The sequence below is a fragment of the Symphalangus syndactylus genome, chromosome 3 (genome assembly GCF_028878055.3).
Source record: "Symphalangus syndactylus isolate Jambi chromosome 3, NHGRI_mSymSyn1-v2.1_pri, whole genome shotgun sequence".
NCBI lineage: Eukaryota > Metazoa > Chordata > Mammalia > Primates > Hylobatidae > Symphalangus > Symphalangus syndactylus.
This window is the reverse complement of record NC_072425.2, coordinates 142,462,698-142,606,876: the sequence shown is the minus strand read 5'-3', so window position 1 is coordinate 142,606,876 and position 144,179 is coordinate 142,462,698. Positions and strand designations below refer to the sequence as shown.

General features: G+C 40.7%; 4 protein-coding genes, 1 long non-coding RNA gene and 2 pseudogenes across 22 annotated transcripts; 2 read left to right on the top strand and 5 right to left on the bottom strand.

Annotated features, from left to right (window-relative positions):
- The first annotated feature begins 8,155 nt into the window (after positions 1-8,155).
- ACRV1 (acrosomal vesicle protein 1) lies at positions 8,156-17,163 on the top strand. Of its 6 annotated transcripts, none has more exons than XM_055273650.2 (5): positions 8,156-8,302; positions 10,780-10,848; positions 11,059-11,292; positions 12,667-12,786; positions 16,779-17,163. In XM_055273650.2, the coding sequence occupies exons 1-5, from the start codon at positions 8,251-8,253 to the stop codon at positions 16,901-16,903; spliced, it is 600 nt and encodes a 199-aa protein (XP_055129625.1). In that variant the 5' UTR covers positions 8,156-8,250; the 3' UTR covers positions 16,904-17,163. The 6 variants fall into 6 exon arrangements, with proteins under 6 accessions (XP_055129625.1, XP_055129623.1, XP_055129624.1 ...); XM_055273649.2 differs by having other exon boundaries at positions 8,157-8,302; positions 11,014-11,292; XM_055273646.2 differs by having other exon boundaries at positions 8,164-8,302; positions 10,780-11,013; positions 11,104-11,292.
- An 18,941-nt stretch (positions 17,164-36,104) lies between these two features.
- On the bottom strand, positions 36,105-68,321 carry CHEK1 (checkpoint kinase 1). Of its 5 annotated transcripts, none has more exons than XM_055273643.2 (13): positions 67,165-67,236; positions 66,335-66,419; positions 65,338-65,561; positions 63,887-63,951; positions 63,723-63,792; positions 59,860-60,048; positions 57,644-57,748; positions 55,611-55,706; positions 49,302-49,410; positions 48,934-49,111; positions 48,559-48,690; positions 39,397-39,498; positions 36,105-38,024 (listed from the first exon to the last, which is right to left on the bottom strand). In XM_055273643.2, the coding sequence occupies exons 2-13, from the start codon at positions 66,397-66,399 to the stop codon at positions 37,929-37,931; spliced, it is 1,431 nt and encodes a 476-aa protein (XP_055129618.1). In that variant the 5' UTR covers positions 66,400-66,419; positions 67,165-67,236; the 3' UTR covers positions 36,105-37,928. The 5 variants fall into 5 exon arrangements, with proteins under 5 accessions (XP_055129618.1, XP_055129617.1, XP_055129615.1 ...); XM_055273642.2 differs by lacking the exon at positions 67,165-67,236 and adding an exon at positions 66,530-66,877; XM_055273640.2 differs by lacking the exon at positions 65,338-65,561 and having other exon boundaries at positions 67,165-68,321.
- Positions 43,413-43,538, bottom strand: LOC129480018 (uncharacterized; annotated as a pseudogene).
- Positions 68,322-74,191: 5,870 nt separating the features above from the next.
- On the bottom strand, positions 74,192-103,473 carry STT3A (STT3 oligosaccharyltransferase complex catalytic subunit A). 6 transcript variants are annotated; one of them, XM_063635605.1, is made up of 19 exons: positions 103,064-103,161; positions 101,581-101,934; positions 99,704-99,826; positions 98,583-98,643; positions 93,621-93,742; positions 93,077-93,222; positions 91,784-91,874; positions 90,311-90,417; positions 89,580-89,744; positions 87,761-87,941; positions 86,492-86,647; positions 84,268-84,359; positions 83,047-83,202; positions 82,619-82,807; positions 81,598-81,714; positions 81,377-81,479; positions 76,958-77,146; positions 75,393-75,508; positions 74,192-74,744 (listed from the first exon to the last, which is right to left on the bottom strand). In XM_063635605.1, the coding sequence occupies exons 3-19, from the start codon at positions 99,789-99,791 to the stop codon at positions 74,706-74,708; spliced, it is 2,118 nt and encodes a 705-aa protein (XP_063491675.1). In that variant the 5' UTR covers positions 99,792-99,826; positions 101,581-101,934; positions 103,064-103,161; the 3' UTR covers positions 74,192-74,705. The 6 variants fall into 6 exon arrangements, with proteins under 6 accessions (XP_063491675.1, XP_063491674.1, XP_063491677.1 ...); XM_063635604.1 differs by having other exon boundaries at positions 103,024-103,148; XM_063635607.1 differs by lacking the exon at positions 103,064-103,161 and adding an exon at positions 102,550-102,920.
- On the top strand, positions 103,414-127,092 carry LOC134736134 (uncharacterized). The gene is made up of 3 exons (XR_010119886.1): positions 103,414-103,563; positions 123,342-123,462; positions 126,910-127,092. It is a non-coding gene; the product is annotated as an uncharacterized lncRNA (long non-coding RNA).
- EI24 (EI24 autophagy associated transmembrane protein) lies at positions 112,230-127,770 on the bottom strand. 4 transcript variants are annotated; one of them, XM_055273633.2, is made up of 11 exons: positions 127,616-127,770; positions 124,642-124,753; positions 121,507-121,652; positions 120,569-120,629; positions 119,316-119,382; positions 118,595-118,719; positions 117,810-117,929; positions 116,675-116,786; positions 115,562-115,673; positions 114,477-114,551; positions 112,230-113,377 (listed from the first exon to the last, which is right to left on the bottom strand). In XM_055273633.2, exons 2-11 carry the CDS (start codon positions 124,681-124,683, stop codon positions 113,215-113,217), a joined length of 1,023 nt encoding a protein of 340 aa, XP_055129608.1. In that variant the 5' UTR covers positions 124,684-124,753; positions 127,616-127,770; the 3' UTR covers positions 112,230-113,214. The 4 variants fall into 4 exon arrangements, with proteins under 4 accessions (XP_055129608.1, XP_055129609.1, XP_063491692.1 ...); XM_055273634.2 differs by having other exon boundaries at positions 121,507-121,610; XM_063635622.1 differs by lacking the exon at positions 114,477-114,551.
- LOC129479933 (uncharacterized) lies at positions 122,113-122,210 on the bottom strand (annotated as a pseudogene).
- Positions 127,771-144,179: the final 16,409 nt, after the last annotated feature.

Sequence of the window (144,179 nt, the reverse complement as noted above, 5' to 3'; positions counted from 1 at the left end):
TTTTATCTACTTTTGGTCTTTGATGATGGTGATGTGCAGATGGGTTTTTGGTGTGGATGTCCTTTCTCTTTGTTAGTTTTCGTTCTGCCACAGGACCCTCAGCTGCAGGTCTGTTGGAGTTTGCTAGAGGTCCACTCCAGACCCTGTTTTGTTGGGTGTCAGCAGTGGTGGCTGCAGAATAGCGGATTTTCGTGAGACCACAAATTCAGCTGTCTGATAGTTCCTCTGGAAGTTTTGTCTCAGAGGAGTACCTGGCCGAGTGAGGTGTCAGTCTGTCCCTACTTGGGGGTGCCTCCCAGTTAGGCTGCTCGGGGGTCAGGGACCCACTTTAGGAGGCAGTCTGTCCGTTCTCAGGTCTCCAGCTGCATGCTGGGAGAACCACTACTCTCTTCAAAGCTGTCAGTCAGACAGGGACATTTAAGTCTGCAGAGGTTCCTGCTGAATTTTTGTCTGTGCCCTGCCCCCAGATGTGGAGCCTACAGAGGCAGGCAGGCCTCCTTAAGCTGTGGTGGGCTCCATCCAGTTCGAGCTTCCTGGCTGCTTTGTTTACCTAAGCAAGCCTGGGCAATGGCGGATGCCCCTCCCCCAGCCTCGCTGCCACCTTGCAGTTTGATCTCAGACTGCTGTGCTAGCAATCAGTGAGACTCCATGGGCATAGGACCCTCTGAGCCAGGTGTGGGACACAATCTCCTGGTGTGCCGTTTTCCAAGCCTGTTGGAAAAGCACAGTATTAGGGTGGGACTGATCCGATTTTCCACGTGCCATCTGTTACCCCTTTCTTTGACTAGGAAAGGGAACTCCCTGACCCCTTGCACTTCCTGAGTGAGGCAATGCCTCGCCCTGCTTCGGCTCGCGCACGGTGCACTGCACCGACTGTCCTGAACCCACTGTTTGGCACTCCCTAGTGAGATGAACCCGGTACCTCAAACAGAAATGCAGAAATCACCCGTCTTCTGTGTCGCTCAGGCTGGGAGCTGTAGACCGGAGCTGTTCCTATTCGGCCATCTTGGCTCCACCAGCAATTCATTTTAAACACACTTACCAGATATCTGTTAGATCTGAGTTCCTACGCTGAAGAGGTTTGACAGGTTTCAGTGTCCTGAAGACAAGTTGGTCATCCACTTATTCCAGGTTACAAGTGCATGGGTTTAGCCCAGTTGTGCACTGGTAAATGTTCAGCAGCTGGCTTCTGGGGAGCAGGGGGATGGGGAGAGTCCTAGTTTATAGCATTTGCAGACTCTTGAGGTCTAAATGGCAGCTTCAAGCTGCCACGCTGACATCACTGATGGGATCACCATGCAGGAGCACAGCATTCTCTAGTATTTAGAGCATATTTAGTATTTAGAGCACATGGTTACACTAGCACTAAATAGCCCTCAGAGCAAGACAATAGTAAAATGCCGCAAAATTATGAAGAACTGATGAGGATTTAGGGATTATCTTTGTTTCTAATACAATTTATTTGTTAGTTTCTGTAATTTAACTTTTAATAATTGCTATGCTCAGTCACCAGCTCATCAGATTCCTGAAACTGTCACAGGTGGCTCTCACAAGCTGGCACAGGCCAGGTCCACACACCACTGGTAGAGTCACAATTATGTGAATCTGGGCAAGGAAAAGTAGAAGCTGCTTTACCCCTTTATTCACACAATTCCTAGAGATATTACTCGTCCTATCCCTGACTTAATTTATCACAGAGAAACAAACCTATACAGACAGCCAAACAAGAAATTTCCCCACCTTTGAAAAGGCTGTTTGTTCCCTTTCTGGGTTCATGAACCATGACAGTGGAGAATGCATTGTCTCAAAAGCGCCGTGCAGGAGTGTCTCACCGGCTGTGTGCTTGCTGTGCAATTGGCAGGGATGGAAGGCAGTGAGAGCTTAGCTGGAGAAGCCCCGATCTTGGAGATCTGTATTTGGAGTTTCTGCAAAAGACTGAGAACTTTACTGCTCAGGATCCTTATGTAGACTCACTGACTGTGAACAGTTAGATGTGACTCACAACCTCTCTGAATCTTCCCGCAGAGTAAGCTGAAGTGAATATGTCAGAATGGCTAGAGGGAATTTTATCCTGAGACCCACAGAAGCAACAGTGCAAAAGTATCCCTGTCCTCTACTCTGTGAAACATTGTTTCTAAACCCTCTGGTCCCACCTCTCTTGTGTTTATGTGATAGACTATCATTAAGATAAAGTTGTGGGAAATAAAAGTGTGGAGCAAGGTTCCTGATGCTTTCAGCTGAAAAAAAAATGGTTATTAAAAATCCGCTAGGCAAATGTGCTTCAAAATAACCTAAGGGGGAGTTTGCAGCAGTGAGAGGGGAAAGGAGATAAAATAAGATTGGTCACGTCTGCATGACTGTTGAAGACAATCACGTAGTTGAAGCAGAGTTGTTGAAGCTGTGTGATGGGTACATGGGGGTACTCTGTACTTTTGTATGTTTGAAACTTCTGATATTGAAAAATTTGAGGGTGGAGGGCAGAAAAAATTCCCTATTTAACAGCCTAGATGATCAATGCCTTATTTAAAATGGCTTCGGGGAGGTGAAGTCTTCTCTTTAATATGTGTGCACATTAGAGCCTAGATAGTAGCTTAACTGCTCCCTATTATACAGGTCTCCTAGACCCAGGGCTGGCTTCCTGAGCAGGCAACCCTAGTTTCATGCTCTGCTATCAACCACTGGAAATTCTTCATCGCTTTCCAACAAAGGCACCTCGTTTTTGCTTTGCACTGGGTCCCACAAGTACTGTCTCCAGTCCTGCCTAGACCTCATTTTCCAGTCTCCTTAGGAGCACCACCACCTGGTGTTGGAAAACTTTGGCCTCTGAAACCAAGTTGAGGAAGTTTCCTTTTAGGAAGAGCTAGGGCACCCCTAAGTCCAGGCTGCTGGCTCCAAGCAGACAGTTCTTCCTCTTCTTGCATTCTTCCCTACTTGACGAATATGTTCCTCGATAAGTTTTTCCTAGTTAAGTTTCTTTGTGCTCGGATTTTTAGTAGATATAAGGATCAGAGTGAAGAACTGCAACCTGTGGCTGCAGCACAGGCAGCCTCTGCATCTGCCTCTGGCTGAATCAGGACACTGGTAGCTGACAGTGACTCCCTGAGGTGCACTCGCAAGCATGCCACTTCGGCACAGCTAGTGCACAGACCTGGCCACTGGCAGGACCCTTATCATGGTGTCCCTGACTGGGTTTCCATGGGAGGAATCAGAATTTATTTGATCACACATTGAATCCACAATGACTTGGTGAAGCTGCTGTCTTGGAAAGCATTGAGGAGCAAGCAAAAACCCCCACTACATTTTTCCCTAGCAATGTTTGTCTCCACATATTTGCCAGATGCGGAGGGTGGGGTGGGTGGCAGTGCAGCTTCCACATATGCAGAGAGCTGAACTTGGTGGTGTGCAGCCTCCTGATGTGTCCCTTCTGCCTCTGCATGCTTCTGTCTCTCAGGGCAATCCTGTGGCACAGGCACTGGCAGTGAAACCTTTCAGGATGTCACCTCTGGCTCCTCCTGATGTCTCTGCAGCTTCTTCCATGGAATTCGGCCTTGTCCATTTTTTGGCCTTCGTGTTCTTGGATGTAGTCACCACTTCTTCACTCTCTCAGCTGCAATGCAGAGCTCGTGCTTGCCTGGGTATGGCCTCCTAGAGTACAGTTACAATCATTTTACTCTCCTGCTCAAAATGCTTTCCTGGTCCACCTGATGAAACAGCAACTCCTCGGTGTGGCATTCAAGAGTCTCCCCAAATGAGCCTCACCTCATACCCAGTCCTCCAGGATTGCACTCCAACGGCAGCTCATCCCCAACTTGTGCAACTGATGATCTCTCCAGACATTGCCAAATGTGCCCTGGAGGGGAATTCACTCCCAGAGGAGAGCCACTACTGTAGTCCCACCCCCATGACAATTTTACACAAAATATTTGATACTCTTTTCTCCTACCTTTGCCTCCAATATTTCCTGTTTCTATTTTAACCTCCCTTATAATGCTGAATCCTATTCTGCCTTACTATGAACATTATCTGTAAATAGGTATTCCCTTTTCTTCCTTTTACAATGTTCTTCTGTCCCTAGGAGACCACAAGGCATAATTGAAAAAGAAATCTAAACAAGAATATCCCTTAGGCTCTGAAGTCAGCTGTCTGTGTATTTGAATCTCAGATCTACCACTTATTCACTGTATGGTCCTGGAGAGGATATTGAATCTCTCTAATCCTTTCTTTGCTTGTTAAAAGGGGATAAAATGTTAAGCTGAAGTGAAGAAATTAAGTTATCTCTTTTTGCACAGCACTGTCTCTGGCAGAAGTTGCTGCTGCAACAGGGTTTTAGCAGTGGAGGCCTCCGCATGCTCTGGGAAGACGGCCCTTGCTCCTGTGCCCTGAGCTCTGAGGTTGTGAGGGCCAGGTGTGTGCTCAGGTTAGGGTGGGGAGCGGTGGGAAGAGGCTCACAGTGAGGAGCTGGCCTCAGTCCTGTGAAGAGAGGTTCTCAGAGTTCATAGACTCCTCCTCCCTCCCAGCCACAGCTCTGGTCATTCTCCCTGGAGCTGTGGCCCTGGAATGTGTTCAACACACATTATTACCAGTCATGGAGAATCATGCACTCCTGAGCACGATGGGATGTCCAGATAAATGGATCACATCCTATGTAGTTTCTCAGAATCTCCTCTATAAAATAGAGATAATATATGCTTGGCAGTATCACTGATATACAGGGTAAACTCTAAAGTGCCATGTGAAAAAGGAGTAAATTAAACAGTTATTATAATATCAGCAAAACGGAAACCCTCAAGGGAAGGAAAATCATACTCAGTGGCTACTCTGTGAATGCCTGCCTCGTGCCAGGCACTGTGCTGAGTATGTTCACCTACATGGTCTCATTTCATCCTCAGAAGTCTGAAACATGGAAATGGTATTATCTCAATTGTACAAATGAGGCCACGGAGGCTTAGAGAGGGTGATTCTCTTTCCAAGGTCACATAGCCAGAAACATTCAGAGCAGGTTCCAATTCAAGTCTGCGTGGTGGCCCTTCCTTGGTGGCACCGTGCCAGTGCAGCCACATCAGTGGGGGCAGCACTGAAACACATGGAGGGATGCACATGAGACACAACTGTTGCTCTTTCTGTTCTCTTCCTCCCTCTCTGGTTGCTCTGGCTCCAAGTCAGCACAAACTTGAGAGGCCTCCTGGTGCCCATGTGGGCTTCACCAACCTCCAGGAAGGGATATTTCATGCAGAATGGACCAGTGGTCTGGGCCTGCGGAGGTCAGGAAGGGATTTCTGCGAGAGGCTAATGGAATGGGAGCTCCTCTCTGAAGCTTGTCCAGATTTCTCCGAGTTTCAGGTGGTTAAGTAACAGCACACATGCATGGACTGCTGCTTATTGAGAAGCTCAGCCATCCTCCCCCAATCTCCCATCCACTCCACCCAATACCCACACCCCCCCTCCCCAACCACAATCAGCCCTGGGTGTAGGGCACTTGTATAATAGGGAGCAATTAAGCTCCCATCTAGGTCTTAATGCACACACACATTAAAAAGACTTCTCCATCACCCCCTGAAGCTATTTTAAATATGGCATTGATTATCTAGGCTTTCCAAATAGGTATTTCTGCCCTCCACCCTGAAGAGTTTCAGTATAGAAAGTTTCAAACATATACAAAAGTAGAGAGTACCCCCATGTACCCATCACACAGCTTCAACAATCATGCACACAGGACCAATCTTATTTTATCTTCTTTTTTTTTTTTTTTTGAGACAGAGTTTCTTTCTTGTTGCCCAGGCTGGAATGCAATGGCACAGTCTGAGGTCACTGAAACCTCCACCTCTCAGGTTCAAGCGATTCTCCTGCCTTCACCTCCCAAGTAGCTGGAATTACAGGTGCCCGCCACCATGCCCGACTAATTTTTTTTGTATTTTTAGTAGAGATGGGGTTTCACCATGTTAGCCAGGCTGGTCTTGAACTCCTGACCTCAGGTGATCCGCCCGCTTCAGCCTCCCAAAGTGCTAGGATTATAGGCACGAGCCACTGCGTCCAGTCTTATTTTATCTTCTTTCCCCGTTCATTGCTACAACCCCTCACTTAGGTTATTTTGAAGCAAATTTACATAGGGAATTTTAAAAAACAATTGTTTTCAGCTGAAAGCATCAGCGCTCCAGAGCCCACTGTCTGTCTGTCTATGTTCTAAGTTAGGGTGGAATAGATAGCACCTCTTCCCTTCTACTAATTTCCACTGCTTCTGTCAACAAAAGTCAGACCCAAGGCTCATAGCTGTTCTTCCAAACTCATCCTGGAGGAAAAGAATTATTGATAGCATGCCCTTTCATACCTTTCTCTAAAGGAACCTGCCTGAGGGTCAGAAATCCTAGTTTTATCCTCTAACTCAAGTCAAGTAACTTGATCCCTGGTGATCTTGCTATCTTCAACTGACCCAGAACCTTAATCCAGATTCTCTTCTATAGATTCTCTTACATGATTCTCTATAAATTCTCCTCTATGAGGCAGAGAGAGGCCCCAAAAGGTAATTCATTCATTCCTCCCTTCAGGAAAAGCTTAGCAGGCATGCTGCTAGGTACTAGGACTACAACAGTAATCAAGACAGGGTCTCTGCGTTCAAGCTTGGAGTCCAACGGGGAGTACAAACATGAAACAAATAATTATAACAGTGATAAAGTGTTAGTCCAAACTGCACGATTTTGTAACCCCCCCCCGGCCCCCCCGCCATTTTGCAGACCTTGGCTAAAGTGAAGCATTCCACAGGGGTTTGGGCCCTTAGAAACAGCCTGTCCAACTGCCTGCCTGACTTTATCACTTTCTGCTGGGAAAAAGTCCAAGGAACATCAGCATCACATTCTGCGGGAACAAGGCCCAAAATGCCTCATTATGGGAACATCTTCCCAGGCAGCAAGCCATACTGCCCAGACCCGTCCTGCTCATACCTACAAGTACCCCAGCCTGTAAGAAGCAGTGGGCACTGGCATTAAGCTAGTTCCCCTCCTCTGTAGGTCTTATGCTAGACAGAAAGCCTGAATTTGATGTAGAGCCGCCACTCTCTATTTAACCCTCACCTTCCTTTCAAAATGTAACAATAAGTACATCTATTCTAGATTTAGCATTCAGTGGTATATAAAACAACGTTGTTCAAGAGAGCTGAGCAGACAAGCAGCGAGAAATGGAAGCTACCAGATCTTTGCCACTCAATCCCCCATAATTTCTAGCTTTGTATCAGGTGGATGCCTCACTGCAACCATCTTCTCAGCTTGGCCACCCCCTTGGTAGAAGTTGCAGCTCAAAACGCAGCTTTCTACTGTCTCTTGATCTCTTTACTCTGTTCATATCTGTGTAAACTCTCCTCAGTTACGCATTTGAGTTTGCCACCTGTTTCCTGCTAAAACCATGGTTGATAAAGGTCTGTATGAAAAGACTGTTTATAGAAGTGGGCAAGGTTAAGGAAAAAAAAAAAAAAAAAGGAAGGTTTGGGCATCCAGATTTTAGTAACAGCAGGAAACCATTATCGTCCCTAGGCCTAAGAGGGCAGGGGGAGAGAAACATATTACCATAGCATGGATGAGAGCTGGAGCCATGGAAGAGAGGACACCCAACAGGAGCTCTGTCATGTAGACTCAGCCAGTGTCAACTGTGGCAGGAAGGGAATAGGAAGAACAAATATTCCAGTCTCTCTTTCTCCGCATTCCTTCCTTCCCTCTTCCTCTCTCTCTCTCTTCTCCCCTCCAATCCTGTATAAACCCAATCTGAAGCCAAATCCAGCTAGCATTCAGGTGATAAAGTCAATAGAGGTCAGCCTTCCAGGGTACAGATCAGAGCCAAGAAAGGCTGATTTAGAAAGCCAAACAGAAAATAATCAACAATCACACATCATTGTCAAAAACACTTTTAAAAGAGAGTAGGTATCTTTTAAACTGTATTACAAAAAATATGTGCTTTTTGGTAATGCTTTTTTCTTTTTTTTTAAAGTTAGGGCAGATAGCCCCAACACACCACCCTGCACACAGAAAATACTCATTGGTCTTCGGTAGTGAAATAAGCAATGGGTTGCTAAGGGCCAACTTGCCTGAACAGGCTACACAAGAACCTCAGAGCCCAACCCATTGTGAAGAAACATGGGTTACTTCTGAGGTTCTAGAATTCCCAGAAGCTCTGCTTCAGCACTGGGAGCTTTTGCTCGCAGTTTGCTTCATAGCTCTGTGAAGAAGCTGTGGCCCACACTGGGGTCCCCTCTTTTCCTAAATCCAGATGAACATGTTTCTCTTACTAATGAGTCTTTATCTGCTTGGATCTGCCAGAGGTGAGTGTTTGATCTAGGCTTCAGGTAAATACAAAAGGGGTCTCCCTTAAGACATTTCAGGCCTTGAAGAAGGAAGACCAGTCTCTCAGCCACCCAAACCAATCTGAGTCAGAATCAAGAGCAGCTGAACAAGTCCAACTCGGAGAGCTCCTGAACCAGTTGATTTCTCTAGTCACAGCTTTACAGTCAGAGGGTCCCACTGGCTTGGCACAGTCTTGTTTCTACTTATTTTAGCCACTCAACATGAGCGGCTGATGCTGCATGAGATGAAAAAGTAGGCGTAGAGGTTTTGTAGAAGCCCAATGAAGCTTTGTCCCACCAATTACATGCGAGGGATCCTTGTGTGGTTAATGTGCCAAGGAAAGACGGGAGATGGGAAGATGTGATGTGTTCAGAAAACAATCTCAGAACAAGACAGAGCTATAGGCCAGAGACTTCATAAGCCTCTTCTTCATGGCTGTGTTATATCAAATCAGGTTTTCTGTATCATCTCTTCTTTCGGGATCCCCCATTCATGGTGTGTTGTGTTCCCTCCTGCCTCCTACAGCAGAAAGAGGCCATGAGCTCTGAGCTTTTAGTGAAATAACAATGTATTTTCTATAATGTTGACTGTCAGAGGTTTTGCTTTTTGCTTTGTTAGACCTTCAAAAGTTGACTCAAAAACGTACATACACAGCCACCAGGTGATAGTATGTGCCAGTCACATGGTGACACGAGTCATAAACTATGAGATCAAGAAATTAGCATGCTTTTTCATGCCTCCTTTCTATATCAGAAACATCTCTTTATCAAAACTTGTGTTAATTATTGAAAAACCAGTCAAGTAGATAGTATTTATGTAATAAGTTTAAAAAATAAAAACCTCCTAAAAGCTTTACTAAATCTTACCTTTCCTTTATCAACATATTCTCACCCTAGTCATTTAGAAAGTCATTGATTATAAGTACTGCACTGTGCCAAGAAAATATATCTATCGCAAGATTCTTTGAGTTCAACTCTGGGGTTTGAGTACTCTGGGGTTTTAGACAACCTCAGCCTCAAAGATCCAATAATTCCTCTCAGCTTTTGGCTAGAATTAAATAACTTGGTTGTTGTAGTCTTCTTCTCCTCCTCTAGGTGGCTCAGTTTAATCAAAGAGTAATAATCAAATTATCTGTTTTGTGCTTCTGTTCACTTAAAATATACTTAAGGAATATTTGGCTGACAGTCGATGAGATGGATTGGCCAGACACAGTGGCTCATGCCTGTAATCCCAGCATTTTGGGAGGCTGAGGCGGGCGGATCACTTGAGGTCAGGAGTTCGAGACCAGCCTGGCCAACATGGCAAGACCCCATCTCTACTAAAAATACAAAAATTAGCCGGGTATGGTGGCACGCACCTGTAATCCCAGCTACTCAGGAGGCTGAGGCAGGAGAATCACTTGAACCCAGGAGGCGGAGGTTGCAGTGAGCCAAGATTGTGCCACTGTACTCCAGCCTGGGCAACAGAGTGAGACTCTATCTTTGAAACAAACAAACAAAAAAAGAGATGGATTAAAGGTAGAAGAGACTTGCCAGAAAAAAAAAACCATGTAAGAGTTTTGTAATTCCCAGTGTAAGGTGGGAAGAAAAGAAAAATAAAATTGAGTACTAGGCAACGGTGCACTTCACAATTTATCTTATTAAGTACTCAGGACAACTCCATGAAGTGAATGTAAATGTTATGTCACAATAATACAATTCATATATGTGTATCTATCTATCTATCTATCTATATATATATATATATATATGAAATATGCCTAGACTTTTTTTTTTTATCTTAATAGCTTGTAGCAACTTTGCTCTCTGAATCCCCAACTCACATGGATTGGGGATTGACTGTGAGAAAATACTTGACATTACCAAATACAGGTGGCTTAATCCCTTCTGATAACTTGACATTACCAAATACAGGTGGCTCATACTTGTCATCCTTGTCCAAAGGTTAACTCTTCCACCCTTAATTTAGATTACAAATACTCAGGTATTGAAAACTACTTGCTTTCTCTCTCCCTCTTCTATCTCTACTCTTCTTGTCTTTCACCCATAGAGGAATGGGAGGGAGGGTTGGTGGTGAACTTCTGATTCTATCAGTGATGGTACATTGACTTCCTGATGCTGACTTTGTCAGGGAGGCACATTCATTTTCCTTCAGGTGCTTTTTGTACATGGATGAGTGGATTCTCCTACGTAGTTCTTAATATTGGGGAACTTAGGATTCTTCCCTTCAATCCCAGAGGTGGCCTCTGTTTGTTTCACTAAACACTTCTGTCCTCCATGGCCTTTTGGGATACTTAGTTGATTTTTCCCAACATCTGCAGTCTTCAGGTGCCCGATCTAGGCCCACAGGAAACCTAGGAGTCTCATAACATTAGCCTAACTCCACAGGAAGATAGTCTTTATCCCATTCTCTCTCTCAGCTTCACCATCTCTCTTCTGTTCCTTCTCCATCCCAGGAACATCAAGTCTGCCTGATGAGCCTTCTGGCTCCATAGATCATCAAATTTCAGTTCAGCAACTTCCAGGTGAGTTCTTTTCACTTGAAAACCCTTCTGATGCTGAGGCTTTATATGAGACTTCTTCAGGCCTGAACACTTTAAGTCAGCATGGTTCCAGTGAGCATGGTTCAAGGGAGCACACTGTGGCCGAGCACACTTCTGGAGAACATGCTGAGAGTGAGCATGCTTCAGGTGAGCCCGCTGTGACTGAACATGCTGAAGGTGAGCATACTGTAGGTGAGCAGCCTTCAGAACAGCCTTCAGGTGAGCACCTCTCCAGAGAACAGCCTTTGAGTGAGCATGAGTCAGGTGAACAGCCTTCAGATGAACAGCCTCCAGGTGAACATGCCTCCGGTGAACAGCCTTCAGGTGAGCACGCTTCAGGTGAACAGTCTTTGGGTGAGCGTGCTTTGAGTGAAGAGCCTTCAGGGGAACAGGCTTCAGGTGCACCAATTTCAAGCACATCTACAGGTGAGCCATGTTTGGATGGGTGCCAGTCATTGACTTCAGGTGGGAAATGGGGAACACATCAAGAAAACCAATTTTAGGGAAGGAGTGCAGAAGAAAGAATTGTTAACACTTCACAAACAGCTCTCTCAAAGACTCTCTAGTTCTCTTCACAATCATACCAAGAGGCATGTGGGAGCCTGAAAGCTAAACAATATGGAGGGCCCTCTATAAGAAAAATAAAACAAATACAAAATGCCAGTACCCTTCCAACTTCACTCTCCATAAGAAATTATGAATACACAGCCCTTCCGACTTCCCTAGAAGGGGGTCATGAAAGTGCAGAGTTCTGAAGACTAACCTTCATTAGCTTTATGCTAACCCTGCCTCTTAAACCATGTTAGAATGCTATAACCTTACGAATTCTGTAAAGAGATGTGTACAGCTGGTGGTTCCTTTTGTTTGAACATGGAATGTAAAGCTATTTTCTTTTAGATCCAGAAATGAGTTCCTAGGACAACTGCTAGTCTATGGTTCTTAATTAAAAGGGTTTGTTCTGGGAAAGAAAACAAGACCCAAAGTTTGATGCCTCAAGTTATTACCAGACATAGTTCACATTTCACTCTATTGTATAAATATCATTATTCTAAATTTTCAGATGAAAGAAGTGAGACGAATGTAATATGTCCAATGTCACATGGCTAGAAAGTGGCAAACTTTGGATTCAAACTTAGGACTGTGCAAAGCCCATAATCTTTCCACTTCTTTAGGCTTCCCAAACTGGGGGATTAGCAGTAGAGATAGTAAAAGAGGCAACATGGAAGTATTTCAAAGATAGTGCCGTTAGTGACCTTCAATAAGGTAAATTTGAAAATGGAGAAGGACACAGACTCTTCACAGGGTTTGCAATGTTAGAGCATTCTAGCACAGCTTATTAATCGGTCAAATATGACTCCAAGTGTTTGTGCCTTGTGGGTGAGAGCATGATGGGGAGTAGAAAAAGGAGATGAAAATCACACATACATTTTGCTCCTATGGTGTCACATGACAGAAGGGTATCTAATGATAAATGCCCAGGAAGTCAATGCGGATATGGACTGGAGTAAAAATATTAGAGAGAGAAATTTGGGATTCATCATCAATGAAGGTCAGAGATGAAGAAGAATGAAGAATTTCCTCTGGCACAGGTCTATCAGACACAGGGCCCTCAGATCCCCAAAAAGAACTAAGAAATAAATGTGTAGTATCCATGCTACCTATTGCTCATTACCCCTCCCAGATGTGAATCAAGGCTACACATCTGGTCCACAAGGAAATGTCACATTGCAAACCCTGTGAAGTCTGTGTTCTTCTCCATTTTCAAATTTACCTTATTGAAGGCTTATCTTAAATTTTCAGGCACAATATTAAATTGTTACACATGTGCTTATATGAATGATCAAGGAAAATGTCTTCGTGGAGAGGGAACCTGCATCACTCAGAATTCCCAGCAGTGCATGTTAAAGAAGATCTTTGAAGGTATATGGGGACTTCATGAGGCAATTTCTGCCTGAGAACACATCAACTTACTTCTGGTAGGGGGAAGTTGGAGTGAGAGGGGCCCAAGAAAGAATCAAGGAACTTGAAGATTCAGAACTTTATTTTTTCAAGGACTAAGAACAGAATCCCTTGCCGGGCGAGGTGGCTCACACCTGTAATCCCAGCACTTTGGGAGGCCAAGGCAGGTGGATCACTTGAGGTCAGGAGTTCCAAATCAGCCTGGCCAACATGGTAAAACCCCATCTCTACTAAAAATACAAAAACTAGCCAGGTGTGGTGGTGGGCACCTGTAATCCCAGCTACTTGGGAGGCTGAGGCAGGAGAATCACTTGAACCCAGGAGGCGGAGGTTGCAGTGAGCTGAGATCGTGCCATTGTACTCCAGCCTGGGAGACAAGAGTGAAACTCCATCTAAAAAAAGATAAAAAAAAGAAATAAAATAAAGAATAGAATTCTTTATTCTATCACCAGGTACCGATGAAGAGATACATGCCCTTCCCATTAGGCCTAAGAGAAGGCAGGGAGACTAGCTGTGTCTTCCTATTAAAGCAATGTGTCGATTGTCCCATGAGAAATTGAGACATTGACTGTAAGCTATAGCTATATATTCCTGGGACCTAGCACAATGTCAAGCATATGGTAGGCATTTAGTAAATATTGAATGGATAAACTAGTAACTGTCTACAAGTCTGTGTTCACAGGTTACCAGACCTGTCTGAGTATATCCCCATACCTCTTTACCCTTACTCTCAGTTCCTCATCCCTAAAATAAGGGATACTGGTTATTTCCATCCCAGGAACCACACTGCCTGACTCTTCTTGTAGTTTTTCTTCTTCCTCACTAGAAATGTCATTTTCCTATTTCTACATGCAGGCATTCATCCACCACCACTCGGAAAACATTAATGACACATACCATGAACCCCTACAGAAAGATGACTCAAATATAAACTGTACAAAGAGATTATTATGTTCTAATGTAAGAAATAAGAAACAATATCACAAGGGAGAAAATTGTGTCTTAAGAAAGGTACATATGAAGTGCAGAGAGTTCAGGGAAAGGAAAGATTAGAGGTGCGTATGGGGAGAAGGTGGTATTCAGAAAAGGCTTTCAGGGAACAATTATGATTTGGGCCAGTAGTTCTCAATTTTGTTTGCACATTACAATTACCTGAGCAGCTTTAAAAAATCCTAATATTCAGGCTGCACCAAAGCAATTAAACCAGAATCTTTGGGGATAGAATCCAGGCATCAGTATTTTTTTTTTTTTTTGAGACGGAATCTTGCTCAGTTGCCCAGGCTGGAGTGCAGTGGCGCGATCTCGGCTCACTGCAAGTTCCACCTCCCGGGTTCACGCCATTCTCCGGCCTCAGCCCCTCCGAGTAGCTGGGACTACAGGTGCCCGCCACCACGCCCGGCTGATTTTTTTGTATTTTTAGTAGAGACGGGGTTTCACCGTGGTCTCGATCTCCTGACCTCGTGATCCACCCGCCTCGGCCTCCCAAAGGGCTGGGATTACAAGCGTGAACCACCGCGCCTGGCAGGCATCAGTATTTTTTTAAAGGCTCCTAGACAATTCCGATGTGCGGTCAAGATTAAAGAGATACTGATTTAGTCATACAGCAATGGTTGATGGGTATTCCAGAGACAGGGAATGAAAGCAAAAGTCAGAAAAGTGCAGGATGTAAATAGGAAAAAGAGCAAAGAATTTTTTGAGGATGGTGAACAGAGACATAGAAGATAAACTTGGAAAGGTTGACTGGAGCCAGCTGATACAAGAGCTTCAGTGTCAGTTAAAAAGAGTTTGAATTTAATAGTTCTCCTTTATTTATTGCTCCAGACAGTATGATATACATTTTAAAATACCCTTTATCATTTAATCCTCACAGAGTAGGAATTTTTTCTGTTAACAGAAAGGGAACAAATTTAGAAAAGAGAAATAGCTTGCCTAAAGACCTGTTACTAGGAAAAGGCAGAGCCAGTAGCCCATCCAGGTTGGTCAAAGCGCTTCTTCAGGAAGATTACCTTAGAAGCAAGTTACAGTGGACACAAGAGAACCTGTTAAAGGGCTATTGTAATATTTCAGTAAAAGGTAATAGGAGTGACTGATGGAAAGACTTATTAACATCTCTCCCATGTCTTTTCACTCATTCTGCATCCGTTTACACTCTACACTTACTCCAGCTACGCAAGTCACCATTTCCTGAACAGTTTCATGTTTTCATGTTTTTTTCTCCAGTTATGCTTCAGCCTGAAATTATCCTCTTTCCTTTCTAATCAAAATGCTACCAATTCTTCATAGCTTAGTTCAATCTCACTTCCTTCCTAAGAATTTCCTTGATACTATGCCCCCCTTAATCAAAATACCAAAATTAATCATTTATTTGCCAGCATAGCATATAACATGGTTTTTCCATTTCATGTAATAATTGGCTATTTTTGTTTATCTCTCTAGCTCTTGACATCAAATGATGTTATTAATCTTTGCATTCTCCAGAGTCTAGCATAGTTCCTTACTAGGTCAGTTAATTTTCTCTTTTGAGATGGAGTCTTGCTGTCACCCAGGCTGGAGTGCAGTGGCGCGATCTCGGCTCACTGCAACCTCTGCTCCCCAGGCTCAAGCAATTCTCCTGCCTCATCCTCCTGAGTAGCTGGGATCACAAGCGCCTGCCACCATGCCTGGCTAATTTCTGTATTTTTAGCAGAGATGGTGTTTCACCATTTTGGCCAGGCTGGTCTTGAACTCCTGGCCTCAAGTGATCCACCCGCCTCGGCCTCCCAAAGTGCTAAGATTACAGGCGTGAGCCACTGTGCGCAGCCAAATATTTGATAAATGGAAACTGAGCGACAGAAACAACCTAGATTACAAGTAGAACTGACAGACCTTCACACAAATTGGATGGAAAAAGCAAAGGGAAGAATCAGAGATGACAGAGGTTTTGAAAGAGCGGTACAGGAAGTATATAAAGGAAACTCACAAAAACAAGCAGGTTTGGGGAGGAAGGTAATGAGTTTCATTTTGGGCATAGTAAGTTTTAGATGCCCTTAGCATATTGGCATGGAGGTGATCATCAGTTAGTTGGTAATGTGACAGTTCAACTTGGGAGAGCAGAAATAATTGGATCCAGAGGAGTAGATGAGCAGTGGGGAAGACCTTGTCAGAAGCAGAGTATCAAGAAAGGGTGTAGTTTCAGGCCAGGTGCAGTGGCTCATGCCTGTAATCCCCAGCGCTTTGGGAGGCGGAGGCGGGCAGATCACAAGGTCAAGAGATCGAGACCAGCCTGACCAACATGGTGAAACCCCGTCTCTAATAAAATTACAAAAATTAGCTGGGTGTGGTGGTGCGCCTGTAATCTCAGCTACTCAAGAGGCTGAGGGAGGACAATCGCTTGAACCCGGGAGGTGGAGGCTGCAGTGAGCTGAGGTTGCACCACTGCACTCCAGCCTAGGTGACACAGCGAGACTGTCTCAAAAAAAAAAAAAAAAAAAAAAAGAGGGTGTAGTCCACAGTATGATGTGCAAGCAAAGAGGTTAAAAAAGTCCTGAGAAAAGGATGCAGAATTTGATGAGTAGATCTCTATGACCTTTGAGAGAGGTTTCAGCATAGTAGGGTCATGACTGACTGTGAGGGGCCAAGGTGAGGAGGCTAGGCAGACTCTGGGAAGGCTGTAAGGAAAGGAAGGATAGTGCTAGGGGAGTAGCACAATTAAGAGAAAGTATTTTAAATTTGGGGTAACCTGAGCATCCTTGTAAACCAAAAAAGGAGTCCATAGAAACAGGCTGACAATATAAGAAAGGAGTGGGCAACTGATGGGGGGCAAGGTCCCAGAGGAAGCAAACAGAAGAGAGAGAAGGGATAATGTACAAGTGGAGGTCTTGACCATCCTGCATGGAGACACTGAGCATTACAGGTAAAGGCTAAGGTTGGAGGACGAAGCTTTCTGCTCACCAGTCTGTCTCTGCTCCTTCCAGGTGGAAAACTCCAATTCATGGTTCAAGGGTGTGAGAACATGTGCCCATCTATGAACCTCTTCTCCCATGGAACCAGGATGCAAATTATATGCTGTCGAAATCAATCTTTCTGCAATAAGATCTAGAAGCCTGGGCCCTTGCTTGTTTTGACTCAGGCAGTAAAAAGCCTCCGTCACTCTATTTGGCTCATTTTATATTTAGTTCCTTCCCCAGTCAAGAACTGACCACATCTCCCTCTGCCTGAGCATTAGGATGCTCAAACATCCTATCTTTCTTCTTCTATTCATGCTTTTGTCCATTCTTCTCTGTCCTGTCTTCCCTGCTCCAACTCTATCTCTCAATATTCCTGATTTTTTTTTCCAATAAATTTCACACGGTTAAAGCACACGGCTCAAGACAGACTTTTTTTTCCCCATTAATCTAGTTGCAGGGTCAACATGAGCTTCCTTCCATGCTGACACTAAAGTGGGTGCATTTTGTAAGCATTCTATATTTATGAAAGTAAACGAGTCTCCAAGGGCAGAGACAACAAAGAGGAATGCAAAGTAGGTATTAATCTTTTACAGGGTGTAAACGTTGCAGGTACTTCTGACACCCCCACTTTTCCATCCCTACATACTCTTCCATTTATTATGGCATACAAAAACTCAACTCTTTGGCTCTTGAGAGTTTCCAGTCTTCAGTAGTCCACTACTAACATAATGATAATAGTATAATGATTCCTTATTTGCTATATATTGCAGCAGTTCATAATGCTTAAATCATTTTTTTTTCACACACAATGTTACTGAATCATCTATTCAGGATAGGAGGGCAAATGGAAATACTAAAAAGGCTCTCATATAAGTGTTACATTCTTCAAGGTGTTTTCACATACATGGTCTCATCTGATCCTCAGGAAAGAGCCCAGAGGGGTAGACAGAAAAGAAGGCATCATATTTTTTTGCAAATAAGGAAATGTGACACAGAGATGTTTTCTTGATTCATACTCCATGTTTTTCCAAATTTACCAAGGCTACAGAGCTAGAGGGAGCTATAGGCAGATTCCACAACCAAATCTGCAAGATCTAAATCTGAGCTGTTTCCACCACAATGAAAGTAGCCAGAATGGTTCTAAGAACTCTTAGAACAGTAAAACAAGAAGTAAAGTCAATTTTACCGTATATAAAATTTAAAATTTCAACATACATACACATCATGACCCCTTCCCCAAAATATATTGTCAACAAGCTCTTCACTGGCAATAATGGTAAGCTGGAAGAAAATGGAACACCTTCAAACTTCTGAATGAAAATTATTTTGAACTTATACTCATATCCCTAGATAAAATAGTACAGAAAAATAAAATCCCCAAACCAGGAACTAAAATCCTAAATGAATTTTCAGCTTGGCCAGAAGGGAAATGAAAGCCTGCCAACATTGTCAACACTAATTACTTTTTTTTTTGAAGGGAGAAGATAAATAATAGTCTATTAGGTATATGTGTTGACGGAAAAATGTAAGTTCAAATAAATATGTCGTTAAAATTTAAGGAGCCAGCATCGCCAAGTCAGTCCTAAGCCAAAAGAACAAAGCTGGAGGCATCATGCTACCTGACTTCAAACTATACTACAAGGCTACACTATAACCAAAACAGCATGGTACTGGTACCAAAACAGATATATAGACCAATGGAACAGAACACGGCCCTCAGAAATAATGCTGCATATCTACAACTATCTGATCTTTGACAAACCTGACAAAAACCAGCAATGGGGAAAGGATTCTCTATTTAATAAATGGTGCTGGGAAAACTGGCTAGCCATATGTAGAAAGCTGAAACTGGATCCCTTCCTTACACTTTATGCAAAAATTAATTCAAGATGGATTAAAGACTTACATGTTAGACCTAAAACCATAAAAACCCTAGAAGAAAACCTAGGCAATACCATTCAGGACATAGGCATGGGCAAGCACTTCATGTCTAAAACACCAAAAGCAATGGCAACAAAAGCCAAAATTGATAAAAGGCATCTGATTAAACTAAAGAGCTTCTACACAGCCAAAGAAACTACCATCAGAGTGAACAGGCAACCTACAGAATGGGAGAAAATTTTTGCAACCTACTCATCTGACAAAGGGCTAATATCCAGAATCTACAATGAACTCAAATTTATAAGAAAAAACCCCATCAAAAAGTGGGTGAAGGATTATGAACAGACACTTCTCAAAAGAAGACATTTATGCAGCCAAAAAACATGAAAAAATGCTCATCATCACTGGCCATCAGAGAAATGCAAATCAAAACCACAATGAGATACCATCTCACACCAGTTAGAATGGCTATCATTAAAAAGTCAGGAAACAACAGGTGCTAGAAAGGATGTGGAGAAATAGGAACACTTTTGCACTGTTGGTGGGACTGTAAACTAGTTCAACCATTGTGGAAGTCAGTGTGGCGATTCCTCAGGGATCTAGAACTAGAAATACCATTTGACCCAGCCATCCCATTACTGGGTATATACCAAAGGACTATAAATCATGCTGCTATAAAGACACGTGCACACGTATGTTTATTGCGGCACTATTCACGATAGCAAAGACTTGGAACCAACCCAAATGTCCAACAAGGATAGACTGGATTAAGAAAATGTGGCACATATACACCATGGAATACTATGCAGCCATAAAAAATGATGAGTTCATGTCCTTTGTAGGGACATGGATGAAACTGGAAATCATCATTCTCAGCAAACTCACAAGGACAAAAAACCAAACACTGCATGTTCTCACTCATAGGTGGGAATTGAACAATGAGAACACATGGACACAGGAAGGGAAACATCACACTCCGGGGACTGTTGTGGGGTGGGGGGAGAGGGGAGGGACAGCATTAGGAGATATACCTAATGCTAAATGACGAGTTAATGGGTGCAGTACACCAACATGCACATGTATACATATGTAACAAACCTGCACATTGTGCACATGTATCCTAAAACTTGAAGTATTAAAAAAAAAAATTTAAGGAGCCAGGCATGATGGCTCACACCTGTAATCCCAGTGCTTTGGGAGGCTGAGGCAGGAAAATCATTTGAGACCAGCTTGGGCAAACAGCAAGACCCCATCTCTACAAAAAGTTAAAAAATTAGCTGGGTATAATGGCTCATGTCTATAGGCCTACCTACTTGGGAGGCTGAGGTGGGATAATCACTTGAGCCCAGGAGTTCAAAGACAGCCTGGGCAACACAGTGAGACTCATCTTAAAAAAAAAATTTAAGGGTAGGAAAATTCTGGCTTCCAATTATAGTGGAATAATTTGAAGTAACACTCTCACAGATAACAATTATATGTTCTGGACGAAACATAAAAAAAAGATTTGAAAGCTCCTCCAAAGGAACTGAAGAGAAGTTACCACTAAAAAGAGAGATTTGTGAGCTTATGCTTGAGGGTACTTCTCAATCCATGCATCACAGGCTGGCAAAAAGCCACAGGCTCATTGGTTTGAGGTTTCAGAGAACATAGGTTGGGACTAGCAGAGCAGCTGCAAAATTAGGGGGTACTCCTGAAAAGAAGACAGCCACAGAGAAGCCCCTAAATTTGAGGATAACCTCTGACCAAATTCTTGTCTGGTCACTGACTCCAGGAGGCTCAAAAACAACATCTGAAAGCTGAAAAAACAGGGCAGAGATTTTAGCTTCTGTCCACTTTGAAGGAGACAGACCTAATAGAACAAAAGTCAATACTCTTCAGAGGAACAGAGAGTCCAGAATCTCTACAATTCCTCATTTACTATGTCTACTATGTAATAAAAAATTATTACACATAGAAAAAGCAGGGAATTGTGACCCATAGCCAAGAAAAAAAAGCAGTCTATAGACCTTGACCCCCAAATAATCAGATATTGGAATAAAGTGAACAAAGGCAATAAACAGCTATTACAGATATATTTAAGAATGTAAAGGAAAATAGTGCCATATGAATAAACAGACAACGAATCTTACACAGATACTGAAACTATAAAAATGAACCAATGGAAATTATTGTATTTATTGTACTAAGAAGTGCAGTAATTGAGAAAAATCCCTACATGGTTTAATAGCATATTGGAGACCATGTTTAGTCACCAAATCTGAAGACAGATCAATAGTAATTATCAAATTGGAAGAACACAGGAAAAGAATTAAAATAAAGCTTCAATGAACTGTGGAACATAACAAATAATATGTAAGATATTGCAGTTGAGAATAGGAAAGAGATGAGACAGAAAAAGGCATTTAAACAAATAACTAAATTTTGCCAAATTGGGTGAAAAACATAAACTTATAAATCTAGGAAGCTCAATAAACCCAAGGCAGGATAAATACAAAGAAATATGCCTAGGCATGGCCAGGCACAGTGGCTCATGCCTGTAATCCCAGCACTTTGGGAGGCCGAGGCAGGTGGATCACGAGGTCAGCAGTTCAAGACTAGCGTGGCCAACATGGTGAAATCCCGTCTCTACTAAAAAAAATACAAAATTAGCCAAGTGTGGTGGTGGGCGCCTGTAATCCCAGCTACTTGGGAGGCTGAGGCAGGAGAATTGCTTAAACCCGGGAGGTGGAGGTTGCAGTGAGCCGAGATCACACCACTGCACTCCAGCCTGGGTGACAGAGCAAGACTTCATCTCAAAAAAAAAAAAAAAAAAAAGGAAAAAAGAAAAAAAAAGAAAAGAAAGAAATATACCTAGGCACATAATAAGCAAATTACTGAAATTCAAAGACAAAGAGAAAAATTCAAAACTGGTCTAAAGAAAAGATACATTACATATAGTGGAACACTGATACAAATGTTGACTGATTTCTCATCAGAAACAATGGAAAGCAGAAAACAAGAGGAGATACTTCAAAGTAATGAAGGGAAAATACTGTCAGCAGAATGTTATCTCCAAGATAATAACCCTTGGAAAGTGACAGTAACACATTTTCATATAAACCAAAGCTAAGAGAATTCACAACCAGCAGATGTACACAAGCTAAAAGAACTTCAGGCTAAAGAGAAACAATACCACGTGGAAACCGTGACCTACAGGGAGAAATGAACAGTCCCAGATATAGTAAAGATGTGGGCAAATTTAAGACATACATACTATTTTTCTGAATTTTAAAAGCCATGCCTGCTTAAAGCAGACTTTTTTTTTAATGTAAGTAGATATATGTGACAATAATAGCACAAAGGATGAGGAGATAAGTGGACCTATACTTCTGAAAGGTTCTTATTTTTAAGTGAAGTAGTACAATATTAACTTTAAACTGTGATAAGATATGATAATCCTTGGAAAAAAGAATTTAAAAAAATACAGAAAGGTACAGTTAAAAAGCTAATAAATAAAATGAAGGATGGGGACGGTGGCTTATACCTGTAATCTCAGAACTTTGGGAGGCTGACATGGGAGGATTGCTTAAGCCCTGAAGTTCAAGACCAGCCTGGGCAACATAGCAAGACCCCCCTCTAAAAACTATTTTTTAAAAAATTATCCGGGCATGGTGACGTGCGCCTATAGTCCCAGCTACCCAGAGACTAAGGCAGGAGAATTCCTTGAGCCCAGGGATTTGAGGCTGCAGTGAGCTATGATTGTGCTACTGCACTATACCCTGGACAACAGACAAGGTCTGTTTTTGAGACAACAGACCTTGTCTCAAAAATAAATAAATAATTAATTAAAAAAGAGAAATTAAAATGAAATTTAAAAAACCCAACAATTAGCTGGGTCAAAGAAAAATGTTAAACAACAACAAAAAAAAATGGCAAAAATCCCAACATAAATAATTGAGTATACATCATCACTACAGTGGTCTTGTGAAAATGCATAATTTGAACCCAATAATGTGAGAACATGAGATAAAACAAAATTTAGGGAAATTATACAAAATAGCTGGTTTGTATTTTCCTAAAGTATCAAGGTCAAGAAATATAAACATCAAGGAACTATTCCAAATGAAAGGAGACTAAGGGGACATGAAAACCATGCATGATCTCGGTCTGAACACAGGCAAGGGGAAAAACATTTTTTTATAAAAGACATTATTAGAACTGATAAAATTTGAATGCGGACCTTGAACTAGACAATAGTGTTATATCAATGTTAAATACCCTCATTTCTGTTAACAAAACCAGGTTGTCTGTGAGAAGGCTTTTATTCTAAGGAAATACATAATCAATTAGAGGAAAAATACTAGCAACTGAGACTTAATGATGGGATACATTATTTGGACTAATCCTTACAATGAAGATAGTAACTAAAACTTACTGGAAACTCTTTTAAAAATCAGCCGGGTGTGGTGGCTCATGCCTGTAATCCCAGCACTTTTTGGGAGACTGATGTGGGTGGATCACTTGAGGTCAGGAGATCGAGACCAGCTTGGCCAACATGGTGAAACCCCGTCTCTACCAAAAATACAAAAATCAGCCAGGCGTGGTGGCACGCATCTGTAATTCCAGCTACTTGGGAGGCTGAGACACAAGAATTTCTTAAACCCAGGAGGCAGAGGTTGCAGTGAACTGAGATCGTGCCACTGCCCTCCAGCCTGGGTGACAGAGCAAGACTTTGTCTCAGAAACAAAAAACTTAGTACTGGAAGTCCTAGCCAGAGCAATGAGGCAAGAAAAAGAAATGAAAGAAATTCAAATAGGAAAAGAAGTCAAACTATCTCTCTTTACTGACGATATGAGTCCATACATAAAAAACCCTAAAGAATCTGACACAAGGCTCCTGGAATTGACAAAATCAATGTACAATGATCACTAGCATTTTTATAAACCAACAGTGTTCCAGCTGAGAACCAATTCAAGAGCACAAGTTCATTTACAATGGAGAGGAATCATTTACAAGGAATAATATTTAGCCATGAAAAAGAATGAAATAATGACCTTTGCAGCAACATGGATGGAGCAGGAGGCCTTTATCCTAAGTGACCTAATGCAAGAAGAGAAAACCAAATACAACATGTTCTCATTTATAAGTGGAAGCTAAATATGGAGTACACGTGAATGTAAAGATGAGAACAATAGTGGGGATCAATAGCAGGGAGAGAGAGCGGGGGAAATGGACTGAAGAACCATCTGTTGGGTACTATGCTTACTGCCTTGGTGACAGAATCACTGGGACCCCAAGCCTCAGCATCATGAAATTATCCCATGTAATAAACCAGCATGTGTACCCTTTAATCTATAACAAAGGTAAATTTTTCTTAAAAAAAAACAAAAACAAAACAACAACAACAACAAAAGTTGGCTGAATGGATTGAAAAAAGAAATCAAGATTCAACTATATCCTGCCCACAAGAAACTCACTTTATGAAGATACATATAAACTGAAAGTGAAGGGTTGGAAAAATATATTCCAAGTAAACAGAAAGCAAAAAAGACCAGGAGTACCTATATTTATATCAAATAGACTTTAAACCAAAACTGTAAAAGGAAATAACATCCTTATAGATTGTTAAAGAGGTCAATGTAGCGAGAGAAATAAAAATAGTAAATACACATGTACCCAGCACCATAGCACCTAAATAAATAAAGCAAATATTACTAGATCTCAAGGAAGAGACCGACTGCAATACAGTAACATTAGGGGTCTTCAACAACCCTCTTTGGCAGTGAACAGATCATCCAGATCATCAAAGAAACATCAGAGGTAAACTACACTTTAGACCAAACAGATGTAACAGAAATTTATAGAACATTTCATCCAACTACTGCAGAATACATGTTCTTGTCATCACACATGGAACACTTTTCAAGTCAGACCATATGAGAGGCCACAAAACAAGTCTCAACAAATTCAAAAAGGTCAAAATCATATCAAGTATATTGCCCAACCACACTGGAATAAAACTAGAAATCAATAATAAGAGGAACTTTGGAAGTTGTACAAATACATGAAAATTAAACAATGTGCTTCTGAAAGACCAATAAGTAAAAAGAAAAAAAAATTAGAAGTAAAATTAAAAATTTCTTAAATGAAAATGGAAACACAATATACATCAAAATCTATGGGATCCAGCAAAAGTAGTGCTAAAAAGGAAATTTGTAGCAATAAATGCTTACATAAAAAAATAGAAAAAAAATAAACAACCTAAAAATGCACCTCAATGAACTAAAACAAAGAACTAAATTTTTTTTAAAAAATCAAATCCAAAGTTAAGCAAAGAAATAAAGATCAATGTAGAAATAAATAAATTTAGACAAAAGTGCAATAAGATAAATGAAACAAAAAGTTGTTTTTTGGAAAAGATCAACAAGATTCAAGAAATCTTTACCTAGACTACAAAAAAAAAAAGGGGGGGGGGTGGGAGTGAAGACCCAAATAAATAAAATCAGAGATGAAAAAGGAAAAATGACAACTGGTACCACAGAAACACAAAAGATCATTAGAGACTATCATGAACAACTATATGCCAAAAAATTGGAAAAGCTAGAAGACATGGATAAATTCCTGGATACAAACAACCTATCAAGATTGAACCACGAAGAAATAGAAAACCTGAACATATCAATAATGAGTAGCAAGATCAAAGCAGTAATAAAAAGTCTTCCATCAAAGAAAATCTCAGGACCTAATGGATTCACTGCTGAAGTCTATCAAACATTTAAAGAACAACTAATATCAATTCTACTCAAACTACTCAAAAAAGTGAAGAGGAAGGAATACTATCAAACTGATTTTAGCAGGCCAGCATTACCATAATATCAAAATCAGGCAAAGATGTAACATAAAAAGAAAATTACAGACCAATATCCCTGATAAATATAGATGCAAAAATCGTCAACAAAATACTATAAAACAGAATCCAAAAAACACATTAAAAAGATCTTTCCCATGATCAGGTAGAATTCATCCCAGGGGTGTAAAGATAGTTCAACATATGCAAATCAATAAACATGACATATCAACATCAATAGAATCAAGGACAGAAACCAAAAAAAAAAAAAAAAAAAAAAAACAAAGCTGGAGACATCGTACCACCTGACTTCAAATTATACTACAAAGCTATAGTAACCAAAACAGACCAATAGTAAAATACAGATACACATGTAGACCAATGAAACAGAATAGAGAACCCAGAGATAAATCCACATTTTTATAGCCAACTCATTTTCAACAAAGATGCCAAGAACCTACACTGGGGACAGTCTCTTCAATAAATGATTCTAGAAAAACTGGATATCCATAAGCAAAAGAATGAAACTAGATCTGTATTTTTCACCATATACACACAAAAAAATCAACTGAAAGTGGATTAAAAGATCTAAATGTGGGCCGGGTGTGGTGGCTCATGCCTGTAATCCCAGCACTTTGGGAGGCCGAGGCAGGTGGATCATGAGGTCAGGAGATCAAGACCATCCTGGCTAACATGGTGAAACCCCGTCTCTACCAAAAATACAAAAAATTAGCCAGGCATGGTGGCGGGCGCCTGTAGTCCCAGCTACTCAGGAGGTGGAGCTTGCAGTGAGCCGAGATCGCACCACTGCACTCCTCCAGCCTGGGCAACAGAGCAAGACTCTGTCTCAATAAGAAAAAAAAAAAAAAAAAAAAAAGATCTAAATGTAGGACCTGCAACTATAAAACTACTAGAAGAAAACATCTGGAAAACACTAAGAGGACACAGGTCTGGGCAAAGGTTTTTCTGTGGAAGACATCACAAGTACAGGAAACAAAAGCAAAAACAGACATAGTATTACATCAAGCTAAAACATTTCTGCACAGCAAAAAAAAAAAAAAAAATCGGAATGAAGAGACAACCTACAGAATGGGAGAAAATATTTGCAAAGTATCCATCTGACAATGGATTAATAACCAGAATTCATATGAAACTCAGCTCAATAGCAAATAAAACAAAACAAATCTGATTTTAAAATGGGCAAAAGAACTGAACAGACATTTCTCAAAAGACATACAAATGGCCAATAAGTATATGAAAAAATGTTTGGCCAGGCATGGTGGCTCACACCTGTAATCCCTGCACTTGGGGAGGCTGAGACGGGTGGATCACTTGAGGTCAGGAGTTCGAGACCAGCCTGGCCAACATGGTAAAACCCTGTCTTTACCAAAAATACAAAAAATTAGCCAGGCGTAGTGGCAGGCGACTGTAATCCCAGCTACTTGGGAGGCTGAGGTAGGAGAACTGCTTGAACCCAGGAAGTGGAAGTTGCAGTGAGCCAAGATCGCACCATTGCACTCTAGCCTGGGCAACAGAGTGAGACTCTGTCTCAAAACAAAAAAACAAACAAAAAATAGTTCAACATGACTAATCAGCAGGGAAATGCATATCAATACCACATTGAGATATCTCTCGTGTTAAAATGGCTATTATCCTGGAGGCATCATACTACCTCACTTCAAACTATACTGCAAGGCTGCAGTAACCAAAACAGCATAGCACTAAGTACAAAAGCAGACACATAGACTTGTGGAACAGGATAGAGAGCACAGAAGTAATGCTGCACACCTACAACCATCTGATCTTTGACCAAGTTGACAAAAACAAGCAAGGGGAAAAGGACTCAAATGGAAAGTGGATTCAAACAAGCAATGGAAAAAGGACTCAATAAATGATGCTGCGATAACTGACTACCCATATGCGGAAGACTGAAGGTGGACTCCTTTCCTGTATCACAAACAAAAATCAAGTCAAGATGGATTAAAGACTTAAACGTAAAACTAAAACTATAAAAACCCTGGAAGATAACCCAGGAAATACCATTTTGACATAGGCCCTGGAAAAGATTTTATCATGAAGACATCAAAAGCAATTGCAACAAAAACAAAAATTGACAAATGATACCTAATTAAACTAAAGAGCTTCTGCACGGCAAAACAAACTATCAACAGAGTAAAGAGACAATCTATGGAAAGGAAGAAAATATTTGCAAACCACGTATCCAACAAAGGTCTGATATCCAGAATCTACAAGGAACTTATAAAGAAAAATAAATATATAAAAATAAACAAAAATAAAAACTGCTCTCTAATATTAAATTTTAAAAAGCAATTCAGTGGAGGAAAGCTAGCCTTTTCAACAAATGGTGGAACAACTTAAGATTCAGAGGCAAAAAAATGAAATTCAATCTAAGGTTCACACCTATATGAAAATTAATTTGAAATGCTTCAGTCTTAAACTAAAAATTTAAGAAAAAACACTGGAAAAAATCTTCAGAATCTAGGCTTATTCTAGGATAGACAACAGAAACATGATCCATATAAGAAAAAATTGGTAAATTGGATTTCATTGAAATTAAAAACTTCTGCCCTATAAAGCACCCTGTTAACAGGATGAAAAGATAAGCAACAGAATGGGAGACTATATTTACAAATGACATATTTGACAAAGGACTAGTATCTAGACTACATAAGTAACTTTAAAAACTCAATGTATACAAATCTAATTGGAACACGAACAAAAGACATGAAGAGATATTTCATCAAAGATACATAGATGACAAATGAGTACATGAAAAGATGTTCAACATCATTACCCACTAGGGAAATGCAAATTCAGCTCACAATGAGATATTACTACATACCTATCAGAATGGCTAAAATATGGCTAAAATAAAAAATAGTGACAACATTGGTGAGGATGTGAAGAAACTGCATTACTCATATATTGGTGGTGAGAATATAAAACAGTACAGCCATTCTGGAAATGAGTGGCAGTTTTTTCAAAAACTAAACATATGACTACCATATAATTCAGTAGTATCACTCCAGTACATTTATCCCAGAGAAAAAAAGACTATATTCACACAAAAGCCTGTAGATATTTATAGCAGCTTTAGTCACAATAGCAAAAAAGTAGATACAACAAAGATGTCCTTCAGCAGGTGAATGGTTAAACAATACCATGGGTACCACATAGCAATAAAAAGGAATGAACTTGATACAGGCTAACAACCTGGATGATCTCCAGAGAATTATGTTGAATGAAAAAAGCCAGTTCCAGTTCCAAAAGGTACAATACTATATGATTTTATTTATGTAACTGCTGTGGTCTGAATGCTTGTATTCCCCTCCAGACAAATTAATATACTGAAACCTAGTTCCCAATGTGATAGTACTGGGAAGTGGGGACTTTGGGAAGTGATTAGGCTATGGGGCAGGACCTTCCTGAATGGAATTGGTGCCCTTAAAAAAGAGGCCCTAGAGAGCTGCGTTGCCCCTTCCACTATGTGCGGACACAGTAAAAAGGTGACATCTATGGGGAAGAGGCCCTCACCAGACACTGAATCTGCTGGCACCTTGGACTTCCCAGACTCCAGAATTGTTAGAAATAGATGTTTGTTGTTTATAAGCCACACAGTTTACAGTGTATTTGTTCTAGAAGCCTAAACAGGCTAAGATACCATTCTTATAATGACAAAATTACAGGAACAGAGAAAAGATTAGTAGTTGCCAGGAAGTGGGAGGAAAGTGAATGTTGCTATAAAAGGGTATCATGAGGAATTCTGGTGGTGATGGAAATGCTCTATCTTGACCTTATCAATGCCAATATCCTGGTTATATTATTTTATTGGATATCAGTGGGGAAAACTGAGTAAAAGGTGCACAGGATGTCTCAGTATTAACTCTTACAACTACATGCAAATCTACTATCTCTTCAAAGATATGTATATACACATATTTACATAGAAAAACACATATATATTATCAAAATAGACAACAATTGTATATAAATTATAAAAGTGTAAAGATCTTTGATTGTCAGAAAGAGGACAAGAGACTGACTTCAGACTATAACAAGTATGCGTATTGTAATAAGCTAGAGTAACCCTCAAAAAAAAAAGCATATAGATTCCAAAGTAGGAGAGGAGGATAAATAAAATGATTTTTTAAAAATACTAAGCAAGGTTGGGCGTGGTGGCCCACGCCTGTAATCTCAATACTTTAGGAGGCCAAGGTGGGCAGATAACTTGAGGCCAAGAGTTTGAGACCAGCCTGGAAAACATGGTGAAACCCTGTCTCTACTAAAAATACAAAAATTAGCCAGACATGATGGCACACGCCTATAATCCCAGCTACTGGGGAGGCTGAGGCACAAGAATCACTTGCACCCAGGAGGCAGAGGTGGCAGTGAGCTGAGATGGCACCACTGCACTCTAGCCTGGGTGACAGAATGAGACCCTGTCTCAAAAATAAATTACGAAGCAAGACAAAAAAATTTTTAAGGCAAAAAAATGGTAGAAAAGAATGCAAATCCACTGGAACCAAAGTAAGATGATAGCAATAAATCCAAATATATCAGTAATTACGGTGAAAGCAAATGGAATAAATGGTCTATTGAAAAACAAACGCTGTCAGATTGGATTTTAAAAATAATTAAAAGAGGGACATTTTACACGATTTAGAAAGGTAAAAATAAAAAGATAAAAAGTTATGCCAGGCCAGGTGCGGTGGCTCATGCCTGTAATCCCAGCACTTGGGGAGGTCGAGGTGGGCAGATCACCTGAGGTCAGGAGTTCGAGACCAGCCTGACCAACATGGAGAAACCCTGTCTCTACTAAAAATACAAAAATTAGCCAGGCATAGTGGCACATGCCTGTAATCCCAGCTACTCGGGGGGGCTGAGGCAGGAGAATCGCTTGATCCCAGGAGGCGGAGGTTGCAGTGAGCCGAGATCACGCCATTGCACTCCAGCCTGGGCAACATGAGTGAAACTCCATCTCAAAAAAGTTATGCCATGCAAACTTTTTCTTTTTTTTTTTTTGTTAATAAATCCTTCATGGAAATCATATAAATATTAGCCAAAAGAAAGCAAGTGGGGCTAGATTAATATCAGATAAAGAATATTTAAGGCAAAAGTATTATTATATCTATAAAGAAGTTACTTCTAAATAAATAAATGGTTTAATTCACTAAGAAGATATGACAAGTATGTATCAGTATATAACCTAAGGAAATAGTCCCAAAATGTATAAAGCAAAATTAACAGAACCTAGCCAGGCATGGTGGCGTATACCTGTAGTCCCAGCTAGTTGGGAGACTGAGGCAGGAAGATCGCTTGAGCCTAGGAGCTTGAGTGTAGCCTAGGCAATATAGTGAGACCCTGTCTCTTAAAAAAAAAAAATGAGAACCACAAGTAAAAATATACAAATCCAAATCATAGTAAATTTTAACATGCTTCTCTAGTAATTCACTGAATAAGCAGTAAGGATATACAAGATCCGAATATGATTAACTCAGTTGATTACATGGAGATATATCGAAGCCTGTACCCAACAATTGTAAAAACTATCACTATCAAGCAATTCTACTCCTAGGTACATACCCAAGAAAACTGGAAATGTGTGGACACACACCAAGCTGTAAAAGAATGTGCACAGCAGCCTTATTCATAATAACCACGAAGTAAAAAGAACTCAAATGTCCACATAATGAACAGAATGTACAATACACACACGAAAATTATTCAGCCATAAGGAGTCCTGATACATGCTACAACATGGAGATTCTTGAAACCATTAAGTGAAAGAAGCCACACATGTGTTATACAATTCTATTTAGATGAAATGTCTGGAATAAGCAAATCCATAGAGACAAAAAGTAGGTTAGTATTTTCCAGAGACTGGAGGAAGAAAAAGTGGGGAGTGACTGCTAGTGAGTAGGGAGGTTCTTTCTGAAGTGATGAAATTGTTTTAGAATTTGAGAGTGGTGATGGTTGCATACCTCTATGAACATAGTAAAAACCACAGAAGTGCACTTTAAAGGGGGTACAACACTTTAAAAAGTGAATTTTAAGGTATGTGAATATCTCAATAAAAACAATTCCCAAAGGCCTGGAAATTCAGAAACATAATTCTAAATAATTTATGGATCAAAAAATAAATCATATAAAGATCTGAGAACTACAATGTAAAAATATAGAAAAAAGTCATAACAATATTAGAAAAAAATTTGAGCTGGATAACAAAAATAGTACACATAAAAATTTGTGGCATGAAGAAAAATGGTACTTAGGAAATTTATAAAATGCCTATATGCAACATATAATTGACACAGGACTAGTATCTCAAATGTATTTATAGGATACGCAGAAAATAGAAGAAATATCTGAAACTATCATAGCAATCAAACCCACAAATCTAAACTTAAGAAAATCATAGAGTAAACCAGCTGGATTCTTCAACCAATAAACTGCAAGAGAAAAAAAAGGGAATAAAGAGGGAACTTACAGACTAAAAGCAGTGAGTTGTGTTTGTACCACTGCTCTCCAGCCTGGGCAGCAAAGTGAGGCCCTGTCTCAAAGGAAAAAAAAACATAACAAAAACACAAACAACAACTTATACTGACCACACCAACTGTAGGTGAAAATTTGGAATACTAGAAACACATTCTGTTGCTATGAACATTCTTATACTTTAGATCATTCCAAACTGTTTTTCCAGTAACTGTACACTTTTCTCCTATGGAAACACTAATTGGTACAATCACTTTAGAAAATAGTTTGTCATTATTCTATCCTAATACCCAGCTATTCCTCTTCTGGATATATACCTTAGATTCTAGGACCTAGCAAAACAAATGAACATGTACAAGAATGTTCTTAGAAGAATTTTATAATAGCATCAAACTGTACACAACCCAAATATCAATTAGCAGCAGAATAGTTAGTGGGATGTTCATAAATACCATCCTATATAAAAATTAAAATTAATGAATTCAATATGCACAAAAGCATGACTACAAAGTTTAAACTTTATTTGGATCTGATTCAATACAAAGTATAAAAAATAATTAAAACATTTGAACACTTGATTGGATATCAATGAAGACTAGTGAAAAAATAATGATCTTTTCAATAACCAGTGCTAAACTGGATAGCCATATGAAGGAAAAAAATGAAACGTAATCTCTACCTCACATTCTACACAAAAGCCAATTTCAGATGAATTATAGACCTAAATCAGCCAAAAAACAGGCCAGGCAGGCATGGTGGCTCACACCTGTAATCCCAGCACTCTGGGAGGCCAAGGCAGGATGATCACTTGAGCCCAGGCATTCGAAACCAGCCTTGGCAACACAGTGAAATCTGATCTCTTCAAAAAATAAAAAATTTGCTGGGCATGGTGGTGCATGGCTATAGTCCCAGCTCAGAAGGCTGAGGTGGAAAGATCACTTGGGCCAGGGAGGCTGAGGCTGCAGTGAGCTGTGATTGTGCCACTGCCCTCCAGCTTTGGAGACACAACAAGACTCTTAAAAAAAAAAAAAAAAAAAGCAAAAGCCATAAAGCTTTTAAGAAGATTGCATGATTACATACAAGAAAATCTTCATGATCTTGGAGTAGTGAATGACTCCTTTAATACAAAATATAAAACACTAGACAGAGAAAAGGTCTAACTAGGACATTAAAATTACAAATGTCCATGAAGGATGGAACAATAAGCCACAGAATGGGAGGGTATATATATTCAACACATGTAAACTGACAAAGGACTAGTATGCTGAACATATGAAGAACTGAAATTATTAAGAAAAAGAAAAGGCAATTAGAACAATAAGGAAAAGACTAGAACAGGCATGTCATAAAATGCTCAACCTCATTTAAACTTAGGAACAAGCAAATTAACACCTACTTGGGAGGCTAAACAGGAGGATTGCTTGAGCCTGGGAGGGTAAGGCTGCAGTGAGTTGTGTTTGTACCACTGCTCTCCAGCCTGGGCAGCAAAGTGAGGCCCTGTCTCAAAGGAAAAAAAAACATAACAAAAACACAAACAACAACTTATACTGACCACACCAACTGTAGGTGAAAATTTGGAATACTAGAAACACATTCTGTTGCTATGAACATTCTTATACTTTAGATCATTCCAAACTGTTTTTCCAGTAACTGTACACTTTTCTCCTATGGAAACACTAATTGGTACAATCACTTTAGAAAATAGTTTGTCATTATTCTATCCTAATACCCAGCTATTCCTCTTCTGGATATATACCTTAGATTCTAGGACCTAGCAAAACAAATGAACATGTACAAGAATGTTCTTAGAAGAATTTTATAATAGCATCAAACTGTACACAACCCAAATATCAATTAGCAGCAGAATAGTTAGTGGGATGTTCATAAATACCATCCTATATAAAAATTAAAATTAATGAATTCAATATGCACAAAAGCATGACTACAAAGTTTAAACTTTATTTGGATCTGATTCAATACAAAGTATAAAAAATAATTAAAACATTTGAACACTTGATTGGATATCAATGAAGACTAGTGAAAAAATAATGATCTTTTCAATAACCAGTGCTAAACTGGATAGCCATATGAAGGAAAAAAATGAAACGTAATCTCTACCTCACATTCTACACAAAAGCCAATTTCAGATGAATTATAGACCTAAATCAGCCAAAAAACAGGCCAGGCAGGCATGGTGGCTCACACCTGTAATCCCAGCACTCTGGGAGGCCAAGGCAGGATGATCACTTGAGCCCAGGCATTCGAAACCAGCCTTGGCAACACAGTGAAATCTGATCTCTTCAAAAAATAAAAAATTTGCTGGGCATGGTGGTGCATGGCTATAGTCCCAGCTCAGAAGGCTGAGGTGGAAAGATCACTTGGGCCAGGGAGGCTGAGGCTGCAGTGAGCTGTGATTGTGCCACTGCCCTCCAGCTTTGGAGACACAACAAGACTCTTAAAAAAAAAAAAAAAAAAAGCAAAAGCCATAAAGCTTTTAAGAAGATTGCATGATTACATACAAGAAAATCTTCATGATCTTGGAGTAGTGAATGACTCCTTTAATACAAAATATAAAACACTAGACAGAGAAAAGGTCTAACTAGGACATTAAAATTACAAATGTCCATGAAGGATGGAACAATAAGCCACAGAATGGGAGGGTATATATATTCAACACATGTAAACTGACAAAGGACTAGTATGCTGAACATATGAAGAACTGAAATTATTAAGAAAAAGAAAAGGCAATTAGAACAATAAGGAAAAGACTAGAACAGGCATGTCATAAAATGCTCAACCTCATTTAAACTTAGGAACAAGCAAATTAACACCTACTTGGGAGGCTAAACAGGAGGATTGCTTGAGCCTGGGAGGGTAAGGCTGCAGTGAGTTGTGTTTGTACCACTGCTCTCCAGCCTGGGCAGCAAAGTGAGGCCCTGTCTCAAAGGAAAAAAAAACATAACAAAAACACAAACAACAACTTATACTGACCACACCAACTGTAGGTGAAAATTTGGAATACTAGAAACACATTCTGTTGCTATGAACATTCTTATACTTTAGATCATTCCAAACTGTTTTTCCAGTAACTGTACACTTTTCTCCTATGGAAACACTAATTGGTACAATCACTTTAGAAAATAGTTTGTCATTATTCTATCCTAATACCCAGCTATTCCTCTTCTGGATATATACCTTAGATTCTAGGACCTAGCAAAACAAATGAACATGTACAAGAATGTTCTTAGAAGAATTTTATAATAGCATCAAACTGTACACAACCCAAATATCAATTAGCAGCAGAATAGTTAGTGGGATGTTCATAAATACCATCCTATATAAAAATTAAAATTAATGAATTCAATATGCACAAAAGCATGGCTATAAAGAAAAATCAACACATGAAAAATACAGCAAAATTTATATAAAGTTCAGGCCGGGCGCGGTGGCTCACGCTTGTAATCCCAGCACTTTGGGAGGCCGAGGCGGGCGGATCACGAGGTCAGGAGATCGAGACCACGGTGAAACCCCGTCTCTACTAAAAATACAAAAAAATTAGCCGGGCGTGGTGGCGGGCGCCTGTAGTCCCAGCTACTCGGAGAGGCTGAGGCAGGAGAATGGCGTGAACCCGGGAGGCGGAGCTTGCAGTGAGCCGAGATTGCGCCACTGTACTCCAGCCTGGGTGACAGAGCAAGACTCTGTCTCAAAAAAAAAAAAAAAAAAAAATTATATAAAGTTCATTAATAAAAACCATATTAATTAAAAATACATAAACTAAATGATATTATTTGCATAAATAGTTGAGAACACTCTAAAACACACCAAGGAAAGGATTATCGCCAAAGTCTATTTTGTGATTATTTCTGGGGGAAGGAAGTGGGTTGTGACTGGGAGACTGTATATAGGAAGTTCTTAAGGGTCTGTAAATGATCTTTCTACAATTGAGTTGTGGTTAAGTGAATGTTAACTTTACAACTGCACATTGAACTGTACATATTTTATGTGTTTTTATGTAATTATGCTTATCTTGACAACCACACACACTGTACACATTACACACACACACATACACACACACACACACACACACACAAGCATAGGTTGATTTTTCCATCAAAATTTGAACTGTTATCTTCAGGTAGTAAATTTTACACATTTTTATTTTTAATAATAGGAGTAAATACCTTCCCACAACAATATAATGAACATTACAGGAAAATTAAGGCAACTTATTATTTACAGAATGCCTTTCTGTGCAAAACAGGACACTATACTCTTCCTGCACATTAAAGCATTAAAGATTAAAATAACTCTAAAAGGTATTTATTATCAGTGTCTTTACTGAGGCAATTACCAGTGTTCAGATAAATGTCAGAGCTAATCCAAATATGAAACTTGAAATTTTCCCACCATTCTATACAAATTCCCACAGCAAACAGAGGAGGTTATTATTTTAGGTAAGTCAGGGAAACACTTTGCAGAGGAAGTGACATTTCTGAGATGGAGAAAACTAGGAGAGGAACAGGTTGGAGAACAGGAATCAAAAGCTGTTTTTGGTCATGAGATGCCTACTAGACATTCAAGTGGAAATGTAAAGTAGGTAAAAGGCTAGAGCTCACAGAAGAGGTTCAAGTCAGTGAGAGCTGTTTTAGAAAGATACTAATGACTCAGATAATTCTCAAGAACAAAATTTCTCCCATATTTGAGAATTTATACTGACTCAATTATTAGGCATACCCTAAATAGGTTCAAATAAATAAAACAGGTTCAAATTTATTCCTCCTCTGGGTATACTCCAGTAACACAATTTGCCAGTATACATTAATATGTGATAAACTCTAATCATAACATTCTACATGTTCTTGGCTTCAGATTAAAATAACTGATTAATTTTATAATGTTTTACAATTTTAAAAATTTTTATTAGAGGCAGGGTCTCACTCTGTCATCCAAGCTGGAGTGCACTGGTGCAATCACAGCTCACTACAGCCTCAAACTTCTAGGTTCATGCAATCCTCCTCTCTCAGCCTCCTAAGTAGCTGGGACTACAGGCAGGAGCCAAGGCCTCAACCTAATATGCCCCAAAGTTAATACAAATTTTATTAGAAAAACAAAGTTTTTGTAAGTCTAATAGGTAAAGGAACAAAGAATCAGATCTATTTTTCTTATAGCTTCCTTACTATTCCCTTCCCTTTTATTCTTTATCACCTAAAAGCTTGGTCACCAGTAAGTTCAAAAGGTTAAAATATGGCTATGAAAGTAGAAAATATAGAAAAATATTTAAGATGTTCAACAGTAATTTTTAGAGTAAAGTTAGTTAAGCACTAGAGTTTATGCAATACTGTAAAATACAAGTATTTTACTAACTACACTGGAAAAAACACCTACTTGCAATTTTAATTAATCATTATAATTCAAAAACAGGTTTATATAACTGGCCAGGCCCTTTTGAAAATATAAGTACAAATCTTGGGGATATGTTTTGAAGCTAGCTTCGCTTTACAGACTGATAAATCTACTGTCCAAAATCACAAGAATTATGTCTTTATTGGTTCATCTTATAATTAAATCAACATGGAAGAAATATATACTTTTTGGATTAAACAAAATGTTTTGATAAAAATGAGATACGTGTGTATAAAAGCTGGAAAACTCATGTCCCCTGAAACTTGGTTTCCACCAGATGAGTTTCAAATTCAGATACTAAACACACATGAAGAAATAATCAAATGAATTCTATTCATCCTTTCCCCAAAGTTTTGCTTACAATTAAGATATAGGTATTATTTGTATGCAGAACAAACAAAATAAATTGGAAGATGTTTGGATAAACAGGGAAGTGAACACTTCAGGAACTACTGTTTGCAGTTTGCAGAACAGGATAATCTTCTCTAGGAAGAATAATGTCAACATAGCAGCACTATATTCACCAGGATTCCCCAGAGCCAATGGTCCGATCATGTGGCAGGAAGCCAAACCTTCTGGCTGCTCACAATATCAATCAGCTTCCCTTTAATCTTCAGGAAGTGTCTCTTGAACTCCAATCCATCACCCTATATTAGAAATAATATTAAAAAATAATGTCAAAACAAAAACAAAATTCTGCCCTAAAATCAATCTCTTTTTAGTGGTAACAACAGACAAACATCCTTAGATATGTCTAGCTGCAATTTTCTTTTAGGTCTGTTTATGAAGACCAAATATCCTGGCAGAGAAAATTGTTACACAAATAATTCTGATGTGGTTTCATGCCCATCACTGTTTCTACTGCACTGAGCTCAGAGAGCAGATAAACATGACATCCTATCTGTTTCAGGTGTTGGTATATCTGGACCTAAGTCATTACATTCCATAGGCAGTGAGGGTTTGGAAACTAATGATAAGCTATACAACTAAACTGAAGTCTTGTTGTCATAACACTATTGACCAAAATCAATAGATTTAGTTATGAGAATTTCATTATACTATGATCTTAATTTAATTCTGTAGCAAGCATCTGAAAAACAGTATTGCAGCAAATCTCTAATACAAAGAGTACTGCAGCAAATGCTCCAACACAGCAGCTACCCCTCCAACCCTCTTTAGAGCCACATACAATCTCTCAGAAAATAGAGAAAAATGTTATTTTGGTTTTATGTATCAAGGGCTGTAATACCATCATCTTAGAATCAATGATTTCTAAAGAAATCATCAGAAATATGAACAAAAAAATCTATGCATAAAATAGCAATCACAGAATTATTATAACAGGTAAAGGTTCATTAAATTATAATGAAATATTTGTAACAAATCATAATTTTTATTAAAAGACATAAATTAAGAAAAATATTAAAATGCTTCAAAATATTAATGTGATCACTGAAAATTTAGAATTATTTTTATTTTCTCATTTTTTGCTTATCTACATTTTTCACAAAAGCAGAAACTTTTTTTTTTTTTTTTTGAGACCGAGTCTCTCGTATTGTCACCCAGGCTGGAGTGCAGTGGTGCCATCTCGGCTCACTGCAACCTCTGCCTTCCAGGTTCAAATGATTCTCCTGCCTCAGCCTCCCAAGTAGCTGGGATTACAGGCACCTGCCACCACGCCTGGCTGATTTTTTGTATTTTTAGTAAAGATGGGGTTTCACTATGTTGGCCAGGCTGGTCTCAAACTCCTGACCTCGAGATCCACCGGTCTCGGACTCCCAAAGTGCTGGGATTACAGGCATGAGCCACCATGCCTGGCAAAATCTTTTATAATAAGGAAAATGTCATTTGAAAAAAACAATATTCGGTAAATAGATAACAAAAACACATGCTCATAATATTAAATGAAAAAAGCAAGTAACCTATTTACAAATGCCACATATATACAAACATAATGCCATTAAAAAAATGCACATAGAAATATTTCCATAGAAAGAATACAATAAAACATAAAAATACCTTAGAAAGCCGGAAGTCAACCAATATTTTATCATCCATTTCTAACAAATTCACTTTGAAAATGAGTTTATTGTTTCTCCTATCAGTTGTTGATACAGTAACCTAAGGCAACAAAAATAAGGTTAAGCCACATGGGTGAGTAGATAATAAACTAGTAAACCCACTATGAAGAACAGAATGGAAGTTTCTCAAAAAACTACAAATAAAACTACCTATATGTTCCAGCAATCCCACTACTGAGATGTTATCCAAAGGAAAGGAAATTATATGGAAGAGACATTTGCATCCCTACAGCATTATTCACAATAGCCAAGATACGGAATCAACCTAGGTATCCAACAACAGATGAGAGTAGGCCAGGCACTGTGGCTCACGCCTGTAACCCAGCACTTTGGGAGGCCAAAGCAGAAGGATCGCTTGAGACCAGGCTGGGCAACATATCGATACCTCATCTCTACTAAAATTCCTAAAAAATTAGCAGGCGTGGTGGTGCATGCCTACGGGCCCAGCTACTCAGGGGGCTGAGGCAGAAGAGTCACTTGAGCCCAGGAGGTTGAAGCTGCAGTGAGCTATGATTGTGTCACTGCACTCTAGCATGGGCGACAGAGCGAGACCCTGTCTCAAAAAAACAAAACAAAAAGCCAAGCAAACAGATGAGGATAATATGATTTATATACACAATGAAATACTACTCAGCCATATAAAGGAATGAAATCCTGTCATTTGCAGCAACATGGGTGGAACTGGAGGACGATATGTAAAGTGAAATAAGCCAGGAACAGAAAATTAAACATCGCATATTCTCACTCATATGTGGAAACAAAAAAACAGTTAATTTCATGGAAGCAGAAGGCAGAACAGAGGACACTAGAGTCTAGGAAGGGGAGAGAGAAGGGAAAGATAGAGATTTGTGAAAGAATACAAAATTACAGCTAGATAGGAGTAAGTTCTAGACCACTGTAGGATGACTATACTTAACAATAACAGAGTTTCAAGTAGCTAGAAGGATACTGAACATTCCCATCACAAAGAAACGACCAATGTTTGAGATTATGAATATGCTAATTATCCTGATCTGATCACTATACACTATATGAATCAAAACATCACTACATACCCCATGAATACATTACAATTATTGTATCAATTAAAAAATAAAACTAAAAAAATTTGCTGGCTACCTCCATAACAGGAGTAATATTAAGTATGCTGATAATCTCACTCATTCCAGAGTCTCTCTTCTCCCAATGGGTATGTGTGTCCCTAACCCAATCTATCAACAGGGGTGCAGCTCCTAGGGATTGAGTGTATATGAACTCATAGCAACAAAACTTACTGTATTTTACCAAAATACCACTGAAAGAAGAAACAATCAAAGATGAAAACATAATGGGAGGAAAAACAAGATTATTAAAACATAAGAAAGAAAAAGGCCTGACTTGTGGCTGAAAAGCTAGAGCGGCAATTAGAAGATGGCAAAGGTCTTGAGAGGCCTTCAACTTCCACTTTCAGTCTTTTAGAATGTTCCTATGGCATGTAAAGACGCTCAGCCTAGCTGAATGATGTGGAAAGATGGGCTCAGCTAACAGCCAGTGCCAAGACTCCAAACATGGGAGTAAGGATGTTTTAGACCACCAGCCACAGTAAAGACATCAGATGAATACAGCTGGATGAGTTAAGCCCGAGCAAGATCAGCAGACGTGCCTGAAAAACACGGCCCAAATTACAAAAGTATTTGTAATAATTCTTACTTCAAGAAACTATGAAAACACACAACTATACCACGACTGTGCAGCACTGAAATAACCCACTATGTTCTGGGAAAATTAATACAAGATATTCAACTCAACACATCTGAATTAAGCTCTTAAACTTCAAAGACAAAGAAAATACTTCAAGAAATGAGAGACAGAGTGAATCAAGGAGTGATGTCACTGAAAATGGCAGAGAAAAGAACTCCAGAAGTCCATTACTCCACAAAAGCAATTTTAAAAACCTGCCAAAACCTGTCAGAATCAACTTTTTCAGAACATTGTAAACTAACTAAAAGCTTGCAGCAACTTATTCAAAACAAGTGAAATGCAGTAAGAACAGTGAGCTTTCTGGCATTGTAACTTACCCTTTTCTCATCCCCTGCTCCTCACTCAGTAGCAGCCTTGAAAATAACAGTCCATATTTAAGGTATAGGTCCAGGTGGGAGCAGAATAAACCTCATTTACAAACTATCTTAAGCCGATCTGACCCTCTAAAATGACCTGATCAAAAGGCTTGTCCTGGCCAGGCACAGTGGCTCATGCCTGTAATCCCAATACTTGGGGAGGCCGAGGTGGGTGGATCACCTGAGGTCAGGAGTTCAAGACCAGCCTGACCAACATGGTGAAACCCTGTCTCTACTAAAAATACAAAAATTAGTAGGGTGTGGTGACAGGTGCCTGTAATCCCAGCTACTTGGGAGGCTGAGGCAGGAGCATCGCTTGAACCCGGGATGTGGAGGTTGCAGTGGGCTGAGATTGCACCATTGCACTCCAGACTGGGCAACAGTGCGAGACTCCATCTCAAAAAAAAAAAAAAAAAAAAAAAGAGGCTTGTCTTTATTTCACCTTTGTAACTCTAACTCACCTTGTGCTAAAGCTGCTCCTGAGTAGCGTTTGTTGAAAACACTTACAGGAAAATGCTTTAGTCTCTGTTGCCTGAAGCAATGAAAGCCACTAGTGCAAACAGACTACCCAAGAAGTTTGGAAGAGGTTACGGAGTGAGATGTTTCTGGGGAATAGGACTCTGAAAAGGTCCAACATATACCTGGGAATCTACTGCCCATGACCAGGGCAGTACATATGGTTAGGAAAGAGCTGAGAAGGCCCCTAAGCTCTACATGTGCCCTAACTTTGTATTTTGCACAAGCAGATAGTGAAGGCTGAAGCAACGTTGTAAACTTCTTGGTTGAGTATTGCAGGTGTGCCCCAACACAAATACAGAACTACTCTGCAGATTTTTTGTTTTTGGTACAAAGAATTTAAGGAAATCTCTGTCCAATCATTAGCTGACCACTAAACTAATGGGACAGAAACTGTACAGCCATGCATGACAAACAATACCAATTTTAAAAAATTATATCAGAAAAATCACTAGGGCCGGGCACGGTAGCTCACACCTGTAATCCCAGTACTTTGCAGGCTGAGGCGGATGAATCACCTGAGGTCAGGAGTTCGAGACCAGCCTGGCCAACATGATGAAACCCCATCTCTAATAAAAATACAAAAAGTTAGCCGGGCACAGTGGCAGGTGCCTGTAATCCCAGCTACTTGGAAGGCTGAGGCGGGAGACTCACTTGAACCCAGGAGGTGGAGGTTGCAGTGAGCCAAGATCACACCACTGCACTCCAGCCTGGGCAACAAGAGCAAAACTCCATCTCAAAAACAAAAAACAAACAAAAAAAACACTAAAAAAACAAACAACTACATCAAGCAGTAACAAACACTGGCAAGAGGGGAAAATCTGACTTCTAGAGTTGCCACATATTGCCACAATACGTCCAGTTTTCAATAAAAAATTACAAAGCATATAAGGAAACAAAGTATGGCCCATATAAAGGAAAAACAGCAACCAAAACTGTCCCTGAGAAACATAAAGAAAGAAGAATAAAGAAAAATGAACAGTCTAAGAACTGTGGTACATCAAGTATACCAACAATAAACATAATGAGTCCAAGAGGGAGAGGAGAGTTAGATACAAAAAAAAAAAAATCTGAAGAAATAGCAGCCAAAAACTTCCCAAGTGTGATTAAAAACATTAATTTACATATCCAAGAAGCTCAATGAACTCCAAATAGAATGAACAAAGAAATCCACACCAAGATACATCATAGTCAAACTGTGGTCAACAGAGAAACATAAAAGCAGCAAGAGAGCAGCAACGTCTCACATAAAAGAGATCCTCAGTAAGATTAACAGCTGATTTCTCATCAGAAACCACAAAGGCTAGAAGGCAGCAGTGGCATAATCAAAGTACTCAAAGACAAAAGCTAATAAGAATTCTATATCCAGCAAAACTACCTGTCCAAAAAGTGGAAGAGAAATTAAGGCACTTCAAACTGATAGGAATAGATACTACACTTGATCTTAGCCAAAAGGCTAAGAAGCGATTTTTTTTTTTTTTTTTTTTGAGACAGTCTTGCTCTGTCACCCAGGCTGGAGAGCAGTCACGCAATCAGATCACGACTCACTGCAGCCTTGATCTCCCATGGCTCAGGCTATCCTCCCACCTAAAGCCTCCCCAGTAGCTGGCATTACAGGTGCACACCACAATGCCCAACTAATTTTTAAAATATTTTTAGTAGAGATGGGGTTTCACCATGTTGGCCAGGCTGGTCTCAAACTCCTGGCCTCAAGTGATCTGCCCGCCTCAGCCTCCTAAAGTGCTGGAATTACAGGTGTGAGCCATGACACCTGGCTAAGGCACTTTAGATTCAAAGACACAAATAGGTTAAAAGGAAAAGGAAAAAAAAATAGACCATGGAAACAATAACCAAAAGAGAGCTGGTAGCTGGGTATGGTGGCGTAAGCCTGCAGTCCCACCTACTTGGGAGGCCAAGGCAGGAGGGTCACTTGAGCCCAGGAATTTGAGGCTGCACTGCACTATGATCGTGCCTGTTAAGTAGCCACTACACTCTAGCCTAGGCAACACAGTGAGACTCCAACTAAAAAAAGGAAAATACACAAGATAGCTGGTGAGCTGATGTGGATATACTAACATTAGACAAAATAAACAGACTGATGAAAACTGTCAATTTAGCTGGGCATGGTGGTGCACACCTGTAGTACCTAATACTTAGGAGGATCACTTGAGCCCAGAAAGTCAAGGCCAGCCTGGTAAACACACAGAGACTGCATCTCTACAAAGACATTTTTAAAAAGTTAGCTGGGTATGATAGTGTACACCTGTAGTCCCAGCTACTTAGGAGGCTGAGATGAGAGGATCACTTGGGCACAGGAGGTCAAGGTATTAATACACTATATTAATAATGGGAAAAAGAATCCCACATGATTATCTCAATAGACAGAGAAAACATTGGACAAAATCCAATACTCTTTCATCATAAAAACAAAAACCCCACAGCTAACATCATACTTAATGCTGAAAGACTCGAAACTTTCCCCTAAGATCAAGAACAAGACAAAGACTCTATTTCCATTCAACATAATGTTGGAAGTCCTAGCCAGGACAACTAAACAAAAAGAATTAAAAGGCACCTGGGTTTAAAAAAAAAAAAAAAGGTAAAACAATTTCCTGTATCTCTATTGATAAACAATGTAATTTTTTTTTTTTTTTGGGGGGGATGGAGTCTCGCTCTGTCGCCCAGGCTGGAGTGCAGTGGCGCGATCTCGGCTCACTGCAACCTCCGCCTCCCAGGTTCAAGCGATTCTCCGGCCTCAGCCTGCTGAGTAGCTGGGATTACCGGCGCCCGCCACCACGCCCAGCTAATTTTTTGTATTTTTAGTAGAGGCAGGGTTTCACTATGTGGGCCAGGCAGGTCTTGAACGCTTGACCTCATGATCCACCCGCATTGGCCTCCCAAAGTGCTGGGATTACAGGCATGAGCCACCACGCCCTGCCAAATAATGTAATCTTAATATATTAAAAAGCCTAAAGAATTTGTCAAAAAAACTACTGGAGTTAATAAATTCAGCAAATTTTCAGGATGCAAGATCAATACACAAAATTCATTTGCATATATACTAGCAATGAACAATTTGAAAAAAAAATTTTTTTTAATTCCATTTACATCAGCATCAGGATTAAAAAAAAAAAGAATAAACAGGATTACATTTAACCTAGGAAGTGCAAGACTTGAACACTGAAAACTACAAAATATTCTTGAAAGAAATTAAAGACCCTAAAAAAATGGAAAAAAAAAAAGGCCCCATGTTATTGGATTGGAAGAGTTACTACTAGAGATTTAGCATCCTTAATCTAAAATCTGAAATCCAAAATGTTCCAAACTCCAAAACTTTTCAGGTGCTGACATCATGCGACAAATTGAAAATTTCATACCTGATAGGTTTGCTTTCTGATAGTTCAATGTACAAACTTTGTTTCATGCACAAAATTATTTAAAATATTGTATAAAATTACCTTCAGGCTATCTGTATCAGGTATATATGAAGCATAAATAAAATTACTCGTTTCAACTTGAGTCCCATCTGTAAGTTATCTCAATATGCATATGCAAATATTCCAAAATCCAAACAAATGGAAAATCCACAAAACTTTTGGTCCCAAGCACCTGAATAAGGAATACTCAATATGTACTAAAATGGAAATACTCCCCAATGTAATCTCTTTTAAAATTCCAAATTTTTTTCTTGCAGAAATAAGATAATCCTAAAAGACAGAAAAACAAGGGGCCACAAATAACCAAAATACCTTGAAAAAAAGAACAAACTTGGACAACTCATACTTTCTAATGTCAAAATTCACTATAAAGCTACAGTAATCAAAATAGTGTGGTAATGGCATAGCATAGACATACAGATCCACGAAATAAAGAATTGAGTCCACGGGGGAAGAAAAATAAAAGGAAAAAAAAAAAAGAATTGAGAGTCCAGAAATAAACCTATACATCTATGACCTATTTATTTTCAACAAAGGTGCCAAGACCATCTAATAGGAAAAGATATCTTCAACAAATGGTGCTGGAAAAACTGAATTTTCACATACAAACATTTGAATTTGCACCCTACCTCATACTATATACAGATATTAACTCAAAATGGACAAAGACCTAAATATAAGAGCTAAACTTTAAGACTGTAGTCCCAGCTACTTAGGAGGCTGGGACTCCTAAAAGAAAAAATAAAATATAAATCTTTACAATCTTATGTTAGGCAACAGTTTCTTAAATTTGACACTAAAAGCATAGGCAACAAAAGAGAAATTATAGATCCACTGGAATTCATCAAAATCTAAAACTTGTGTACATCAAATGACACTAACAAGAAAACAAAAGAATGGGGGAATTTTCTCCCACAGAATGGGATAAAATATTTGCAAATCAGGTAACTGAGAAGGTTCTAGTGTCCAGAATGTACAAAGAACTCTAACAACTCAACAATAAAAACAATCCAGTTAAAGTATGGACAAATATCCGGATACTGTTATAAAGAAATGGCCAATAAGCATATAAGAATATGCTCAAGATCATTAGTCTTTAGAGAAATGAAAATCAAAAGCAAAATGAGATAACACTTCATACACACTAGGATGGCTATAGTAAAAAGGGGAGGCAGTTAAGTGTTGGCAAGGATGTAGAGAAATTGGAACCCTCTCACATTACTGATGGGAACGTAAAATGGTACAGGTGCTTTGGAAAAATCATTTCACAGTTTCTCAAAAAGTTAAATGAAGAGTTACCATATGCTCCAACAATTCTACTCCTCCATATATATCTAAGAAATTGAAAACATATGGTCACACAAAAACTGGTACAAGATTGTTCATAGCAGTATTATTCATAATGACCAAAAAGTAGAAACAACCCAAATGTCCATCAATGGATGAATGGATAAACAAAATGTAACACATACACACAATGGAATATTATTCAGCCATAAAAAGGAATAAAGTACTGATAAATGCTAGGAACCTTGAAAACATTATGCTAAATGAAAGCAAACAGACCCAAAGGACTACATGTTATATGATTCCATTTATATAAAATGTCCAAAAAGGCAATCCCTAAAGACAGAAAGTAGATTCAAGGTTGCCTGGGAATGGAGCAAGAAAGGAATAAAGAGTGACTGTAGGTGGTACAGAGGTTTTTTGTTTTGTTTTTTTTCCCCTGTGGTGATGCAACGTTCTGGAATTAGGGGCAATGGTTGCACAACCTTGTGAATATACTAAAAAGCACTGCATTTTACATTTTAAAATGGTTATGCAAATTTTATCTCTGGGTCTACCTGAAAGAAAGTGAATCACCTATGTGAGTGAGAAGACTATCAGGCTGACCTCAGATTTCTACACAGTAACAGTTCCCCCTAACTTTTAATTTTGAAAACTCTTTTTTTCAAATTTTAAGCTGAATGAAGATATCACATCACTTCAACTTTGCTTTGACACGTTTCTCCTTTGAACAAGGGCATTCTCCTACAAACCACAGTATTATCACACCCAAGAAATCTGACGCTGATACAAAAACATTACCTAATTAATATACAGTCCATATTCAGATTTCTCCAATTGTTCCAATAATGTCTGTTATAGTTTTGATTCAAATACATGATCTAGTGAAAGATCATCCATTGCACTTAGTTATCAGGCCTCTTTAGTCTCCTTCAATATAAAACAGCTCCCCTATTTGTCTTTCATTGACATTAACATTTTTTTGAAAAGCCTTAAAGGCAGTTTAGAATACCAATGTTATAACTATGCTCTAATAATATAAACAATAAAAATTGACAGGTGCAATCAAGGGAGATGGGAGAAAGTGTGGGATTGCTAATGTATTCGTCTTTCATAGCAGGCAGTAAACTGTTATGGTCTACAGTTTAAGCATACATAGTTTTTAAGAAGATAATGATTCCAGCTCCCTACTATTTTTAATAACAATAAAAAGGTATTTTAAGAAATATTATTTCTTAGGCCAGGCACAGTGGCTAAAAATTAAAAATTAAAAAATAATAATAAACAAAAATTAAAAGAAAAAAATATGTATTATTTCTTAAGGTAAAGAACATTTTACTTAAATAGTTTCTTTTTCAAACTAACTAATTACTTTGTATTTTTATGTTTGTTTGGTTTTTTTTGAGACAGTCTCACTCTGTTGGCCACGCAGGAGTGCACTGGCAGGATCTCAGCTCACTGCAACTTCTGTCTTCCAGGTTCAAGCAATTCTCCTGCCTCGGCCTCCCGAGAAGCTGGGATTACAGCCATGCACCACCAGGCCGGCTAATTTTTGTACTTTTAGTAGAGACAGGGTTTCACCATGTTGGCCAGGCTGGTCTCGAACTCCTGACCTCAGGTGATCCTCCCACCCCGGCCTCCCAAAAAGCTGGGATTACAGGTGTGAGCCACAGCCTATATTTAAAAAATATACTAATGATAGCTTTTACTCAAATATTTAAATTCTTCTTCAGGAAAAGGTATAATGAAAATCAATGAACACACCTGATTCATACAACTCTTCTTCCATTGATAGCCCAACTTCTCACAAGTCTCTTTCAGGCACTGATAAGATTTGTCTGCATCCAATTTGGTAAAGAATCGTGTCATTCTTTTGACCAACCGCTGCCAGGGATTCTACGTGTCAAACAGAAGACAACTGAATAAATCCATTATGACTAAAGACAGTAATATCACAGCTATTTAGTCTGACTTAAAATTATTTTGCATGAAGGCCTCCCTCCTCTCTTTCTTCCTTGACCAAAAAAAATACGTGTGATTTAAAAGTTATATATCTAAGATTTACATATTAAAAAAGGACTTCAAGATAATAAAAAAATACAGAGCTGCCATTACTTTTAAAAAATTAAATTCCCTCACCTGTGAGGATCCTGGGGTGCCAAGTAACTGACTATTCAGAAGCATATGATCAGGACATGTGGGCTGGGAAAAGCTGATCCCTTGTACCAATTTATCAATATATGAGGGGCTGGTATCCCATAAGGAAAGACCTGTGCGGGGTTCTGGCTGAGAACTGGAGTACTTCACATTTTCTTCACTGAGGCATTAAGACAGAAAGAAACATACATTTAATAAAATAAAATCTATCAGGCCTTTCTTATATCACACAAAAGTTCTCACGCTTACAGTATTATGTTAATGTTGATTATTATGAAAAAACACATACATGTATTATTCTTCATGGGGAATACTACAATCAAAAACTACTCAATCTTTATCAGTCTTACCTAGAAGCACTGTTTACTGGAGAGAAGTCCAAATTTGATTGAATGTGCTTAGAGAATCCACTGGGAGACTCTGACACACCACCTGAAGTGACTCGGGGCCTTTTTGCCCCTAAAAAAGAAAACAAATACAAATGCTTTCAAGTCTTCTATGCAAGTATGTTTTTAAATTAACCCAACTGGCAACTTGAAGAAGTAAAACTATGTCTAAATATATTTATTTAACACAAAATTTTTGTAAGATATAAAACAAAGTCTTCCTATATGATTTTATAAAAAATATAGCCAAGTTATAAAATTACTAAGACTCATTTGTCAAATTAGGTATTTTATAATACCTAAGTATGATCTGTAGACATGTTCAAAGTGTGGACCACAATCTTATTTTTTTCTTTTTTTGAGACAGATTCTCGCTCTCTCACCCAGGCTGGAGTGCAGTGGTGCAATCTTGGCTCACTACAAGCTCCATCTCCCAGGTTCACGCCATTCTCCTGCCTCAGCCTCCCGAGTAGCTGGGACTACAGGTGCCCGCCAACACGCCCAGCTAATTTTTTTTTTTTTTGTATTTTTAGGAGAGACGGGGTTTCACCGTGTTAGCCAGGATGGTGTTGATCTCCTGACCTCGTGATCCGCCTGCCTCGGCCTCCCAAAGTGCTGGGATTACAGGCGTGAGCCACCGCGCCCGGCCCAGGCCACAATCTTAATGGTATCTTTTATGGGTAACAGAACAATGTTCTATGAAGATGACAGACCTGGCTAAAGGACTAGAACTTTTTAAAATAAAAAATAATTTATGATAATAGCAATAAACATTATGAATCTGCTATAGCCAATATTCTGATTCCTTGGAAAAGCTTTATAAAGAAGAATATTATATGGAAAATGACGCCACTGTAAATTTATGGTTACAATCCCTAGCCAAACCTCAATACTGCTAGATAATATTTGTTTCTCTAGTTTCCTTTCCTTTTCTCCACAAGGATCATTTCAAAACTACACTTTTCTGTAATTCCCAAGACTACCATCCAGTACCTATACTACCACCTCCCATTTCAGAGAGAAAATAAAGCCATTAGACAGAAACTACATCAACTTATCCCTACCAAAGCTAAATTATTTGTATTATTATACATCCTTTCATCCCTTCCATTCTCCTATTGAATGTTCATCTTTCTACTCATGCTCTGGAGCCCATACCCTTCTACCTCCTTAGGGATCTTGATCTCTGTTATTTATTTCCTTTCTCTTAGACTGTCAGCCTCTTCCTCTCTACAGGATCTGTACCCAAACCACTTAAACATGCTTAAGTTTTTTTTTTTTTTAAACATGCTTAAGTTTTTTTTTAAACCTGCTTTTTATTTATTAATCCATTCATTCAAATATTTTATTAGGTCTACTCTGTGCCAGGCATTATTCTAGGTATTAGGTATTCAGCAGTGAGCAAAATAGAAAAAAAACTCTTGACCTCTTAAATCCTACATTCTACTGAGGAGAGACAAAATAACATAAAATAAATTCAAATACAGTTAAAAATCAATAAGCAGGCCGGGCGCGGTGGCTCACGCTTGTAAACCCAGCACTTTGGGAGGCCGAGGTGGGCAGATCACGAGGTCAAGAGATCGAAACCACGGTGAAACCCCGTCTCTACTAAAAATACAAAAAATCAGCCGGGCGTGGTGGCGGCCGCCTGTAGTCCCAGCTACTCGGAGAGGCTGAGGCAGGAGAATGGCGTGAACCCGGGAGGCGGAGCTTGCAGTGAGCCGAGATTGCGCCACTGCACTCCAGCCTGGGCGACAGAGCAAGACTCCGTCTCAAAAAAAAAAAAAAAAAAAAAAAAAAAATCAATAAGCTAAATGGTGGTAAGTACAATGGAGGAAAATAAAATGAAGAAATGTGTTGGATTGCATATGCCCACAAGATAGTAAAAATTTTAAAAATTTAAGAAATGTGTTAGAGGGAAGAGGATATCGTTTTAAATAGCATGGCCAGGCAAGGCTTATTGGAAAGATGACATTGAAGTCAATATCCAAAGAAAGTGAGAGAATAAGACATGCAAATAAGTCCCATGGGAAAAAGCATTTTCAGGCATAGGAACAGTCATTACAAAAACAGTGAGGTAGAAGTGTGCCTAGAGCACTTGGGGAACAATGAGAAGACCAACAATATGACCAAGGGGGAGCAAAGCAGAATTGAGGTTTGAGAGGTAATGTAAGAGACAAAATTGTGTAAGAACTCACAGGTCATGAACTGATTTTAGCTTACACTATGGGTGAGAACTAAAGCATTGGAGGATTTGGGTAGAACAGTGATATATTCTAATTTACTTTTAAATCAGAATATTTTGGAAAGATATCATGGTAGTTTGGAATGATAGGGTAGCAGTAGAGGTAAAAAAAAGGCAATCAGATTCTAAGATTTTTTTAAAGATAGAGGTTAACAGAATTACCTGGTGGACTGGATGTGAAGTAAAAGAGAATGAGAAAAATGAAGGATGATTCCAAAGTTTCTGATATGCATAATAAGAATAATGCAGTTGCCATTAACCAACATGGGAAAGACTGAAAAGGAATGGGTTTGAAAGGAAAAGATCAGTAACTCAGTTTGGAATTCATCAAGTTTGAGATGCCTCTTAATATTCAAGTGAAATTTCAGAAGGCAGTTAAGACATGTAAGTTTGGAATTCAGGGGAAAGGTCTAGGTTGATATAAACGTGACTATCAACATATAGTTTTATTTAGAGCCATGAAACCAAGTAATATCACTAATGGAGTGAGTGTGGAGAAGAAAACGAAGGAGATCCATAGATTCAGCCCTGGAGAACTCCAATAGTAGGAAGCTGAGAAGATGAAAAAAAACCACCAAAAGAGACTGAAAAGAGCGACTAGTGAGAAGGATGAAAATCAGAAGAGTGTAATGCCTGGAAGCCAAATGAAGAAAGTGTTTAAAGGAGGAGGGCACGATCAACTGTATAAAATACTGATGAGATAAAACAAGAGGTCTGAGAACTGACTACAGCAGTACCCCCCTTATCCACGGAGGGATATGTTCAAGTGGATGCCTGAAAGTACAAATAGTACCAAACCCTATATATGTTCTTTCAATCTAATAACCAAAACAGCTACTAAGTGAGTTACAGGCAGGTAGCACATGGAACGTGAATACACTGGAAAAAGGAATGAGTCACATCCCAAGTGAGATGAAGTAGGACAGCACAAGATTTTATCATGCTACTCAGAATAGCACACAATTTAAAACCTATGGCAGGGCATTGTGGCTCATGCCTATAATCCCAGTACTTTGGGAGGCTGGGGTGGGTGGATTGCTTAAGCCCAGGAGTTTGAGAACAGCTGGGATTACAGGCGTAAACCACCACACCTGGCTAATTTTTGTATTTTTGGTAGAACAGCATAGGCAACATGGCGAGACTTCATCTCTACCAAAAATACAAAAATCAGCTGGGCATAGTGGCTCACACCTGTAGTCCCAGCTACTCGGGAAGCTGAGATAGGAGGATCATTTAAGCTCAGGAGGTAGAGGTTTCAGTAAGCCAAGACCACGCCACTGCACTCCAGTGTGGGCGACAGAGCGAGATCCTGTCTCAAATTAAATAAATAAATAAGATCCATGAATTGTTTACTTCTGGTACTTTCCATTTAATCTTTTCAGACCTCGGTTGACCACAGTGGACTATTACACTGAACTTGGCAACATGTTCCAAAAATCACTGTGACTTTTGGCAACAAAATAGATGAAATTGAAAACTAGTTTTGAGGTGTCAGAAATGAGAAGCAATTTTAGCAATGTTCAATTGTGAAGAAGGTGGAATGGTAGGGAAAAGTGGAGTTAAGAGAAATTTTATTACCATTATGATTTGATTTTAAAATGGGAGAAAAAGCATGTAGGTAAGCTGATGAGAAAGACCCGGTAGAGAAGGAAAAATTAATAATGTAGGAGAGAGAGAAAAATTGCTAGACAAAGTCCTTGACTGGGTAAGAGAAAGACCTGGCTTACATCCGGAGCAATCTATCCACAGCAATACAGGATGAACGAGAACACATGAGCATAGAGGCAGTTAGTGTGGGGTAGATGGTGGTGGGAGCTTGCATAAGTTCTCTTGTGGCTTTCATTTCCCAATGACACAGGACGCAAAGAGAACAACTGAGAGTGAGGATGGGGAGGAAGATAATAAAAGTTAAGGGGCCAGGCACAGTGGTTCACACCTATAAACCCAGCACTTTGGGAGGCCGAGGCAGGGGGATCACTTGAGGCTAGGAGTTTGAGATCAGCCTGGCCAGCATGGCAAAACCTCTACTAAAAATATAAAAATTAGCCAGGTGTGGTGGTTCACACCTGTAATCCCAGCTACTCGGGTGGCTAAGGCACGAGAATCGCTTGACCCTGAGAGGCAGAGGTTGAAGTGAGCCGAGATGGCGCCACTGCACTCCAGCCTAGGTGAATGTAAGACCGTCTCGGGAAAAAAAAAAAAAGGAGAAAAATATTATAAAAACATGATTTAGGAGAACAGGATAGAGAAAGATGTGGGGAAATGAAGGCCAAATGCCAGGAAGCATTAAGGGCCCACTTGAGATTAGTAATCCTGAATTTAAAGAGAGCATTTTTGGGTATTTTTCTCCTGCTGCAATCTGTTGTGCAGGTACAAGTGTGGAGTATGTAGAAAACTACTAGATTAAACCCAGAAACTACTTACTGGGTTTTACCCACTAAGTATGATGAAGAGAGAAGGAGACAAGGAAGTTGAAGATGATGAACGCAAAGCAGTCATTTATAATGACTAACCTAAAGATTTAAGATAGGTAAAGTTGAAATCAAGGACCTAGACAGGGAGCAGGTAAGAGACTGAAGAGATAGAATTAATAAATTGCAAGTCCAGTACAAAAGACTGTTTAAGTTAGAATATTAAGGGAGAAAGTCAGAAAAAATTATACTGGTGATCACTGCAGAGTGATCACTACAGGAGAGAGGGTGAAGTAACAGTGAAGTCAGGATATCAGGAGGATGATCCAAATAAATATTTAAATCACCAAGAATCATCACGAAAATAACATCAAGAGTCATTTTGGAGACTGTGATAGTATGGCACAAATTTTAATTTGGGGTTCAAAAGTTAGAGGGGAGAGACATACAGGAAGATGGGAGAAAGTAACAATGAAGAATAAGGAGGACACCTGTACCATGTCCAGATCAAAGGACATGAGGGTATGGGAAAGAAAACACCTACCGCTTCAGAGGAAGCAGTGTCCTCAGGAGAGAATTGGACTTTAAGTTAGAACCAGGAGAAAGAAACATGCAGAGAGGTATTAAAGAAAAGTGAATGTTTAAACATTAACTCTTCTATCCATGAGGACAGAGTTAAACATTAATTATTCTTTAATAACTCTCTGAATGTTTTTCGTTCATCATCTCTAGTCATTGTCCTCTCTCCTCCCATTCACAGCCTAACAGTCCTATCAATACTAGTTCTTAAATTTCTTTGGAATAATCTCATTTCTCCAATACCACTGCCCTAACCTATTCCAAGCCACCATCCTCCCACATCTAGACAACTAGCAGAAAAACCTACAGCACCCTGAATATTTCCCTATTCATAAAAAACAATGGAAAAAAAAAAAGTCAGATATTTTTAAACCAAAGATATGACTATGTCATATTCTTGCTTAAAATCTCTCAAAGGTCTCCCCAATGGTCTTAAGTTAAAGCCCCAAATCCTTAACATGGCTTCCACGGTCTTCTTCCACAAATTGGCCACTAGCGACCTCTCTGGCCTTATCTCAAACCTCTCTTCCTCTCCCACTTCCCTGTTCACTCATTCACTCAACAAATATTTAATGAGTGCCTATGGTGCACCATATACTGTGCTAAGCACTGATGATACCATGATGAACACAACAGACATGGCTCGTGCCATACTGATCTTTCAAGTTTCTCAAAAGCATCAGACTTTCTAAAATCTAAGATTTTTCAAATACTGCTTCCCCTGTTCAGAATCAAATCTGCCACTTACTTTGCCTGGCTAGCTTCACTTTAATCTTCAAATCTTAGATTTAATGTAATTTCTTCCAGAAGAAAAGTCTTCCCTGTCCCTTAGACTTCGTCAAACACTTAGCTATAGTACCCTGACTTTCCCCTTTATAATTCTTAATAAAATTATTTTTATTTTTTTTCTACTAGACATTATAATCTCCATGAGGACAGAGATCATAGCTATCATGTGTTGTTGACTTGTGATAATGACTTTGCAATTACCTTTTCTTCCACAGAAAAACAAACAAACTTGTAGTTTAAGGATATTACCTTTCTTGAGGGGTTTGTTGTACCATCTATCTTTTTTGATGTCTGGAATGGTAATTCTTGCTGATGGATTCTCAACTAGGATTTTATGCAGCAGAGCTAAAAACAAACATTAAGACAACATTCACGAAAGAGTCATGTTAGAGAAGCCTATGGCTTGTGGTAAGAAACACATTTTCTGTTAGCCTACTTATGTCTAAATATTATTTCTGGGGAAGAGAAAGAATTAAAGCTACTAAATTACTGCTTTAATTTCATGCAGTTTTTCTCTGCTGCTGTCTGTATCTTGGAACAGTCTTCCCTGATGTGATTCTCAATTGTTTGCAACTGAGAACAAGAGCTAGATGGAAATGTTTCTCCTCATGTGACAAGATTAACAAAAAGATACAGAAACCCCTCTTATCCATTTTCAATACCGAATTTCATTACTTCAATGTCATGTTCTCACATGACCTCCTTATTTACACAGTTTTATAATGGACATTTACTCACCAATAACTTTTTAAGAGACAGTAATCTAACTAACTATCCTAAGGTATCTTGATTTTCTTGAGAAAAAATTCATGTATCTTCCTATGTGAAAATTATTTCCTAATGGACCGAAGATTTAAAGGTAAAAATGAAGTCATTAAAATACTAAATGAAAACATAGGGAACTTTTAAATAGTAGGGGTAGAAGATCTTTCCAAAGACATTATAGTCAGGGACCACAAAGGACAAGATAATAGATTTGAATGTCAATATAGCAAAACAAAATGAAAATAAATGATAAATTGTGAAAAGTATTTATAACAAGTGCAAAGGTCAATGTGTTATCAAGGAAAAAAAACCTTCAAAGTGGTAAGAAAAACAATAACATCCTTGACAAAAATGAGCAAAATAGACAAAACTAATATCTATATAAAGGGTATACAACTTCATTAGTATTAAATTTAAAATGAAAATGAAAAACTATTATTTAAAGGCCTGTTAGTTTTTTTCCTTAATGTAAATTGATGAGACTGTGATGAAATGGTTCGAAATTCTGGGAAGCAATTTGACAAAATAAGCCATAATAATAAAAACTACATCCTTGATCCTGCAATTTTGCTTCTGGGGATTTCAATGAACAATTTAAGGGTATGTGTCATAATTAAGTTACACAGATACTTGTATCTCTTTTGTATCTGTGAAAATTTAGAAAAATCTCCAACAAAGTGATTAACAGAGTATAGTAAGGCATGTGCACATGGCAGAATATTATCACAGCCTTTGAAACAATGATGTAGACCTACAATTATAGTCATGGAAGAATGTTCACTGCGCATTAAAACCAAAAGCAGTTACAAAATATTATTAGTGTGATCTCATTTTGTATAAAAACACATATAAATAATATACATATATTCATTTTACATACTCATGGGCCACATTAGTGATGTTTCAGTCAAGAACGGACCACATGTATAAGAGACAGTCCCATTAGATTATAATACTGTATTTTTACTATACTTTTTCTATATTTAGATACATGAATACCATTATGTTACAATTCCTTACAGTGCTCAGTATAGTAACATGCTGTACAGGTTTGCAGCCCGAGCCTGAGATCAATAGGCTATACCAAATAGCCTAGATTTATAGTAAGCTATGCTATCTAGATTTATGTAAATATACTCTATGATGTTCACACAATGATGAAATCACCTAATGAAACATTTGTTAGAGTGTATCCCTATAATTAAGCAACAAACGAGCGTATTTGCAACAAAGTATAGCACATATGAAAACTTTTTTTTAAGTAAAAAGCCACCTAAGAGCACAGATTGAAGTTGCTGTGAATATACACTCCCCAAAATACTTTTAAAAATCTATTGAAGAGTTCTGGGACTAAAGAGTTATTTTTTCCTTAATTTTTACTTATAGTTACTATTTTGTCTACAAGGATCATGAATTATTTGTAAGTTTAAAACAAAATAAAGTAAGAAAAAATTCAAATAGCACAAGACTTCATATCCAAGAAATCAGTACTCTTTCACTCAAGATAATTCAGTTACCTAGAGGAGCAGAATCGATTTTTTTCCAAGGGTTGAGGTATGTTTTTTTTTCTTTCCAGTCAGAATATTCCTGACAGCTGTCACTGGGTTGGTCCCATGGCAATTCTAAAAACAAAGCAAGTCCCAGTTTTTTTAGTGTTCTTATTATAAAGATTTCAAGGAAAAATAATAATATAAATCCATGAAAAGTTTCTTTTGAATTAATTCAATATGGTTTTCACACTAAGAATCCCAACTTGGAAACTTTAGAGGCACTTCAAAGACAGATGAATCAGGACAGGCACGGCAGCTCAAGCCTGTAATCACAGCACTTTGGGAGGCTGAGGCAGAAGGACTGCTTGAGCCCAAGGGTTTAAGACCAGCCTGGGCAACATAGTGAGACCCCATCTCTACAAAAAATAAATAAAATTAGCTGGGTGTGATGGTGTGCATCTGTAGTCCTGGCTCCTCAGGAGGCTAAAGTGAGAGGATCACTTGAACCAAAGAGGTCAAGGCTGCAGTGAGCCAAGATCATACCACTGCACTGCAGCCTGGGCGACAGAGCAAGACTTTGTCTCAAAAAATAAAATAATAATAAAAAAAAACCAGATGAATCATTTCTTGCTCTAGTCTTGTTTTCACAAATGTTTACATGATTCACAGGAGAGTTAAGTGTTGTGATATTTAGTAACTATGCATGCCTCATCTTAAAAAATCTTTGGGATTATAAATAAGTTACTATTTGCAATGTGCTAAATATTTGTATCCCCCTCAAAAGTCATGTTGAAATCCTAACTCATAATGCAATGGCATTCGGAGGTGGGGCCTTTGAGATGTAATTAGGTCCTGGTGATGGGACCCCTCAAAAAATGGTATTAGTGCTCTTATTAAGAGCTTACTAGTGTCTAATAAGGGCTCGTGTGCCCAGCCAATATTGTGTCTTTATAGGGCACTACTTATATAATCCCAGCACTTTGGGAGGCCGAGGTAGGCAGATTACTTGAGCCCAGGAGTTTAAGACCAGCCTAGATAACATGGAGAGACCATCTCTGAAAAAAAAAAAAAACAAAAACAAAAAAAACCCCACAAAAAATTAGCCAGGTGTGGTGGTGCACGCCTGTAGTCCCAGATACTGAGGGGACTGAGGCAGGAGGATCGCTTGAGCCTGGGAGCTCAAGGCTGCAGTGAGCCTTGAATTGTGCCACCGCACTCCAGCCTGGGCAAAAGAGTGAGACCCTGTCTCAAAAAAAAACACAAAAAACAAAAAAACAGACACAATATCTCACAACATCTGGTCATTTAAAAAAAAAAAACAAAACCAAAAAACAGCACTTTGGGAGGCTGAGGTTGGGGGATTACTTGAGGTCAGGAGTTTGAGACCAGTCTGGCCAACATGGTGAAACCCTGTCTCTCTACTCAAAATACAAAAATTAGCCAGGTATGATGATACATGCCTGTAATCCCAGCTACATGGGAGCCTGGGATAGAACTGCTAGAACCTGGGAGGCAGAGGTTGCAGTGAGCTGAGATCGCACCACTGCACACTGCACTCCAGCCTGGGTGACAGAGCAAGACTCTGGTCTTAAAAAAAAAAAAAAAAAAACAACCAATAGAGCTTGCTTCTGCTCTCTTGGCTGTCCACCATGAGAGAGCACAGCAAGACAGCCATCTGCAAATCACGAAGAGGGCCCTCACTGAAACATGACCAGGTTGGCACCCCTAATATCACACTTTCAGCCTCCAGAACTGTGAGAAATAAATTTGCTGTTTATAAGCTATGCAGTCTATGATACTTTGTTACAGCAGTTACCAAACTGATCTAAAATACTACTATAGAAGCTGGGTACCATGGCTCATGCCTTTAATCCTAACAGTTTGGAGGCCAAGACAGAAGGCTTCCTTGAGACCAGGTGTTTAAGACCAACCTGGACAACACAGCAAGATCCCATCTCTACAATAAATTTTTAAAACTTAGCCAGATGTCTTGTGGCAGGCACCACTGGTCCTACCTACTTGGAAGAGTGAGGCCAGAGGGATTGCTTGAGCCTAGAAGTTTGAGGCTGCAGTGAGCTACAATAGCTCACTGTACTCCAGTCTGGCCAAGAGTGAGACCCTGTCTCTTAAAGAAGAAAACAAAAACTATTATATAAACATGAATTCCTTGGTTTATTTCATTTATTTCAGTATAACTAATCTGACTTTTTATAGGAGTTTCACCATGATTAAATAGCTCTTACCTCCAGCGAGCATTGCAGTAAGTACTATTCCACAGGACCAAACATCAACTGGTTCTGCATGAAATTCTCTTCTCTTCAGAAGTTCTGGAGCAACATATGGTAAAGTACCACACATCTTGTTCAACAAACGCTCACGATTATTATACCGAAATACTGTTGCCAAGCCAAAGTCTGAGATTTTGAGGTTATCTAAACCAAAAGAAAAAAAGATGGCACTGAATAAAAATGTTTTGCAAATAGATATACTTACAGGAATTAAGTTTTATTGAGAAAAAATCACTGGTGTTTCTTAAGGTTTGTAGAACTTCTCTTAAAATAAGCAAAATAGACAAAAAGAAATTTTAAAAAATAAAATAAATCATCTATGCTAAAAGTAGAAAAAGGCCTCACCTCTTCTATTAACTTAAAAGAAGTATTATCAACACGCAGAACAGTCTGGACCAGATTAAAGAAAGAGGCTGGAGTCAGAAGGTGCTGCCCTTCTGGAAAAGAGCACTCTAAACCTGAGCTGAAAGTAAAGCAAGGGCCCTCATCAGGTAGGGTGGAGGGCAGGAAGGAAACATCAGTAATAGGTTAGGCACAACTTTCTCAGCAGCAAACAAACCCAGTTGGCAGAAGAAAATATGTGAAGACACACCAAAATTCAACAAACCACAGTAATTTTTTCTTCAAAGTAGGGAGTCTGAGAAAAAGAGGAAAAACTCTGTACAAAAAAAAAAAAAAAAATCAGAAGACCAAACTTCCACCCTAACTTCCCATTTTCAACACAAAAACTGCAGGAAGGACTTAACTTATATTTAGTGAATATCTACTGTAACTTAGTGACAGACACTATGCCAGCCAATGCAGGTAACAGATAAATTAGTGAAGACTGACAATAGAAAACTGTTATGAAGGTTATAAAAATATAGAGCACTACAGGATCTTACAGCAAAGGAATCTAACCCAGTCTTAAGAGTTAGAAAAGGCCCTCTATTATCAGAGGGCAATTTGGCAAAACTTACTAAACTGTGAAACACTCACTCTTTGAAATAGCAATTCCCACTTCTATATCCATAGAAATAATCCCACAAATTCACAAACATAAGAATATTCATAGCAATATTATTTGTAAATAAATGTCCAATTTTGTACAATGGAAAATGTGGAGGTAGGTTTTGAAAACAATCAACAAGGTATATCTATAAATACTGACATGAAATAGTGCGTAAGTGGCACAAAAAGGCTAATGGCATAAAAAATATTATAGCATGATGCAATTTTTACATTGGCCTTTTACACAAATTGATAAAAGTCATCACTGTCCTATTGTATTTTTTAAGTTAGAAACAACTTAAATGTCTCAAAATAGGGGACTGATTTCTTTAAAAATCAAGTACATTCATACAATATGTAAACCAACGAAATGTTTACCTCTATCTGACTTAGGAGGTAGCTACTATGATTATCCTTTTTTTTTTTTTTTTTTTTTTGAGCAAGTGTCTCACTCTGCTGCCCAGACTAGAGTGTAATGATGTGATCACAGCTTACTGCCACCTTGACCCCCTAGGCTGAAGTGATCAATCCTCCTGCTTTAGCCTTCCAAGTAGCTGGGACTCCAGGTGTGCACCACCATGTCTAGCTAATTTTTTCTTTTAATTTTTCATAAAGACAGGGTCTATGTTGTCCAGGCTGGTCTCAAACTCCTAGGATCACTCAATCTTCCCGCCTCAGCCTCCTGAAATGCTGGGATTACAGGCATGAGCTACTGCACCCAGTTGATTATCTTTTCAATAGTTAAATATGACACTATTGGACAAACCACTGAGACTGAGTTCCAAATTACTTATGAGTAGTAATCACTTAAAATACTAATGGATAACTATAATATTCCTTGGACTTTGTTACGTCTGCAACATAATACTCAGCTATGTTAGAGAACTGCACATAATAAAATTTAAATTTAGGAATGTGTTTAGCTCTTAGAAAAACAAAGGAAGAATATATTTGTGATGAAATAAACAGGAGGACATTAAATACTGGTAACATTTTATTTCTTTTTTTAAAAGACTCCATTATATCTTGTATATTAATACAAGATATAAAGAATAACAATGTAATAAACACCCACTCACTTTAGAAAAACAATGTTCTATTTCCTTTGAAATCTGTAAATACTTCCTTAAATACATTCCCTCCCCTACTTTCTTAGACCATTCTGAATTTGGTTTTATTATACCCTTGCTTTTCTGCGTGTTTTTTTCTCCATGTTTACATCCTTGAACAATATACTAGGTTTTACATATTTTTGAACTTTGTATAAGCAGAATCAGACCATATGAATTCTTTTGCAACTGTCTCTTTTTGCTCTATATCATTATATACCTGAAATTCATCCATGTCACTGCTTGTGACATGGCTTTAAAAGTCATGCATTTCATAAATTTATTGTTGACAGACATTTGGGTTAGTTTTCTGCTATATTAAAAATATCACCACTGTGAGCATTCTTATATACGAATAATGTTGTATTTTTAAACCAAGTGGGTTGATATATATGTATTTACATTTCATTATAATATTATATATAAGAATTTTTGTGTACCTGAATTTTTAAAGTTTTAAATAAAAATAAAGATTTTTATGTTATATAAGCTCAATTTAAAGGGGTAAAAAGTAAAATCCATATGCACATAAGAAAAAAGCATGTATAGGCTGGGTGCGGTGGCTCCACACCTATAATCTCAGCACTCTGGGAGGCCAAGGGAGGGCAGATCACTTGAGGCCAGGAGCTCGAGACCAGCCTGACCAACATGACAAAACCCTGTCTCTACTAAAAATATAAAAATTAGCCAGGTGTGGTGGCTCAGGCCTGTAATCCCAGCGACTCAGGGGCCTAAGGCACAGGAATCACCTAAACCAGGGAGGTAGAGGTTACAGTGAGCCGAGATCATGTCACTGGGCAACAGATCAAGATCAAGCCTGGGCAACAGAGCAAGACTCTGTTTAAAAAAAAAAAAAAAAAAAAGCCCACCATTTGTTAAGCACTATTCTAATACTAAGAATAAAGCATTAAACCAGACAAAAACTACTGCCTCATACAGCTGACATTTCTTTTTTGATTCTGACCCTGTAAGCTAAAGCTGCTTTCACTATCCATCCTTCTCAATTTGATGACATTCAGAAAATATAACTAAATTTCTTACATATTTATCCAAGTCATACATAAAAAAAGAGTGAACAGGACAAGACTAAGGTCCAGGGTATTCCACAGGAACTTCACTTTATTAATCCATTAAAGAATTATTTTAAACTATTCTTGGCCAGGCATGGTGGCTCATGTCTATAATCCCAACACTCTGGGAGGCTAAGGCCAGTAAACTGCTTGAGTCTAGGAGTTCAAGGCTAGCCTGAGCAACACAAGAAGACTCCATCTCTACAAAAAATTAAAAATTAGCCAGGTATGGTGGCACCTGCCTGTGGTTAGTCCTAGCTACTCGGGAAGCTGAGATGGTAGGATCGCTTGAGCCTAGGAGATCAAGGCTACAGTGAGCCGTGATAATACAGTACACCCCAGACTGGATAACAGTGAGACCCTGTATCAAAAAAAAAAAAATTATTCTTATACATATAGTGAGCTAGGCTTGCACCTAGGTCAGATTTCTCTACCTCATCCGCAATTGTATTACCAAATGAGATTTGTGATTTCCAAATATACGAAGTCTCCAAAATTTCCTTGATTTTTCAGATTTTGTCTTGAAATTCCAGTAATGCAAAAAGACTTGATTTTGCCTTGTATGGCTATATTAAAATAATTAGGTAATTAAAATAATTTAGGTAATTATTTTGTTTCATTTTAGGTAGTGATAAAATGCTAAACTTACCCCTTTCATCCAACAGAAGATTTTCTGGTTTAATATCCCTGTGAGTTATTCCAATACCATGCAGATAAACCTAAGAGGGATGCAGAGAGAAACACACTAGAATTTGGTAATGTAATGTATTCATACTAATTTTAAGTAAAAGGGAAATAGACAACTATACCTACCACCCCTGCCATGAGTTGATGGAAGAACCTCTGAGCATCTGGTTCAGGCATGCCTATGTCTGGCTCTAAAACAAATATGAATGTAAGTTTATTGACTAAATATAATCAGGTAGCAACCACATAGCTTCTTAATTTGAAGCTTAGACATTTACAAATGTGCTTAGGCAAACAGAAGCAAATGCCAACAAACGATTCAGGAGTCCACTAACACATACAGGGCTTAACTCACATTTACCTCTGTTAGATGGCAAAAGGAGTCATCACGGAAAAATTATAAAGAGAAAACCAATATCCAAATCAAGAATGCAAGCCATGCCTTGAAAGCCTCTGCTTCCTCTTATACTAACCCTGATTTATTTAGTAACCTTCAAATTCCCCCCTTTTCTTCTAAGTGCTACGCTAATTATTTTTCTCATTCCTGAAATATAATGCCAAAGGGGAAGTCTGGGCAAATCTAAGCCAATTTCACTAAATATTTTACAGATTATACTTCTTTTATTATTTAACTTTTTTTTAGATAGGGTCTTGTTCTTTCACCCAGGCTGGAATACCCTAGCGTGAGATCATAACTCACTGTAACCTGGAACTCTTGAGCTCAAGCAATCCTCCTGCCTTCTGAGTAGCTAGGATTACAGGCATGTACCACCACACCTGGCTCAGATTTAAACTTCATATAGTCTCACAGTATAAAACCACGAATGCCTGTGAGGTCCTTCATCAAACACAGTTTTATTATGAAAGTTCTTTTATCTTTTTATATTTTGATCTCTCTCATTAACTCCATTTCTTTTACCCTCAACTCTCCCCTGAGTCACAATGGAGATCCTAATACCTGTTTATCAGTTTTTAACTGATAAACTTATCTAATACAATAGCTTTGAATTATAAATTTAAATTATAAATTTAGATCAAGATTTTATGGACTTCTCAGTGTTCTGAAATATCAGTCCTTTGATTCTACATAGAATGTTTAAGTATTAATAGCAAACATATAATTTACTTAATATACAAAAAGCAATCCTAGAAAATTCTCAATTATTTCATGTAAACCAAGAGGAAACAGCATGCTATTTTAGATCTGTAAATGTATACAATGATTTCATGTAACTAGAATGTCTACAAAGAAAAAATTGTGTAGGCAATACATTGCATTTAGGATACATTGCATTTATGATGTACCATAAAACTTGTTTGTCACTCTTAAATTCTGTAAGACACCAATCTTAAATCAAAATCACTTACATAACTTGGGAAAGAAGTTTTCTTTCATTGACTCTATATATGCTTTTATGTTATTAACACTAGGTGGAAAAATTTTTTAAAGATAATTTATTCCAATTTCACTGTTGCATGAGCAATTTTGAAAGGACAACGACCAAATAGCATGCCCAAGATTTAAAAAACAAATTTAAAAACTTGTTTAAAATAATTATCTTAAATTTCTTCCATACCTATTCTGTCAAAAAGCTCTCCTCCACTACAGTACTCCAGAAATAAATATTGGATATTGCCTTCTCTCCTGTGACCATAGAATTTTACTACATTTTCATGATTTAGCATTTTATTGATACAGATCTCTTTCTTAATATTTTCTGGACAGTCTACGGCACGCTTCATATCTACAATCTTCACTGCGACTGCTTCTTCAGTTACTCTATTCACCGCAAGTTGAACTCTAAAAAGGAAAAGAGTTTTAACATTACAGAATTCCATTTCTTCTAAAACTTCCAAAGATTAAACATGACTCATCCAAAACTATTTTACCTTTATTACTTTTTCCACAAAGGAGAAACCAAGGAAGTGGTTTCTGCCATGTTCTCAACACACACTACTCCTTTCTAAAATGTGAAATACAATAGCTAACCCTCCAAAGACGTCATTATGCTGTCACACAAGTCATTTAATAAACGCTTCACAAAATAGATTGAGATAATTCTAAGCCACATCACATATATACATATTCTACTCATATACTTTTAAGAGCATTAATCCCATACTATATGTGCTTGTGTAACTGACTGTCCTAAGCTCCTATAGGGTAGATACTATTATTGCCATCCTAAAAGGTAGTGAAAGAGAGGTACACAATGACATTAAGAAGCTTGCCTAAGATCACAAAACAATGACAGTATGTGATAGAGCAAGGATCTGAAACCAGGCAGGCAATCTCCAGAGTCTGCTCATTTGCTCATTAACCTCGATGCTTAAACCCTGAGAAGCAATTTGTGGGCACGGAAACAATAACTTCGTGTCCCTTCCAGCTCGTTACAAAGAAAACTTTTTTTTTTTAAAGGGAAGGAAAAATTTTTAACCCTAGCAGAAGGCTGTGTAACTTCAGTTGCCAAAACCCTTGAATCTCAAACATTTACTCTAAATCACCAGAGTATGAGACTCCAAAACAATGAATATGCACTCAGAAGAAAACGAGGCACGCTTAAAAGAACTCACTCTCCATAGGCACCTTCTCCCAGGGTTTGCACCAAGTCCCAGTCTTCCACAAAGGGCACTGCCATGACTCCACCGAGCACTTCGGCTGTAAAAGGTAGGAATCCAGAAAAGATGGAGAGCGAGTGTAAGGTCACCTGTGAAGCCACTGCGCCCCGCCTCTCCCCAGGATTCCCCACGAAAAATAACAGCTCTTGCCTTCCCCTTATATCTCATCCACATTTATCCAAGTCTTTCAATCACGAACAACTATTCTAAACTTGGCCATTTTGTCGTGTAAATCACAATCGCCACTCCCACGCACACCGAAGGTTGAAATTCTGCCCTCCTCAGGCCTCAGAGGAAATTAATTGTTGTGATGAAGAGGTGGGAGATAAATGCTTTCCGGTGAACGACTGGGGAAGGAGGAGGGAGAGGTGGGGGGCTGGGGAAGAGAGGAAGGGGATATAGGGAGCGGAATGGAGCAGAAGACGCCTGCGGCAGCGCCTCCTCCCAATTGCTCAATTCCAATTCCCATCCCTATCCACAGCCCCACCTGTCCCAAAGGCCGGGGCGGGGCCAAACTGCCCCCAGAGGCGGAAGGAAGGGCTGGGACCCTTCCTTGGGGTTCTTAGCTAGCAGCGGGTTAGTCCCTCCTGCCCACCCCCACCCTCTACAACGGGAACCTCCTGGTACCATCCCTCCACCCTCCGAAACCGCCCCTCCGCAGGAGTCTCTCCAATCCCCTGCGCTAGTCAATGCTAACTTTCTCCCACCGTACCCTCCCTCACTAATCTAGACCCTGAACTCCTTCTTTAGAAGCCTTTCCTACTCTACTGGCCGCCCCTCCTCACCGGACTGTCCTTTGCCCACCGCTGCAGGAATCCAAATGCAGCGCTTTTCCCGCCAAAACTTGCTGGCGTCACGCTGCCGCAAACTCGCGCACTCGCGCCGTAAAGCAAGACAGCGCGCATTCCCGTGTCCTGCCCCTCTGAATGTCGGCGGCTCCAAAAGACTGACGCGGAGAGGTTGCTGCTCCCGCTCAAGGTTGCTTTGCAGTCGGGGAGAGATCTTGGCTGAAGTGATTTAAGGACGGCCGACCGCATCGGCGCTAATTGAGCTCTGGGCCCAAATATGAAGTGGCATCCGGTGTGAGGCTCGACTGAGCGGTGCTCGAGCGCTGCTGGGCGAAGCCCAGGCCTCCAGGCCGCGGGGGCGCGCGACCGACCGCGCTGCGCTTCCAGGCAGGTCTGCGGGCTTCGCTCCTGGCCGCTCTCGGCCTGAAAGGCTGCACCGCCACGTGCGTGAGGCCACCGGACAGTACTGTGAGGATCACAGTCGGTGCTGTAAAGTGCTTTGTAAATTTCAGAGTGCGGTACCCGTGGTGCTGGAGCCGAGAAACCAGCAGCAGCTGCTGAGAGCCGACTGAAGAAATGAGAGGAACTCCGTGTTGGGAGTGAGAGGCTTCGAAAGGACTGGCCACGCAGTCAAGTGTGTGTGGCGGGGGAAGTTTCCCGGAGAAAGCAAGCAGTTTATTTTGGAGCTTGAAGTCAGGATAACTAGTTTTGCCTTTTTTCTGTGAACCAGCTCCAAAACAATGCTTTACTTCAGCCTAATCTTTTTGCAGGAAGACCATCTGCTTAGCTTAGTTCTACAAACTTTTTCATTTTTAATGTGCAAAAAACAGGCGGGGAGAGCCAAAATAAATTTTACAGTGCAAATTTAAAAGCTGCGTACGTCATTTAAACGGAAAAGTAAATTCTGAGGGAAGAGACTCAACAAAATAGGAAAAATGGAAATAAGTATTCTCCGACGGTAAACTAGACTGGAAAAGGATAGGCAGGATCATCTCCATTACATTCTCCAGCACTGGCCGGGCGCAGTGGCTCCTGCCTGTAATTCCAGCACTTTGGGAAGGCGAGGCAGGAGAATGGCTTGAGGCCAGGAGTTCAGGACCAGCCTGGGGAACATAGGGAGACCCGCCCCCATCTCTACAAATAAAAAAATTTAGGAATTAGTTCGGCTTGGTGGTGTGTCCCTGTAGCCCTAGCTACTTGGGAGGCCTAGGCAGAATAAACGTTTGAGTCCAGCGTTAGAGGTTAGTGAGCACTACTGCACTCCAGCCTGGGCAACAGCATGATTCTGTAGGAAAAGTATATATATATATTTTTTATTTTTATATTCATATATTTTATATATATACATGTATATTTTCTTAGTCCTTAAGACTGGGCAGCATACAAACACTAAGCATAACTGGCTATTATGATAATAGTAAAGTGAAACAAGTATAAAATGTTATTCAAGGCCGGGGCCTGGTGGCTCATGCCTGTAATCCCAACACTTTGGGAAGCTGAGGCGGGTGGATCACCTGAGGTCAGCAGTTCAAGACCAGCCTGGCCAACATGGTGAAACCCCCGTCTCTACTAAAAATACAAAAATTAGCCGGGCATGATGGCGAGTGCCTGTAATCCCAGCTACCCAGGAGGCGGAGGCTGCAGTGAGCAGAGATTGCGCCACTGCACTCCAGCCTGGGCGACAGAGCAAGACTCCGTCTCAAAAACAACCAACCAACAACAAAAACACATTTCTTTTAAAGAAGCAAAGTCAGGAACAAAAATCAAGGAAAAAACTCTTAAAATGCTTATGTGTATAGTTTTGAATCATGACATCACAGATTAGGCTTCATGTAATCTTTTTACAGTTTATTGTTTTTGGAGACAAGGTCTGTTGCTCTGTCACCCAGGCTGGAGTGCAATTGGGCAGTCTTAGCTCACTGCAGCCTGGAACTCCTGAGCTCAAGTGATCCTCCTACCTCAGCATCCCAAGTCGCTGGGATTACAGAAGCGAGCCACAGGGCCTGGTATAAAAATAAAAGCAAGTTTTTATATCATTTATCCCATTTTCTCTTGTTTCCCCACTGTGTGCTGAAAACACAGAATATGAAGAGAAGACCTGCAAATTTCCTGTGTCTGATGGAGTCTTTTTAGCCTGAAAAAAAATAAGATATACAGACTCCAGTAGAATACCAGTTAAAGACAGAATACATGGAAATAGCCTCTATTCTCTTCTGAAAGCTTACTAAAATATTTTAATAGTAAAGGATACCAATATTTAAAAGAACCCATAAGAACAGAGTATGAGACACATTTTGGAAAGCAGCCTTTAGATGAAAGGTAATGAAGGTGAATCCCAAAGCTAGCAATGGAAAGCAGAATTAACATCACAGAACTCTCAAAAAGCTCAAGTTGAACTGGTGACACGAGGTAACTGAAGGTGGAGGTAAAAATGGGGCTAAAAGGGGTAGGTTTAAAGGCTACATAGGGCCGGGCGCGGTGGCTCACGCTTGTAATCCTAGCACTTTGGGAGGCCGAGGCGGGTGGATCACGAGGTCAGGAGATCGAGACCACAGTGAAACCCCGTCTCTACTAAAAATACAAAAAAAATTAGCCGGGCGTGGTGGCGGGCGCCTGTAGTCCCAGCTACTCAGAGAGGCTGAGGCAGGAGAATGGCGTGAACTCGGGAGGCGGAGCTTGCAGTGAGCCGAGATCGGGCCACTGCACTCCAGCCTGGGTGATAGAGCAAGACTCCGTCTCAAAAAAAAAAAAAAAAAAAAAAAAAAGTAAAGGCTACATAAAAAACAAATAGATCCCTGTATCCCTTCCCTTTCTATGTAACCAAGGAACTGTCCCTTCCCAAAGCTGGTACAAGATTTAAGAGGGTAAATGCACAGTATGTGAACTGGAGACCATTAGGCACAGTTAAAAGCTTGGGCACCTTACTGAAAACAGAGGGATTAAGTTTAAGTTTTATCCACTGAAGGTTGAGCCTGTTAAAACTTCTTTCCCTACTCTACTCCCAGAAAGCTGACTGCCTGGCTTCGATCCTTGAGTAAGAGAATATGCAAGCCTTCTCAAGGGAAATCTTACCTATGCAAAAGATAAAAATCTAAAAATCAGTATCATGGATTTCCCAATGTAACAGCCCAGCCAGATCACAGTAGATTGAAACCCACATTATTAATCCCCATCTACACCCCCTACAAACAGACCTTTCAATCAGCTTTTTTGGGTCCCACTCTTGTTTTTTTTTTTAGACAGTCTTGCTCTGTCTCCCAGGTTGGAGTGCAGTGGCATGATGTCTGCTCACTGCAACCTCCGCCTCCTGGGTTCAAGCAATTCTCATGCCTCAGCCTCCCCAGTAGCTGGGATTACAGGTGTGTACCCCATACCCAACTAATTTTTGTATTTTTAGTAGGGACAGGATTTTGCCACGTTGCCAGGCCGGTCTCGAACTCCTGGCCTCAGGTGATCTGCCTGCTTCGGCCTCCCAAAGTGCTGGGATTACAGGCATGATCCACTGCGCCCAGCCTTGGGTCCCACTCTTAAAGAGGAGCAGACTAGCAAGAATTTGAGAAAGTCTTTAATATGAAAGACATCAAAACAAAGGAATAGTCAAACAACAACAAAAATCCAACCCCTCTGGGCATTAAAAGTATAGAAGAAAAAAAGGAAGCTATTTTAAATAGATTAGAAAATAAAGTTGAGGAAATCTCTGAGAAGGAAGAAAAGTAAATAGAAGAGTAAATATAAGACCATTAGGAGATAAATTCAGGAAGTCCACCATCCAAATAACTATTTTTCAGAAAGAAAAAGAGGGTTGGGATTTCTATCCTCTTTCCTCTCTTAATATCTTGCATATATAATGCAAGAATATTTTCCAGAACTGAGGAACTTGACTTTCCATACATAAAATTCCAAACTGCTCAGCACAATAGGTGACCCACTCAAGATACAACATTGGGAAAATTTCAAAACATTATAAAGAGAAGATCCTAAGAGGTCTGGGTTGAAGGTGAGAAGGAATGGATACATTAAAAAAAAAAATTGGAACAGCATTACATTTCTCAACATATGGAAGATAGAAAACAATGGGTCAATGCCTTCCTAGTCCTAAGGAAAAATCATTCGCAATCTAGAATTCTGTACCCAGCCAACCTATCAATGGAGTACGACAAGAGACATGAAAAGTTCTCAAGAAATTTATCTCTCACAAACATTTTCTCAGAAAGGCACTTAAAGATGATAAGAAAGAAGTCAGGAGATTAACACACAATGTGACAATGAAAAGATACATCAACCCAAGAGGTGTGCAGCAAACCTTGAGTAAACCAGTCCAAACGGAACATAAAGACTTTATGTAAGAAAATGCCTCATGTGTCTGAACATATTAAAAGTTGACACAAATGAAGAATTGGGGGACAAATTAGTGATAAGTACAAAAAAGAAATGAAAAAACTCCCTTAAAAAAGTTATGCAGGTGGGCTGGGTGCAGTGACTCATTTCTGTAATCCCAGCACTTTGGGAGGCTGAGGCAGGCAGATCACCTGAGGTCGGGAGTTCGAGACCAGGCTGACCAACATGGAGAAACCCTGTCTCTACTAAAAATACAAAATTAGGTGGGCGTGGTGGCACATGCCTGTAATCCCAGCTACTCGGGAGGCTGGGGCAGGAGAATTGCTTGAACCCAGGAGGTGGAGGTTGTGGTGAGCGAAGGTTGCACCATTGCATTCCAGCCTGAGCAACAAGAGCGAAACTCCGTCTCAAAAAAAAAAAAAAAAAAAAAAGTTATGCAGGAAAAGTAGTAATAGTAAATAAACTACATGGCCTAGTTGTGAATAGCCATAAGGCAAAATACAGATCTAACCTAAATTTTAACTATAATAGAACTAAATCAAATAATAAATAGAATCATGATAATAGAAAAATAACTATTAGAACTATAGGCTGGGTGCAATGGCTCACACCTGTAATCCCAGAACATTTGGGAGGCCAAGGCAGGCAGATCACCTAAGGCCAGGAGTTTTAGACCAGCCTGGCCAACATGGCAAAACCCCATCTCTACTAAAAATACAAAAATGACCTGGGTGTGCTGGCACACACCTATAATCCCAGCTACTCGGGAGGCTAAGGAAGGAGAATCGCTTGAAACTGGGAGGCAGAGGCTGCAGTGAGCCAAGATCATGCCACTGTACTCCAGTCTGGGCGACAGGGAGCGAGACTCCATCTCAAAAAACAAACAAACAAACAAAAACTGTAATACATAGCACGAATAGGTCTGTCTGTAGAAGTAATGGGATGGTGAAAAAGCTAACTCTACAGTTTCCTTACCACAGATTCTACACATGATGCCTAAAATTGAAATACCAAACATAGAAAAATAAAGCAATTATTTATGGTATTGAAAGTAAGTAATGTGAGAATCAGAGTTTAAAGTGATTGCCACTAGGGAGTAGAAAACAGCATTACTGCCTTTTAGAATTGAGTTTTTGTTTTTGTTTTTTTTTAAGACAATGTCTCACTCTGTCTCCCAGGCTGGAGTGCACGTGATCTTGGCTCACTGAAACCTCCGCCTCCCAGGCTCAAGGAATCTTCCCACCTCAGCCTTCCACGTAGCTGGGACTACAGGCACGTGCCACCATGCCCAGCTAGTTTTTGTATTTTTTGTAGAGATGGGATTTTGCCATGTTGCCCAGGCTGGTCTTGAACTCCTGCGCTGAAGTGATCTGCATGCTTCAGCCTCCCAAAGTGCTGGGATTACAGGCATGAGCTACTGCACCTGGCCTAGATTTGAGTTTTTTATGCTAAGTGCACAGTAACAGTGAAAATGAAAAGTACACTTTTTGGAAAGATAGCTTCATGTAGCCTAGAAAGTAACAAAATTAAGATCCTCAGAGCAACAACTGTAGCAACAAGTTAAAAGTTATCCTATTTATAGTATAAAGGAAGATCATTAATAATTTCTAACTGGTATTAATCATATTGATAAATAATTCAGAATAACCTCTTCCACTAAAGATTCTTTATATAAATCAAGTAATGTACTTACATACAGTAAATCAAATCTTGAGGCTAAATCTCACCCACAGTTGAAGAACATGGTATATAAATTGGTTTGGAAGGCTAAGTGCCCTGGCTATACAAATATACAACAGCATATCCCTTAGGAGCACCACTGTGACTAATCTAAAAGTTATGCAATTCCTCCTGTTCCCTTAAATGGATAACACTAAACAGTTAGCTTTTATTAATGACTTAGGGTTTATATACATCAGTGATATATTCGTAGGCTCTTTGTCCTGATATTAAATGTCCTCAAGGACCACTGTGCTTTCCAGTTAAATTTTTTTTTGTTTTTTAGACAGGATTTCACTGTCACCCAGACTGGAGTACAGTGGCACAATCACAGTTCACTGTAGCCTCAACCTCCCAGGCCCAAGTGATCCTCCAATCTCATCTTCCCGAGTAGCTGGGACTACAGTGTACACCACACCTGGCTAATTTTTATTTTTCATAGAAACAATCTCCTTATGTTGCCCAGGCTTAAAACTTTTCAAGAAGTTTCTCCTCTCTTTTCTTGCAGGCAGGCTGGCACTACTCTCTAGGGACCTGTTACTGGCAATGCTTCCCCTTTTAATTTGTATCTTATTTGGAAAGAGCTTCAAAATTAGGTAGTTAAACTTGTTAGCAATATACAATAGCAACACATAGGCTAAGACTAAGGGAAAAAGAAGCTCACCTTTGAATAACCACAAGAGTTTTGAGTAAAGGGTCATTCCTGTGTCATGAGTGAGTACTGAAAAGCTCCATTTCAAATCGATATGTATGATTATATTTAAGCTGATTCAAAAACACCTACTGACCATCAAGCTCTATATGTAATGCTGGAAGAGTTTCTTCCTCTCCATTGATAAACCAATAATTTCACTGTTTGTCTTGAGTCTTCAAAACTGCCGATTTATAAAGTCAAAGAGCGTCTAAGGATAAGAGACATTGAGAACAGAGACATAGTAGCCCAGAAAGGCACACTTCTAGTCCCACATTTATTCATTCAATAAAAATTTATTGAGCCACGCTGTTTGCAAGGAATTGTACTAGGTGCTGCAATGCAAAGAGTATGACAAAACTGTCTGTAAATGTAGGATCTGAATTGGTCTTTGATAGTTTTCCTGATTTGAGAAAGAAGTCTCTATTTGGCTAATTTAGGGAGCTAAGAGAATTGACAAGGTCTGCTTATGTCCTTCTGGCAGCCTAACATAGCTTTTGCCTTCCTCAAATCAGTTATAAGTCAAAACAAGTAAGGCACATTTTTTAAAAAAATTCCCCCCTTTAATCGACCAAAGTAAAGCCATGACATTTCATTTGGTAACCTGTTTAGAATTATAAAAATCATTTCATTTGGCCCAGCCCATACTGCCCAGGACAAAACTTCCAGACAATTCTGATGCCATCCAGTTTTGTTCTTACAAACTGCATAAAAAAAAAAAAAAAAAAAGTCTTCAACGTCCTAAATGTGATGTGCTCAGTGCGAAGCATATCAGAGCCGGACGTGACATTTATGTCCTTGACAAGCCTCGATTATCCAGGTCCTTTACCTGCAACATAAAGATGTCAGTTTAATATTTACACTCAGATCAACTTTGGAGAAATTTTCTACTAAAATGGATTCACCCAGAGTGGGCAGGATTATGTTGGGTTCTGCAGCCTGGTTTAGTGCTGTGAATACACAAGCACTGATTAGAGACTAGATTCTCTCTGCTTAGCCTTTTGGAATACCTCTGTGAGGAGCAATATTACTGATCTACCCTCCACGTAGATCAAGGGTTCTCAATCTTTTCTTATATGAGAGATATACTCCTATGTGGTTCTATGTGACTCTATATACCTTAAGTTCTTCAGAGAGAGAAGAAAATGCAGTTAAATATAAACATGTGAACTTTTTCTCTATTTCCTACACTCTCCCCACCCGTGAGCCTGATAATCACAGAAACTGGTTGAGTCAAGCCCCAGATGGAAAAGTATCACTGCAACAACTGCCAAAATGATGGCAGACTGGGATCATCTACTCTCTAAGAACAATCTAAAATAAAAAGTAAAATTTTCAGTGAGTTTGCAAACTACTTTTCAAACACAGATGTCATGAGAAATTTCCCTATTTGAGAAATATGTGGCCCATTTTATAAGCACTGAAACCAATCTGCAAAAATAAAAGTTGCTTTCTGAGATGTATAGCATCTGCTTACCTTGTATATCCTGACCAGCCAATGTTCTGTGGTATACGCTTCCTCCAGGACATCAAGCTCAAAGTCTTTATTCCCAATCTCGGCATTTCGGACACGGTCAAAGCCTGGAGGACGCTCTAGAGAGGGATGAAAAAGAACACACTTCTTTCTACAGTGCTAATTTCCTAGAGACAGTATATGGATTCAGTAAACCATCTACTGATTGAATGATTATTCCTCAGCCTGCAATTTGGTGAGAGTAGAGCCTGCAAAAAAGGGCATCAGGTAGTAAGGGCAAATCAAGTGTTACCCTAACTTAAGTTCTATGCAAGATGATGCTTGCCAGTCAATGTCTTATCTCTGATAAGACAGACATAGGGAGCCGACTTCCAAGGCCCTCTATTCCTGAGGATTGTCATTCAGAGCCTCTAATACATTAGCAACCCTTGCATGGATCAGACAAAAAAGCCTACCAGAAGTCAAAGACCTGCATTCATGTCAGAAATTCTCCCTAGTGCAGAACCAAGAAATTGAAGTCAGAAGGAGAGACTTAACCTAATCAAATAACTCTCAATATAGTCATCAGAAGATATGAAAAGTCACTTTCTTACCCCTTTGTTCCTGTCTTCACTGTAATACCCTTAAGGACAATAAAAAGTAATGGTCAAAAGCACAGAATTTGGAGCCAGTCTTTGTCAGTTCGAATCCTGACTCTGTCATTAATTATGTGACACCAAGCAGTTAAATAACCTATTTGTACCTCAATTTCCTCGTATATAAAATAACAGGCCGGGTGCGGTGGCTCATGCCTGTAATCCCAGCACTTTGGGAGGCCAAGGTGGGTGGATTACTTGAGGTCAGGAGTTCGAGACCAGCCTGGCCAACATAGTGAAACAATGTCTCTACTAAAAATACAAAAAAAAAAAAAAAAAATTAGCTGGGGATGGTGGAGCGCACCTGTAATTCTAGCTACTTGGGAGGCTGAGGCAGGAGAATCACTTGAACCTGGGAGGTGGAGGTTGCAGTGAACCGAGATCATGCCACTGCACTCCAGCCTGGGTAACAGAACAAGACTTCATCTCAAAAAAAAAAGAAAAGAAAACAAAAATAACAATAGCTAGGTGCAGTAGCTCATGTCTGTAATCCCAGTACTTCAGGAGGCCATGACAAGAAGATTGCTTGAGCTTAGGAGTTCCAGACCAGCCCAGGCTACACAGTGAGACCTCATCTCTACAAAAAGTTTAAAAACAGCCAGGCATTGTGGTGTGCACCTTAGTCCCAGCTACTCAAGAGGCTGAATCAGGAGGACTCCTTCAGCCCAGGACATCAAGGCTGCAGTGAGCCATGACTGCACCACTGCACTCCAGCCTGGGTGTCAGAGCAAAAATCCTGTCTCAAATAAATATACAAACAACAAAAATAAAGATAATATGACAACAATATCAGTATATGCCTTTTGGGTTGCTGTGAGGATTAAATGAGTTAACAGACACAAAGCACTTACTAGTGCTTGGCATATGGAAAACACTGTGTATTAGTGATCACTATTATTACTACTGTTATTAATATTATTATGAATCACTCACTGGCTTCTGTGTAAACCTGTCCAAAGCGATAGTAACACATCTTGTACATGAGGCAGTTGAGCAGCACTGGAGAACCTTCACGGTCCACACGGAACTCCCCAGTTGGAGTATAATAGTCATTCTCCTTGATATGTTTGCCTGTATCTGTGCTCCCTCCAATCCGGACCATCCAAAGAAACTTGTTGATATCTAGGAGAAAAAAAAAAAAGAACTGCTGCATCACAAAAGTTGCTGGAGTTAAAGCAGGTTAGTGTTTCTAAGAAAATTCCTCAACATTTTTTTAATGGGGATTGGTATCATTTAACTCTAATTTGTAAAAATAGTGAGGACAACATACGGGCAAAGCATTTTTCGTCAAAATATACAACTTTTCTGAGAAATTATTATACTCCTGAAATCCTACGCTACTAGTCCAGACTTAAGCCACAACTGCAATTGGTCCTATAGATTAGCTAGGGCTAGGCTATCAAATATAGTAGCAATTAGCTACATATAGCTGCTGAGCAGCTGAAATGTGGCTAGTCCAAATTAAGATGTACTGTAAGTATAAAATACACACTAGAAGTATGAAATACACATTAGATTTTGAAAAGTTAGTAAAAAAAAAAAAAAAAAACCCAAAAGGGGGTATACTGGTTACATGTTAAATTAAATAATGTTTTGATATGACTATTCAGTTAAATAAAATTATTAAAATTACTTTCACCTGTTTCTTTATACTTAGTTTGATGTGATTAATATAAAGCTTAAAATGATAATGTGGTTTCCATTATTTCTATTAGACAGTGGGCAGGACTGATCTAAACAGTAGTAGCTTTACCAAAAAGGTAGACAAGACATGAGTGTTCTCCTTCTTGACCAACAGTTGCATAATTATAGACCTCCAAAGCATGTATATGAGAAGTCAACATTTCTGTGTCAAACACACTCCCATGCTTAATAAATATTGACACTACCATCAACTCATGATATCTCTTTTAGGGTTCATCATTTACTGTATTGCTTGCACAGGCTTTAGGGAAATCAGTTGCTACATGTTTCACTGGATGGTTAGTATTAAAAATATTTCTAATACATAAAAAAAGATAAGATTCCTATTGCACTACTGCAAAGAGTTCGAGGGGATATCACGGTGGTTAAGAACAGACTCTGGATCCAAACTGCCTAAGTTTGAATTCCAGCACTGCCAATTCCAGCTGGGTGACCTTGGGCAAGTTATTTAACCTCTCTGTGCTTCAGTTTTCTCATCTGTCAAATTAGAAAAATAAGAGTATCTACAACAATAGGGCTGTTACTATGAGTAACAACGGGTAAAGCATTTAATAAGTTGTTTGTCACATGGTAAACATCCAATGAATAATATTACTATCTCGTTCAGTGTCTGCATTCTTATCTTCATATTACAAATGGAAAAACTGAGGCACAGAGACTTGCCTAGATCATAGCGCCAGAAACAGGAACAAAAATAAACCCCCAGAACATCAGCTCAGCTATCCTAGAACAATAGTATCGTAGCTGCGTGGCAGGTATGTCTAAAGCAAAAACCTCATAAGCTCTATGAATGGAAGAGTGAAAATAATAGGAATGGCCGGGTGTGATGGCTCACACCTATAATCCTAGCACTTTGGGAGGCTGAGATGGGCGGATCACTTGAGCACAGGAGTTCAAGACCAGCCTGGGCAATGTGGCAAAACCCAATCTCTACAAAAGGTACAAAAATTGGCCGGGCATGGTGGTGTGTGGCTGTAGTCCCAGCTACTCAGGAGGCTGAGGTGGGAAGATCACTTGAGCATGGGAAGCAGAGGCTGCAGTGAGCAGACATTGTGCCACTGAACTCCAGCCTGGGTGACAAAGTGAAACTGTCTCAAAAACAATAATGATGATGATGATAGGAACTGCATCAAGGACAGCCCATTGTTCAAAAGATATGGTTGTCTACAAAAAAAGAAGCTGGGCCAGGCCCAACTTTTCTTATTTTTATTATGCCTCTCAAATGTTACAGAACTCCTATTAGTAAAGCCCAATTAATAATTTGACCTTGAAAAATAAATTCAGTGTAACAAATTAATCAAAACAGTTGGCCTTCCATATCTGTGGGTTTGACATCCATAAATTCAACAAACCTCTAATCAAAAATATTCACAAAACAAAAAAATAGATGACTGCATCTGTAATGAAGATTTTTCTTGTCATTGTTACCTAAACAATACAGTATTAACAACCATTTACCTAGTATTAGGGATTAGTATTACAATCTAGAGATGATTTAAAGTATATAAGAGAATGTGTGTATGTTATATACAAATACTAAACCATTTTATATAAGGGACCTGAGCATCCACAAATTCTGGTTATCCTGGTGAGGGGTAGGGGTGGGGTGGGGATGTCCTGGAAACAATCCTCCATGGATAAAGAGGGACAACTACACTATCTTCTTTTATGATCTTCACATACATGTTTTCATGGATCTAGACAGTAACAGTGTTTTGCATTTCTTTTTTCTTTGAGATGGAGTCTCGCTCTGTCACCCAGGCTGGAGTGCAGTGGCGCAATCTCAACTCACTGCAACCTCTGCCACCCGGGTTCAAGTGATTATCTGGCCTCAGCCTCCCAAGTAGCTGAGATTACAGGTATGTGCCACCACACGTGGCTAATTTTTGTGTTTTTTTTAGTAGAGACGGGGTTTTATCATGTTGGGCAGGCTGGTCTCAAACTCCTGACCTCAAGAGTCTTCCCAAAGTGCTAGGATTACAGGCATGAGCCATCACACCCAGCCTCTGCATTGTTTTTTAATGGTTATCATATTATCTTCTTTAAAAAATAAAAGTCTAACTTATATATCCCCTCCCACCAGAATATCAAAATTCACAAATGCGCCGGGCACGGTGGCTCATGCTTGTAATCCCAGCACTTTGGGAGGCCGAGGCAGGCGGATCACGAGGTCAGGAGATCGAGGCCACGGTGAAACCTCGTCTCTACTAAAAATACAAAAAATTAGCCAGGCGTGGTGGCAGGCGCCTGTAGTCCCAGCTACTCGGAGAGGCTGAGGCAGGAGAATGGCGTGAACCCGGGAGGCGGAGCTTGCAGTGAGCCGAGATTGCGCCACTGCACTCCAGCCTGGGCGACAGAGCGAGACTCCGTCTCAAAAAAAAAAAAAAAAAAAAAAAATTCACAAATGCTCAAGTCCCTTATATAAAATGGTATAGTATTTGTATATAACCTATGCACATCTGTCCATATACTTTAAATCATGTCTAGATTACCTATAATACCTAATACAGTGTAGATGCCATGTAAATAGTTGTTATACTGTATTTTTTATTTGTATTATTTTTATTGTTGTATTATGATTTTTTTTTCACAAATATTTTCCATTTGTAGTTAGTTGAACCCACAGATGCAGAACCCATGGATATGGAGGGGAAACTGTATACACAGTATTTAGAAATATGCACGTAAGTACCAGAAGAAATAGCTGCAGGAATAATAGCTTCTGGGGACTGATGTTAAGGGGACTTAGATTTTCGGGCAGTGAACTATCACTTTTTATTATAAACCTTCAAAACTGTTTAACTTTTTTTTTTTGAAACAGTCTCACTCTGCTGCCCAGACTGGAGTCCAACGGCACAATCTCAGCCCACTGCAACCTCTCCCTCCTGAGTTCAAGCGATTCTCCTGACTCAGCCTCCTGAGTAGCTAAGACTACAGGCATGTGCCACCACGCCTGGCTAATTTTTGTAGAGACAAGGTTTCACTATGTTGCCCAGGCTGGTCATGAACTCCTGATCTCAAGTGATCTGCCCGCCTCGGCCTCCCAAAGTGCTGGGATTACAGGTGTGAGCCACCACACCCGGCTGTGAACTACTTAACTTTTTAAAGTATAAACAGGCATTACATTAACTTTTAAGGCAGATAACTATATTTGGATGTTTCTTCTAAAAATCTTTGTGCCAATAATCATAGGGCACATGGTAACCTCCACTTTACACATACTTTTATTTATATATATTATATATATATATAAAATGTTCTCTTTTTTCACATGCTGTCAGGCCATATAAAACATTTCTAAGCTGGTCAATGATTATATGGCTCAAAACTACTAAAAAAATGCTAATTCTTAAGTTCATTGTCACGAGCCTTATGTTCAGCTTGGTTTTATTACTGGTTGTGGAACTACTTCTATGCCTTAGACAATCATATAGCATGCTGTACCTACACAAGAATTGTTTATATGTCCTCTTGTTGCAAAAAGAAAAAAATCAAAATACCCAAACCTCAAGTTGCAAATACTTAGGAACTTCCCATGAAAGAAAAATATCTTAGTAAAATATTAGTAAAAGTACAGAAAACTAGGATATTCATCTAGTTTTCTTAGAATCTATGTCCTGCAGCTAGAAAGAGAATCAAGTATATTACCATCAGAGGAATACCCAGTGAGGCCTCCAAAAATGACCAGCACATAGCTGACATCAAGCTCCCTCATGATCTCATAGGCTTTTTCCTCTGTGGACGCCATTGCCTGGAAAAACAAATGTGCAATTCTCAGAGCAAAATCCGAAGTCATGTGACCCCCTCATGCAGACACATTTCCCACTATACCTTGCACACCAAACACTCCAAGATCCCTTTTATCTTACCTGCCCTACTCGAGAAATATGGGTATTATTCCATGTGTTATTGTCCACTAAAATTGTTCGATTTGCCATAGCTGTAATCTGATAGCCATAATCCCACCAGGACATGACCTTCGCATCCTGAAAGTAGAATGGGAAATGGAAATAACAAGCTTCTCACTGTCTCTAAAAATCAAATGCAACAGAGAAGGCATCTTTGGTCTGACAGAAGTGACACCTGGCTAACTAATCAATTTCTTCACAAAGTAATGCATGTCAAACCAGAAAATAAATCCTGGCACCTGGTCTTCCATTTATATACAATTATAAAATCTCAGCACAAATAACAAACCAACATTCCCAACACTTCATCCCAGGTCACTTTATACAAACATAATGGGGTGGGAGGTGTGGGAGACTGTGCAATGTAGCCACATCAATAGCCTAGTGTCATTAGACAATTTTCTTAAATAACCTTTTAACAGAATTGCAAAAATCACTTATTATAAAGATGCCGTGGAAACTCAAATCACAGGATATGATGGACAAGAATTAAGAGACTCTTAAAAGTTTTTATTCCTAACAAATTGTCTCAGAAATGATATTCCTAATAGTTATTGTAAAGGAAATCATTTCAGATTCTCAAAAGGTATAAATCAAAATGTTAAAAGCAGTTATCATAAGGTGGTCACTTTACACAAGATTTATATCTTTCTTCTTTATTCAATTTTCTGATTTTTCTAAAGTGAACATGTATTATTTATCTATAACTTTTTTCTTCTTTTATAACTGGGATGTTCTACCTCATGTTAAAAATCATCATATCAATAAAAGTGTCCATGCAAAGTCTAGATAATTACTAGTAACTATAAAAGATCCCTAAATTGAATGGAGGTTCACCTTTAAGGCTTATTCAAGACTAGAGTTGCAAAGTTCCAATTTCACCAAGCTTTCCACCCATCTAAAAGCTGTATGATTCACTGTAACATCAAATGTCTCCCCCTTTGCCCCAAACCCACAATTCCCACTCCTCCCAAATCTTCACCTCTGGAGTATTGTGACGAAGCCAATAATATGCTTCTCGGAAGTCATCAAATATGATCCTACTGCCATCCCCACCACGGGCAGATAGTACAATGGACGGAGAAGAGTAGGCCTCGCTGGTCACCCAGGTTGAATGAAAGGTGTAGGTGATGAGAAAGAAAGCCATGACCAGTATCATCCCACTTGCCACCTAAACAAGGAAAAAGAATTAATTGTGTAGTTAACCAGACTAAATTCACACAACACAGGACAACTTCTTAGACACATTCATATAGATGAGATTGATCAAAATAAGTCAGAGGCTATATGAGTTAATTCTGACCACCTAGGACAGTGCTCTACTTTACTCCTCCCACCCCCTGCTGCCCACATACACACATACACACACACACAGAGTTTCCCAAGTCTACTCTTAACATTGCTTCTCACTTCATTCTTAATAGGGTAGGTAGAATCCTGTTGCTTCTTGCTCTTCTTGTCTGGACGACTTATGTCCAGATTCTTCATGTATGTGGACAGCACCTGGGAGACTCCAATGCCAGAGAGAATGCACATAACAGGTGCCAACACTAGCATTAGACGCACCTAACAGAGACAGGAAGCATGATCAGTCTAATCAGTGTTCCACAATTTACAGATTTCAGCCTATTAGTAGATCAAGACATCAATTTAGGGGTTTTCATCAAACATGACTTCCATAAAAAGTGAAAGAGAAAATACTTGAAACAGTTACAGTAGAAGTATATATTTCTTAAACTTTGTTTCAATTATATGCATGTACATATATATGTGCGTCTTGAAGAATGATATAAAGTATATTTCCTAACTGTGGTTTGAGACCAAAAAAGTATGAGAAACACTATTTTACTACAATATATAAAATCTCTCCTCTCTTTTTTCTTGTCATCATTCCCTAAACAATACAGTATTATCAACCATTTACCTAGCATTAGTTATTAGTAGTACAATCTAGAGATGATTTAAAGTATATAAGAGAATGTGTGTATTCTCAGTGGCTCATGCCTGTAATCTCAGCACTTTGGGAGGCCGAGGCGGGTGGATCACCTGAGGTCGGGAGTTCAAGATCAGCCTGACGAACATGGAGAAACCCCATCTCTACTAAAAATACAAAATTAGCTGGGTGTGGTGGTGCATGCCAGTAATCCCAGCTACTCGGGAGGCTGAAGCAGGAGAACTGCTTGAACCCAGGAGGCAGAGGTTGAGGTGAGCCGAGACCAAGCCACTGCTCTCCAGCCTGGGCAACAAGAGTGAAACTCTGTCTCAAAAAACAACAAAAAAAATCAAATCCCTCCTCTCTTTTAACGATCTAGCACTGGGTAATACTCCCACGCCTTCAAGAAAAAAAATATCATCTCCCGTTTTAAGACACTCAGGGTCATATTATCCAACAAAGTGCAAAAATGCTTCCATAATACAAAGTTATGAATCCAAGAAAGTTGGACCCCACAACCAGAATGTATGAGTGTCCCATACGTTCCTGGAAAGGATCAACAACTTACAACTCATTCCCTCAAATGCTCAGAGGGAAGCATGTGCACAATCATCAGTACTTTCTGAATTCTGCCAGGCAGATAAAAAAGCACCTCAGAGTTAGAGTGAAAAAGTCTACCAGACTGAGGGCATCCTCACCATTACAGCTGAAAAGTACATGCTGGTCACACCATACATGATGATAAAAATCCGGGCATCAGACAGGTTGCTAAAGCAGTAATAGAGGCCAACTACAAAAGAGGGAAGGAGAAATAAACAGCTGAGTCCTGTAGGTTGAAACCTACAAGGTAAAGGCATCTTCATTATATGACTGGATGATTCCACACATTTAACCCAGCAATTCCACTTCCAGGAATTTATCCTAAAAAAACAATCATAGAAACATGCAAAGATGTTTACTACAGCACACTTTAAAGTAGCAAAAGAATCAGAAACAACCCAAATGTCCAAAAACAAGGAGCTAATTATAGTATATTTATAAAATGGAATATATTAAAATATTGCTGCATGAGATTATGGACTACTTGCCTTCTTACACATCTTGATAAATCTCTGTACTTAAAAAAACTAGTAAATGATATATTTTAAATATTTCTTTTTTTTTTTTAATTTATTTATTTATTTATTTATTTATTTATTTATTTATTTATTTTTTTATACTTTAGGGTTTTAGGGTACATGTGCACAATGTGCAGGTTTGTTACATATGTATCCATGTGCCATGTTGATTTCCTGCACCCATTAACTCGTCATTTAGCATTAGGTGTATCTCCTAATGCTGTCCCTCCCCCCTCCCCCCACCCCACAACAGTCCCCAGAGTGTGATGTTCCCCTTCCTGTGTCCATGAGTTCTCATTGTTCAATTCCCACCTATGAGTGAGAACATGCGGTTATTTTAAATATTTCTATAAAATAATACTAAGTAACAGAGAAATTTGATTCTTTATGAAGCGAAAAAAATCAGGGAAAAAATTATGATCTCATTCTTATTTGATAAATATACATCAAAATGTTAACAGTGGCTAGAGACGGGTAGTGAGAACTCTTTAATATTTACCTTTTTTGAGATGGGGGTCTTGCTGTATAACCGAGGCTGGTCTCAAACTCCTGGGCTCAAATAATCCTTCCACCTCAGCCTTCCAAGTAGCTGGGACTGAAGGTGCACACTACCATGCCCAGCTAATTTTATTTATTTTATATGTGTGTATGTGTGTGTGTGTGGGTATGGGTGTGTGCGCACATCATGGTTTTTTTTTTTTCTTTTAAGTAGAGACAGGGGTCTCGCTATATTGCCCAGGCTGGTCTTGAACTCCTCGCCTCAAGCAATCCTCCCATCTCATCCTCCCAAAGTGCTGGGATTACTGATGTGAGCTACAACTCCAGGCCTGTTCTTGTTTTTTTAGATGTGGGTCTCACTATGTTGCCCAGGTTGATCTCAAATTCCTGACCTTAAGTGATTTTCTCACCTCAGCCTCCTAACTGGCTAGGATTATAGGCATGAGCCATTGTGCCCAGCATCTTTTTCTATTTATTTATATATTTTTTTACAATACACAAATTACTTTCACAATAAGAAAAAAGTAAAAGTTGGCCAGGCACAGTGGCTCACGCCTGTAATCCCAGCACTATGAGAGGCCAAGGTGAGCAGACTGCTTGAGCCCATGAGTTCAAGACCAGCCTGGGCAACATGGCAAAACCCCATCTCTACAAAAAAAATAAAAAAATTACCCAGGCATGGTGGCGTGCACCTGTAGTCCCAGCTACTCAGGAGGGTGAGGTGGAAGGATGGCTTGAGCCCAGGAGGCAGAGGCTGCAGTAAGCTGAGATCGTACCACTGCCCTCCAGCCTAGGCAACAGAGAAAGACTCTATCTCAAAAAAAAAAAAAAAAAAAAAGGTAAAAGTTATTTTTTAAGAGAAAAAGACCACTAACACTGGTAAATTCTAAAACACATCTGGATTGGCCAGAAGATAAGCGATTGATGAGGCTTTACAATCAGCAGTACTCATTATGGGATTTCAGTACTGCCAAGAGGAAAAACAAGGGTAAAGGGGAAGGAGTACGATAGAAGTACTCAAACAAAACAAAACAAAACCTGAGTAAAAATTATGGTTAAGTTTTAACTTATAACACAAATGACAAATGAACAGAAAACTGTGAGGCTGAACTTGCCAATATCTACAACTGTTGAACTTCTGACTTCTGCTCAGCTTCATACATGAGAAAATTTGCTTAGCCGTCCTCTGTATTACACAACATAAACGGGCAAAGAAAAACAAAACACGAATGAGGGTAGCTTGCAAATTTGGAATCAAATCGTGATTCTTACAAACAAGGCCATTTCAGAACACAAGGCCACATACCTGGAAACATGAAGACGAGGAGCTGCAGGTCAAAATAGTATGAGGACCAGGTTGTGGGCTGATGCTCAGACACAGAAGCAATGATGGGGATGTTGTTCTTAGCATAAGAAGGATCCAGCAGTGAGTAGAAACGCCCCGTCCAGGGAGATATTTTTCCTAGCAGCAAAGAGGCAATAAATATTCCATATACACTCTTCAAACAAACATCTGATCCAAATTAATCACAACTTCCCATTTTAATAAGATTCTCAGTGACAGAGAAGGATTAGGTTTTTGCTTAATTGCCACCAATACTTAGAGTTTCACTCCTTCCTTTCTTCAAACCTGAGAGTACTTTTGTCAGCACTGCCAGCAGAATAAAGCCAGGCTGTATATAAACTTGGAGAGAAGAATAGAGGCAGAAATGCTACCTGAAAGGGTTTTAGGCCAAATTTGGTCAAACCAAGGCCAACTGTAGAGATTATATCAACTATGTCCTCGAGTCCTGCTCTGGATTGGTCAATAGGCAGACTTGAGCAAAACCAAATTAATCTCTGAGAAATCAAAGTAGGGAAAAAGAAGGAAAATTTGGCTTTCCAACCAACTAAACAGCCATGATTTAGTTTTCATGGGATTAGATGAGTGCCACCTTGGAGAATATGGTAAGCAATATAATGACTTCTCCCATCCAACCAATAGGAAAGAAAAAAAGGAAAGAAAAAGGAGAAAGATTCGCAAGGTAACATATAGTCCTTTCAGCAGGTGTGATTAAGAGCAGCTCCAACAAGACATTTTCTGCTATGCTGAATCCAAACACTGGGCTGAAAAGTGGATTGAATGTAAAATTGTACATGCTTCCTATGAAAAAAGAAATAAGAAAAAAAATAATCTTTTGTGTTCAGAAAATACCCTGTCTTTTGGAGTTTATTCTATGTCTGTACCCATCTGCATTTAATAGTAAAAGCTCTGAGCCTGACCGGGTCAGTGCTCATGCCTGTAATCCCAGCAATTTGGGAGGCCGAGGCGGGTGGATCACCTGAGGTCAGGAGTTTGAGACCAGCCTAACAAATATGGAGAAACCCTGTCTCTACTAAAAATACAAAACTGGCCGGGCGTGGTGGCGGGCACAGTGGCGGGTGCCTGTAATCCCAGCTACTCAGGAGGCTGAGGCAGGAGAATCGCTTGAAAGGCTGAGCTGAGATCGCACCACTGCACTCCAGCCTGGGCAACAAGAGCGAAACTCCATCTTAAAAAAAAAAAAAAAGAAAAAAAGCTGTGAGCCTTCCCTACCTGTCAGCATGAGGAGAGCTCCCACGGTGAGAAGGACAAAGCCTACCAGAGAGATGACGCTCCGGAAAAGAACTTCAAATTGTTGTGGATTCAACTTGCTGCGCAGGTAATCCACAAAGGCATGGATCTGGCAGAGACCAAAGACCCCAAAGGCTGCCATGTGCTCTGATGAAAGGACAGGCTGTAGGTAAAAGGATATATATGTTAACACTAAGGAAAAAAAATGAGTAAGTCCAGTGCAGGCCTGCATTATTCTTATCTAGTTCAAACCAAATGGTCAAATGAGTTCTGAGGCCCCAAAGGAATCAGGGCCAATCTAGGGAAGGGTTTAATTCACCAGCCATATTTTCTACAGAATATTTGCAGCCCACTAAAGCATAAGATACACTATCATTATCACATCTCTGGCTTTTGCTCAGGTTATTTCCTTAGCCAAGACTGTAATTTTCCCCAAATTCCCATCCACTAAAATTCTCATCATTCAAGGTCCAACTCAAATATCATCTCTTCCTAATCTGCCAAACTGAAATCAATCACTCCTCTCTATGTTCCATATCACATTAGTTCTCTTCTAGCACTTAATCATTCTTTGCCTTAGATTGGTGGTTCTCAAATGCTAGTGGGCATCATAATCACCAAGGGGGTAGGAGTGTTAAAACACAGATTGCTGAGCCCCACCTCCAGAGTTTCTGATTCAGTAGGTCTGTGTTGGGGCTCTAGAATTTGCATTTATTTCTAACAAGTTCCTAGCTGCTGCTGCTGGTGATGATGATTCAAGAACCACACTTCCAGAACTGTAGCCTATCGGATATAGACAACTGCATGTATTTCTTTCCCTGCAAGAAGACCAAAACTGCCTTAAGGACTATGACCATATTTTTATTCTTTTTACATGTTCAAGTGATTAGCAAACTGCATATACAAATGCTTTTCAACTTATGATTGGGTTACATCCCCATAAACCCATTTTAAGTTGAAAATATCTTAAGTAGAAAATGCATTTAATACACCTAGCCTATGGAACATCACAGCTTAGCGTAGACTACCTTAAACATGCTCAGAACATTTAACATTAGCCTACAGTTGGGCAAAATCATCTAACACAAAGCCTATTTTATAATAAAGTGTTGAGAATCTCATGTAATTTATTGACTACTGTACTGAAAGTGAAAAACAGAACGCTTGTATGGGTACTGGAAGTACGGTTTCTACTCAATGCAGATCACTTTCACACCATTCTAAAGTCAAAAAATCCTAAGTCACACTTCATAAGTTGGGGACAATCTGCAGTAGGTGATCAGTAAAGAAATACTTGTTGACCTCTAGATAAGGTTTGCACTTTCATGATAATTTCACAAGAGAAATCAAACATACCACATTATTCTTTAACAGTTGTCTGTTAACCCTATGGAGCAATGTGGTTAAAGGTTTGTGCTTTACTTCCTGAAGCACTTACAATTAGATGCCATTAAGATTAGGATTCTCTGCTACTACATGGGGTCATCTGCATTAAAAAGACTGGAAATTTTAACTTTGATCACTCATCTGAACTCAACTCAACTAAATATCCCTCCCCTTCCCACAAACTTAAAGCCAAAGTAAGAGCCGTGGAATTCAAACTCCATGGAGCAAATATTAGCACACTCCCGGATGCAAACTTTAATGACCAGTAATTCTGTTGCTTCAATTAACACAAGTAGTTCAATATAAAGGCTGTGAATAAGTCATACTATTCTTAACAGAATCTAAGATAAATCAGTCTAGTTGGGGCTGCATAGAAAAAGTAGCAGCTGAAAACCCTACTCAGTCAAGGGCTCACCTGGAAACCCACAAAGGAGATCTGCATAGAAAGTATAGTGCCCAGGCAGTAAACAGTACAGTAGGCCACGTAGATCCGGTGGGAGAAACGGCCTGTGAGCATCAGCACCAGGACGTGGAGAGGAATCAAGTTGATCAGGAACACATAACCTCCCCATGACGAGACCTATGATGGAATAGAAAAAAACAGTTCCTCTGAGTATGCCTCCTCAGACCACCACCACTATATTGTAGGATATCACCTGTGACTTTTTAAAGAACACTTATAGTAACTGTAACTTTATTTATGCCAAATGGCTTAAAGAGTTCAAATAACTGATTTTTTTTTTTTAACCAGGAAAATCAAGTCCTTACATGTACAGGTCACACAAAATAAAATAAATTTTAAAAAAGAAAATATAAAATCAAGTTCAAACCCATCACTGTAACTCAATCCCCTGCTCCCTTGTTGTTGCTGGTGTCATGATCACATAACAAGAGGGACTCAAGCCTCAGAATTAATCTAAATGCAATCTACTGTAAGGTCATACAGAGGATTTAGGGATATGTGAGCAAGTAGAAGCAATTAAGGAAGTCTACATGTATATGTAAGTATGAACAGAAAAAATATACTGGAAAAGAAAAAAATTTAGGAGAACCTACCAGAAAAGAAAGTTGGTAAAACAATAAGTACCCATAGGAAATACAGTATTTAGAGAACTTTAAAAATTAAAAACATGTAGAAAAAGTTACCATGTAGAAATAAGCAAGGGCACACTTAGCTGCCCAACAGATGGAACCAGTCTTTACTGCCTTGATCCACATGTAGTAGGTGAGTAGCATGCAAAAGATGGCAATCCCTGCAGAAAGGACACACCAAAAATTCAACAAGAGGCCAGGCTAGTATAGTCATTAAGAATACTGTTCTGGAACAGACTGCCTGGATCTACTACCAAGTAATAGTGTAATTTTAGGCAAAGTATTTACTTCCTTTTGTTTCAGTTTCATGTAAGAAGAATATCTACTTCATAAAAGTGTTCTGAAAACAAATACAATTAATGCCTGTAAAGCACTTAGAAGAGTACCTAGCATATAATAAACATTAAGTAAATATTGGCCATTATTATCATTCTTTCCAAGCACTGAACATCCTACTAGTATAGTTCTAAAGACATACTATCATTCATCATCCTGCCTCTACGTCTTAACATATAATACTCATGCCCCAATTGCCCCTTTCCTTGATATCTCCCTAATGAAATCCCAACTTCAGGATCCAGTTGATCCTCAGCCACTTCCAAAAAGCCTTCCTTGATTCCCGAATCTGCTTTTTTTTTTTCTTAAAAAAATAAAAATAAAAACAACAACAACAACAAAAACAAGGTCTTGCTCTATTACTAGGCTAAAGTTCAGTGGCAATCACAGCTCACTACAGCCTCAACCTCCCAGGCTCAAGTGATCCTCCTACTTCAGTCTCCAGAGTAGTTGGGACTACAGGCGCATACTACCATGCCCAGCTAATTTTTGTATTTCTTATAGTGACAGGGTTGCCCAGGCTGGTCTCAAACTCCTGAGCTCAAATGATCCACCCACCTCAGCCTCCGAAAGTACTGGATAACAGGGCGTGAGCCACCAAGCACAGCCCCAAATCTCTCCCTTTCACTACATTCCTGAAGTACTCTGTTCAAATTTTTATCAAGGCACATAGTACTATCTCCTGTCACTGGAGTTATATTTATATGTCCATTTTAATCTTCCTTAATAGATGATGGGCCAATATAACCTTATTCATTATCTATCTCTTTAATTTCTTATAATTATGCCCAAAGTAATCTTATTCATTATCTAACACTTAATACTATGTTTTCCCAATAACATTAAACAAATGTATGTTGAATTGAAAATAAGTCAATAAATCATTAAAATTTTAAGGACATCTATTCCCTTTATGTAGGAAAATAAAGCAAATGACTATAATGTTAAAACAATAGTTAACTATTTTATGACTGCAGAGATGAACCAAAGACTTGTAAGAAAAGTTACCAACTACCTTTCTGGAAAGGATGATGGGAAGAGAACATGAGCTTGTCCAAGATCCGTTCCTGCCCATTTCTAATCTTCTCACCCAGTTACCATTTTTATTATTGCTAAACCATAGACTGCACTTGTGAAGCTCTGTTGGATAATGAGGTGAGAAGATCTTCTTCAGCATTTTAAAAGTCTTACCTTCATTATCATAGGAGCCAGCCACAGATCGGGAGATATATCCAGGAACTACAGCAATCATGGCAGCAGCAAGAAGCCCAGCCCCTGCATCCTGTAAGAAAAAAAGGGTAGCAAGACTTTAACACCAATACAATGCTGAGAAAGAATAGAGGATCCACTAGTCCATTCTCTTTATAAGGGGCCCAGAAAACAGTCCAACAATTTCAAAGGTAGATGTGAGATGTTAGAAATGCTAGAAATGCTCACAGCACAAGAAAGCTAAAAACTTCATGACCAATTCCCCATGATGACACCAAACCTGACACTGAAAACACATATGCTGAGGACAGACAAATCAAGTGAGATGTCAAACATCAATGCTGTCCCAGAATGGGCTGTTTGGCTACCAATCTACCCAAGCTCGTCTCTACCCCTAACAATATCTGTACATCATTGGAACACCAGTCACACCTCTAAAAGCCATGCAAGGACAATCAAAGGAAGAAAATTATTATTTCAGTTAAAAAGCCAAGAAAGCTAAGTGATAATCTACCTAAACTGAAGATGCCAGGAGCTTAGGCAATAAAGCTTAAATATCACCAGGCACCCTTTGAGCTCAGAAGAAAGGAACAGATATAAGCCACATTCCAAAAAAGTAAAGACTTGTCTGTTGAAAGAGTCAAATTTGGGAAAGGGCAGCAAGGAGAAGGATGAAAAAGTTTTCCAAACTAAATTCAGGCTTCCCAAACCCCCTACTAGTTTATCACCTCTCAGGTATCTCTCTAACACCACAGCACAAACTAAGAATAGCACCCAGGGAGCCAAGGTCAGCAATGCTGAAACCTGGAAAAAGACAGTCAGCATTATGGAGTCTACTACGGAAGCCAAATGGCTTAAGAATTTTAAAATTAAAAAAAATTTTTTTAAATCAACAAAGATTGCTGAGTACATTCCTGGTAGGAAAAACTAACCATTTTGGAATGTTTCATGTAGTGTTTTTTTCCTCTCCCTTACATTGTGAGGACTTCAAAATCCAAACCTCACATTTTGCATTTAAATGTTTTTTTTCTTCATGTAGCAATTTACATTTCACTTTCAACTGTACTCTCATAAGGACAAACAGTTGCTAATGATAAAAAAAAACACATATTCCAGAAAGGGGTTAGAATGAACCCAATTAATCTGGCCCAGTAAAAGCTGTCTTTACCCGCTGGCTCCCTTCCTTTCTAAGGCTCTGTCCCCCACCCTCCAGCATCTATTAGAGAGGCTCAATAACATTCATTCCCAAGCCTCCTGTCACCCCAAATCCTTCACCTTGAGCTCTTTGGTAAGGTGGTACGTGACGATGGTGGTGAAGGAGGAGAAGAGAGGGGCCAGGAACACACAGACATTCCGAATGTCGATGGTGATGTGGAAAAAATGGAGTACATGGTAGATTGCAGCAGAGGTGATCATTAAACCTGTAACAGGAAGAAGAAACTCCATTAGGTTGTCTTACCAGAACTTAAGGGAAAAAGAAAGGGAAAATCCCAGATACAATAAAGTGACTATGTTAAAGTCTTAACAAATCACCAGAAATACTAACATAGCAACTGCAGGAAGCCTATAAATTTCTCTCCTAAGGATTCAATCAGAAGTCTAGAATGTATAAAAACCACCCACCTCCACTCTACTACAAATGTACTCCTGTTTCTATAAGATGCACTTTTAGGAACCTGTAATCAGGATGAAATTACAAGTGTCACAATACAAAGCTATCAGAAATAAAAGAAACTGGTTCTCTAGCATACAAATATTTGTGTTTTTTTGTTGGTTTGTTTTTGTTTTTTTTTTTTAAAAACACATCTGGTCTCCTTACCTGGGTAAATTGTTCCCCCAATGATTCGTCCCAAAGGGTACCAGGCTCGGTCATCAAACCAGTTATGGAATTTATAAAACCCCTCCTCAGCCAGGAACCTGGTAGTCCGATAATTAAAGTACCTATAGCAAGAAATAAACTTTGTTGTAAATTTGTGGTGAATTTTGCTCCTCAGGATACACCATTGAGAAATTCAGCATTACTCAATGAAAAATCAGTTTAGCATCAAATATTATGCCATGAAAATCATTTTACACTACCATAAGTCTGTTTACTTCTATCTCCATGCTTGTCTCAACTAAAGCACTGCTTCTCTCATAAGGAAATGAGCCGGGTGCAGTGGCTCACGCCTGTAATCCCAGCACTTTGGGAGGCCGAGGCAGGTGGATCACAAGGTCAGGAGTTCGAGACCAGCCTGACGAACATGGTGAAACCCCGTCTCTACTAAAAATACAAAAATTAGCTGGGCATGGTGGCATGTGCCTGTAATCCCAGCTACTCAGGAGGCTGAGGCAGGAGAATGGCTAGAAGCTGGGAAGTGGAGGTTACAGTGAGCCGAGATCGCCACTGCACTCCAGCCTGGGCAACAGAGCAAGACTCCGCCTCAGAAAAAAAAATAAATAAATAAAAAGGAAATGAAACTGGAGCCTAACATTGTAACAAAGCAATCAAATGGGATACTTCATCAAGCTGACATGTAGTAAGCATTAGGACCGGTCAGAGAATTCAAGCACCATGAAGACAAAGCCACTGAGATGTGGGCACCAATAGATTTTGGCTTTTTTTTTTTTTTTTGAGACGGAGTTTCGCTCTTGTTGCCCAGGCTGGAGCACAATGGCACGATCTTGGCTCACTGCAACCTCTGCCTACGGAGTTCAAGCCATTCTCCTGCCTCAGCCTTCTGAAAGTAACTGGGATTACAGGCGCTCGCCACAATGCCCAGCTAATTTTTGTATTTGTAGTAGAGGCAAGGTTTCACCATATTGGCCAGGCTGGTCTCAAACTCCTGCCTCAGGTGATCCACCTGCCCTGGCCTCCTAAAGTGCTCGGATTACAGGCATGAGCCACCATGCCTGGCCAGATTCTGGCTTTCAAGTGACAGGAACATATTTTTAAAAATCTATACTGCACACAAAGACACATGAATAATTTCCAGTGATGAGAATCTTTAAAGATGTTGGTATACCATTATATGCAGGATGAAAAAATTTTAACCTACTTCATAACACGACTTTCTTAATCAGTGTTTAAACTTTTAACAAGGTCTACTCATGTGGTTATCTAAAATGCTTCTTATGTCACCTACATAGTAGCATAAAAATATAGATTACAGCCAGGCATGGCAGCTCATGCCTGTAAGCCCAGCACTTTGGACGACTGAGGCGAGAGGATCGCTTAAGCCCAGTTCAAGACCAGCCTGGGCAACACAGTGAGACTCCGTCTCTACAAAACATTTTTTAAAAATTAGCCAGGCATGGTGGCACACACCTATACTCCCAGCTACTCAGGAGGTTGAAGTGGGATGACTGCTTGAGCCCAGGAGGTCAAGGCTACAGTGAGCCATGATCGCAACACTGTGCTCCAGACTGGGCAACAGAGCAAGACCCTTTCTCAAAAAAATATAGAAAGATACACAGATATGTAGACCACATGAAAAATATTTGATATAAAATGCTTAAGAGCTATAAATGGAAAGATAGTTCTTTAGGCCCAAAATATATAAGTCCTTAAGTTTCTTATTTAAAAAGAAAGAAGGTTGGATGAGGTAGCTAACACCTGTAATCCCAGTACTTTAGTAGGCCAAGGCAGGTGGATCACTTGAGCTCAGGAGTTCAAGATCAGCCTGGGCAACATAGCGAGACCGTTTCTAAAAAAAAAAAAATACAAAAATCAGCAGGACTTAGTGGCACACGCCTGTAGTCCCAGCTACTCAGGAGGCTGAAATAAGAGGATCGAGCCCAGGGAGGCTGAAGCTTCAGTGAGCCCTGATCATGCCACTGCACTCCAGCCTGGTGACAGAGCAAGACCCTGTCTCAAAAAATAAAATAAATAATAATAAGGCCAGGCGTGGTGGCTCACTCCGGTAATCCCAGCATTTTGGGAGGCCAACGCGGGTGGATCACCTGAGGTCAGGAGTTCGAGACCAGCCTGACCAACATGGAGAAACCCCGTCTCTACTAAAAATACAAAATTAGACAGGCGTGGTGGCACATGCCTGTAATCCTAGCTACTTGGGAGGCTGAGGCAGGAGAATCACTTGAACCCAGGAGGCAGAGGTTGCGGTGAGCTGAGAGTGTGCCATTGCACTCCAGCCTGGGCAACAAGAGCGAAACTCCATCTCAAAAAAATTTAATAATAATAATAAATAAAAATAAGTAAGAGGCCGGCGTAGTAGTCCATGCCTGTTATCCCAGCACTTTGGGAGGCAGAGGTGGATGGATCGCTTGAGCACAAAAGTTTGAGACCAGCCTGTATAACATGACAAGACCCAATCTACAAAAAATACAAAAATTAGCCAGGCGTGGTGGTGCGTGCCTGTAGTCCCAGCTACTCGGTAGGCTGAGGTGGGAGGATCACTTGAGCCCAGGAAGTTGAGGCTGCATGAGCCATAACTGAGCCACTGAACTTCAGCCTGGGTAACACAGCAAGACCCTGTTGCCAAAAAAAAAGGAAGACAGACAAAAATAAACAAAAAGAGTCTCAAACTAGAGACAGTTTAATTACTATGGATAATCATGACTAACCATCCTCTCTGCCCACCTCTCTAACCCTATTTCCTCCTTGGTCAGTCAAGTTTTGAAAGCTGAAGTAAACAGAAGCAACAGATGGCAGAAATCTCTATTTGTCACTGATGTTATTTTGGTGACTGTCAGAAACAGAAGAGATGAGGGTTGCAGACATCAGTATGTGTCAGAATCATGTCCTTTACCTACCAGTAAGAGAGGCAGAGTGACGGAGGAAGTTTAAGTTAGTAGGAATAGGTCTGGACTGCGTTCACCACTCTGGGAATCAGTTTCCTCCTCTGCAAAAGGAAGTGTCAAGTCCCTTATGGTCCCTAACAGCTCTTGACGACAAAGCAGATGCTCTTGCATTCCCTGATTATCTAACATCAATATTTGCTCATTCAGAGGGTCTGAGAAAGAAGCCTAACAGATTGGGATCAAGAAACAAAAGGAGGCTGGGCATGGAGGCCCATGCCTGTAATGCCAGTACTTGGGGAGGCTGAGGAGGGAGGATTGCTTGAGCCCAGGAGTTTGAGACTAGCCTGGGCAACATAGTGAGACTCCATCTCTACAAAAAATTTTTAAAAAATTAGCTAGGTATGGTGGCACATGCCTGTGGTCCCAGCTACTTGGGAAACTGAGGTGGGAGGATCACTTGGGCCTCACAAGTCAAGGCTGCAGTAAGCCGTAATCACACCACTGCACTTCAGCTTGGGTGACAGAGTCAGACCCAATCTCAAACAAAAAAAGAAAAAACGAAAGGACATGTTTCCTCATTCATGAGAAAAAATATAAACTGAATTTGGGAGGCCCCAAACAGAATATTTGTAATGCTTCCAAAATGCTTTCAAATATCTACACAAAACAAAATTATAAATTTGCAAATAGATGCAGGCATTTTCAATCAATACTCCACAAGATTGAATATACTATTTTTAAGATATCAATAATATTTCAAGAACCTATGATTTTGGCCCTCCAAATTTGTTATAAGCCTTAACTTTAGACAATATAACACAGTGACTGCAGTCTCTGGAGTCAGACAAACCAACATTCAAATCATGGTTTCTCCATGTACTGAATAAGCAACCTTAGATAACCACTCCCAGCCTGAGTCTCCTCATTTCTTTTCTTTTCTTTTTTTTTTTTTTTTTTTTTTTTTGAGATGGAGCCTTGCCCTGTAGCCCAGCCTGGAGTACAGTGGCACGATCTTGGCTCACTGCAACCTCCACCTCCTGGGTTCACGCGATTCTCCTGCCTCAGTCTCTAGAGTAGCTGGGATTACAGGCACATGCCACCATGTCCAGCTAATTTTTGTATTTTTAGTAGAGATGGGGTTTTACTATGTTGGCCAGGCTGATCTCGAACTCCTGACCTTGTGATCCGCCCGCCTTGGCCTCCCACAGTGCTGGGATTACAGGCGTGAGCCACTGTGCCCAGTGGAGTCTCCTCATTTCTAAGAAGGGAATAATAGTACCTACATCTTAAAGGGTTGCTGAAAGGATTTAGATAATCTGCAAATTAGCGCTTGGAACAAAGTAACTGCTAGTTATTAATACCACTAAGGACTTCCACTATATCTTTTTCATCTAATGAACAAAATTCCTAATCAAACTGATAACTTCGAGTTTTTTTCATTGCCCTAGAATTTAACTAAGAAGCCCAATTTCTATCACATAAATTGCTAAACAAACAAACAGCAAAATGTCATGAATCTCAAGTTCATCATTTGTGATTCTCTTCTGAGCCTGGAATACACACCAGGACCCTTTCCTTCAATCTGCATCACAAACTTTTACCAAACTGAGCAGCCAGAATTCTCTTAGCCTAGCCAGATCTTAAGTGATAGGCAGACATACTAGCAATGCTTCTCACATTTTTTGAGTTTCAGAGACTTGGTCAATTCCAACACACACACTTTTTTTTTTTTTTTTTTGTAGAGATGGGGTTTCACCATGTTGTCCAGGCTGGTCTCAAACTCCTGAGCTCAAGTGATCCCTCCACCTCGGCCTCCCAAAGTGCTGGGATTACAGGTGTGAGCCACTGTGCCTGGACTCCAACACATGGGTCTTAAAAGGAGATAATTATCTCCTTTGGAAGCCTTTAAGGTTTTTTTTTTCCGTTAAATGTACTGAAAGCACATCTCTATCACTGAGAGCTGACTGAAATTTGAATCTGAAACCCATGAACCTGAATGCCTCCCAAAGGAAATAATACCAGATCAAGCAAAGGTACTCACGGATCAAACTCATGGATAACACTTTCAAATCTCAGGACAGCAAAGAGACGAGTGGAGAAGGCTGCAAAAACCAGAGAGTTAATATTTTATTGGTAATGTGCCATGAAAGAACAGCAGATATAGTATTATAATGAAGACAGTATTATCCAGTAGAGAGGTCACAGAAAATATAAAATAATCCCTGAATAAAGTCTTTATCCATCTCTCCCCACATAAAGGAAACAAGAGAAGTTTACTTTCCCCTGACAATGGCATCTACATTTTCCACTTTCATAGGTCACAGTTAACTAATTATAAAAGCCTATAACATTACATTCACCTACTAATACCAAACTCAACTTACATGGTCATCTTTTATATATGCTGACTCCCCCACCATACACACATAACTAAACTTAACCTTGGAGCAAAGTAATAGGTATGGCAAGCAAAACTATACCTAGGACTCATGAAGAGCCAGAAAATCTAAAATACAGAGTAAACTTTCAAGAGACTTTCGAAAATACTATAGGAGGCACCTAAATTGAAGATAATTGTCTTTTACAAAAATCAGTTATCCAAGGGTCCCCAATATCACTTTCAGCCCTGTGAGAAAATAGAATTGGCACAGCATGCTTCCCATTATTTCAAAGATGATCATAGCCCTCTTTTTTTTTTTTTTTTTGAGACAGAGTCTTGCTCTGTTGCCCAGGCTAGAGTGCAGTGGTGCAATCTCGGTTTACTGCAACCTCTGCCTCCCAGGTCTGAGCGATTCTCGTGCCTCAGCCTCCCAAGTAGCTGGGTATACAGGCATCCACCACCACACTCAACTAGTTTTTGTATTTTTAGTAGAGACAGGGTTTCATCATGTTGGCCAGGCTGGTCTCAAACTCCCAGCCTCAAGTGATCCACCCGCCCCAGTCTCCCAAAGTGCTGGGATTACAGGCATGAGCCACCACGCGTGGCCCATAGCCCTGACTTTTATATTCCTTTTATTTTGCTTTCATAAAATCATACTGATGAGGAATGGAAAAACATAACAATCTGCTAAAAAGAACAAGGCATTTTAAGATAGCGATTTTCAATTTTTTTCTAAACTTTCTTCTTTCTATCCCCAAAGAGAGGTTCACATGCACACTCACATAATACAGCAGCCATTGACAGAATGAGAAGCTTCAGAAGTGTGTCCTGCTTCTCATAGGACAATCGCAAAAATCCAAATTTAGTCATCTTGACATGAATGGGTGGCAACACACGATGATCAGCTAAAATGAAAAAGTCAAGACCACAAGATATTGAACACCTTCAATTTACTTAATTTTCATATTTTATGATGAGAGGGAATCATAAAGGACATAAGAGCTAGCAAAAACACCAGGGAGGGTCAAGGCTAAGACTAATATCCAAGCCTGGCCTAAAGTATGATCAACTTGCAAGGAAGTAGGCATAAGTCAGGTCTATGTGTCAAGACTAAAATGGAGTGGTCAGAATAAACCATCCATAATTCTATTTCCCACTCCTTCACAGCTAACAAGTACATAAGCACAATTAGCAATAGTATAGCACAAGGAAGAGATAAAAAATAAACAGGAAAGATTGGAAATACTGAAAAATAATAAAATGGAGAAAGAGAGCACTCAGGAAAAGGCAGGACTGTATAGGGGGTGGGGGGGAAGGCAGGAAATAAACAATGAGACCAGAAATGCAAGCCCCAGCAATTTCAGAGGCTAAGGAGGGAGGATCGCTTGAAGCCAGGAGTTCAAGACCAATCTGAGCAATACAGCAAAACCCCATCTCCACAAAAAAAATTGTATAAAATTATGCAGGCTTGTGGTCTGCACCTGCAGTCCCAGCTATTCAGGAGGCTGAGGCAGGCGTTGGAGGCTGCGGTGAGCTAGGATCACACCACTGCACTCCAGCCTGGACAACGGAGCCAGACCTCCTCTCTTTAAAAAGGAAAAAAAAAAAAGTGAAAGGCATTAAGAGGAAAAATAGAAGTCACGACTGAATCAACACAATTTCAAGCCCTAAATTTAAACTTCAACTGAATGGCTATAAACTTTTTTCTTTTCCAAATTCCAATGGGGCTGTCGGGTCAACTAAGAGCATAACTGATAACTAATGCAGGTACAATCATGCACTCACGAACAGGAGGAGGTACACAAACACAGATCCACTGTGCTCTCAATCCCATATATCAGACTGTAACGACTGCTCAGATCTATACCCGCTTCCAATCATCTGTCTCAAGGCATCTCTGTAACTGACAATGCTGATTTAAGAGACTGATTAAATTACACAGAGACAGTCTGATGGCATCAGATGATAATCTAGAGGGAAAGAAAACGAATTTTTCCTACTGAAGCAGAAGAGTCGGGGGATTAAAAAAAGTAGATTAAAATGTTGAGGGACACTATCTGTAGGCAGTTCAAAATGGAAATCACATGACAGATATGAATTATTTATATAGCAATATAGCATTAATCTACCATAGGTTAGTTATTCTTGTATAAGACAGTACTACTCTCTTTTTTTTTTTTGAGACAGAGTCTCACTCTGTCGCCAGGCTAGAGTGCAGTGGTGGTATCTCGGCTCACTGCAACCTCCACCTCCTGGGTTCAAGCGATTCTCCTGCCTCAGCCTCCTGAGAAGCTGGGACTACAGGTGTGCGCCACCACACCCAGCTAATTTTTGTATTTTTAGTAGAGACGGGGTTTTACCATGTTGGCCAGGGTGTTCTGGATCTCTTGACCTCATGATCTGTCCACCTCAGCCTCCCAAAGTGCTGGGATTACAGGCATGAGCTACCACGCCTGGCCCTACTTTCTAAAATTACAAGGTGATCAAAGGCTAAGTTATAACGACTATAACAAAGGATATGTAACATCATTCAAGACGTTTTGCTTTTATTCTTTTTGACTGACATATAATTGTACATATTTATGGAGTACAGTGTGACACTTTGGTACATGTATATAATGTGTAATGATCAAGTCAGGATAATTAGTAGATTCTTCACCTCATTTATTTATTTATTTATTTATTTTTTGAGACGGAGTCTCGCTCCTTCACCAGGCTGGAGTGAAGTGGCACGATCTCGGCTCACTGCGACCTCCGCTTCCCAGGTTCAAGCAATTCTCCTGCCTCAGCCTCCTGAGTAGCTGGGATTACAGGCGCGTGCCACCACGCCCTGCTAATTTTTCTGTTTTTAGTAGAGACGGGGTTTCACCACGTTGGTCAGGCTGGTCTTGATCTCGTGACCTCGTGATCCACCTGCCTCGGCCTCCCAAAGTGCTGGGATTACAGGCATGAGCCACTGTGCCCGACCTATTTTTTTGTCTTAGGAATATTCAAAATCCACTCTTCTAGCTATCTGAAAATATACAATAAATTGTGTATTTTTGTTAATTATACTCCTAATAATAGTTATCCTATACAACACAAGAAATTATTCCTATCTAGTTGTACTTGTGTATCCCTTAACAGACCTTTGTCTGTCCTCCTCGGTGAATCTTTTCTCCCACTATTATTGGAATAAAGGAGAAAAACAACAACAGCAACAACACTGGACTAGGTGGAAGGCATATAGAATGCTAGCCCCAACACTGAGAAGTCAAGCATGTTTTCCATAATTAACTGTCCCAGAAGAGCAGTTTTAGAAATGTGTTTAAGTATAGTCCCAAAGGGAAACCTTATTTTGCAACTAAAAATAAAGGCCTAACTACTCCAGGAGGTCAACAATCCAGCCGTATCTCTCAGGGTTTGCAGCTGTTTTCTGGAATGCCTGAAATAGGAACAAACTTAACACCACTGCGTTGATATGAGCCACACACCAAAATGAGACTGCTAGGATCTCTACCTGAAAACTGAGTAAACGAGCTAGTCATTTAGAGCAGGGCCATAAGGGAGATTTCATCTCGTGCTCTTTGGTCACTTTCGCACACCGCCAAGCAAATAAGAGCAAAGATATCTTTCTTCAAACACTTACCAATCTGCTCTCCTCAACTGTGCCCTGCAAGCTGTGGCATCTCCTGCCACCCTACCTCTAGTTTCCCAGACTGCAATTTCCCCAGCCCCGTTTTCCTACGCACGTTTCCACACCCTCTCACAATCTTTTACTCTCTTCTCCCTTCCGGTCTCTCCAGCGGGTCCCACCTCCCTCTTCTTCCCACCCTCAAAGAACTGACCATCTCTGATACCCCTCAGCGCGGGACACTCATCACCCCGGCATCCTACGCGACTTCCCCTCCATAACTAGTCCCAGGACCCAGTCTTTCCCATGCTCTGTCCTCAAGACCCACCTTACCCTCCCTCCCCAGACCTTCACATCCTTCCATCCAGGAAGCCCCAACACCACGCCCCACGCCCTCTCCTCTGCAAGGCCCTAAGCTCTGCTCTCCAACCCCATTTAGAGTTTTGCCTCCTGCACTTCGTTCAGCCCCATCAACGCCATGGACTGTACCTGCCGCTGATTTTCAAGTTACGTGCTACGGCCTTCTCACCTGGCCGGCTTCCCTAAACCATCCGCGGGGCTCCCTCAGCCATCCGTTCAGCGGCGCACCCAACCCTGGCAGCAGCCGGGTCAGCCTCCCGGACCGCTCCCCCGTTGGCTGGCTCCAGGCCAATAGGACGCTTCGGGAGAGCGATAGGATCCCGGAATTGTCTGTCAAATCCGGAGGCACAAACCGGGCCGCGATTCCAGTTGTTAATTGGTCATTACAGCTATCACTTAGCAGTCTAGAGGCGGGTCTGTATGCTCCCGCCGAGCTGTCATAGGCCGGCGCGTAGGAGTCAAGAGCGCGGAAAGAACGCGCCCCAAGCAGTTTGGTTGAGGGCCGAGGAGTGACGTGTCGGTTTGCGGACCCACGGGGAGTCGCGGTGGAAAGGCGTGTCTCGCTGACTCCCGTCATGTGACAAGAAGCGGAAACTACGCTGCAATAGGCCGTTGCTCCAAGTCCCAGTAACTCGGAATGCGGAGCCGCTCGTCTCCGTTTTTTTTAAGGTAGAAATTGTTACCTAATACAAGGTGAAAGGAGAGGAGGGAAGCATTTTCTACCTATTTATTCTCAATTAAAACTCAAACGCTTACTGGTCCAGACAGTTCTTTTGCAGGATGTGCCTGATAGTTGACTCGAGCTTTTACTGTGCTCTGGTAACTGCGATGGACCTGGGAACCTTGACAGAGTTCACAACCCCTGGCTTTGTGAAAGAGCGTGCCTAGGCCTAAAGGGGTTGTCGGGGCTAAGCTGGAAGCGTCTCTACTGCCGGCCGAGACAGCCACCGCCGCGGAGGCACAGCCCTCCCCAGCAGCAAGCGGGCTTCCTCGGGAGACCGGGAGGCAGCCCGGCCATGCTTAGTCAGTTCAGCCCTTTGTTAAGATACCTGCCAGAGGCGGATCACGAGGTCAGGAGATCGAGACCACAGTGAAACCCCGTCTCTACTAAAAATACAAAAAAATTAGCCGGGCGTGGTGGCGGGCGCCTGTAGTCCCAGCTACTCGGAGAGGCTGAGGCAGGAGAATGGCGTGAACCCGGGAGGCGGAGCTTGCAGTGAGCCGAGATTGTGCCACTGCACTCCAGCCTGGGTGACAGAGCGAGACTCCGTCTCAAAAAAAAAAAAAAAAAAAAAAAAAAAGATACCTGCCAGAGAGCCGCTCTCCCTATCCTAACTTGCCTCTCTTCTCTCGCACCCCACGCGCTCCCCGACCCCCAATAAGTTTGCCGAGGGCAGAGAAGAGGACGAAGTTTCAGCAGCAATTCCATCATCTCAGACTCGCAAATATACACCTTTATCCTCAGGCACTTCCACTCCCTGCGCGCCTCGGTGAGCCAAGGCTACACCAGAGAGAGTGGGAACGTCCCGCAGCTCTTCGAACTTGTTGCCTCTGCCACTCACGCAGCTTCCTATTCTCCCATGAACGGAACCCACCACATATTGAAAGGTCATTATTTAAATAAGTGCTTCAGAATCACATGTATTTTTTAAAAAATTCACATGACCAGGCTTGCCCCAGGACGTTGTGATTCAATAGATCTGCTTTTTGTTTTGTTTTGTTTTTAATAGTAAGTGTTCGATGTAATTTTACTTTAACAAAAGGAAACTGAAGCTGAGCCTGAAGGAATTACAGAACTTGAAGTAAATGCTTCTTCAAAATAGGAGTTTCCGTCGGGCGCGGTGGCTCACGCCTGTAATCCCAGCACTTTGGGAGGCCAAGGCGGGCGGATCACGAGGTCAGGAGATGGAGACCATCCTGGCCAACATGGTGAAACCCCATCTCTACTAAAAATACAAAAATTAGCTGGGCGTGGTGGTGCGTGCCTGTAATCCCAGCTACTCGGGAGGCTGACACAGAATCACTTGAACCAGGGAGTCGGAGGGTGCAGTGAGCCGAGATCGCGCCACTGCGCTGCAGCCTGACGACAGAGGTAGACCCCGTATTAAAAAAAAAAAAGGTTTTTTCTCTTTAAAAAAAAAAAAAAAAGCGGATGGGGGGGGTGGGCATTAAAATTAGAAAGACTGTGTTTTTTTGTTTTGTTTTGTTTTTTAAGTACTACCCTAAGAATATTAACGCCGGTCGTGGTGGCTCACGCCTGTAATCCCAGTACTTTGGGAGGCTGAGACGGGTGGATCACCTGCGGTCAGGAGTTCGAGAACAGCCTCACCAACACGGTGAAACCCCATCTCTACTAAAAATACAAAAATTAGCTGGGCTTGGTGTCAGGATCCTGTAATCCCAGCTACTTGGGAGGCTGAGGCAGGAGAATCGCTTGAACCCAGGAGGCGGAGGTTGCAGTGAGCCAAGATCGTGCCATTGCACTTAAGTCTGGGCAGCAAGAGCGAAACTCCGTCTCAAAAAAAGAAAAAGAATATTAAGATGTTAGATTTTTTATTAATTTTTTTCAAAGGCCAGGCGAGATGGTGGGCTCCTGTAATCTCAGCTACTCAGGAGGCTGAGGCAGGAGAATTGCTTCAACCCAGGAGGCAGAGGTTGCAGTGAGCTGAGATCGTGCCATTGCACTTCAGCCTGGACAACAGAGCAAGACTCCGCCACCAAAAAAAAAAAAAGTATTAAACATGTTTCTTAAAGAGAATACATTTAAGCTTCCAAGTGATGAAATTAAGTAAACCTTTTCGCGTCAAAATGTACTATTAAAGAGTAAAGTTTGGGGCCGGGTGTGGTGGCTCACGCCTGTAATCCCAGCATTTTGGGAGGCCGAGGCGGGCGGATCACGAGGTCAGGATTTCGAGACCAGCCTGACCAACATGGCGAAACCCTGTCTCTACTAAATATACAAAAATTAGCTGGGCCTGGTGGCGTGTGCCTGTAATCCCAGCTACTCGGGAGGCTGAGGCAGGAGAACCGCTTGAACCCAGGAGGCGGAGGTTGCAGTGAGCTGAGATCGCGCCATCACACTCCAGCCTGGGCAACAGAGCGAGACTCTGTCTCAAAAAAAAAAAAAAAAAACAAAGTTTGAAAATCTAATCCTATTTTTAGGATGAGTCTTTGATACCAGTCCATGAGGAAAGGCTTATTTGTGAATAAAATCAAAGGAAAACAAACTCAGGAAAATCTTTATAATTATTATAAACAAACCTTGAGGTCCAGGCCTCGTGGCTCAAGATTGTAATCCGAGCACTTTGGGAGGTTGAGGCGAGAGGATGGCTTGAGGCCGGGGGTCAGCCTGGGCAACATGATGAGATGCAGTGTCTACAAAAATAATTTTTAAAAATTAGCTGGACATGGTCGTGCTGGCCTGTAATCCCAACTACTGAGGAGGCTGAGGCAGGAGGATTGCTTGAGCCCAGAAGTTAGGCGGCAATGAGCTGTGATCATGCCACTTCACTCCAGCCTGGGCAACAGAGCAAGAAAGACTCTATCTCTAAATAAAATAATAAATAGGCCGGGCACCGTGGCTCATGCCTGTAATCCCAGTACTTTGGGGCGCCAAGGCTGGCAGATCACCTGAGGTCGGGAGTTCAAGACCAGCCTGACCAACATGGAGAAACCCCATCTCTACTCAAAATACAAAATTAGCTGGGTGTGGTGGCGCATTCCTGTGATTCCAGCTACTCGGGAGGCTGAGGCAGGCGAATCTCATGAACCTGGGAGGCGCAGGTCGCGGTGAGCCGAGATTGCGCCATTGCACTCCGGCCTAGGCAACAAGAGTGAAACTTCGTCTCAAAATAAAATAAAACAAACCTACAGTTTATACATGAATTATAGTGTATCAGTTAATCCTCCTCCCTCCTGATTTATAAGTCCAAAAGTTTTGAATTGGTTGTTTCAGAAAGCAATGCTTTTACTATTTCATCAGTTGCTTAAAAGGAATGTTTTGATGTAGAAGTTAGAACTTTTTTGTAGAGCTTTTGATTTTTCTTAAAGTATCAGTTTACCTTTCTTGTATATCATTGATCAAATGAAACTCATGCCTTCATCTCATCTGTAGCAACCAGAGTAATAGTATCTGTGTTCTCGAAGCGGTTCTCTCCAGAAACCACGTTTCTAGTGTGTGCAAAGTTGTATTACTGGGATTTCCCCTGAATGCACTTCTGGATTCCACTGTTTCATGTTATTTGGTTGGGTGTTTTGTCTTAATAAGACATAGTTCTTTTTTTTTTTTTTCATAGATTATCATCTGATAAGACATCTTGCTATTTCTTAGATTTATTTTTCACTTCTGATGAATTTTTTTTAAGTGTTTTAGAAAAGCTGAATGGAAGCAAACATTGCTTTTGCGTGTTAGAAAATATCTGTATTTTGTCCTTAATAGCATGGCTGGGTTTAGAATTTTAGAAACAAAATTGGGACCTACCCACCCCACCCCGTATGCACACAGACACATAAAAGCACACTTTCAAGGCGTTGTGACTATATTGTCTGTGAGCCACTGTGCCTTAAGAAACCTGATGCCAATCTGAGTCACATTCTTTTATGGGTAATCTATTTCCCTCTCTGATAAATTGTCTTTCCTTAGAGATTTCAGCTATGTGTTTCATCTTCTTTCATTTTTTTCTGCTTTACGTTTGGCAGGCCGTTTCAGTCTGAAAACTACAATTTGTATCATCAGTTCAGGAAGTGTTCTTTGATTTTATTCATCTCCATTTTTCTATTCTCATTTTCTGAAGTTGCTGTTGGACAAATGTTTTATCTTCTGGTTCTTGGATACCTCTACCATTCTTAACTTTTTCTTGGTCTTTTTGCTATATGTTCTGGAAGATTTCCTCAATATTATCTTGCAGTTCACTAATTTAGCCTCTTCGGTGTCACTTTTTTTTTTTTTTCCTTGAGACAGGGTCTCATTCTGTCACCCAGGCTGGAGTGCAGTGATACAATCTCAGCTCACTGCAGCCTCAACCTCCTGGGCTCAAAGGATCCTCCTGCCTCAGCCCTCGAGTAGCGGAAAACACAGGCGGGAGCCACCACGGCTAATTTTTGTATTTTTTTGTAGAGACAGGGTTTCACCATGTTGCCCAGGCTGGTCTCAAACTCCTGAGTTCAAGCAGTCCACCCACCTCGGCCTCCCAAAGTGCTGGGATTACAGGCATGAGCCACCACACCCGGCCAGTGCCACTTTTTATTTGGTGGGGGGCGGGGACGGAGTCTCTCTCTGTCGCCCAGGCTGGAGTGCAGTGGTGTGATCTCGGCTCACTGCAACCTCTGCCTCCTGGGTTCAAGCGACTCTTCTGCCTCAGCCTCCCGAGTAGCTTGGGACTACAGGCTTGTGCCACCACGCCCAGCTAATTTTTTGTACTTTTTGTAGAGACAGGGTTTCACCGTGTTAGACAGGATGGTCTTGGTCTCCTGACCTTGTGATCTGCCCACCTCAGCCTCCCAAAGTGCTGGGACTACAGGCTTGAGCCACCGCACCTGGCCAGTGTCACTTTTATAAGCCATCTCATTTTTAAAAATTTCCATAACTGCTTTAATTTCCAAGAGCTTTCCTATTCTGTTCTTTTACAATAATCTGTTCTTTTTTTTTTTTTTTTTTTGAGATGGAGTCTCACTCTGTTGCCCAGGCTGGAGTCCAGTGGCAGAATCTCGGCTCACTGCAAGCTCCACCTCCCGGGTTCACGCCATTCTCCTGCCTCAGCCTCCCAAGTACCTGGGACTACAGGTGCCCGCCACCACGCCCGGCTAATTATTTGTATTTTTAGTAGAGATGGGGTTTCACCATGTTAGCCAGGATGGTCTCGATCTCCTGACCTCGTGATCTGCCCACCTCGGGCTCCCAAAGGGCTGGGATTACAGGCGTGAGCCACCGCGCCCAGCCAAATCTGTTCTTACGTTATGGATGCAGTAGCTTCTGAAATCCCTGTGAAAATAGTTATTATAATTTTTTAAATCACCTTTTGTTTCCACAATTACTTAAATTTCCTCCAGAGCCAGGTGTTGTTATTTGTGTGTTGGAAAAGCTGCTGAGCTGATTCCGATGTTGATTCCTCGTGAAGAGGAATGATTAGAGGAACTTACCTAAATGATTAAATGGTCATTGTTTTTTTTCTCTAGGTCTCAAAGCACTACAGAATATCTAAATTTGAAATCAGAATGAGTACAAGGACAGGCTGAACATATGGCCTAATTGCTCATCTTACTCAAAGATTCCCTGAATTCCAGTGTTTGATCCAGCTTTGAGACCTATGGAAAAATAGCTGATCATGTAATTCTTGAAATTTTTGCATAGTCATTTGCTTGTCAGTCTCTCTCACTGGACCGTCAGGTCCTAGAAGGCAGTAATCATATCTTTCTGGTTCAACCTTGAGTCCCCAGTCCTTTGCTTAGTACCTGACAGAGAAGGTGCTCAAATGCTTGTTACATGATTAAATCATAATTCCCTCACTTGATCCTTCAGTGGTTCTGCAGACTCATTTTAGGTCCATCCAAAATTTGTACTGGTGTATGGCTCTCGTTGTTACAAAGGTGTAAATTACACTGATCTAAAGTCAGCTTCCTTTTAACTGCTGTAGGTTATGCAACTTAGGCAGAATATCGTTTTGTTTTTTTATTTTGAGATCACCCTGTCGCCCAGGCTGGAGTGCAGTGGTGCAATCTCGGCTCACTGCAACCTCTGCCTCGCAGTTTCAAGCGATTCTCCTGCCTCAGACTCCTGAGTAGCTGGGACCACAGGCACATGCCACCTCGCCCGGCTAATTTTTTTTGTTTTTAGTAGAGACGGGGTTTCACCATGTTAGCCAGTATGGCCTCAATCTCCTGACCCCATGATCCGCCCGCCTCGGCCTCCCAAAGTGCTGGGATTACAGGCGTGAACCACTGCACCCAGCCCAGAATATGTTAATAAAAGGTGAGATGACTGCTAAACTATCTATTCCACCCCACTACTGATGAACAGATAACCTTCACCAGAGCAATCTCAATGATGGAGGTAAACACACATAAAGGAGCAGAATGAATGTACTACTGCTATAATCAGAAAATAAAGTAATATTTGTGGGTGGAAAATGAGGACAGTGAATGGACAACTATAGTTGCCTTTTCTCTCATAGATGCTATCCTTTTATTAAGTGCAGAGCAGTTAACACATCAGTACATGAATGTGTCATTTAAGTTTCTAGCAGACTTAACGTACTCAGATCTAAAGCATCTACTTTCTAATTTTGAGAGTTGCTGTAACAGACAACTCAGCTCTATAGATAGAATCAAAAGGGTTGTGTTTTCTATTACATATACCTGTCCAAGCTGTGATGTCTATCCCTTGAAAAGTGCTTCTGGGAACAGTTCCTCAGATCCTACTGGTTTTGTGATTAAAACTCAACCAAATTTTCATTTTTAGTTTTGTGAGCTCCCTTGTTTTTGGTTACTAATTATTAGTCTGCCTCAAACAGGTATTCTGAACTTGGCAAAAATAGTCTAGTCTCTTTTTGACCCATTTCCTAATCACTGCTCTCAGTGACAATACCCTCGTGAAAGGCAAGACAAATTTACACTGCTTTGTGTATATAACTCATTTGAGATTGTCACATTTCTCTTATCACAGATATGCCTAATCTAGCCTTTATACAAAAGGCTTGGCTGCTCAACTATGCTAATAAAACTCGAGATTCCTCACTTCCAGTCATTTAAACCTTTACACATTTTCTTCAGCCAGGCACAGTGCTGGGGATAAAAATCATATACCTTCATCCACTCAACGTCCCTCACCCTTCTTTCCCCCCCAAAACAGAGTCTCACTCTGTCACCCAGGCTGGTGTGCAGTGGTGAGATCTTGGCTTACTGCAACCTCCACCTCCCAGGTTGAAGTGATTCTCCTGCCTCAGCCTCCCAAGTAGCTGGGACTAGAGGCATATGCCATGCCCAGCTAATTTTTGTATTTTTAGTAGAGACAGGATTTCACCATGTTGGCCAGGCTGGTCTTGGATTCCTGACCTCATGATCCACCCGCCTCGAGCCTCCCAAAGTGCTGGGATTACATGCGTGAGCCACCATGCCCAGCCTCCTTCACCCTTTTAAACCAAACTGAGATGTTTCTTTTTTTTTTATTCCAATAGTTTATGAGATGCTTCTAAATGGTACAAATATAAATTTCAGGTAGCAAAGATGTGACTGCTTAAATAACTAAGCCTACTTTTAAAACTTAGTTTTAAGGAACTAAGCTTAAATAAGACAATCACTTATCACTTACAAGCTGATGAAATACTGAAGTCTTCTACAAACCACACTCATAGCAATCTGGAAGTAGTTGTCTGCAATACTATTGTTAAATGACCAGAGATGTCATAGGAGAATGTTGGAAGTAAACCTTACTTTAAACCATGTCTTTTACAATTTTTTTCTGCCCAAGCTGGAAAGTGTTCACTTCAAAAATGCCCACCACTTAAAAACCCTCCATCAACTGCATAAACCTTCAAACTTGGTTTACAACTCCCAGCACCAATTTTTTTTTTAACCTTTTTTTTTTTGAAATGGAGTTTTGCTCTTCTTGCCCAGGCTAGAGTGCAATGCCATGATCTCAGTTCACTGCAACCTCTGCCTCCTGGGTTCAAGCGATTCTCCTGCCTCAGCCTTCTGAGCCGCTGGGATTACAGGTGTGTGTCACCACGCCCGGCTAATTTTTTGTATTTTTAGTAGAGATGAGATTTCACCGTGCTGGCCAGGCTGGTCTTGAACTCCTAACCTCAGGTGATCCACCCGCCTCAGCCTCCCAAAGTGCTGGGATTACAGGCATGAGCCACCATGCCCAGCCTAACCTCTTTTATATTTAATAGAGACGGGGTTTTACTATGTTGCCCAGACTGGTCTCGAACTCCTGGACTCAAGTGATCCTCCTGCCTTGGCCGCTGCCAAAGTGCTGGAATCCCAGCCATCAGTTACCATGCCTGGCCCCAGCAACAATTTTTAATTCCATATTTTGTCTTGCACACAGTAAAGGTCTCAACCAGATGTTTAATGGCTTCCCTCGATTATTACTCAGTACACCACTATCTAGGAGGGTCTTTCTCCCTTCATGAATACACAGTAGCAATATACATATAGACTTTAGAACAGGTGATAATCTGAGTCTTCTACCAAATATAAATGTGATTAAGTCATATAATCCAGGCTTTCTCAGGGCTAATTTCTCAAAACTATAACTAAATTATCCAAGACAAAGTCTTATATTCCATGAATACATTTCTCGAGATCATGATTTGCAAATTCAACCATCAGACAACTTTGTGGGAAACCAGCTCACGTTTAATTGTGACATTTTAAAATTGTACAAGTATTTTGACATCTGCCCCCCACGTCTCTCAAAATGACAGGAAAACAACCAATCACAGGTTTAATACATTAACCCCTTCAGTTCCTATTTGCAGCATCCAATATTCCTTTGAAATATGAAACAGACCTGGCAGTGGCCAACAGTAAATTTCTGCCCGCCGCCTCCCACCCCCAACGGAGTTGAAAAGTTCAGGTTTAGTGTTGTTGCAGTGGCACTTGTCCAGAATTGGTACCTCCCCATAGTTGGGGGACTTTAAATGTACCAGTGAAAATAGCTTTTTCCCCTTCAAGGGGAAGAAAGAAAACCACTCCTCAAAACCCAGCAGATCTGGCTGTGAGGTCTTTCCTCCTATCTCATCTCTTCAGGCCTTTTTTTTTTTTTTTTTTTTTTTTGCAGTGGAGCAAGAGAGACAAAAACCTAACCTGAGTTACAAGAAACAAGACAGTAATGGCTATAAAGGGAGTGACCAGGAGCAACTGGGACACTCCTTTACCTCCCACATCCAATGTATGTGTTTCACAGAAAAACAACAAAAATAACAAATCCACAAAATACAACAGCTAGAATTACAAAATCCATTCATCCAAGGGTGATAGAAGGCAGAATGGAAAGGTGGAAGGGTAAATGGCACAAGGAGAAAAAGTATTCCAATCATTCCAGGCACAGGGACTGGCAAATGCTAGAAAATAGCTGCAGAAAAACCTGTGGTCCTTTTAGACTCACGGTGATGTTAAAAATCCACACACTGGTGTCAGGGAACATTCTGCCTTACGTGCACCAGAGACAAAAATTTCAAATTCCTCAGAGAGAAGGGAATACGCAGAGGGCCCTTGGCAGAGTGGGTCCTGCCTTCCCTGGCAGGGGGAGGTGAACAGGGAAAAGAGCTGCCACAGCCTTCTTCCAATCCCGCCCATCCCCTTTGGATGGCAGGCAACTCAGTGACCTGCAGCAGCCTTGAGTTTGGCAGGTGACGGATGTGGTGAAGGGAACTTCTCTGCAGAAGTGGAGCTGCTCAGGGCTGACTGCAGGTAGACTGTCTTGTGGAAGAGTCTGTTGCTTAAGAAGACCACCAAAGAGAAGAGGCGCAACTGGAAGAGACTAAAAGGCAAGAAACCCAACTTGTTAGCTCCCCAGTTACTCAGAATTATTTCCATTATTTGACAACTTGACATTAAATTTAAAACTACACAGGGAAAGACAAGACAAATGAAACTTGATCAAGGAAATACAGATATTAGATACATGGATGGAACAGGCAACTAAAGAATACATTGGAGCCGGGCGTGGTGCCTCATACCTGTAATCCCAGCACTTTGGGAGGCTGAAGCAGGTGGATCACTTGAGAAAAAAATTAGCAGGGCATGGTAGCATGCGCCTGCAATCCCAGCTACCCAGGAGGCTGAGGCAGGAGAATCGCTTGAACCTGGTAGGCGGAGGTTGCAGTGAGCCGAGATCACGCCACTGCACTCCAGCTTGGGTGACAGAGCGAGACTCCGTCTCAAAAAAAAAGAATGCATTGGGCCCTGCTGCTGCCATGAACGTAATGCAGTCACCAGCGCTGAAGTATTGTGGCTCTTACAGGAAATAGTTATATTTTAGATTAACTTTGAGAAGTACTTTTCTATGGCTGACTTCGGGGTACAGACTTCAAGCTATTTCTGAAGGTATCATATGCTATCTGTGGTTGCAGGAAGAAGAGTTTCAAAAGAAAGTCAAATATTCCTCTTAAGATAAACAGTGAGCTCTGCTGTACAGCAAGAGCATACAAAAACCCAAAGCAGACCTAAGTCTCTAATACAAGTATCCACACTGACTTAACCAAAATTGATCAAAGATTGATTGAGCTTTTCTTTGAAGTGATAAAACTTTTAGAATGCTATTATTATTGCTAAAAACTCATTTTAAAGTGTATTTTACTACTGTTATCAATAAACTCATGTGGCCAGGTCATACAGCCCTCTACTTGAATATGTATAATGGGATCAGTTTTGGAAATATATATATACTCATGTGCATATATGCATGGAGAAAAGTTTGGGTTATATCCCAGAAGTGTTTCTCTCTCATTAAACCTTATATTAAGATTTTCCTACAATGTAAGAATTTTTTTTTTTTTTTAAAGCCTCACTGACATAACTGTGGTGTTACAGCCCCAATCCTTTACACAGCAAAAACTTCATCACTGGCTAATACTTACTACGCTTTGCCAGGGGTCTTTGCTTCATTGGCGCTGATAATGAATAAAGGAAAGAGGATAGAGAAAAGGCAGCCACTGTTTAAAAAAAAATAATAATAATAATTAGTCACCTTCATAACAGACATTACTTTGAAGAAGACATTAGAAGCTCCAAGTTCTTTTGCTTCCAGTGTAAACATTATGGCTTGATGAAACCTCAATATTTCAAACTTTTTTTTTTTTTTTTGAGACAGAGTCACGTTCTTGTCACCCAGGCTGGAGTACAGTGGCAAGATCTCAACTCACTGCAACCTCCGCCTCCTGTGTTCAAGCGATTCTCCTGCCTCAGCCTCCCAAGTAGCCGGGATTACAGGTGTGTGCCATCACGCCCAGCTAATTTTTGTATTTTCAGTAGAGATGGGGTTTCACCATGTTGGCCAGGCTGGTCTCGAACTCCTGACCTCAGGTGATCTGCCCACCTCAGCCTCCCAAAGTGCTGGGATTATAGGCATGAGGCCGTGGCGCCCAGCCCATCAAACACATCTTTCAAAAAGAACGGAAGATTTTTCTAAGCACTGGGTATGTTTAACATTGCTGCAGGGCTGGGCGTGGTAGCTCACATCTATAATCTGAACACTTTGGGAGGCCAAGGTGGGTGGATCACTCGAGGTCAGGAGTTCAAGACCAGCCTGGCCAACATAGTAAAACCCCATCTCTACTAAAAACACAAAAATTAGCCAGGCGTGATGGTGGGCACCTGTAATCCCAGCTGCTTGGGAGGCTGAGGCAGGAGAATCAGTTAAACCCAGAAGGCAGAGGGTGCAGTGAGCTGAGATTACGCCACTGCACTCCAGCCTGGGCAACAGAGTGAGACTCTGTTTCAAAAAAAAAGAATAATTGCTCCAGGAGGCAACATAGAAAAAGTATATGGGATATAGGGACATTCAGACTAGATCTTCATGCTAACAAATATAGAAATACCCTGCAGGTCTCCTGATGGACAAATGACAATGCAGAATGCGAAACAGAACCAAGCAAACAAAAGGCACTGACTTCGTGAATTTTTATTTTTACTAGTCTCCTTCAAATCCCTCTAGCCAAATTACCTGATAATATATGAGGACTGCATTGCTGTGAGAAAAGCCAAGGGCAAACCAAACCCAAAGTAGTAAGGCCAATTCCTTTCTATGTTAGACAACCGCTGGTGCATTTCAATTCCTAAAACAAGAAAGCCAATACAATTAGATATTATATTTCCTTTTAGTCAAGTGACTAAATAACTATGGTAGACAAACCATGAGTTTTAGGTACAGATTTTATTATTATTATTATTATTATTATTATTAATTATTTGAGATGGAGTCTTGCTTTGATGCCCAGGCGGGAGTGCAGTGGTGCAATCTCAGCTCACTGCAACCTCCACCTCCCGGTTTCAAGCGATTCTCCCACCTCAGCCTCCGGAGTAGCTGCGATTACAGGCGCCTGCCACCTCACCCGGCTAATTTTTGTATTTTTAGTAGAGACAGGGTTTCACCATATTGGCCAGGCTGGTCTTGAACTCCTGACCTCAGGCAATCCACCCACCTCGGCCTCCCAAAGAGTTGGGATTACAGGTGTGGGCCACCACACCCAGCCTAGGTAGAGATTTAGAACAGAGCTACAGCATATAAATTAGAAGTGTACAAATCTGATATAAAGCATGCAAAGTTTCTTAGAATTCCATAATCGTAATTTCAAAGCTGACAGGCTAAGTGAATTAAGAATTTCAGCACCAGCATCCTTCGTCAGGATTAGTCTGGAACTAAGCAAGATAGCAAATCAAAAGGATGCCATCCTGTAAGTATCAGTTAACCTCTTTCAACCACCCACACCCTGGTAAATATCTGAAGATCTTTCTAAAACACCCCCAAAAGGATCCAGATGCTGATATCAATTTGATTTCTCTAATTTAGAGCAACTCATGCTCATTTATGCCATCTTACAACCCAGTCAGATATACCACGTTAAGCACCAAAAAGATAATGCTATACTACCACATCCCCCAGCCTCAAAGTTGAGAGTTAAACCCACTAAGCCGAAGGTAAGCTCCCTCTTGCCAATGAGGCTGCTTCCCTCAAAGGATTGTTTGCCAAGAGCCTATGAGTGGTTTAAGAAGTCTGCTTAGCAGTAGCATTTCCAAACTGGGCCTCCATTTTCTGCATTTCTTTAGATGGACTTACCTTTATTGAACCAACGATATTCAAAGCAGTACAGTGAGTAGAGAAGGGACATATGCAGGAGACTAACCAGCTGACCGACAAGATGGATGGGAAAGAGACTCACAAACATTCCCTGAAGAACAAATATGGAAAATCTTAATCCCAGAGCCTCAGAAACCTAGCACCATTCACCTGCCACTCTCCAATCATCACTGTCTGAGATAGCTTCCTAGTTGCTTCTCAAGTTTCTAAAAGGCCGGGTGCAGGGTGGGCACAGTGACTCATTCCTGTAATCCCAACAGTTTGGGAGGATGAGGCGGGAGGATCTCTTGAGGCCAGGAGTTAAAGACCAGACTGGGCAACATACTGAGACCCTGTCACTACAACAAAATTTTTAAAATGAGCATGATGGCATGTGCCTGTAGTCCCAGCTACTCAGGAGGCTAAGGCAGGAGGATTGCTTGAGCCCAGAGTTTGAGGCTGCAGTGAGGTATGATTGTGCCACTGCACTCCAGCCTAGGTGACAAAATAAGACCCTGTCTTTTATTTATTTTTTTTGAGACAGTTTTGCTCTTGTTGCCCAGGCTGGAGTGCAATGGTGTGATCTCGGCTCACTACAATCTCTGCCTCCTGGGTTCAAGCGATTCTCCTGCCTCAGCCTCCCGAGTAGCTGGGATTACAGGCATGTTGCCACCACGCGCAGCTAATTTTTGTATTTTTAGTAGAGACGGGGTTTCACCATGTTGGCCAGGCTGGTCTCAAACGCCTGACCTTAGGTGATCTGCCCACCTCGGCCTCCCAAAGTGCTGGGATCACAGGCATGAACTACCACGCCCAGCCGACCCTGTCTCTTTAAAAAAAAAAAAAAAAAAAAATTAGGCATAACTTTAAAGAAAAAAAGTTTCCACCTGGCAGGACTGGAGAATAACCACAGTAGCAGAAAAAAGCAGGTAAATTCATGTTTCTTATAATTTTATAATGTAATTTTAAAATTCTCATTTCTGTGGAAAAAAAAAGATTTAAAAATCATTACCTCCCACCAGCATATATATAATACTCTGTATAAATATAATACTCTGTCTTTGTGAAGCTCCCTCTAGTGAAACAGTTTTTCTTTTTAATAAAGCTGCCCATATGCCCAGAAGGTCAGTCTCACCTGAATGAGGAAAAGAGCCTGCAGCAAAAGGTTGAACAGCATGTCAGCAATTATTTTGCTGACACTAGGGAATGGGTGAGGCTTCCTCCCTGATACCTCAAATGCCAGGTCAGCTATATCCTGTAACAGAGAAAGTGTACCAAAACATGAATTAAATGGCCTTGATATACATCCCCAAAGCTAAGGCCACTGGTCTGCCACTAGAGCTGCCAGTTAAGAAAAGGCTTATTTAAAAATAAGGCATGATGGCATGTGCCTATAGTCCCAGCTACTCAGGAGGCTAAGGTAGGAGGATTGCTGCCTTATGCGGTGGCTCACGCCTATAATCCCAGCACTTTGGGAGGCCAAGGCAGGCAGATCAGGAGGTCAGAAGTTTGAGACTAGCCTGGCCAACATGGTGAAACCCTGTCACTAATAAAAATACAAAAAAAATTAGCCAAGCATGGTGGCGCGTGCTTGTAGTCCCAGCTACTTGGAAGACTGCGGCAGAAGAATTGCTTGAACCCGGGAGGCAGAGGTTGCAGTGCACTCTAGCCTGGGTGACAGAGTAAGACTCTGTCTCAAAAAAAAAAAAAGAAAAGACACCAGACACCTGCCAATGAGACGCTGAGACAATAATTCCATTCTAATAAGAACACAAAGATCAGCTACTGGCTACCTGGCCAAGAAACATTAAGGCTGAAAAACAGGTCCCCCTACATGCCCACTAACTTCACAGGCTGAAACTTGTCACCTGTCAACCAATCATGCTGCAGGACCCAGATTCCATTCTGCCCTGGACCTACCTGAAACCAAATGGCATTCACCACTTTGCTAAGCACAAACAAGGGGAGCACCCAAAGAGCACTGAAAATTGACGTGAGGAAGAATTCCAGCCACGACCAAACATCTCCATGTAGTGATGGGTCACCTAAGAAAGAGGAAACGAGTCACTAGAAATGCAGAAATGGAAATCCAGAAGACCAAATGCGGAACCCCCATCTCGTGAACTATTCTCTGTCTCCTCCTGGATCTTTCTAGTTCTTGCCAGCACATCACTATACCGATCTCAGAGAGTCTAATTCATAATAGACACACATTCTGGCCACAATTCCAATTCAAAGAAACCATAGATATGTGCTGCTTGACATAAACCTGCTTACGTGATGGTAACGAGATGCCACAGTGATTACCAGTACACTATTTGCAGGATACCATCTGGGTTTAATTCTCAGCTTTGCCTCTTACTAATGGTTTAACCTTGGTAACTTCCATTTCCTCATTCATAAAATGGATAGAATAACAGTACCCATTCTTAAAGGGCTGTTGAAAGGCCTGAGTTAAAAAACAGCTAACGCTCTCATCTGAAGGCTCTAGGAGAATAACTAAATTTTTAAAAAGAATAAAACAAAAAAAAATAAACAGCGAAAGCTCCTGGTACACAGAAAATGTTCAGTAAACTGAGGGAGACTGAAACATCATCTCCCACTCCGTCCCCAACAGACAAGGAGCAGGGTATACACTTACCGATAATTCGGGCTGTTACTGACTGAAGCACAGGAATAAATACTCGATAAAACAAGAGGAGACTGAACTAAAGAAAAGAAGCAACAGGCAAACATCAAAATCCAGTCTTTAAAACAAGAGCTTCAATTTTTAGTGTAATGATTTTATAGATGGAAGTGCCTTTTATAAATAAGGAGGCCTAGGCTGGGCGCGGTGGCTCACGCGCGGTGGTTCACTTTGGGAGGCTGAGGCAGGCAGATCACTTGAGGTCAGGAGTTCGAGACCAGCCTGGCCAAGATGGTGAAACCCCGTCACTACTAAAAATACAATTGGTCGGGTGTGGTGGTGTACACCTGTAATCCCAGCTACTGGGAAGGCTGAGGCAAGAGAATCACTTGAACCCGGGAGGCAGAGGTTGCAGTGAGCCAAGATCACGCCACTGCACTCCAGCCTGAGCAACAGAGCAAGACTCCATCTCAAATAAATAAATAAATAAATAGAATAAATCAGGAGGCCTGAAAAAGCACCAAAACTGGATCCATTTCTATTTCCCAACACTCCAATTGAGAGATACAAACTTGATACTGCCTATAAAACAATGAAACTTTTGGGGGCATACAGGAACATTTCAAATAGTATTCAGGCCAAAATATAGGCATGTACTAAGTACACAGGAATACATATTAATTAAATTTAAAGCTAACATCTGAAAACATCTGTAAATTGTTTAGATTAAGATGTGATGAATTACTCTAAATTCTAAATCAAAGTAAATATTTATCCATTCTTCAAAGTACCCAAATTTCAGTTAAGCCTGCACTGGGATTCTCAGTAAATGGTAGGCAATCTTTTCTGCTATAGGTTTCAATGCAAATTAATTCTTGTTGATCACTATAAGCAGAAGCAGGGAGAACCCTGTTCTTGTCTAGCCATATCTGCCCTTCCCCTGATTCCCCATAGTTGCTGTTAGCATTTTAAAATGTCTAGACAGTGTCAAGAGAAACTGCTACCTCTAATACTTGTGAATGAGTCATTTTAGAAACAAAATTCAAGTGTATATTCAGGGCTAACTGTGACATTTGCTTACATACAAGTGTGCTTTCCTGAGTGGGAATAAAATCTCTGCAGATGCACAGACTCCTGAGTTATATTCCTAAGTGTACATCGGCAGATGAAAACTATTTGTCTCAGTGTTTCAAGAAAACAGTTAATAGCTATCAACCCAGCAATAATCTGAAGATGCTTATAAGGCACCTGGAATTTTAAGAACTTACCCAGAACACTCCACCATTCCAAGCACAACACTGGAAAATTCTACTAACAATACGTGGCTCACTGGAAAAGATCACATGTATTTAGTTTATAAAGCATAAGTTATTTCCTAATTGTCATTCAGTAGTTCGTTTTATATCTTATCTTTTGTGGGTACTATATTATTTTTCAGTACCTCATGTTCTCCCAATGTTCTAATGTCAGTCAATGAGAAAAGACTAAAAAAATGGTCAAGCGCAGTGGTTCACAGCTGTAATCCTAACACTTTGGGAGGCCGAGGTAGGAGATCAACTGAGGTCGGCAGTTCGAGACCAGCCTGGCCAACATGGCGAAACCCTGTCTCCTCTAAAGAATACAAAAAATTAGCCAGGCGTGGTGGTGCGCAACTGTACTTCCAGCTAGCCGGGACGCTGAGGCAGAAGAATTGCTTGGACCTGGGAGGCAGAGGCTGCAGTAAGCCGAGATTGCACCATGGCAATCGCGGGTGACAGCTTGGTGACAGGGCAAGACTCCGTCTCAAAAACAAAAACAAACAAACAAACAAACAATATATACATATGTTTTTTTTTTTTTTTTTCTGGAGAACCAGCTTTTAAAAGAAAAGTAATTTATTTTCTAAAGTCTGATGTTGGAAAAGATTAAAAGAGAAAGTGTGGGGCTGGGGTTCTTCTATTAATATGTAAATCCACACAGGCTTCCCTAGAAGTATCTATCAAACCAAATAATATTTTGTGATTCTCTATTCAGCTTTCTGATTTAACACCATGACATTTTTAGCAAGGATTATTGTTAGACCCTAGTTTAAGTCAATGTTGTGGGGGAGAAATCACTTGCAACATTTTTATAGGAAAAAGCACAAAAGAAATAAAATGAAACATCAAATCACTATGTAGGGTCTTCCCTCCCTTGGACATTTTGATATCAGGCATGCACTCCTTACCTCTCTTGCTTCCGCTCTATACTCTGGGCTCTTCTCTGTGCCAAGACACTACTTGCCCTTCTTCGACGCTGCTCCTCTCTCTTTTGCTGGATTCGAGCATCAAGCTTTGAGATGGTACAAATACCCCAGATGGAGTCTTTGATTCCCTATAGAAAAGGATATCATTATTATTATTATTATTATTATTATTATTATTATTGAGACAGGGTCTTGCTCTGTCACCCAGGCTACAGTGCAGCGACTCAATCATAGCTCACTGCCGCCTCCAACTCCTGGGTTCAAATGATCCTCCTGCCTCAGCCTCCCAAAGAGCTATGAATACAGCTGTGCGCCACCACACCTGGCTTTTAAATTTTTCTTCTGCAGCGATGGGGATCTCACCATATTGATCAGGCTGGTTTCATACTCCTGGCCTCAAGCAATCCTCCTGCCTCAGCCTCCCAAAGCCTAAGAATTCACTCATGCATCCATCTCCCACCCACGTACTCAGTATCTTCAATAAGCTATATATTGTCATATAGAAATGCTCAAGAAGCTTATAACTTAGTAGGAAAAGCATACAAGTAAACCAAAAAATTACATTAAAGGTTTTTTTAAAAAAAGTTTTTAAATATGAAACATTTCATGAATTTGTGTGTCATGCACAGGAGCTATGGTAATCTCTGTATTGTTCCAATTTTAGTACATGCGCTGCAGAAGCAAGCAGCATAGTTTAATAAGTGCCACAACAGATGTATGACCCAAGTAGAGTGTTAGCACTGGGGCATTCAACTTCATGAGAAGGCGGAAAAAGTTACTCTGGAAGCAATGGCCAAGCTGGATTTAAGAATGGATAGCATTCTCGCCTACTGTTATCAGACAAAACGAATTTTAGAAATAATAGCTGGGATACAGAGAAATGGGCAAGTTGATGTATTATCTGTTGACAGGAGCATAAATTGGCATGGTGTGCCTTTGATCTTTTTTTGTCTGAATAATTTTTACTCTTAATTTTGCTTTTAACACAGGAAACTCCAACTATCTAAGATAGTTAAGTTCAAATGGCTGAGGGCCTAGTACATGCTAGGATGATAGGATCCCCACCTCTAAGACATCTACAGTCCAGTGGGGCAGACAAACATGTAAATAGCACACTGTAAAACCAACACAAGGTTGAATTTTTTTTTTTTTAAACAGAGTCTTGCTCTGTCGCCCAGGCTGGAGTGCGGTGGCATGATCTCAGTTCATTGCAACCTCTACCTCCCAGGTTCAAACGATTCTCCTGCCTCAGCCTCCTGAGTAGCTGGAATTACAGGCATGTGCACCATGCCTGGCTAAATTTTTCTTTGTATTTTTAGTAGAGAGGGGGTTTTGCTGTGTTGGCCAGGCTGGGAGGGTTGAAATTTTATAGCACATGAATGGCAAGACAACAAGGTAAAGATGTTAAAAGTAGATCATATGCTGCTGGGCACGGTGGCTTATGCCTGTAATCCTAGCACTTTGGGAGGCTAAGGTGGGCAGATCACCTGAGGTCAGGAGTTCAAGACCAGCCTGGCCAACATGGTGAAACCCCATCTCTACTAAAAATATAAAAATTAGCCAGGCGTGGTGGTGTGTGCTTGTAATCCCAGCTACCTAGGAGGCTGAGGCAGGAGAATTGCTGGAACCCAAGAAGTGGAGGTTGCAGTGAGCCAAGATTGCACCACTGCACTCCAGCCTGGGCGACACAGTGAGACTCTGTCAAAAAAAAAAAGTAGATCATATGCATAAAGTATTTTTAGACCTTGTAAGATACTCCTTCAATCCTCCCTCTTTTACTCAAAAGTAATAACCTTTTTACTTTCTTGCCCTGCTAGAGTGCACTGGTACCATCATAGCTCACTGCTGCTTCATACTCCTGGACTCAAGCAACCCTCCCTCCTTGGTCTCCCAAAGTGCTGAGATTACAGGTGTGAGCCACCTCCCCTGGCCATAAAGGTAACCTTTTAAACTCTCCCAGTAAAGAAAGAACCTCCCCACTCCAAGAATTGGCCTCTCTCATGCTAGTGGAAATATAAGAGGGGGTTACAAATGGGACATTATTAGGCTTCAGACATACATTAAAAGTAGCAGACTTTTGTGCTGTTGGTAATTTGGATGACTGGGTCCTAACCAAATCTTTATAGGGCATTTTCCTAGAGTATCCCCCTCACGTGCACAGCTTGTAGAATGGGGAGAAAAACGGTTCTGGCTGGGTGCAGTGGCTCACGCCTATAATCCCGGCACTTTGGGAGGACAAGGCAGGCGGATCACTTGAGCCCAGGAGTTTGAGACCAGCCTGGGCAACATGCCAAAACCTCATCTCTACTTTTAAAAGAAAAATTTTTAAATATATGAAAAATTGGGGAAAAAAAGAAAGATAGGTTCTCTAATTTAAATCTGAATTAATTAGTTTAGGTGATAGTACTGAACCAATGTTCATTTCTTAGTTGACAAATGTACCACGGTTATATGTTAACATTAAGGGAAGCTGACGAAAGATATACGGGAACTCTCTGTACTATCTTATAACTTTTCTGTAAATCTAAACACATTCCAAAATAAAAAGTTAAAAAAAAAGAAAAAGCTCTGAAGCCAAGATGACCAGGGTCCCAATACTGGAGACATCCACTGAAGAGGTCTTCCAAGCACCTGCAAGACTGTCTGCAAGATGTAGAACAATACATATCTCTTGAGTAGTGTGGTCTAGAATAACAACCTGTATGTAAAGAACCCAAGAAATATGATAAAAGTTCCAAAAACCCTATAGGATTTCCTAGATAGTTCTTTTAGCCAAAAAAAAAAGGCCGGCTGGGCGCGGTGGCTCACGCTTGTAATCCCAGCACTTTGGGAGGCCGAGGCGGGCGGATCACGAGGTCAGGAGATCGAGACCACGGTGAAATCCCGTCTCTACCAAAAATACAAAAAATTAGCCGGGCGTGGTGGCGGGCGCCTGTAGTCCCAGCTACTCGGAGAGGCTGAGGCAGGAGAATGGCGTGAACCCGGGAGGCGGAGCTTGCAGTGAGCCGAGATCGCGCCACTGCACTCCAGCCTGGGTGACAGAGCAAGACTCCGTCTCAAAAAAAAAAAAAAAAAAAAAGGCCAAGAGATGAATTCCTATAAACAAGATGTACTCACTCTGGCAAGGTCCTGGAGAAAGGTTTTGACACTGTCAGCCATCTCTTCACCACCAAACTATCAACTACACACAGGAGAGAGACGTGTCCCCAAATCTCTCATCATGAAGGATCTGGAAACAAATGGCACATAATGGAGGCAAATATTTATTTTAAAGATAAGTTACTTCATGCACATTTCCACATGATGACCTCACATACTTGTAGCTCTAATAAGATAGCGGTAGATTCTAGCACTAATAGAGTGAATCAAATGAAGCTATTTCTGTACAGCTGAAACCTAAAATCCCTAATTTTTTTCGAAACCACTCACACCCTTTCATTTTTACATGGGGTTTTACATTTTACACCCTCTCATTTTTACATTTTACATTTTTACAATGTGCTCTTGACCAGTAACCTCCTCTGAGCCTCAATGCCCCTAACTATCCCTCCTACACATTCTAAGCACTTTTGAGGGTTTGGAGATGGATGATAATTACATTTCAATATCTTCTTAAGCAATTTTTATGTTTGCTAGATACCTTCAAATACTTGAATGAAAATACAAGAGCAAGATAAAAGTTCTTACAAAAATTACTAAATACATGCTTCAGTCATACAGAGCCCTCAGGCACACAGTAAAGTTTAAGGTATGACATGAAATTGCATACCAAAACCTCCAAATAGGTCTTTTTTATTTTATTTTATTTTTTTGAGTTGGAGTCTCGCTCTTGTTGCCCAGGCTGGAGTGCAACACTGGGCTTGGCTCACTGCAACCTCTACCTCCCGGGTTCAAGCGATTCTCTTGCCTCAGCCTCCAGAGTAGCTGAGATCACAGGCACCCGCCACCACGCCCAGCTAATTTTGTGTATTTTTAGTAGAGATGGGGTTTCACCATGTTGGCCAGGCTGATCTCAAACTCCTGATCTCAGGTGATCCATCCATCTCAGCCTCCCCAAGTGCTAGGATTACAGGCATGAGCCGCCACGCCCGGCTGGTCTTTTCTGTTTTCTAACTTTAAATATATATAGATATAATTTTAATAAATATGCAATAAATAGTGGATTTTAAACTAGGCCTCAAAAAAGTTCATATGTATAAACAGTCTTTAAAACAGTAAGGCTTTCCCATTTTATTTCTCAGGTGAATGGGATATCTAGTTTCAAAAATTAAGAACTTGAGAGTTCATGTGTATAAATACTTTTAATATACTATTCTCTCATTTAATCTATGGTGACTTCTAAGATGAATAGAAAACCCACTTTCAGGCATTTTTTAAGAACCTGATATTCTAAAGTTCTCAACACTCACTAAATCAAGTTGCAGTATTCTCAGTTTAAGAGGTATGACCATAATACAAAGACAGAATTTCACAAGCAGCTTTTACAAACCTTAAATTTCAAAATATAAGCACACTTTCCCCGACCTTTAACCACTTCACCAAACTGCTCCTCATTGACCCAACTGGACTAATGCCATTCAGAACTGGAAGAACAGGGGATATGGCAGTAGGAAGGCAATTTGCCCAACACTGTATATACCCTCTGCTCCTTAGGTCAAATCCTACACAGATAGGCTCACTTCGGATAGAAGTCTCTAGGGTAAGAAACTTCTGTTAATACTCCCACTGTTTCCTCCTGAAAACAAACACCTCAGAGTTCCAGTCGCGTAGGTACAGCCATACAGACATGTTCTCAGGGTTGAGGTGATGGCAACTGAGCTAGATAACTAGCCAAGGCTCAGTGATATGCATGACACTAGTTTGTAAAGACTCACAGATCCACTCCCTTAACCTGCCACTTGCTCATCTATAAATTAAGGGTACTAAACTTCTTCATAGGTTTCTTGCATCTAATAGGGCACAACAGCATGAAAAAAACTTAAAATTCTATATAAACACAACCCCACTAAAGTGAGCCAGCTTGGAGGTTTAAGGAAGCCCATTACTTGGCCTGGATTTCTCACAGGGAACCTGAAACATTCTGTCTCAGTCCACAACAGCTGTGTCATTTGATCCCTGGCCAGCTAACACCTGGTTTCTGCATGTACCAAGTGGCAGGACACCTCCTAAGAGTGACCTATGAAGGATAAATCACTTCGCTTTTATACTTAGATCCTAACATCCTTCCTACAGGAATATTTGGTGAACTACCCAGTCTGACAAATAGCTGAGGCATGGGGAAAAATAACCTGCCACAATTTGAGAACACACACACAGACTGAATGACACAGGGGGAATCCTACAGCTGAGCTAGACAGATGAAGATGCATCTGGTTCATTTAACAGGTGACAGAACCCAGTCTCAGAAGTTAAATGACTTGCCCAGACTGACAGCAAATGAATGGCAGCTACAGTGAACCTCAGAACCCGGTGTCCTAACGTTACCTCGGTCGAGACTTGTTTTTACTTAAGCTTTGCAATGAAGATTTTTGTTTTAACACGAGCATCCCATGGACAAATAACCTCTCAAACCTGGAAATACAAATGCCATTAAATTCCTAAGTCATTAGAAGCTAATAAGCATCTGCTGAGGCACAGCCCTGCACTTTTATTTCTAAGTCACTAAACCCAAGTCTCGGCACACAGGAAGCTGTGGTAGCCCACTCCAGGTACAGGGAAGGTAAACATCCTCAGTTCCCACGGGGCTCCACGGGCTGCCTCTGAGTCCACGGGTCCATTCGGGCCCATCTCCCCACAGCTCCTAGGCAATTCAGCTGAAAACTGGGCTCCCTAGGCACAACTGTGCACGAGGTGCGGACCACGCACACTCCGGGTTACACAGGGAGCTAACGATAGCTGCGCCGCACCTGGGGCAGCTTCGCCAGGGAATGTGCCCGGCACCGTCCCGCTCCCTCCGGGCCCTTCCCACAAGGGGTCCTCGCCGGTAGCCCCACCAACCCACGCTCGGGCCCTGCTTGCCCTCCCGGCCCCTGCCACTCAGAATGGGCGGCGCTGCGGCCCCGAGGCCTGGCTCGGCTGAGCCCGCACCTACCCGCAGCTCCGCCACCGCGGCTCCGGCCCGGCCCCTCGCCCACCGCGGGCCCGCTCCGCCGGGGCGCTTCCAGGGCCGGGGCCGCTGCTCCCGCACTGGGCATGCCCGGGCCGCACGGGGCCGCTGGGAAGTCGGGCGGGCGAGAAGAACCAGCCGGCACGACAAGGCGGGGCCCAGAGCCGAAGGGGTGGGCCGCGCGGAGCGACGGAGACTGGGAAATGTAGTCAGTCCGGGGTCGCGCCTCGCGCTGCGTGCGGGGTCGCCCGGCTCCTAACTCTGCCTGGCGGCGGAGAGGACCCCTCACCCTTCCTCGTCGCCTCCTCCCCGATCCCGTTCTCACAGATCTCTCCTCCTGTTCTTTGCCCTCCCCCATTGACTCCACAACGCTGCTTGCATTTCTAAAATCCTGAGAAATTAGTAACAGGATGCCTTTAATCCCAGCACTTTGGGAGGCCAAGGCAGGCAGATCACGAGGTCAGGAGTTCAAGACCAGCCTGGCCAACATGGCGAAACCCCATCTCTACTAAAAACAACAAAAATTAGCCAGGTGTGGTGGCACATGCCTGTGGTCCCAGCTACTCAGGAGGCTGAGGCAGGAGAATTACTTGAACTCAGGAGATGAAGGTTGCAGTAAGCCGAGATCACACCACTGCACTCCTGCCTGGGCGACTGAGCAAGACTCAGTCTCAAATAAATAAATAAATAGATAAATAAATTTAAAAAATAAAATGAAATAAAATAAGTGGCTGGGCACGGTGGCTCATGCATGTAACCTCAGCACTTTGGGAAGCTGAGGCAGGCAGCTCACTTGAGGCCACCCTGGCCAAGATGGTGAAATCCCGTCTCTACTAAAAATACAAAAAATTAGCTGCGCATGGTGGCACACGCCTGTGGTGCCAGCTATTCGGTCGGCTAAGGAATGAGAATCACTTCAACTCAGGAGGCAGAGGTTGCGGTGAGCCGAGATCGCACTACTGCACTTCAGTCTGGGTGACACAGCAAGACTGTCTCAAAAAATAAAATAAAATAAAACAAAACAAAACAATATAAAATAGAATAGAATAAGGAATCCATCTACTAAAGCTTAGAAATCTTTGTTTTTTTTTTTTTTTTTTTTGAAATGGAGTCTTGCTGTGTCGCCCAGGCTGGATTGCAGTGGCGCGATCTCGGCTCACTGCAAGCTCCGCCTCCCGGGTTCACGCCATTCTCCTGCCTCAGCCTCCCGAGTAGCTGGGACTACAGGTGCTTGCCGCCACGCCCGGCTAATTTTTTGTATTTTTAGTAGAGACGGGGTTTCACTGTGTTAGCCAGGATGGTCTCGATCTCCTGACCTCGTGATCCGCCCGTCTCGGCCTCCCAAAGTGCTGGGATTACAGGCGTGAGCCACCGCGCCCGGCCCTTAATTTTTTTTTTTTTTTTTGAGACGGAGTCTGGCTCTGTCGCCCAGGCTAGAGTGCAGTGGCACAATCTCGGCTCACTGAAAGCTCCGCCTCCTGGGTTCATGCCATTCTCCTGCTTCAGCTTCCCGAGTAGCTGGGACTACAAGCACCTGCCACCACACCCGGCTAATTTTTGTATTTTTAGTAGAGACGGGGGTTTCACCTTGTTAGCCAGGAATGGTCTCGATCTCCTGACCTCGTGATCCGCCCACCTCGGCCTCCCAAAGTGCTGGGATTACAGGCGTGAGCCACTGCGCCTGGCCTCCTTAATTGTTTTTTTAACCATTACTTTTACTTGTATACTTTTTCCTTCAGCTTAAAGTGACTCTTAAATTTTTTCTTAACTAGAAAGAAACACGCTTTTTGTTTTTTGCAAAATCCTTATTGTTGTGTTTTATAAACTTCACCAAAAACATTTTTTATGCTCCATTTTAATTTAGTAACCCAAATTTCCTATGGAAAAAAAAAATCGAGGTTTTGGCATAATATGACTTAAACATTTTAAATTACTGGAGACAGTTTTGAGGTTAAATTTAACAATTAATTTTACCAAAGATTACCAAGATCATGTGAATTAAAAGTATCTGAGCTAATTTTTACTAATCTGATAAGCATTTCTTTTCTTTTAAGTCGATTGATTAGCTCTTTTATATAGTTTGGTAGTGATAAAAGAAAAACTTTAGCCGAAGTAAATTTAAAGGAGTTTAACTGAGCAAGGAATGATTTGTGAATGGGGCAGCCTCCTGAGCCAGAGTAGGCTCTGAGACTTCAGTGCAGCCACATGGTGGAAGAAGATTTATGGACAGAAAAAGGAAAGGAACATATAAAAAACGAAAGTGAGGTACAGACAGCTGGATTGGTTACAGGTTGGAGTTTGCCTTATTTGAACACAGTTCAAACAGTTGGCTACATTTGATTGGCCAAAACCTTGTGATTGGCACAAGTGTAGGCTATGGTCTGTTTACACCTCCACTTGTTATGGTTCACGATGTACAGAGAAACCTTTAGGTTGAACTTAAAATATATAAGGAGGCAGCTTTAGGCTAGACTTTTTTTTCTTCTTGTCATACTTTAGTATGCATAGGCTAATCTTGATTTAACAATTCCCCACTTTTGGTCATCTTTTCAATTTTGAGAGATTGACCAAAACTTTAGTCATTGATGTCACTAATACCATCATAAGTGTACTTATTTGGTCTTGAAACCCCCTGGGAAACAGTAGAACAGCAGGTTTTGTAAGGTAGGAACAAAGACTGAGTAGAGGGTACCTCCTTATGCCTGAACATCCTGTTTATAGGAGAAAAATAAAACCTGGTCTGGTCTAGAACCTATGTGTTTTCTTAAAGTCTTAGTTTGATTATGTCACATTTAGCATGAGTAACTCCATTTTGGTTTGGTCTGGTCCACTGGGGCCTGGTTCATGAACTCAGTCCAAAACAATGGGCTCTCATAATGTTGTTTTAAAATTCCCCCCTTTCAGTCAGGTTCTTACTTAGGTGAGGGTGTGACCAAAACTTAGGGCCTTAGCACCACTATTCAGTTACCATCATTTTGGGTTTCCGGTCTCCGCATATCACTTATAGGTTACGGTGTCCTCATGGTCACACATTTCTTTCAGCTCTTGAAATTGCAGTTGAAGAGAGACCTTTTGACATTCTAGAGATGGCTGCATGCAAACACTTAAAATTTTTGAGAGAATACAGCACACCAGGGAGACTACTATTATGACTATCAGGAGGACAACACCAAGAGTTTGGAGTATGCTCCTTACGGAGGGTTTCCATAAACCAAACCACGTAAAACTAAATAGATCAAAGAATGAGTTAGATAAAGAGTCTACTCACGTAACTAAGCAGTCTCTTAATTAATCCCCTGCAACTGAATCTCTATAATGTACATTTGATGTATTTCTCCATAGACCACAAGTGCCAGCAGCTGCACAGATACTTCTGTTTAGCCAGTAAGTAATCTAGAGCAATACTATTATTTAGCGTAACTTTCACAAGAGAATTTAAAGTCTGTTGTGTAACCATGGCCTTTACAGCCGAATCTGCTATAGAGCCTATCATGAGGGATACATTTCTAATTATTGCTTCTTTTACTCCAAACCATGGAAAAAAGGACCTAACGAATGATGTCCTTCTAGAAAAGTGAAGGCCTCCTGGCAATATTCTCTTTAACCCACGATGTGGGTTAAGAGGAGTGAACCAATGTTCTGTTTCTGGCTGATTGTGAGGCAATGTATGTATCATTAAAGTTTCTCAACCTACCTTGGGCCTTCATCTTTCATCTATCAAAATGTAAGGTCATCCATGTATAAGTCTGGCTACAAAATCCCTCACAAATAAAAATATACCCCATACGTGCACAGCACAGACCCCCTTTTCACCTCTATTTTCTATAGAGGCATAAGCAAAGGAAAAATTATTCAAAGATTAATATTCTACTATCTCATGATAGTAGAGAAGTCTTGATTCATGATCTCGGGAAAAGCTGTCCACATCAAGGATGCCATCTTCTTAGGAGAAACTCCCCTGGTTATCTTTTCCTTAAGGGTTCAAACGGGTGTACAGTTCCAAGAGTGCAGAGGGACCCTTCTTGGTTGTGAGATTGCGAACCCAAAGTTCAAGGTCCCAAAGTTTTGCTACAGTGTAGATGGCAAGGGCAGTGCTTCTCTGATGTTCTCAGAAGATCCAATCTTCAGATTCTGGATTATGAAGGGGTTGATTGTACTCATTCAGGGAACCATGAAAAGCTTTCTTTACCTTGTCAAAATACACTATGGCATAATAATCTACTATCATAACATAAGCTGTCTTGCATAGGAAAGCTTTTATACAACTAGAAAACATGAATTGAAAATGATAATTGGCCAAGTGTGATTGATGGCTCACACCTGTAATCCCAGCACTTTGGGAGGCCAAGGTGGGTGGATCACTTGATGTCAGGAGTTCGAGACCAGCCTGGCCAACATGGTAATGGTGAAGATGGTGAAACCCCATCTCTACCAAAAATACAAAAATTAGAAGGGTGAGATGGCAGGCACCTGTAATCCCAGCTACTTAGGAGGTTCAGGCAGGAGAATTGTTTGAACCCAGGAGGCAGAGGTTGCAGTGAGCTGAGATCATGCCACTGCAATCCAGCCTGGATGACAGAGTAAGACTGTCTCAAGGTAAAAAAAAGACAATTGGATGAAATTTCTCTGTAAATGTTTAAATGGCCCATCAAGTAGCAAAATGTACCTATAGCTTTGATTGTCTTTCCAGGAGTATGGGTTTGACAAATCAAACATTAGTCATAAACTATTTTAGCAATTTAGAAGTCACCACACCAATATATATTTAATTTGGATCATTTTATCTTTTCCATGATAAGTCATGGAATGCAGAACTTTTAATAACAAGAGCTTTAAGGACTCAGGAAAGACAAGGCAGCCATTCTGGTTTTCCATGAGTCCATGCTTAACATTGAACATATGTCTTCTTGAATACCAGTTGTTTCTCCAATTTAGGAGCATAGCACTAATAACTGATGGGTTATCATAAGTAATTTGACTTAGACCATGGAGTTCATTGTGTAGCTACACAATTTTAGTATTGGCTGATTTAGCAGGAAAATCTGGCAAAGTATTTTCTTGGTATTCGATTAATTTTTGTTCGCCGGGCGCAGTGGCTCACGCCTGTAATCCCAGCACTTTGGGAGGCCGAGGCGGGCGGATCACGAGGTCAGGAGATCCAGACCATCCTGGCTAACACGGTGAAACCCCGTCTCTACTAAAAATACAAAAAATTAGCCGGGCGAGGTGGCGGGCGCCTGTAGTCCCAGCTACGCTGGAGGCTGAGGCAGGAGAATGGCATGAACCCTGGGGGGTGGAGCCTGCAGTGAGCCGAGATTGCGCCACTGCACTCCAGCCTGGGTGAAAGAGCGAGACTCTGTCTCAAAAAAAAAAAAAAAATTTTTGTTCTACTTTGGTTAGCAGTTTTATAAACCAGTCAGTCTTTTCATTACAGTTCCAGGAATTCTCACCCAGTCTAAATGATATGATTATCAAGTTGTCAGAAATCTGTATTCAAAAGTGTTTTTCAGGGTCTTTTCCGTCCTTTCCTGAACTTCCTAAAAGACATCATATTATAGGCTTTTGTGTACTTGTGAAGTTTTCAGAAGCTGCATCTGAATTAAGTAATTAACTGTGGAAATGACTTTACTTTTATTTATTTATTTTTGAGACACAGTCTTACTGTATTCTCCAGGCTGGGGTGCAGTGGTATGATCTTGGCTCACTGCAACCTCCACCTCCTGGGTTCAAGCAATTCTCCTACCTCAGTCTCCTGAGTAGCTGGGATTACAGGCACCTGCCACCATACCCAGCTAACTTTTGTATTTTGGTAGAGACAGGGTTTCACCATATTGGCCAGGCTGCTTTCAAACTCCTGGCCTCAGGTGATCTGCACGCCTCGGTCTCTCAAAATGCTGGGATTATAGGCATTAGCCACTGTGTCCGGACTGGAAATTACTTTAAATAGTCATAGTAAAAGACAAATCAACAAGGAAATTTGGTTATTTCTGTAGTCCAGAATAGCTTAACATAATAACTATAATTATGATTGATAACATATACTCAGACTTATTAGAATTTTAGAAATCCCATACAATTTTGGAACAAATATTAATAACATTCACTAAAATATAACCTGAAGGAGGCTAAACATTTTTTTTTAGATGGAGTCTCACTCTGTTGCCCAGGCTGGAGTGCAATGGCGCGATCTCAGCTCACTGCAACCTCCGCCTCCCAGATTCATGTGATTATCCTGCCTCAGCCTCCTGAGTAGCTGGGATTACAGGCACACACCACCACGCCTGGCCAATTTTTGGATTTTTAGTAAAGACGGGTTTTCACCATGTTGGTCAGGCTGGTCTTGAACTCGACCTCGTGATCCACCTGCCTCAGCCTTCCAAAGTGCTGGGACTACAGGCGTGAGCCACTGTGCCCAGCCCATTATTATTATTTTTAACGATGCTTCCCAGCCAGGCATGGTAACTCACACCTGTAATCCCAGCACTTTGGGAGGCCGAGGTGGGTGGATCACCTGAGGTCAGGAGTTCGAGACCAGCCTGACCAACATGGAGCAACCCCGCCTGTACTAAAAATACAAAATTGGCCAGGGGTGGTGGTGAATACCTGTAATCCCAGCTACCTGGGAGACTGAGGCAAGAGAATCGCTTGAATCCGGGAGCTGGAGGTTGTGGTGAGCCAAGATCATGCCACTGCATTCCAGCCTGGGCAACAAGAGCAAAACTCCATCTCAAAACAAAACAAAAAAATGTTTCCCATATAATTTAGCATGTCAAAAAATCCCGTTTACCTCTCTTTTGGATGCTTCAGGGGCCCTCTGTAGTATCCCAGAATTAGAGGTCAGGAAAGACAATTTTGAAGATGAACTTTGATTTCGGGAGGGCTGTCAAACATGTTAAAGATTTAAAACACTTGCTGTTATCAAGTAGGATTCCAGGGCACAATAAGTCATTCATTTAGTCAAAATGATTACTCAAACAGTTTAAAAAAGCGAAAACCTTTACTAATTGATAGAGGGAAGACTTAGCTTTCCAAACAATCTGTCTCTTGTCTTTCCCTTGTTTTTCCTGTAGTTTATTCAAAAGGCAAACAAAAATCTTTCATTATCCTTTAATATTACATGAAAATCTTGTTCAAGAGAGAAAGCCAAATTTTATCCTTGCATTAGTGTACTATTAATGTCAACTCAATTTTTTAATAAAACATTATAGAAAAATCTATTCAGTCTTTTTTTTTTTTTTTTTTTTTTTTTTGAGACAGAGTCTCGCTCTGTCACCCAGGCTGGAGTGCAGTGGCACGATGTTGGCTCACTGCAACCTCCGCCTCCCAGGTTCACGCCATTCTCCTGCCTCAGCCTCCTGAGTAGCTGGGACTACAGGCGCCCACCACCACGCCTGGCTGATTTTTTCTTTTTGTATTTTTAGTAGAGATGGGGTTTCACTATGTTAGCCAGGATGGTCTCAATCTCCTGACCTTGTGATCCGCCTGCCTCGGCCTCCCAAAGTGCTGGGATTACAGGTATGAGCTACCGCGCCTTGCCAAACGTTAGCAAAAAATGGACAGCTATTTAGTCTTAATCAATTTGACCATAAGGTAAGATTCTCATAAACCTTTTATAACCCTTTACAAATTATTGTTAAAGAGCAGATCAATGTTCTCAGAAAACCCTATTGTGCTTTCATTCCAATGTTCAATTTAAATTTAGCCAATATGTTCACCACAGAATTTCTTTTACAAGATTAATTTTTCACAAACCTTCCACAACTTGCTCAAACCTTTAGCTTTATCCTATATAATTTAAAATAATCCTTTAACCCTCTAAACTAGGCAAAAATTTACATTCCCATGCCTTCTTGTAATCTTTTACTAAAAACACATTTCAGTTTTCCTCACACACCTTCCAAGTAAAACTTTTTTTTTTCTAAGTCTCAATTACATGTTACAATGCTAACTCTTAGCAATTTTTTTTTTTTTTTTTTTTTTGGTGAAAAACCTGGTAAGTAAGCGATTGTAATTTTGTACTAGGTGTGGAGCCCAGGACACCAGACAGAAGTCCACATAAAGTCTGACTCTTTCCAGCATAATTAGGGGTAATAGCTAACTCCGTATGTCCCCAGGCCTCACCTAGAATCTAATGGCTCCAAAGCAGGTAAATTGAACAATTTTCAAAAGTTAAAGCAGTTTATTACCTTAAAGAATGTAGCAAATCTAATATCTAACCTGCCTAATTTAGACCAAATGTCTTTATTTGACCAATAATCTTTAAAATTTTTTATTTCCCAAAGCTTACTAAAGTCACATGAACTAAAAGGCATTAGTTTTCGAATTCTCTGACAAAAAAAATTGATTTAAGCATTTGTTATCTCTAAGCTAATTAACAAGAGTTCCTTCAAACATAAATGTTACACACATAACTCCACAGACAGAAGAAGATCCAGTAGTTGTGAGTGTTTTCATTTGCCAGTTTTTAAGTTTCTTCATTAGATTACTGGCTTCAGGGTGCAGTTCTCTGAGGAACAGGCCTAGGAAAACATGTAGTTTCTTGGGCCTAATAAACAGGATCTGGAAAGCAAAACAGATCCCAAAAATTTCAGGGTCCCATTTTCATACTGTTACATTAGGTAGCTAGCCAGGCATGAGCAGGGCAGGAAAGGGCTTGCCTCCACACACCAGGAATGTCAGGCGACCATCAGGTGATGGTTTGGCAGTTGCCACACTGCCTCTCTAAAAATTATAATTGGTCACAGAGACCAGGGAGAGACAATTTCCCAATAGATAAAAATGCTAGATATTGGTAATCAGCAGCTTCCAATAAAATATCAGGAATTGGGGGAGTGAGCTTGGGCATCTGCATTATCAGATAAAATGGTGGAGTATGACCTTCCAGGGGCATTTCACCAGAAAAGGGAAGAAATCTTCAGGTGGGCAGGTGTACAACTTCTTTTATTTTTATTTTTTTTGAGACGGAGCCTTGCTCTGTGGCCCAGGCTGGAGTACAGTGGCAGGATCTTGGCTCACTGCAAACTCCGCCTCCCAGGTTCAAGCGATTCTTCTACCTTAGCTGGGACTACAGGCACATGCCACCACCCCCGGCTAATTTTTTTATTTTTAGTAGAGACAGGGTTTCACCATGTTGGCCAGTATGGTCTCGATCTCTTGATCTCATGATCCGCCCGCCTCGGCCTCCCGAAGTGTTAAAATTACAGGCGTGAGCCACCGCGCCCAGCCAGGTATACAACTTCTTAAACACACCGCGCAAGCTTACCTCCCAAGTTTAAGCACAGCACTGTGCATGTGGGCAGCTCACCCTGAGGAAAGAGAATGAAGGGAATGTGGTGTAAGGCTAGAAGTGTGCCAGTGATACAGTAGTTAAGAAATCACTTAGGCAGATAGGAAGGGTATGGGAGTCCTCAGTGAGGCTTTTCTTTTTAATGAAAAGCAGCCCCAAATCATTTTCTAACAAAGAGCAGCCTGCAAGATGGAAGCTTGCATGGGTGAATGCAGGCAGGAACCAAGGACTAGACATGTTCAAGGTGGTGGCTCCATCGTCCCTTCTCTTCCAGCCACATGCACTGTAAAGGAGCAGACAAGATGGCACTAATCAACTAGAAAGCCCATTTGCATAAAAACATTAGGGTGGGACGACAACCTTCCCCATGCACTGTGTAAATGTCATACCTGAAAAAACCAATCTATGAGCCCTAGGTAAATCAGAATTGCATCCTCAAACTGGACTATAGAACTCGACACATTGACTGCTAGCTAGTCTTTTCCACTCAAGGCCCTTCTTCTGTAGAGGAAGCTGTTTCTCTTTCTCTTCTACCTCTGTTCCTAAACTCCTTGTGTGTGTCCATGTCCACAATTTCCCTGGCAGGTGACAATGAACCCCAGGTTATATAACCCAGACAATGTAGCTGCTTCATAATGGGGACCTTGCCTGGGATACCAAGGTATAGCATTCATCAGAAAAGTGAGTAGAGGAGTGAACTCCAACTCTGTCCTTTCATTTTGAGGCTCTCAGCCTCCATTTTAGAACAAAATCAAACCAAATACTGGACCCCCTTTAGCCATTTAAAAATGATTAGTGTGGCTGCCAGCCTTAGAAGACTTGGGGGACAGGCTTGCTGTGGAGAACATGGAGAATCCCCCAGTATCCATAGGATGATGCTGGGCATATTGCCCCCACCACCACCTTTTTTTTGAGACAGAGTCTTGCTCTGTCACCTAGGCTGGAGTGCAGTGGTGTGATCTCAGTTCACTGCAACCTCCACCTCCCAGGTTCAAGTGATTCTTCCTACCTCAGTCTCCCAAGTAGCTAGGATTACAGGTGTGTGCCACCATGCCCAGCTAATTTTTGTATTTTTATTGGAGATGGGGTTTCACCATGTTGGCCAGGCTGCTCTCAAACCCCTGACCTCAGGTGGTCCACCTGCCTCAGCCTCCCAAAGTGCTGGGATCACAGGCATGAGCCACTGTGCCCAGCCTATGTTGGCCATGTTTAAACCAGTTTCCTTTCGTGGAGGACTTAGCCATCACGTGGGGCTGGAAGAAGTCCTGGGGCAACTGAGGATTTCTGGCTGGAGCTACCCCTCAGTGTTATCCAAGGGCTGCTGGACTGACCCCAGCCTCTGACCACCCCAATGGGGTGTCAGCAACAGGATCTCCAACTTTCCTATCATAATTTCCTCCTTTCTTGTCCACAACGGTCATATCTCTTATCCTCTCTTTGTATGCAATGTGCGGGAAGTTTTACAGTTCAGGGAAGTAATCTTGTTTGGCAGGATCAGGGAATGTCATAGTAACTGGGGATACAGCTCAAGGGAAGGTGTCTTTGTAATTTTCTAGGAACGGAGGTTCCCACACAACAGTGAGCATCACTCTCTCTGCTCGTGGTCTACAGAACACATGGTATTCCCAAGTCTCTCTCTGCCCTTTGTCTGGTGAGCACATAACACTTCCAGGTCACTCTCTGCCCTTGGTCTGGAGAGCACATGGCATGTCAAGCTCACTCTGCCCCTAGTCTAGGGAGTGCACGGTGTTTCAAGGTCAACAGTGCCACCTAGTGGCATAGGGATCCTCTCCATGAGGCATATTGTTGGTCCTTCACGGAAACGCCGTTAGCTTCCCAGTTCCCTCCCCTTTGTGCACCCCTCTACCAGAAACCAGGCTTTATGCTGCTTCTGTAAACAGGAAAATTCTGCCTCCAACAACTAGGAGTAAAATATACTCTGAAGCCAAATTTTAGTCTCGATACTGTCCCTTCTGCAGGTAAATGGCCATTTAGTCCCTATGTTCTTTTATAGCACCTATTCTGCCTCCAATTAGAATGGTACTTAATTAGTAAGGGGATTTTAAGTTTGGAAGTTAACCAGAACCATTCTTTAAGGGTAAATGCTTTAGCATGGGCCATAATAGCAAGATACAGAGTTCAATCTCGCATGGCCCTTCCATTAAAGGGGCTTTGTCCAAATATTATGTAGTTTTTCTTGAGATCCATTTTTTGGGGAGCCAGGCAGGTTACATAAGTCTAGGAAGTCAAAGGGAAATCACAGGGAGAGGACTAGAGCCACTTGGGTGAGCGTGACTAGTCCTAATTGCTTAGTTCCTCTTGTTCCATGGCTGGGGGGTCACACCTGCAACCATGGGTGGCATGTGCCAGGACCCAGAAATCATGGATGGAAAACAGCAGGAGGGGACATCCCCACTGTCTTCCTCTCCACCCTGGGTCACACCAAAAGCAAGGAGACTAAAGGGATACCCTTTTCTCACTTCTTTTTCTAGATGGGTACCATCTTCAACCTGCACTCCCCCTGGAGTGCATTCTGAATCACTGGGACCCCTTTCACCCTGAGACTTTAAAGAAAAAGTGGCTCATTTTCTTTTGCACAAGGACATGGCCTTTTTACTAGACCTTTTGCAGGCATTCTAAAATCAACACAGCTCTTTTAGCAATCTTTTTTTTTTTTTTTTTTTTTTTTGAGACGGAGTCTCGCTCTGTCGACCAGGCTGGAGTGCAGTGGCGCAATCTCGGCTCACTGCAAGCTCCGCCTCCCGGGTTCATGCCATTCTCCTGCCTCAGCCTCTCCGAGTAGCTGGGACTACAGGCGCCCGCCACCACGCCCGGCTAATTTTTTTGTATTTTTAGTGGAGACGGGGTTTCACCGTGGTCTCGATCTCCTGACCTCGTGATCCGCCTGCCTCGGCCTCCCAAAGTGCTGGGATTACAAGCGTGAGCCACCGCGCCCGGCCCTCTTTTAGCAATCTTATCAGGCAGGCCCAAAGAGAATAATTCCCCAAAAGTGAAAAAGCAACTTCTGGGGGAACCATCTGAGGAAGCTATTGGGTGTCTCAGCCCTTCCAGTCCCCCTTATCTGGAGCCACCTCCAACCACACCACCAGCTCTTCCATCTCTACCATCTCCAAAATTTCCCACTCCCCCGGCTTCAGTCTCCCCCCTACAGGAAATGCCCAATGGAGGTGATGCTACTAGGGTTCAAGTTCCCTTCTCATTATAGGATCTTAAGCAAATAAAGGGAGATTTAGGCTGATTTTCTGATGACCCTGGTAAGTATATAGAAGCCTTCCAAAACAGGTATTTGTCCTCTCATAGTGGGATGTTATGCTGCTCCTAAGCCAAACCCTAACCGCAGCTGAGAAGCAGGCAGTTATGTAGGCAGCAGAGAAATTTGGAGATGAGCAATATGTCTCCTACAGTAGGCCTAAAAGGAAAAGGGACAATAGAAAATGTGAAGAAATAGGGGAAACACCATTCCTAATAGGAAGAGAGGCAGTACCTCTTGACAATCCTAATTGGATCCCCTAGACTTTTCTATGGTATCTTTCCTTCTTTCACAGTTTAAAATAGTTCTTTTACAATGTTCTTCCAACCTGGGAAAAGTTAACTTCCCCAAACCTTAAAATGCTCGGCTTAGAGTTGAGCTAGGAGGAAGGGAACCCAGAAGCCTGACATGCCGGCAAAAGGGTAAAAGTTTTATTTTTTAACCAGTCAAGTTTTGGCTTCTCTCTCCCTATGCAAACTGGCAAAAGGCATAATAAGAATTATTGTTTATATTCTCTGTAAAGTTTTAATTAATGAAAAAGGATTTGTGAGGTTGGTCTTAAGCTGTAGTCAATCTGGTGTACTTTGTGAGTCTTTCTGTATGGTTCTGTCAAAAGAAAAAGGGTACCTTCAGTTAGGATGCAGGCCCAGGACCCCATAAGCCTGCTGTTCAAGCCAGCACAACAAAATGGTCAGTAACAAACTAGGCTACAAGCCTCCATCTTGTTTCATGTCCTTGGGAACATGACCTGTTACCACATGGCAATACTTTGTTTTAGTCTCTGCCATTTTACAATGGTGGCTTTATTCTTGTACTAAGTCAATTCCTGGGTGAGGGCCACAAAATCAGATAAGCCAGTTTGTCAGTCTAGGTGGTGCCAGCTGATCCATCAAGGGCAGAGTTTACAAAATATCTTAAGCACTAATCTTGAGAGCAGTTTGGGGAGGGTCAAAATCGTGTAGCCTCCAGCTGTGTGACTCCTAGGCCATGGTTTCTAATCGTGTGGCTAGGTTCTTGGTCTGGTCCCCAGGCAAGAGGGAAGTACATCTTAAGAAAGTGTTGTTATCATCTTTGGTTCAGACTATAAACTGTAAACCAGCCTCCTCCCAAAGTTGGTTTGGCCTATGCCTGGGATGGACAAGGACAACTTGGGGGCTGGAAGCAAAATGGAGTTGTTTGGATCAGATATCTTTCACTTTCTCAGTCACAATTTTGCAATGACAATTTCAAAAGCTCCTTATCACCCTTTTGAAAATACCTCTTATACTCATGGTTAAGTCATAACCTAGTTAAGGCCTGTTGGTTTCACCTGTGAGGTTACATTTTGTGAGGTTCAAAAATTGAAAATCTTAACTGCTTGGCATGGTTGAAGTCGAGTAACAAGGGATTTAAAGTGATTTTCTTAAACAGTGCTCAGGTTAATTAAAAGTGGATATTCAATTTATAGGTAGATTTAAAAGGCCTTTATGTTTTTCTCTTCTTGGATCTTGTTTTTTTGGAAAATTTTTTTTTTTTTTTCTTTTCAGTCAACGGAATTATTTTTCTCTCTTTTTTTTTTGTCTTGCCACTCTTAATGCATGCATGAGAGGTCCTAAGATAACTTCTGGTAGCATGGGACTCCTAGGGAAAAACAGAGGAGGCACCACAGACCCCATTTTGGGAAAAAAACCTCTGTTTTCCTCATGAAACCCCAAGAATTAAAAGCACATAGTTCTCTCTCTTAAAATCAGAAGCTCTGTTGTGGTTTGCATTATGTTATCTGAAAATTTTGAGTTTTGGGGGTACCAAATTACTTCACATTAGGAGAGAGTTTTGGTGTGTAATAACTAGGTAGGAAATACAGTTTAAGGGATGGCTAATAATAGTTATAAATCAGAGAAGTATGCTCTTGGCCACCTGAAAGATATGGAAACATCCCCACCCACAACTGAGAGATGAGACTCCCATGGGGGATGGGCTGATTACAAAATAAGCCAATTGGCTTTGGATTGCCTTGCAATGAAATACACAGTAGAAGCACTGCATTGTCTTCTCTCATAGTATTTCCCTCCTTTTGGGGATCCAAAATCCAGTATAAAATGGATCCCTTGATTTTAGAGATCCGTCTTTGCCATCAGCTGTGCCTGCTTATTAGACCCTAAAAATGCATGCCGCCTTGCCCTGTTCCTCCAAGGGCTCCATCCTGAAGCCAGTAATCTAATTAAGAAACTGGCAAATGAAAAATCTTGCAAGCGCTAAATCTTCTGTCTGTGCATATGTATGTTGTGTGTAATGTCTGTAAAAAAGAGCTGGCTCTAAAAGAAAATAAGTACTTAAATCAAATATATTTTTAGTTCACATGACTTTAATCTTTAAGAAATAAAAATAGGCTGGGCGCGGTGGCTCCTGCCTGTAATCCTAGCACTTTGGGAGGCTGAGGTGGATGGATCACCTGAGGTCAGGAGTTCAAGACCAGCCTGGCCAACATGGCAAAACCCCATCTCTACTAAAAATACAAAAATTAGTTGGGCATGGTGGTGGGCACCTGTAACCTCAGCTACTTGGGAGGCTGAGGCAGGAGAATCACATGAACCTATGAGGTGGAGGTTGCAGTGAGCCGAGATGGTGCCACTGCACTCGTTTGGGTGACAGAGCGAGACTCTGTCTCAAAAAAAAAAAAGAAATAAAAATAGTCTTAGGGATTATTGATAAAATGCAGGTGTCATCAAAAAGCAAATAGGTGGTCTAAATCATCAAGGTCAGATGCTAGGTTTGCTAAATGTTCCAAGGTTGTATACTGCCTGCTTTACAGATAGGCAAGGCCTGGAACACATGGAGTTAGACTCTGGAAAGAGTCCAACCTTATCTGCACTTCCGTCTGGATTCTAGGCTCCACACCTGGTGCATGATTGAAATTGCTTACAAAGTTTTCACCAAAAGTAAAAGTTGCTAAGAGTTGACAGTGGAACATGTATTTAAGGTCACTAAACAGTTTTATATGCAAGACATATAAAAGTAGTAAAATGTGTCTTTTAGTAAAAGATTATAAGAAAGCATGGAAACGTAAATTTTCCCAGGGATGAGGGATTATCTTAAATTTGATATGATACAGCTAAAGGTTTAAGTAAGTTGTGGAAAGATTATAAATATTAACGTTGCAAAAAATGTGCAAACATTAACTAAATTCAAAAAGGTATTATATGGTCTTTTTATAAATTGAGCATTCAGATAAAAGCACAGCAAGTTTGTCTTAAGACACTAATCTGCCCTTTAGCAAAAGGGGTTATAAAGGATTTGTAAAGATTTCACCTTATGGTCAAATTGGTTAAGATTAGATGGAATCCTTTTTAAGGTTTCATTTAAATAAATTGGGATTACCATTAATAACGTAATGCAAGGGTAAAATTTGGCCTTGAGCAGGATTTTTGTGCAATAGTAAAGGCTAATGAATGGTTTTTGCCTTTTGAGTCATCATTCTGGTAAAATAATTTATGGAAATCTGGAATTCTATTTTATAACATCAAGTGTTTTAAACCTGTAACATTTAACAGGCATCCCAAAATCAAACTTCAAGTTTCAAAATTGTCTTTCTTGATGTCTGACTTTCTGGATGGTTCAGAGTGCCCCTGAAACATCCAGAGAAGTGGTAAACAGGATTATGTGATATGTTTAGTCACATGAGATTGCCAAAATGATGTCTAATCTTCTTTAGGTTATATTTTGGTGAATAATAATAATACATGTTCCAAAATTGTATGGAATTTCTAAAATTCTAATGTCTAAGTGTATGCTATCAATCATAATTAAGGGTAAAGTTTTTATAAATCACAGAGATAACTAAACTTCTTTGTCAGTCATGTATTTAACTGCAACTACCCTGGAAATTTTGTCATTCACAGACAATTGTTGCCTTGCTTTGTTCCTTCTCAAAAGATGGGTTATAATCAAGCTATAAGACTTTATTATTATGTTTTTTTTATTTTCTGAGACAGAGTTTCGCTCTTGTTGCCCAG

Bases quoted from the DNA above. Each gene is read 5' to 3' on its own strand.
- EI24 (XM_055273633.2), bottom strand. From the start codon at position 124,683: ATGGCTGACAGTGTCAAAACCTTTCTCCAGGACCTTGCCAGA. The intron at 120,630-121,506 runs GTAAGGAGTGCA...GATCTTTTCCAG, and splicing joins ATAGAGCGGAAGCAAGAGAG to TGAGCCACGTATTGTTAGTA. The intron at 116,787-117,809 runs GTGAGACTGACC...TTTGTTCTTCAG, and splicing joins AGGCTCTTTTCCTCATTCAG to GGAATGTTTGTGAGTCTCTT.
- STT3A (XM_055273639.2), bottom strand. From the start codon at position 99,791: ATGACTAAATTTGGATTTTTGCGATTGTCCTATGAGAAGCAGGACACA. The intron at 91,875-93,076 runs GTGAAGGATTTG...TTTTTCTTACAG, and splicing joins ACCTTACCAAAGAGCTCAAG to GATGCAGGGGCTGGGCTTCT. The intron at 74,745-75,392 runs GTAAGCAGATGC...TTTATGTTGCAG, and splicing joins GGCTGGTCAGGATATACAAG to GTAAAGGACCTGGATAATCG.
- CHEK1 (XM_055273640.2), bottom strand. From the start codon at position 67,416: ATGCGGTCGGCCGTCCTTAAATCACTTCAGCCAAGATCTCTCCCCGAC. The intron at 63,793-63,886 runs GTAGGTATAGTT...CATCCCTCTTAG, and splicing joins ATCAACTCATGGCAGGGGTG to GTTTATCTGCATGGTATTGG. The intron at 60,049-63,722 runs GTAAGTTTAGCA...CTTTTGGTTTAG, and splicing joins TCTTCTGTTGGATGAAAGGG to ATAACCTCAAAATCTCAGAC.
- ACRV1 (XM_055273645.2), top strand. From the start codon at position 8,251: ATGAACATGTTTCTCTTACTAATGAGTCTTTATCTGCTTGGATCTGCC. The intron at 11,293-12,666 runs GTGAGCCATGTT...TTAAATTTTCAG, and splicing joins AATTTCAAGCACATCTACAG to GCACAATATTAAATTGTTAC. The intron at 12,787-16,778 runs GTATATGGGGAC...TGCTCCTTCCAG, and splicing joins GTTAAAGAAGATCTTTGAAG to GTGGAAAACTCCAATTCATG.